Source organism: Corythoichthys intestinalis, chromosome 7 (genome assembly GCF_030265065.1).
Source record: "Corythoichthys intestinalis isolate RoL2023-P3 chromosome 7, ASM3026506v1, whole genome shotgun sequence".
Lineage (NCBI taxonomy): Eukaryota > Metazoa > Chordata > Actinopteri > Syngnathiformes > Syngnathidae > Corythoichthys > Corythoichthys intestinalis.
The window spans coordinates 10,259,559-10,403,737 of NC_080401.1; the positions used below are offsets into that span (position 1 = coordinate 10,259,559).

Consider the following 144,179-nt stretch of genomic DNA (forward strand, 5'->3'; position numbering starts at 1 on the left):
CCCTCAAAAGAGAGGTTTGTTACAGCGAGTGTCATGCTAATCCTGCTGTGTGATATGTATATGTGTCAACACAGTAAAAGAGAGGGGAGTCTGAGCCCAAGCAATAAAGGTGGTGAATGGCAGAAAGACAGATACAGTATTCACCCCTTTCTGTCTTTCCTGACACCAAATTACTATTTGTCAGACTAAGACAAGCGCTATAAGACGGACAATTTAAACGTGGAGTTTAACTTTATACACACAGTGGGGCAAATAAGTATTTAGTCAACCACCAGTTGTGCAAGTTCTACTTGAAAAGATTAGAGAGGCCTGTAATTGTCAACATGGGTAAACCTCAACCATGAGAGAAAGAATGTCGGAAACAAACAGAAAATCACATTGTTTGATTTTTAAAGAATTTATTTCCAAATTAGAGTGGAAAATAAGAATTTGGTCACCTACAAACAAGCAAGATTTCTGGATGTCAAAGAGGTCTAACTTCTTCTAACGAGGTCTAACGAGGCTCCACTCGTTACCTGTATTAATGGAACCTGTTTTAACTCATTATCGGTATAAAAGACTCCTGTCCACAATGTCACTCAGTCACACTCCAAACTCCACTATGGCCAAGACCAAAGAGCTGTCAAAGGAGAGACAAAATTGTAGACCTGCACCAGGCTGGGAGACCAAATCTGCAATAGGTAAAATCCTTGGTGTGAAGAAATCAACTGTGGGACCAATTATTAGAAAATGGAAGACATACAAGACCACTGATAATCTCCCTCGATCTGGGGCTCCATGCAAGATCTCACCCCGTGGCGTCAAAATGAAAACAAGAACGGTGAGCAAAAATCCCAGAACCACACAGGGGGACCTAGTGAATGACCTACAGAGAGCTGGGACCACAGTAACAAAGGCTACTATCAGTAACACAATGCGTCGCCAGGGACTCAAATCCTGCACTGCCAGACGTGTCCCCCTGCTGAAGCCAGTACACGTCCAGGCCTGTCTTCGGGTTGCTAGAGAGCATTTGGATGATCCAGAACAGGACTGGGAGAAGGTGTTATGGTCAGATGAAACCAGAATAGAACTTTTGGGTAGAAACACAGGTTCTCGTGTTTGGAGGAGAAAGAATACTGAATTGCATCCGAAGAACACCATACCCACTTTGAAGCATGGGGGTGGAAACATCATGCTTTGGGGCTGTTTTTCTGCAAAGGGACCAGGACGAGTGATCTGTGTAAAGGAAAGAATGAATGGGGCCATGTATCGAGAGATTTTGAGTGAAAATCTCCTTCCATCGGCAAGGGCATTGAAGATGAGACGTGGCTGGGTCTTTCAGCATGACAATGATTCCAAACACACAGCCAGGGCAACAAAGGAGTGGCTTCGTAAGAAGCATTTCAAGGGCCTGGAGTGGCCTAGCCAGTCTCCAGATCTCAACCCCATAGAAAATCTGTGGTGGGAGTTGAAAGTCCGTGTTGCCCAACGACAGCCCCAAAACATCACTGCTCTAGAGGAGATCTGCATGGATGAATGGGCCAAAATACCAACAACAGTGTGTGAAAAGCTTGTGAAGAATTACAGAAAACGTTGGGCCTCCGTTATGTCCAACAAAGGGTACTTAACAAAGTATTGAGATGAACGTTTGGTATGACCAAATACTTATTTTCCACCATGATTTGCACATAAATTCTTTAAAAATCAAACAGTGTAATTTTCTGGGTTTTTTTCCCACATTTTGTCTCTCATGGTTGAGGTTTACTCATGTTGACAATTACAAGCCTCTCTAATATTTTCAAGTGGGAGAACTTGCACAATTAGTGGTTGACTAAATACTTATTTGCCCCACTGTAAAATGGCAGACACACTCAATTTTATGTAATATGCCTTTTAATTAATTGCATTGGAGAATAGGGCTGTTCAATTTTGCCTTACAACAATATCCCGATTATTTTCTCTTAAACCCAATTTTCTGATATTAATTACAATTACTTGGCAAAATAAAAATAATGACAAATAAAGCATTTGGAATTTCTTGTTTTTGGCGGTGACCCATTTACGCATTTCATCATTGAAGCCACGTCACGCTGTAATTACGTTACATACGTGCCACTGGTTGGTCTCATTTGAGAGTGCTGAAGTTGAGGTCCACGCCCATTTTTAATTGAGGTACACCGACCAAGTAAAACGGGAGATAATGTCATTTGAGTTTTCTAGTTTTATTTCCGTCCTAAATAAACATTAAAACCAAAAGCACCATGAAAAACTACATATCACAGGAGCCATTGTGAGGTCACGAAGGACGGCCGTAATGTGAACATTTTTGATAAATTGCCGCGCGAGGCGCCACCTAATGAGAGGGAGGCGAGGTAACGAGCAACGGCCAGTTGTATTGAAACGTGGACTATGAAACGTGCGGAATGAATCGAAAACTAAATTTAGCGCAAGCCAATGCATTATTCCATCAATTCGAGGAAGAGGATGGCCCAGATTTGTCATTGTTTTCTCCAGGAGAGTCGGCGAGAGAGAAGTGACAGCAGTGCGTAAACGGTGGAAGAGTAGGCTGTGTGACGTTGTGTGTGACGTAGCCCTGTGTCATGTTCAAAAGGAAACTGAGTGGGATGGCAGAAAAAATTGACCTGAACTAGTTTATTGTCAATATTTTTGAAGACTTTTTTCAATGTTACATGAGATTTTTTTCCAATGTCAATCTTTTGAATTTGTATATAGATGTGAGTGTTCGGAGAAGCTTGACTGTATGTACACTGATCCCTCGTTTTTCGCGATTAATGGGGACCAGAAGCCCAGAACCCGCTACGATAAGTGGAAAAACTGCGAAGTAGCGTAAACACCCAATATATTTTGAATGGATGTAAAAGGACTTAGTGACATAATTTGAGGATGACACTAAATGACAACCGTCAAAAGCATTCAAAAATGCCCATAATGGTGTAAAGTCATAATTAATACGGTCTTATGGCAGTCTTATAATGTTGCTGTCGCCGCTGTGTTACCTATTAACCCAATAAATCAGGGGTCCCCAAACTTTTTCCAGTGAGGGCCACATAACTTTTTCCTTCTCTGATGAGGGCCCGGGGTCAGTTTGTAACAGAAAAGGTGTGACGATTGCAGGAGTGCCTAAATGTAAAGATTTATTGTTTTTCAGAAAGCCACAATCAAATAATCCTTTCTGGATTCTTCACGGAACAATAGTAAATAAAAGAATAATATAATATAATAATAAATAATAATAACACTATTAATTAAATAGATAATAACCAAATAACCCTCTCTGGGTTCTTCACCGAAAAGCCAGGAAATAAATAACACTATTGGGGGGAAAAAAAAAAAAAAAAAATTTTTTTTTTTTTTTTCTTCAAATTTTTTTTTTGTTCAGGGGGCTGGACCAAACGTGGAGCCCGCGGGCCTTAGTTTGGGGACCCCTGCAATAAATCAACGAATAAGCCGCGCTGGACTATAAGCCGAAGGATTCAAAATGAGAGAAAAAAGTAGCGGCTTATGGTCCCAAAATTACGGTAACTACATTTTGTATGGAATTGTGGCCTAAGGTAAATAATAATAACTGTAGCAGCAGTATGAAATAATTTTGTATATAACTTTTGTTTCTGCAGATTTTCTGTTGGAACTGTAGGATCACTTATTTTTCAAAAGCTGTGTGCATATTTCTTTTGCCCATGCTGAAGGTGGAACAGAAACTCTTTAGGAGCATTAATAAGCCGAATATAGAAACATATTTGAACTCTGGTCATCCACTAAGTAGATTATAAACATTTATTATGGCATGTCATCATAATATCCTGCACACTGCAAAACTTCAGCGGACCAACATTTCTCCCTGTGCAGGAGAAGATCATAGTTAATTCAGCAACGGTATATGGTAATGTGGAGGTCCCTATCAGTCCCAGCATCACACATACTAACAAGCTTAGGATAAGCCCAGTCTGGAATGGTATGAGGTTTGAGTTTCTGGAACCAGTGCGGTCGCTGCAGCCAAATCTCACTTCAGCAGAAACTGTTCGGGTGATTCCTCTACTTAAAAAATTAGTGCTAGTTCATGTATATTTTTTGCAAGGACAGGAGGTTTGTACCTTGGCAGGAAAATGCGCTGTATGGGGGGAAAAAACATTTTAAAGATGGCAAAAATCGTCTTGAGAAAGCTAATCAGCTGGCAGCTCTGAATAGCTTGTAATGTGTATTAGGAGATTTACGAAGAGCGCTGAGTTAAAGCCTTACAACATTGTTGACTCATTTAAAGATGCCAAAATCTCAACTTTGCGCACTGTTAACAATTGCACCCGAGTTAAGATGGTGTACTCTGCACTTCTCCTCTTCCTGTAGCTCGCAGTGTATCTGCTATAAGCATGTTATGCCTTGGGGCTCATCAGCACTATGTGATCTCGAGCTGGGCTGCCACTGAGAGACAACATGCTAAATCCTGTTTGTGTGACTTGGCTGCTCTCAGCTGTAATACTAATCTAACCATCCTCAAAACCCCACACGACAGAGGTGTGAATCTGAGAAGAGAGGTAGAAAAGTAAAGCACAGAAGAGGGAAGGAAGATCTCTGGGGTTATCTTATAAAAAAAAGAAATCCATTATCTCCAAATGTTCATTTATTTTCACCTAGGTTCCCTTTCAATATCAAGATTGTAATATTGAAGCTAACATTGCAAATATGGCAAGCATCATGGATGAGTGGTTATCCTATTCGTCTCATACTTCTGAGGCTGGTGCTTGAAATCAAGCATGTAGTGCAGAGGTTGTATGTTCTCCACACACTGTTAAAAAGGGGTGTGACAAATTTTGAAATGGTGATATATCGTGATACTTTGTATCCCAAAAGGTTATCGATATGCTCTTGCCAAGAATCGAGATGTCGTTTTAAAAAGGTGTCAATGTCTAAAAAATAAAATAAAATAAAAAGGAACCAATAAGTTGCTACCAAAATCTTCTACCATATATACCCAGATAGAAGACCGACATTGAACAAACGTTGATTTTCCATCAAAATCATCAGTATGGGTGACATCAAAATTTTCCACGTGAAGTGACATCAACGTTGTTCTATAGTGTGTCAGGCGATGGTTGGGTCAACGTTGTTGATGAACTAATGTTAACAAATAGTTGATTTATGATTGACGGAGAAATATGATTGAAAAGTCATTGAATTATGGATGAGCGGGCGTTTTGGTCGAAAACATAACACTGATTCAGCGTTGTTCCAATATTGTTAATAATCGAAATGACTATTAGGTTTTGTAAGGATTTTAACGTTGAAACAACATTAATTGAGGGTGCAAAAGTGACGCTGATTCAACAGCGGAATGTTGATCCAACATCTTTTCAACGTCCGTCTGCTCTCTGGGTAGTGTCTGTTAACTCTAAGGCTGCATTAACGAATGAACGTTCATTCGCTGACACCCTCCCAGTTCAAATGGATTGGACTTCTACTAGTGATAAAATCATTCCAATTCACAGCAGAAAGTTGTTTTTCTATTTATTAGTTATTTGTAGAATATCCTAGAATGATTTCCTGACCAATGTTTCGATAATCGTTGTATCGCCATATCGTCAGATGATCGTTATCGTGAGCTTTGTATTGCAAATCGTATCGTATCGTGAGGTACCAAGAGGTTCCCACTCCTGCTGTTAAAAGAAAAGTGTTATATTTACGGTATATACCGGCAGCTGTAGTTGGTAGAATTTTACTGTTAAAAAAAACATGAAAACCGTTAAATTTATAACAATCAATCAAGGGCGTAGGTTTGGTTTCAACATTGGTAGGGACGATATAACAGCATAACTTGCATGTACACTGTTTTTTACTGGGGACGGGACATTAGTAAGACCAAACAGATTATTGAACGGAGGTCAGGGCTATTTCTCATGGATATGAACCTAATTAATTGATAGGCTAAACAATCAATAAATCTGTACTTTCATCTGTATTGGTTGAAGGGAATATTATGTTTACCGTTAGACTCTTTGTATTACTCTAACACACTTAATATAATCAATCAGGGAATATATGTTGCATTACCGTAATTCACAGAATGCAAATGGAGATCCATATGAGGGACGACTAGCTTGACTTTGTTGTTCCTTGTGGAGGCTGGCCTAACTGCAGTAGTTTTGCAGGTGAGCAAGTTCACACAGTTTAATGTTATGTTAACTCTGATGCAAGTCGGACTTTCAGCAGCAAAATTAGTGGTGTTTCCCCCACCTCCACAACATCGATGTATTTTTACATTACTTATCGTGGCTGCTGCTGGCCCAAAAAAACATCTAATATCCCTCCTCTTCGAAGGGGGTGGAAGAGGTGGGATGTTGTCAACTTCAATCTGTCGGGGCTGTGTGAGTATGCATGTGCGTGTGTATGGCCTGAGGGGCGGTCAAGTCATCAGCCAATCAAACGTGCGTTTGGGGGCGGGGGGTGGGGGGGTGGACCCGCACATTCAAACATTTACAAACACACAAATGGTTAATCAAAGACCTTACGTTGCTCTTTGGGGGAATGAGAAGGAGATAGAAATGCTTACTCGCCCAAAGTATGACATTCAATGATTAATTTCTGTGGCTAAATTTAACTATTTACATAGATAATCGGATCACACGAACTCAGGCATTCAAGGTAATATGTCAAGAGAGAAAGAGCATCCAAATAGTGTAGTATTACAGGTGGGGGTCTTGCAAAAGGGCCCCTCAACAGTGCTAGAATTTCTATAGATTATATTATTATATTTATGTTGAATCTTTGAACCAAATTTGTAGGTTCATACCGGTTTAATTGCTTTAGTCAAGTCAAATATCATCCGGCTTAGACGTTACTACTTACATAACTTATTTATTTAAATTTATCGTGCTTATATACAGTGGATTCTTATTAAATGGATCGCAACATTTTTCAAAATTTTAACAATTATTCAGTTATTTACAAATGCAGATGTATTTAGTGTTCCCGTAGATAAGAAACAGATATGTTTACACCTTATAAACAATGACAGAAATAGACAAGTCCCTAAAACTTCTGTTGTTTGAGCACATAACTTTTGTATTTGCCCCCTCACGTCCATCAGTCTTCCCTTCTTCTCAAAATGTTAATTTATACCATCACAGATTTGGCACTTGTAGCAGGTCTCATAGAAAAATTAATTAATACGTACTCCAAGTGCTATCTAAATTATATGTTTGGAGCTGGTACAGATACAGAGAAAGCGAGCGAGAGAGATGTGAGGATGTTCTGGTCTCATTAAGAGAGCAGGCAGAGTGGAATTAGTCTGAATATAATGACAGGCCACGCTATCTCATGTAAAAACAGCCCTGTTTTCCTTTCTCATTCATTGGCACTAGTAATTAGTTTGGGCCCTAAAACTGTCACCCTTTGCTCTACCAAAGGCAGATGTGATTCGAGGTGCAATTTAATCTTGCTTTAATGAACAACTAATGGACGCATTGCAAATTACTTTTTCCCCCTCAACTCTGCGTGTGATTGAACAAGGGCTTGGGAAAAAAAATCCATTTCCTGCTTTTGAAAAGATCAAGAGTATCTATGATAATGGTGAGAGCGTCACCGGCAGCTTCATTGCATTGAGCCAAAAAGCTCTTTTACCCAAATCACAATTCATTGGAAAGGAGGCCACAATTAGCAACAAAGCAATGAGAGCGCTTCAGGGCCTAAGCAAGCAGAAACCCTCTCGGAGCTGCGGGCACCTTGTTAGAAACAAGCCCTGGAGGTGTCATACGGGAACAATAAGGCCTGATAAATTACCCTATGAAAAAAAGATGTACTCCTAATTTTCAATTACAGCTATAATGCATTCCCAATTGGAGAGTTAAATTGAACATGTGTGGAAAAGAACAAACAAAACTGTAGGCTCAATGCACTTGTTATGTGGTTTGAATTAGTACAAATGACATAGTGTTTATGTTCGCACCGTGCTGGTAATTTCACTGCACAAAGAGGAATAAAATGAATATTGATACCGGATAATGTTTCACCATTACTACATTTAAATTTTGTCATTTTATCAATTACATGTTCAAAGCTTTCGAAAGAAGAAGATAATTTTTACTTTCACTTAATGAACGGGAGATGGCGACACACAATTCAGGAAGAAAAAGAAAGTAATCATCACTTGAGCTAAATACATTTATTAAGAAAAGAACAATTAAAAGATGGCCGGCTGGGACAAATGTCCTCAAGTGCTTTTGAGAAGATCTGCCCCGACCTTTCAATGCATACACCTTTTGTTATTCCAAAATTAAGGCTGTTGGATTAATCGATTTTGAACCGAAACCGACTTTTCTGGTAAAAAGGATGTTAAAAACGTTCAAATCGGTTCGTTCGATTTTCAAAACCGCACCATTTTAGTTTATCTAAGCCGCCGTAGTTTCCTCTGCATTTCTGCTTTCTCTTACAAGAGAGCGCCATCTTAAACAACAAGAACAACAACAATCATGGCTACCTACGATTCTGCTACTTTTGCCCAGCCAACTTTGGACACAATTTGCATGATGCAAGAGTAAGTGTATCTCATGATGTACTTCAAGTTGTATTTGTAGAAGGATTGCAGTGGATTGTCAAATAAAACATGCAGCCTTGAAACGTTCAACACTTGCTCATTTACTTCGTCTGCACACTTTCATGTACAACACAATGACAGACATTAATATAGTGCCACGTCTGGCTAAGTGTATATTGCACTATACCGCAAGTATGAAAGTGCAGCGGTACCTCGGCATACGATCGCTTCGACATCCAAAGTAAAATTTGACTCGCCATTTATTTCTACATCCAAAGGCATGCTCAAAATACGACGACTTATAACAGCGCCACAGTTTCTTTGTTTTCCCGCAAGACGGACACACGGCGGATTTTCTTGTGAGAGAAATCAACATGGGTTCCAAGAATGTTAGTGCAAAAGGAAAAAAGTGAAGCTTACCATTGAAATGAAGATGGAAATGATAGAAAAATATGAGCGTGGTGTGCCCGTCGGTGAAGTGGCTCGACAATACTGCCGTAGAATGTCTAGGATCTCTTTGCTTTCCTCTTCCGACCTCCGTTCGCCAGTCTTTATAAGTTATGGTGACCTATAGACCCTACTCACCAACGTCACAGAATGACTTGTCGCTGTATCCGGCCGCCATATTGTCCGTCTTTGTTTATCCGTATTCTCAATGGTTTCAATTTGTCGTGCAATTTATAGTGCAATTCATGGAAGCCCCGGTGCTTTCAGATGCTGTAAACTCATTGGATGCATTGCATAAAAGGCGTTATGTGGAAAAGCTTCAGTCTATCCATTCGCCAGATCCATATTTGATGCCTAAATCGATATTTTTCGACTCGCTGTCTTCGCCCTCTCTGCCTGACATCTGCTACCCTGATATCTACAACTATCTTGTCCACACAAAATCAGCCTATTCTCACTAAAGTTTGAAAAACTTTAAGAGCAGCACTTTAAGCACTCTGTCTGCCTCATTTGCAAAGAGACAGTCGCTGTTTTCAAAGAGTTCGATAATGATATTACCGAACAAGACACGCTGACATGTACGACAACATTACAGGGAAGATACGCAGCGAGAAATTATAGCAACTTGAAGCTAGTTTAATTTCACAGCAGCAGTATTTCGCAAGAGCCCGAGTGTCGAAAGAGAACGCCACAAAATCGAGACTGTTGAAATTATGAATTAAAAAAAAATAAAAAGCAAATGTGACACACAGAAGGGCTTACTAAAATTTGTTTAAATATATTGTTCTATGTAAATCAGCCAAGGTAGCCCCCCGCATTTTTACCACACCAAATCTGGCCCCCTTTGCAAAAGGTTTGGACACACCTATTTAACTGATGATCCGTAGACGAGGCCAGCTTCTTTCACTTGGTACCAGCTAAATATTATTCAAAATGTAATGATGGTGGAAGAAATAAGCATCTTGAATTTGAAACTGTATGTTGTCGGCGATTAGCCTCGCATTGATCTTAATTGTGGTTGTCAGCCCAAAACCCTCTAAATATATATTAAATGCATCTTACCAGATATAAAATGACTACTACATAATCCGTGGTAATCGTTTGGAGCCCAGTTTTCTCATCGAATTGCAGCAGTCCATCTCGCTCTCCTCTCCGGGTCTCTCAGAATACGGTAGAACTTCAAGTCTCTCCGTCTATCTTCTCTGTTATTGCAACCAACCGCCACACACGCCTTCACCATTTTGATTATTATTGTTAACGAGCAGAAAAACACGCCATGATAGGAGGAATTTACGTAGCGGTAATGCGTCAACACGACGAGTAGACGGACAATATGGCGCGGAGGCGTGGTTGTGACGTCATGTGAGTGGGGTCTGTAGGGGCGGGGGTGGCCCGGAGGACCACCCTGGGACCCTGGGGGTGGCGATCACCCCCGCCCCCCCGAATTGGCTGTGGAAGGGCCGTGGCCCTGGCGTGGCACCCAGGCGGCATCTCCATACGTCTGCGGGACGATCACGTTAGACTGAACTCACGCATGACTAGGTGAAATTAGACACACTCAAGTAGGAAACTTCGGTGTCAGGATTTGCGAAGAGACAGCATAAAATAGGATGCCAAAATACACTCGCAAGGGATTCACACAAATACTGGGTTCGAGACCACATGGCTGATTTAGGTACACTTCACCCCTTCCAATCACTTATCGCTGCGATCCCCCCCCCCCCCCCCCAGCAAGCTAATGATACTGTAGCTCCAGCATATTAATAGTTAGAGTAGGCGTTTAATGTATTTGTTGCTGTTCTTTTCTTTTGTTCCCCCATAACCCCTTTCTGTTCGCTGCTTTCTCCTAATAAATCACCCAAAACACATCCGTCACATTAGAACCCGATTCGTTACATTATTACAGTTATTATTATTATTATTACTATGATTATATCATTATTTCGATTTTTAGTCATAATTTATTTGTTTTGCGCTGTGTAATGGCTATTTGCAATAGTACCAGCAGCATTTAATTAATCAACATACGACCATTTTGACTTACAAGCAAGGTCCTGGAATGTATGTACTTCATATGTAAAGGTACCACTGTATATGCGTGTGTATGTGTCTATCTTTTCATCTTGGGGTGTGTGTGTGTGCGTGTTTGTGTGTCTGTTCCACTGTCTTATTTTCCTGTCAAGATTGCTGCTACTGGCTTACAGCAGTGTTGCTAATCTTACTTAAAAAAACGTAATTAGTTACAGTTACAATTACTTCTCCCAAAAAGTAATTGAGTTAGTAACTCCGTTACCTCATACATTATACATTCTGGAGCATCTTTCACATCAAATATGTTTATATTAACTGATTGAATTGAACTGATATTTTAAGTAGGTCACACCTTTTGTTTTTATTTTTTTAAATTTAAATATAAGAGTGTAATGGTATAGAAACTTTAACTTTGAAATGCTGTGAGAAAAAAAGCATTTTTGTTTTTCCTGTTGTACTGAACCCGCTGACTTGTATGTATCGTCACACCCCTAATAGATATAGATTTATTTTTCAATATGCAGGTGAGCTTCTAAATCTTCTACCTTTCCTGTCTTTGCTCAAATTTTTGTGATTGAAAAACATCACTCAATGTTCATGGATACGTCATTCAACAAAAGTTTAGGGCAAGTGAGTATTTTTGTTAATTAAAAAATAATATATATTATTATATTGTAGCATCTACAAGGACAAAGCCAACTTGGTGATGATATTGCACAATCCGTGGGAAAACATTCCATTATTTTCAATCAACTGTACTTACCTGGATGCCACGAACTGTATTTAAAAAAAAAAAAAAAAAAAAAAAAAAAAAAAGAAACAGTTGCCCGAAAGTTTAAGATGACGCTCGCCACGCTAAATGCTAATGCTAACGCGAATGCTATGCTAATCAGAGGTGGGTAGAGTAGCCCAAAATTTTACTCAAGTAAGAGTAGCGTTACATCAAAATGATATTACTAATGTAAAAAAAAAAAGTGAAAAGTATTTGGTGAAAAGAATACTCAAGTAATGAGTAACATTGTGAGTAACTGCTTATATTTTTTTCAGTTTTTTTTTTTTTTTTTTTTAACTATGGTATTTTTCTATATGGACTATTGTTATCATGATACCGTACAATAACCCATTACATAACAATATTAGGCCAAAGAAATACACACAAAAAAAAACAAAAAAAAGTCATTGAATTCCGACAAGAGAAAAAAAATTACATACATGAAGCATTATGACTGCCCTCTGGTGGAGAAAATAATTTTAATAGTGAAGAGTTCCTTCATAATTACTGTTTTGAATTTAAAAGGATCATATCTCTGGTTTCCTTGATCAGTCGGTGCCAAATAAAAACTGGGAGAGAGGTTAAAATCCGTGCTTTCGAGTTTTGTTCAGGGCAGCGCTCTATATCAAATACTTCATTTTCTACGGTGCTTTAAAGACACCACATGATTGAACAGGTTGGCATGAAGATAGAATGGCAAGCTTGCGTCAGATTGGTATAATGGAGTCATGTGATTATTGTTGTGACGTCTCATTAGTGAAATCGGTAGAGCTACCCCGGTAATACACCAGGCACGTCTCTACTCTTGGTATCGCTGGCAAAAAAAAAAATTTAAAAAAAAAAATCTTATATGTAGAATAAAGAGGAAAAATGTAACAACTCTTGTGTAGCCCAAAGTAGTTGAGTAAGAGTTGCATTTTTTCTTCACAAATCTACTCAAGTAAAAGCAAAAAGTTAAGCTTAGTAAAACTACTCTTAGAAGTACTTTTTTCTCTAAAAGTTACTCAAGTAAATATAACGGAGTACATCTAATGCATTACTACCCACCTCTGATGCTAATGCTCCGAGCCAATCATCATTGCGCATCAACGTCATGACCCCTTTCTATCCTCCCTCCCGCGCTGCTCTCGCTGTGAGCTGTGTGTAGTAATGCAGCAAAGCGCCCCTTCACATCCTCAGTATTGGTAACGGTGTTGCAAAAATGGGAAAAGTAATTATATTATATTACTCATTCCTGAAAAAAATAACGCTGTTAGAAACGCTGTTATATTCTAACGCCATTATTAACAACACTGGCTTACAGTAACTAAAAGCATGCCATGTTGTTTTTTTGTTTTGATACAATATATTTTGGCAAAATGCATAGGTCTATGTTTGAAAATTTAATCTATATGCACATTGTTCATTGGTCCATTAATGTGTTTGACTTGACGTCTTCTGTAAAGATGAGGTGCTCATAAGCCTAAGGTATAATTGTGTTTGTTACCTTCCCTGGCATTAATGTAGCGTATTCGTGTTTGTTTAGACAAGGTGATTGCCACCTTGCATATTGTTATTATTGGATGACAGTTTTGCACTAATCATTGATTTATGTAAGTAAGACCAGAGAGAAATGTGACAGCACATCCCCCTTAGCCTCGCTGCCTACCTACTTCACCTGATTCACTTGCTAGCTGGTTGGCAGACTGGCTTGCTGACAGACTATTTGGTTTACAGACTGACTGACTGACTACCTTTTCTAATGTTTGATTTTGTTTCAAATGGTATATGCACTTTCTTTTATTATCACTTTAATTAAGAACAGAGCTGGAGTGTGTTGTATAAATAAAATGCTCTCGATCCCAAGGGTTTGTTCTGTGTCTATTAACAGAGTTAAATTCCCTGGCATCTTCAACTCTAATCAAGAAAAAAAACAAGTTAAAATTGAAGACATTCTGAATACTTTGTCATTATTTTTATTTTCCCAAGAAATCGTAATTATATGGAAAATTGGGTTTGAGAGAAAATAATCGGGATTTTCTTTTTCGGCAAAATTGAACAGCCCAATTCCAAATGCAAATAAGCAGGCCCCCATATTAACCCATAAAGTGGCTCAAAAGAAAGTGGAATTTTAAAAGGCATCTGTGTTATCTGTTAATGAACTTGCTTCAGAGAAGAGGCTGAGAGCTGCACTCTTATCTTATCCAAATAAAGTCAGAAAAACAAATAATATGGAAATGAATGTACCAAGTAAATTGAACATATATGTGGGAATAAATCTCTACACTATCCATCCATTTTACTATTACCCTAACTTGTGTGTGCTCAGCCAAAAAGTCAAAAAAGTGATCAAATTTGACATATTTTAAAAATCGAAAAGAGAACGTTTGTGACGAAAAAGCAAAAAAAAAAAAGAAAATTTTTAAAGTCACGTAGCCTATATGCGAATGTGCACACTTGTGCTTTAAAGTTCTTGAAGAAGCCGTTTCAAATTTGCATCACTAATGGATGATGTTGTTGAGCAAACAGAATATTAAGACCAAATAATAGTCCTTGAAATGTCTCAAACAGGATATGAAAAATGCTGAGTTTCAGACATTTGGAACATGTGTATCTGTTTGGTGTGAGAGTGGTTATGAGAGCATACTCGCGCTCGTGTGTGTGTGTGCGTGTGAGTGTGTATTCGACTCAAGCGGGAGCAATGCAGCAAGCCTAATGGGAGTGAGCTTAACTTCACGTAGCCTTGCCACATATCTGATTACTGGGACCAGTAATTTTCTCTCCTCAATAAGTAAGAAATTGGATAGGATGAATGAAATTTGGCTGTCATATTGCAATGATGGTGAAGCAGGGAGATTATGTGTTTCACATAATCGTTCATCATTTTTCAACCAGTGTTCAGGCTTAGCATAATGGAATTTGTAAACTGGTTTAAATCTGAACGTGAGGGCCGACTATCAGGCAGGCTGGAGTAATGTCTTCAGACCAAGTGGAATATTTCCCCCCCAGAATGACGCACACACGCACACACATCCACACAAAACAGAAACACGCTTTATTCAAAGCCGGTTGTCCACTCAGGCGCTTCTAAATGAGAATATAACAAAATATGCTCATAAAATGGTATGTATACTGTATGTTTTTCACATACGTTATTGCACGTAGTTCACCATTTTTGATTCATTCATTGGAGACAAATTAATAGCACATAAAAAGACATGAACATATTTTATAATACATGCAAAATAACGTCTCAACTAGTAACGGCTGGTTATGGTGTTCTATTTAACCTTTCATTATTTAAACCTAAATAATTTGTTGCTCTATTGTGCAAGAGGGATACAAAAAATGTCTTTTTGTCTGTGAGGTTTAAACATTAATGCTGTCTGAGCCCCTGAAATACCTAAAATAGGACACTGTATCATTCAATGCTGAATAGAACTCCAAATATGCCACATTAAAATAAAATAAAATTCATCTATATTTTACTACACAGTACTAGTTTACGTGTCAATTTATAATTTTTTCTACCTCGGTGGCATAGGCTAATATACAGTATTTATCTACGGTGGTATGAAAAAGTATCTGAACCTTTTGGAATTTCTCACATTTCTACATACAGTAAAATCCCATCAAATGTGAGCTAATCTTTGTCAAAATCACACAGATGTAAAAACAGTATCTGTTTTAACTAAAACCACCCATACATTTATAGGTTTTCATATTTTAATGAGGATAGCATGCAAACAATGACAGAAGGGGGAAAAATAAGTAAGTGAACCCTCCGCCTAAGGAAACCTAAAGCCTAAACCTAAACCAATTTTTACACAACAATTTAGGTCAGGTGCGTGCCCAATCACTGATGAGTGGTTTAAAGCTGCCCTGGGCACCATAAAACACACAGCTGGTAAGAATTGCTTTGATGAGAAGCATTGTCTAATGTGCATCATGGCTCAGTCAAAAGAGCTGTCTGAGGACCTGCAATCAAGGATTGTTAATTTGTATTAAGCTGGGATAGGATACAAAACCATCTCTAAAAGTCTGGATCTTCATCAATCGACAGTCAGAGAAGTTGTCTCCAAATGGAAAGAGTTTGGCACTGTTGCTTCTCTCCCAAGGAGTGGCCGTCCACCCAAGATGACGCTAAGAGTTCAGCGCAGAATACTCACAGAGGTAAAAAAACAACAACAACACGGATTGTCTGCTAAAGACTTACAGAACTCACTGGCACAGTCCAATATCTTTGTGCACACATCAACTACGTATATGTAAAACTATGGACAAGAATGCAGTTCATGGGGTGACTCCACGGAGGGAGGCCACTGCTGTCTATACAAACATTGTTGCTCGTTTAATGTTCACAAAAAGGCACTTGGACACTCCACTGAAGTTTTGGTTAAATATTTTGTGGACTGATGAAACCAAAGTTGAATTGTTTGGGAGTAACACACAACGTCATGTGTGGAGGAAAAATGGAACAGCTCACCAACATGAACACCTCGTCCCCACCGTGAAGCATGGTGGAAGGAGCATCATGATTTGGGGCTGTTTTGCTACCTCAGTGCCTGGACAACATGCAATCATTAATGGATGAATGAATTCAAACGTTTATCAGGATGTTTTGCAGGAAAACCTGAGGCCCACTGTCAGACAGTTAAAGCTAAAAAATGGATGGATGTTGCAACAAGATGATAATTCTAAACACAGAAATAAATCAACTTCAAAATAGTTTCAGAATAACAAAATACACATTCTGGAGTGGCCAAGTCAAAGTCCAGAGTTGAACCCCATTGAAATGTTGTGGCATGACCTAAAGACAGCGATTAATGCCAGAAATCCCAGGAATCTGACTAAACTACAGCAGTTTTGTAGAGATGAATGATCCAAGATTATTCCTGATTGATGTGCCAGACTAATCTGCAGCTACAGGAAGCGTCTGGTTGAAGTTCTTGCTCCCAAAGGGGGCACAAAATATTAAATGTGATAATTCACTTACTTATTTTGCCCCCCTCTGTCATTGTTTGCATACTATCCCCATTAAAATATGAAACCTATAAATGTTTTGGTGGTTTTAGTTAAAGCAGACACAGTTTTTTCTTCTGTGTGATTTTGACAAAGATCAGATCAGATTTGATATCGATTTTATGCAGAAATGTGAGAAATTCCACAAAGTTCAGATACTTTTTCATACAAATGTATACAGAATGTGTGCACCCATGTCTGTTTGTATATTTTGTTTATTTTCCAATAATGGTGGATGATGATTAAGATACGTATACATACATACAGTGGGGAGAACAAGTATTTGATATACTGCCAATGGGAAAACCCATTGCCAGTGTATCAAATACTTCTCCCCACTGTATTTGTGCTCATACCTGAAAACACTTACATTTCAACTAATTTTAACGCATAACTCATTATTGATTATATATTACAATTAGTGACTCCAGTCACCCAAACCACATGGAGTTGTTTTTTATGATGTGGGTGGTCACAAGAAAAAAAATCACCAAATAGTATTACACTAACATTTGCTCTTCTTCGTTTGATGTCAAATCACCTTAATGGCGCATTTAGCTCCACAAGTTGATAGTATCCTTTCGTTGTAAGGAAACCAATATGAATTGGTAGTAGCTGGAATTTGTCAAGTGTGCTGCTATTATCCAGTAAAAGAGTGAAATATATTAGTGTCTAAAATTTTGCTTGTAACTCAAGAAAGAAAGTGACAGCTCCTATCTAAAAAAAAATAAAATAAATAAATAAAAAAAAAGGGGGGGGGGGGGGTAAAACCTCAAGTATGTCAATGCACTTGCATTCACAGTGGTACCTGTACATACTTTGTTAATTCGTTCCAGGACGTATTGGTTTCTAATGTGGCGGGAGTGTTTTGCGTGATGTACCTGAATGCAGCGCGTGGCTGGCGTCACAAAAGAGAGATACACTGCTGGCCAAAAGTATTGGTACCCCTGCAATTGTGTCAGATAATGCCAATTTCTCCCAGAAAATTATTGCAATTACAAATGCTTTGGTAGTAATATTGTCATTTATTTTACTTGCAATGAAAAAACACAAAAGAGAATGAATTCTTTTTTTTTTGTTTGTTTGGTTTTTTTTTTTTTAAATCATTATCATTTTACACAAAACTTGGTTTCTAATGTGGCGGGGGTGTTTTGCGTGATGTACCTGAATGCAGCGTGTGGCTGGCGTCACAAAAGAGAGATACACTGCTGGCCAAAAGTATTGGTACCCCTGCAAGTGTGTCAGATAATGCCAATTTCTCCCAGAAAATTATTGCAATTACAAATGCTTTGGTAGTAATATTGTCATTTATTTTACTTGCAATGAAAAAACACAAAAGAGAATGAATTCTTTTTTGTTTGTTTGTTTGCTTGTTTGTTTTTTTAAATCATTATCATTTTACACAAAACTCCAAAAATGGCCCGGGCAAAAGGCACCCTCAGCCTAATACTGGATAGCACAAACTTTAGAAAAAATATAAATGCGAACAACCGCTATCCATCAATGAGTTTCTTACAATACCATTCTTCTTTGGCCAACTACTCCAGGTCTATGAGATTTCTTCTCCAAACTGCCATTTTCAGATCTCACCACAGGTGTTCTATGGGATTCAGGTCTGGACTCATTGATGGCCACTTTAGAAGTCTCCAGTGCTTTCTCTCAAACCATTGTCTGTGCTTTTTGAAGTGTGTTTTGGGTCATGGTCCAGCTGGAAGACCCATGACCTCTGAGGGAGACCCAGCAAAGGAGAATTGACTATCAACAAGGGATGTCCCAATGTATTGTTTTGAATACTGATGGCTGGAGAAAAAACAAAAAAAACTTTTTAGCTAATCTTGTATTTTTATCTGATTATATACAATTTTAAAGCAATATTTCTTACTTTTTATGATGGATAAGCCCTAAAAAATTTTTTTTGCTTGCTTTCCAGTTCCCCGCTCTGCCCCAGTTGTGTATTAAATCTAGTGACGCCCCTGTCAGGATGTGACTGAAAATAAACAGGAAATTATGTTAAATGACCACAATTTAACTCATTGCCTAACATTGGCTGCCACTGACAGCCACAGATGTCAAATCTGTTTGAATTGGGAGGGATAACAGCGAATGAACGACCACCCTCCCAATTCACGAGGTACCCAGAGGTTCTCACCCCTTAGTTTTAAACCATTTTTCTAAGTATACAAAAAGCCGAAATCTACTGCTTCTAGCTTCTCCAATTTGAAAACCTGTTGATTTCCTTGCTCCTCCATTAAAGCAGAAAAATAGCCTTCGGGTTTCAAGTAAGACAAGACATTCATGGGCTAGAACCCAACATTTTGGCCTATTTTCTGACAGGCTTTGAGCCAAACGCTGATATTCCCAAACACTGAATACCAAGTCCCAATTTTAATTATTGAATTGGCCACATCATCAACATGAAGCAGTTTTACTCAATTTAAATCACTTGTTTGGTAGCTCTTTTTTTTGTTAGTCTTTCTTACCTGCTGAAAGTATGTGAACGATTGGATTTCTGCAAATAATCATGATTAAAGTTTGTGTAAATGTGGTGCAGAGTCATAAAAAATCAAGATTTATGTTCTTTTCAGAAGATAAATAAAATCACCCGTGTTCAACCTCTCTAGTTTAGAGTCTCAGTGGTGGTGAATAAGGATAATATCACTTTGTAGCACATATCCAGCAAGAAGATTCCCCATGAGGTTAACTGTCGGCCACTAGGTGTCACAGTGGCTGTTTGTAACTGATTAGCTACCATGAATTGCTTTCACTGTGATTTATTACACTCCATTTAGTCTTGGACTTTTATCTTTTTTAAGCAGAGTTTTGGCGTTTAGGGCATGTACAGTATTTCATTAGAGGGAGCAGTTGCACACCAAAAAGAACAAAGTCTTAAATGAATAGTTTCATATTTTAATTATGGCAGTGTTTTGCAACAAATTACAATGCTCTGTTAGAGTAGTCAGTGAAATAATGTTGAAATAATTATGATATGGAACTGAAAACAGGTGAATCCCTTGCTGTATTCAAAAAGAAGTTGAAAAACAACGTACAAAAATACATATAAGTCAGGTAGAGAAGGTGAGGGGGAAAATACTAAATGTATAAATGTGTGAATGAAAAGGGAATTGCTTTATTCAGGGTTCGTGGGGGTCAAGGGCGTACGTTTGGTCTCAATATTGGTAGGGACGATATAACAGCATAACCTGCATGTACACATTTTGCTGGGGATGGGACATTAATAAGATCAAACAGATCGGGTGAACTGGGGTCAGGGCTACATTTCTTACCAATATAAACCTAATTAATTGATAGGCTAAATGATCAATGCAAGATTAATCTATATTGATTCATACTAACTTTCACACTGCAAATTTATACTATCTTAATCTGTTAATCTTTCTTAAATCTAATCGAATAATTTTCTCCATCTTGTTTTGAGTGGTAAAGGCTAGTTAACAGATTAATGTATCAGATTCTTCCACTTACTTTAAGTAAATACTAATATTACTACAGTATTTGTTTTTATGAAGCCTATACATCTAAAAGTCGGTCTTTTATTTATTTATTTATTTTTAACCTAAATCAAGAACAAAATGCTTTTAAATAATGTTTTCAACAATATATATTCTTGAATTAAGAACATTTCTAACAAACAAGTTTTTAAATCTATTAAATATACAAACTTTTTGCTTAAAATAAGTCTGTTGAGCTTATTTTCAGCTAGCTGTTTTGTTTTAACAAATCTAGGTGAATAAAATTTCTTGAAGCACTGGCAGATAATTTCACTTATTTCTAGTTTTTTGGGGGGGTGGGGTTTTGCAGTGCATATGTAATGGTTTTGGTGGTAGACTTCAATTCAAACCTTTGTTTTCAAAAACTACTCAAGACACATTTTTAAAATTTCCAGAATAAGTGTCTGGATTTTATAAGCAAATTTAAATTGCAGTATCCAAACACAGTTTAGTGTATTACAAAAGTGAGTACACCCCTCACATTTCTGCAGATATTTAAGTATATCTTTTCATGGGACAACACTGACAAAATGACACTTTGACTCAATGAAAAGTAGTCTGTGTGCAGCTTATATAATAGAGTTAATTGATTTTCCCCTCAAAATAATTCGAAATATAGCCATTAATATCTAAGCCCCAGGCAACAACAGAACCGATCAAAATGTCATGTGACTCGTTACAGGATTGCTGTAAGCATTGCTGCAGAGATTGAAGAGGTGGGAGGTCAGCCTCTTAGTGCCCAGACCATACGCCACATTCAACATCAAATTGTTGTGCATGGCTGTCATCCCAGGAGGAAGCCTTTTCTGAAGACGGTACACAAGAAAGCCCACAAACAGTTTGCTGAAGACATGTCAACAAAGCACATGGATTACAGGAACCATGTCCTATGGTCTGATGAGACGTGTGGGCTTTCTTGTGTACCACATCATACACATAAATACAAACTTGTTAATCATCTCTTAACTATCCAGGAATGTAAAAAAACAAACAGTTCTCCACATGCGCGTAATGTTAAAAATGGCCACGAATGCAGTGGTTCCAAAGTCAACACTACAAACTTTCGATAAAGGAATATTTACTTACGTTTGATCATGGACGGATATGGAGAAAAGTTCTCCTTCGACAAATCCTGCCATGTAGCGGCACACAACTCAAGTGCACGCCGCTCTCTCTCTCTTTCACCGTTCATGTCTTCGCCGTGTCTTTAGGCATTTTTTTCTGCCATATTCATGTTGCACGTGTATGTTTATGATGTAACTTGTTTATTTAGCACATTTGGATAACATTGAAAGTAATACTGAGTGTAAAATGCTTATTCACCACCACTAACGCTTCAGGAGAAAAATATTATAATAGGTGAAAAATGTGACAGAACCTGCGTGCGTGTGTTTGTGTGTGTGTGTGTGTGTGGGGGGGGGGGGGGTTAAGTCGTCAGCCAAACTTGCGTTTGAGGGGGAAAAAAGGACTGGGCCATTGAGGAAGTCAAAAAGGGGTTAATGTAAGTCTGAAGATTTTAAAAGTACTGTAATTCACTTAATAATGATTGTTACGGTGGAGAGTGCTTTCTGCCACTTGTTTATTAATCTCTTTTGTCTTTTTTTTCCCCTTTAGGCTGGCACAGAGGTAGGGACTTTAGTTGGACACCTGCAGGTATACATCGTGTCTCCCACCTCACGTAGGTACTAACTCTGTATTAGTCCATTAGATAGAGCGGCAACACCACCCATGTATTTTGGGGTACACTAGGTGCCTGCCACAGTAGTGATTTAGTTTGGGGGTTATTTTGGGTTCTAGGTTTAGCTTGGGGTTTTTGGAACTGTTTATTTGGTGTTTGCTGCATAGTGCAGGGGGTTGGGTAAATGTTTGTGTGCTCTGTGTCCATTGCCTTTTCTTTCTGTTAAATAAACTTTTTATTTGCAGTTTTGATTCGTCACTGCCTCCTTTCACACCTGCCGTCTTATGTTACGCTCGTGGCCCCTGACCACCAGGGGTACTCGTAACAATGATAGGGTTAATTCTATCCTTACAACATGGGAAGACAATCTAAATTAGCAATATAATTGAAGTCATATATAATGCAAATAAGGTTGCTTAAAAGCTGGTGGGACCAATTTGAGGATCCTGAAAAGTTGGTAGTGTTATGTCCCTACCGTCCCTATGCATACCTACGCCCTTTGGGTCCATGAAATCCTTGAACATACTTGGATTTTATTGTGGTGTTTTCAATATTTAAATTTTGCTTGAATTTTGCGTAAAGTCCTGGAAAATGTTTGGAGGTGTTCTCAGTCTAAAAATATAGATTATTCTAATCGCCAGCTTCGTCAGGTTTCTAATCATGTATTCCATCAACCTGTGCAACACCACATGCCTAGTGTCCCCCGCAGTAAGTAAAAAAAGTGAAGGTAAAAAGGCTGAGGTTCAGTCTGTCAAGTAAGCCACGCGATGCATTCAGGTACACCACACAGACACATTCACCACATTAGAACCCTATTCGTTACATTATTACAGCCAGATATTATCATTACTATTATTCCTTTTTTTTCATAATTTGTTTTTCTCTGTGTAATTGCTATATGCAATAGTACCAGCATTATTTATTAAGGATTTCGTGTAGGTTTTTGGGCTGTGGGACAAATTGATGGAATTATTATGTATTCTTATAGGAAAATCCTGCTCGACATACAACCATTTTGATTTAAAAGGTCCTTGAATGAATTAACTTTGTATTTAGAGGTACTACTTTATTTTAATTTATTTTTAAATGAAAGTGCAATTCTGCATAGTTTGAAGAAACATGACAATTTTATTTTGTATTCGCATTTATTGATCTTTTGAAAGTGAGATCTTATCAAGCCTTTGTTTTACATATCCTAAAATTTATTCTGCAACGCATTAAATGTTCCTAATCCGATTTCTCGATTATTCGAGCTAACGTGATATATTGTTTACTAAAACAATCGATAGTTGCAGCCCTAGTAGAAATATCTAGGAATTCAAGAAAGTTGTGATTATTATTTCCTTTACGAGTGCATGTAAATTTTTTACCACAACTGTGAGAAGTAGGGATGGCTCGAGCGTTTACGTCACAGAATGGGGGATGACGTGAGATTTGACAACAGCGCAGCCATATTGGAAGCAGGTCTGGCTCGCGGGACATTAAACTTTAACGTTCGATAAAGAGACAAACTCGTTACTAAGGCGAAGAACGGATATGTGATCAAACTTAAGGATGTGAACAATGCTGACCCTTACGAGCAAGCCGAAGACAAATGGAGTAAAGATGTCGACGGGCTTCCACAATTACGCCAAATGGACATTCTGCTGTATTTGTTGTTTGGTGTATGTTACTAAACTCATCAGCGATTCTGAAATTAAATCGCAACAAAGCTACGAACAGTTTTGCTGCGGATGGGTGCAGGACCTGCACATTATGACCGTATCAAACGGCAACTCCATCGTTCTTGCAAAGGTAGGCTATGTATGTTTACTGTTTTCATTGCCATGAACCTGAACGCACCCCAAGTCTTGGACGACAAATAAACAGCGCAGAGTAGACTCGCTACGGCTGGTAGTTTCTTTTATTTATTCAAAGTAAGTAATGCACCGCTTTTGACCGTCAGTACCGGTAACAGCGTTGTAACGGCGGAAAAAATAATTCGTTAGATTACCCCGTAACTGAAAAAATAACGCCTTTATGTAACGGTGTTATTTATAACACCGTTATTCCCAACACTGCCCCTCATTGGGCTGAATAGTAAAACCGATGAGCCCATTTTCCCTCTGACGCCATCCACCTTTTGGGGACGCTAGAGCCCTATAATGGTAGGCGTGGCTAACCGGCAGATTAAAAAACTAATTTCTTGTCATCTGCGTTTTGCTAAATTGTTGTATATAGTCGAATCGTCTCAAAATACGATTCTAATTCACATAATAATGCTATTTAAGACTTTTTTCTCCTGTCGTACGCACTTTATTTAGATAGGACTCAAGAAACACAACTGTCTTTTTTCCCCCAAATGATCACGCCTACATGAGTATAGTCTATCATTACTTTAGTGTACACAAACGATTGATATTGCTATTGTGTGTTCTTGCAACCGCGTATGAGCTCAGAATTTACGTGACAAACATTTACTATCAGAACTGATGAATTTGCCATCGGTCGCTCTTTATTCACATAGAGGAGGTTCAGCGTCATAATAATAACAGATTCGCATGTACTCCCGATTGTTGGTACTTTAAGGAGCACCTGTTATCCCAGCATCCTTTGCGTGTCCAATATGGAAGAACTGGAGGTGGAGGTTCGAGGCTCCAACGGGGCATATTATAAGGTAATTGCCGGCTCCTTTTTCAATTATTGCGACGCAACAGTGCCTTGCGTTACAGAGCTTTAGCTGGGACATCGAGTCGGGATTTAGCGACAAGACCCAACCCCTAAATTTTCGCTAGTAAGCCGCTTTAGCCTCGCTAGCTACAATTAGCTAGCTAAGCTAGCAATGCCGCCGAATTTTCGCAACTTCTTCGGCATCTTATCTTGGCCAAAGCTCAAGAATCGTAACCTTAGTGGACAGTATCACTGTACTTGATCTCTATAAGCATGTTTTAAATATGTTATTTATTTGTTGTGTTAGCAACCCAACTTAAACGCTGACATCAAAGCATGAAGTCACAGAGGAGAGTTTGGTGTTTAACCGTGATACATGCGGCTAACGGAAGCATTGTCATTTATACTCTCGTGTATTATAGTCGCACCTACTGTGCATACTATAATCAGGAAAGTATGGATTACAACTTGGTTTCAGAATAACGTTGAAGCAGCCGTCTCTTATTTGACAAACGTCGAAGCTATTTTTTTTTTACGCGTGAGCCAGTTGCTCCTTGTCAGTCATGAGCAGCTGACGGAAGAGGGGATGGCCTCGTTGATACCGAAACCTTCAATGCTATTTCTAGACTAGGTGCTTGTGTAAAATTGCCGTCAGTCTCTCACTTTCATGGCAACCTAACATTTCTGCTCCATTCGATTATATTTGATCTTCGTCGTTTCTTGTATCTTGCCTCCTCGCTATATTCACTGTTCAAAATAATTCACAATTAAGTCTAAACATGCATGTGTTAAGACTGAGTAGCCAAAAAGTGTAGATTTGATTAGGAATTAATGACTGGCCACACAATAGGGGTGTGACAATACATCTAAAAAGCGATGTATTGCCCAAAAGGTAATGGATATGCTCCCACCAAGAATTGATACATCTTTTGAAAAAGGTGTCACAGTTGAGGCAAGGCCGGCCCAACCTATACGCAAACTATGCAGCTGCTTAGGGCCCCTTACCACTAAGAGCCCCCAATCTGGCAACCTCATTTTATACGTTGTTAATAGAGCATCGTGAATCATGTGTCGCAGATTGCCGTTTATCGGTGCAAACATCCATTTTCTTTTCATTACAATCTGGCAACCTGGGGAGTGACGTTGAACCTGCTTTGCAATGATTGGTGCTCAAACTTGCTTGGAAAATAGATGCACGAATATGTCGAAGAGAATTTATCCTTCTGGTGCAGAGAAACGAAAAATCTGATTAATATACAAAATATGGACGTATGGGTTGGATTGCATGTATGGGTTTCACAGTACACTGTGATGAAAAATATGGGCCCCTTGGCATTATTTTGCTTAGGGCCCCAAATGGCCTTGGCCAGCCCTGAGTTGAGGAAAAAAAGAAACCAACCGTTGCCATGAAAATCTTCCATTAAAATAACATACCTGTCAACCCGAGCCCGTTGGCAATCTTACAAATAGTCTATATAGCGTGCAATAGGAAACAAAAATAAAACTCAATTTTAAAAAAATAATATGAATTCATTGGTAATATTGTCACATATAACCTGGTGCAATTAAAGAACAATCAATATCTTCAGCTACATCATGATTAACAGTGACTTTTGTTATATATATATATATATATATATAGCATTTTTGGCAATTTCTATTAGGAGTGGGAACCTCTTAGTACCTCATGATATGATACGATTTGCGATACAAAGCTCACGATAACGATGATCCGACGATGTAACGCTACAACGATTATCGATACATTGGTACATTGGTCTAGGATTTTCTACAAACAACTAATAAACAGAAAAACAAGTGTCTGCTGTGAATTGGAATGAGTTTATCACTGGTAAGCATCCAATGAACTGGGAGGGTTCATTCGCTGCCATCCCTCCCACTTCAAATGGATTGAACGTCTATGGCCGTCAGTGGCAGCCAGTGCGGCAATGAGGTAATTTTGGGCCATTTAAGGTAATTTACCTGTTGATTTTCATTGACTTCCTGTTGATTTTGGTGTATTTTATGGGTCACTTCCTGTTTGAGTCACAGAACAGGAAGTGACCGGGGACTCACCCAAACGAACAGGCAGTGACTCAAACGCAACAGGAAATGACCTGTAAATGCCTTAAAATGAACAGCAAGTGACATGTAAATGCCCCGAAAATCAGACCGAATGACTGTGAATGCTCTAGTTTTGAATGAATGCATTTTCTCAGTCTAAATGGATTGGGCGTCGAGCACCGTCAATAGCAGCCTTAGAGTTGACTGAGACACTGTTATAGTGGAAGACTTTGGTAGCAACTTGATGTTTTTTTTTTTTTTTTTTTTTGTTAAAACATTGACACCTTTTTAAAACGATATTTCGATTCTTGATAGGAGCATATCGATAACTTTTTGGGATAGAAAGTATCACAGTATATATTGCCATTTCGATATTTTGTCACACCCCTAATTTCTATCTTGTCTTTTGATGACTACACTTCAGCTCGCAATTCAGTTTGACTTGAAGGTAGTTTGTTAGTGTGTCCAATTATAAATTAAAAAGGTAAATTGATAAAATTAACTTACCGATGCAATCTTTGAGTCAGGGAACATTTCTTTTGCTAATTCTAAGAAGTGATCAGCAATAATTGCAGGCAAATTGTGTATGGCAACAAATTGGCAGAATAAAATCTTTGCTTTCGTCACAGCATAGCTATTCATTCTGCAGACTGCATCTTTATGACCAGTGTTGTTAATCTTACTTTTAAAAAGTAATTAGTTACAAATCACTTCTCCCAAAAAGTAATTGAGTTAGTAACTCAAGTTACTTGAATGTAAGAGTAATTAGTTACTTGCCAAAGTAACTGGTGTTACCGTTCATGTTGTTTTCATTAAAACCCCCCCCCCCCAAAAAAACAGTAACCTTTGCTATGTTTGAAAGTCATTTAATGTTTTGAATCAACCATTAAAGTTGTTAAAATTGCTCCCGTTTTTGCATTAGTTCCCTTCTGTCTATTTTCGACATTTGAAAGTGTTAAAACTGGTTCATTATTTAAAGATTTATTCAAGTGAAGATTTTGCCGATTTAGGAATATTTTAGACCAAAAGTCAATAGGAAAATTCACTACAACAGAGCCTTTCAGAGAATTCTACTGCTTTAAGATGGCGGCTGTTTACAAACGCCGCCGAGTCATTTCGCATCAAGGTCTATATGCATGTGATATCTAGTGTAGCATCAAGTGGGCATAGATTGTAGGCTGTCGACTACAGTCAGGAAATATTGGAGCCACCTAGCCTAGCATCGCGTTTGCAACAGCGTCACAACACTCTTCCCACTCCTGTTCCTCTCTCTCTACGTGTCTCTGACTTTTCTCTCGTCATTCAACCAACGTAGTAACGCACATTGTCCCGTTGCCGAAACGGTGACAAAATCCGAACCGAGAAAAAAAAAAACGTAATGCATGAAAAACGTACAGATTTTGAAAGTACGACGTACACATTTTAAAATCAGTGCTCACACAATACGCCGAAACCGTTCAACTTGACAGGTATGGAATAGTGTGCACGTTTGCTCGCTGGCTGCTGTTGATGGTGCTAGACATCTCATGGAAATGACATGAAATGCCCCAAAATTACCTCATTGCCAGGCATTTGCTGCCACTGACGGTCGTCACCAGTAGATGTCCAATCCAGTTTAAATGGATTGGACGTTCTACAAGTGATGGTAATTCTAAGTCACAGCACAAGGATGGAAAATAGCTTGTTTTTCTTTTTATTATTGAATATTATAGAATTGATTTCCTGACCCATGTATTGTTAATTGTTGTATCGCCATATTGTGAGATAGATATCGTAAGCCTTTTATCACAAATTGTATCGTATTCTGAGGTACCCTGATGTTCCCATCCCTAATCCACATGAGCAAGAGCAATTGGCTTCATGCTTGTTGTAACATAAATGAATGTTTTACGTTTTCAGTAGGCATGGAACGATGTCCGAGTCTGTAGATATGATAACTTTAAGCAAAAATATTGCTGTATCGCTGTTTTTATATATTTGGATTAATAAATGGAAAACCTATTTTTTCATGACTGAAAAAAGGTTTGATTTTGAACAAAACAAAAATACTTGTTACTAGGCGTGGGAACCTCTTGGTACCTCAGGATACGACACGATTTTCGATACAAAGCTCACAATAACGCTAATATGGCGATACAACGATTATCGATACATTGGTCAGCAAATGATTCAATGATATTCTACAAACGACTAATACACAGAAAAACAAGCTTCTGCTGTGAATTGAAATGAGTTTATCACTAGTAGACGTCCAGTCCATTTGAACTGGGAGGGTGGCAGCGAATGAACATTCGGTCATGGCAGTCAGTGGCAGCCAATGCCTGCCAATGAGGTAATTTTGGGCCATTTAAGGTCATTTACCTGTTGATTTTCAGTTACTTCCTGTTGATTTTGGGGTATTTTTGGGGTCACTTCTTCTCTTGGGTACAAGATTTATTAGTTCAAGCAGAGTAAAATGATACATATCCACGGTACAAGAAAGTCGTTTCCGTGTCCACCGATTGGTAAGAAAAAGCTGTTCGTACGAGTGACGTGTGGGCGCTCCCGTTAGGGGGGACATTTCACGCGTAATGACTTTATCTGTGCTGTTTCGGCTGATGAATATACGCCATTACGGTTGCCGAAAGTTTGATAAATGAGCTTTTTTTTCAAGTTTCGTGAGCTCTGGGACACTTGAAAAATGACTCTTATACCTCTCCTTGCTAAGTCAATGGTACCTCGATGTGCGTTTGTGTGGAAATGTAGTTCACGAACAATGGAAAAAAAAATTATTCACCTTCTCACCGAATCTAGTAAAACTCTTTACACGGATATTAGAATCCCCCTCCCCCCACCTCTTGAAATGGGTCCGTTGACAGAAGGACTGTTAATTTAGTACTTAAAAGGGCCAAATAAAAGGGAAAAAAAAGGACTACGACGGTGGTCCGCAACCCGCGACTGTAGGGCCGCGTGCGGCTTTTTAGCGCTGCTCCGGAGCTTTTTTTCTTTTTTTTTGAAATGGAAAAAGATGGGAGAGGGAAATATATTTTTTGTCTTAATAGGATTTCTAGGAGGACAAACATGACACAAACATTCTTTCAATTCATTAATATTGTAATGAAGTTAAACTTGTAGTGGCATCGTACAAGAGTAGTCACGTGGTGCGCCATTCTCTATAGCAGTACTTCTCAAATAGTGGGGCGCGCCCCCCTGGGGGGGCGCAGAGCAATGCCAGGGGGGGCGCATGTGACCTCGGGGAACATGTTTTTTTTGTTTTTTTTGCCGTACTGGAATAAAGTGTACTTGCACATCCACTCAGTAGGTGGCAGTGGCGCTCTCATTTTCAGAGTGCGCGCAGTATTTTTGAACTAAGGAAGAGCACTCAGCACACACAGACAACAGATATGAAGAGCAGTGTGCCACCGCCGTTTTCGAAAGCCGTTTTCCGACCGGACTCATTCACGCAGCGACCCACTGTCTTGTCCGGTTCTCACGTCGCCGCCCGAGAAGTGCCATTTTCGGCTTGGGATCGTCACGACGACCGCCCTCACCTACGGTTCTACCTCGGCCGCCGTGAACGCGCTTTTTTCGTGCCGTTTGCCTTTTAGCTTTGACTTTTAATACAGTGGGTGATGATGAAAGACTACTGTTTACTGTGTCTAAAAATAATTATAGCAGACAGCCAGAAGCCAAATCAATTAAGACGCCACTTAAAGACATTAGACCTCAATCTCATTTTTAAGCCGCTTGATTTTTTCAGTGAAAACGTGCCGAATATTGCCAACAATCGTCCTGCTTTGTCAGTGTTACATCAGTAAACCAGTGAGCATTGTTAGCATGCTCATTGCAAAATAACTCCACACCATTGCAAAGGAGGTAAATACTGTGAGCAGCAAAAATAAAAACTGTCCTGTCCAAGGACACTTTTTTTTTTTTCTTTTATTCAGTTTTGTTTTTTCGGTCAAATTTTTTGGCATATTGTCCTCATGAGTGAATGTTTCTAATCAATTTTAATTTGTTATTTACTGATTTTATTACATTTTATTGTTCTGTATCAAATGGTCAAAAATGTACCTTGAGTGTATTTTTTAGTTTGGATGTGATTTTTTTTTTTTTTTAAATTCAGGCAAATTGATGCACGTCAAGTCTTCTCTGTTACAAACAAAACAATGTTAATAAAGTTATACTTTATTATAAGTTGATGTTACTTTTTTTCTTTATTAGAAAAAAAGGACACAATGTTAGGCAGATGCATATTTATAATAGTAATTTTATAGACAAATGATACTATTTACAGTGGCGGCAGAGAGTTTGGGGGGGGCGCGAAACATTTACGTCTTCTTTGGGGGGCGTGACAGAAAATAATTGAGAAGCACTGCTCTATAGGATCCACTGCAGGGAAAATAAACATTTAATCATGAAGGCTAATTATGTATTTCTAGCCAACTTAGTCATTTCGATAGCAGGCTAATATAGCTAGTATCGATACATATAGCCAGTGTTGCTATCATTATAAGGCTTATACAAGGCTTTTAATTTTTTGCTCAGTTTTTATTTATGTTTTGGTCAAATATGGCTCTTTCAACATTTTGGGTTGCTGAACCCTGAGTCCCTACAAGATGCAAGTTGTACTATTGCTACGAGAGAAAAAAAGTCGTATTATTACGTAGGGTAACGTACCTGTAATCAGCGTCGCATTTTACGTACACGTACCGTGGCTGAGAGCTACGACATTAGCCTAGCTAATGAAATATTTCAAATATATCTTTGTTATGGTTCTTATTGGGGGGGCAAAAAAATAATAATTAAAAAAATTGCCGTGGCACGACATGGTGAGGCTGTCAGACTCCGATGCAGCCCACTTAAAAAAATTCTAGGGGAAACACTGTTATACTACAAGACATTTTTCTGAAACACACAGTACCTGGCCAAGCGCCGGAAGGGGGGGGGGGGGGGACCACTCAATAAAAAGTCGAAGAGTTGAGGGAAAGCAAAATCCAATATGAAAAGAAAAAGATTAGAAAGTTTCAGGCCTTGTTGCGAGACCGCCGGAATGGACTCAGCTACGATGAGACAAAAAACTAGGTCTACTGTGAGGTGTGCAACTCAATGCCCACATATGTAGACAAGTAAGTTAAAAGAAAAGCTAACGAGTATGAAACCTATGGTATGACCATAACGTGGTAATTAATCCGCGTGACTACGGAGAAAATATTGTCATAACGAAATTCTAGCTTGAATTTTGTTAGCCAGTAGCTCTTTGACTTCCACATTGTCGCTACGGCAACCAAGACTTCGGGAGGGCGGTAAGGGGAAGACGGGAAAGCTTCGTCCAGGCTGTGCTCTCCCACGGGCCCGCCTCCTCCTGGAGCTCCCAATAAAAAATGTTGGGCAAACTGTAGAGATTATGAAATTGGAATAGGATTATTTACACTAAATTCATGTTTTTGCATTGTTTTGCTGCACTATTCATTAAATCTACAAAAAAAAAAAAAAAAAAAGAATTTTATTTAGGCAAATTGTTCTTGTAATTCCATTCTTGGAATTAAGAATTTGGGGGGGGGGGGGGGGAGGTTAAAGGGTCTGTGCATGAATGGTATTATGAAAATGTATAATCTTTCCATGATATTCTAAATTTTTGGAAAGCATTGTATATTGTGTATTATATCAGGGGTCCCCAACCTTTTTTGCATCACGGACCGGTGTGATAGGGGTCTTTTTTTCACGGACTGGTGTTCTGTCAAATTTTGCACACTTATAAAATTTTGCTCCTAAAGCTTTTGTGGCGGTGAAAAAAGGCCTCTTTTATATTCAGTTGGACTCTCAATGTTATCCAACCGTGCTGAAAAATTTACATCATAAACATACATATGCAACACGAAAATGGTGGAAATTAATGCTTAACGACACGGCAAAGTCGTTAAGTGAGAGAACTGCGTGCAGTTGTTGTGTGCAGCTAACATGGCAAACGTAAGTTAATATTCCGTTCTTTAAAGAAAGTTTGTAGTGTGTACTTTGGAACCGCTGCATTCGCGGTCATTTTCAACGTTACGCACATGCCAAATTTGTAAGAACACCGGCAACGTGCAGCAGAAAAATACAGCGAAATGAGCAAATATAAAATAACATTTGTTTTTAGCCCCGTTGTGTTAAGTGCAGGGAAAATACAACTCACCCGCTGAATCAGTGGGCGGCCTGAGCTTGTTTCGTTGAGACGAGATGGTCCCGACATGGGAGAGTGTGAAAAGCCCGCTTCACAAAGATACGATGTTGGAAATTGTAGCACAGTTTTCAGTGCTCTGCTAGCGATGTAAGGATATTCCGAAAGGACTTTAATCCACAACCTCGGTAGAGTTGTTGTCTCAAATGTACGTTTAAGGTCGCCGTTAAAGATGTCCCGATCGATCGGGTCCGATCACGTCATTTTCAAAGTATCGGAATCGGCAAAAAAATATCGGACATGCCTTTTTATAATATATATGTATTTTTTATTTAAATCGTTTTCTAATTGTATTTAACGTTAGACAAAATGTCTTACACTCATCCAGAGTAGTTTTGGCCTAAAGAAGGGCTATTAAAATTTATTGCGTTAACGGCGGTAATTAATTTTTTTTAATTAATCACGTTAAATAATTAACACATGCGCTGCATGACCCACTCACGCAATGTCGCGTTCAATCTATAAAGGCGCCGATTTACCTATATATATAGAGCTTAAAGGCAGCGTACAATGAGTAGAGAGAATTTTGATCGCCTTTGGAGCCTTTTTTTATTTAGCTAAAGCCTTGCAATCCCTCTCTCAATTAATTAAAAATATCGTGGGAGGCAATGTGGGGTAGAAAGGTAGTAGTTGATCATTTTCTTAACACCCTATGTTCTTTACCAACGCAGAGAAGATATATCAATTGGTGCCCCTACGCACAGTCATGGTTGCACTTCCCATCATGCATTTGGGCAGAACTGTTAAGTGGCTGCAGTATCATTTACTGAAAGCTCAACAAATACGCTAGATGGCAATATTTAGTCACAATATACAAAGTCAAATTTATCCTTTAAGAATTACAAGTCTTTCTATCCGTGGATCCCTCTCACAGAAAGAATGTTAATAATGTAAATGCCATCTTGAGGATTTATTGTCATAATAAACAAATACAGTACTTACAGTGGGGAGAACAAGTATTTCATACACAGTCAATGGGAAAACCCATTGGCAGTGTATCAAATACTTGTTCTCCCCACTGTATGTACTGTATGTTGAATGTATACATTCGTCAGTTTTATTCATTTTTTTCTTAATGCGTTGCCAAAATGTACATGATCGGGACATATTATCGGGAATGATTGGAATTGAATCAGGAACAAAAAAAAAAGCAGTCGGATTGGGAAATATCGGGATCGGCAGATACTCAAACTAAAATGATCGGATCGGGAGCAAAAAACATGATCGGAACAACCCTAGTCGCCGTGATTTGCGATCTCTACAAGCTGATATTCGTCTTGCACAGACATGCGCGAATCACTCGGTTTATTCACATACGGGTCACGAATCCACTCCTTCGCAGTTCGTGGGTCTTTAGTGATTGGTGACTTTAGTGATAATTTTGTTTTCTTCGAGCTTGTATGCTCATCTTCTGGCTCGTTGGGTGCCGTTTTCCCTGTAAAATATCTGTCCAAAGACGTCTGTTTTTCAGTCATTCTAGTGTGGTGGCTAATTATTTCCACGAACAAATGGGATGCGCCCGCCCTACGTCATACGTCATGATCGAGGACAAGCGCACATAGATATGGCGGAAAACACAGACAAGACTGAAAAAGCAGTTTCTGCTCTTGCAATCCTCTTTAAAAGAAACTGCTGTATTTTAAGCCAAAACAACTGTTGTTTGATAAAATAATATGCCTATATGCTGCCATAGCAGATTCATGGCGCACTAAGCCTCCGAACTATTTTTAATTTGTCCGTTTTACCCTGAAAACCCCCATTAACAGACATCGCGCAACCGCTTATGTTTCAACCTAGCCATAAAAAGAAGGTAAGTAATTATATTTATTATTCAAAATGTCTGTCATTTTTAGCTTACAATCATTAATTGATGTCCAAATTTTAGTTAAAAAAAAAAAAAAAAAGATAAAAAATTATACACTCGCATATTTTAATCTTTTAAACGAATTACGTCACAATGAAAAATTTGGCGTCTGTAAAAAAGTCACGGATATCTACCTCATCACTATCGCTTAATTGTTTGTTATTGTCGCATTTTCCCCGATATGTTACATGATAATCGATCCAAACAAAAAAAAAATTGAAAAATAACGTTTAAAAGGGTAACTATATGAAAAAGAAAATCTCAACCACTCTTTGTTGTCTGCGATTTCTGCATCGCGACCCTTTTTATATAACCATGTTTCACCCATTAAAAAAAAAAAAAAAAAGAATCCGGCTGTGGCCATTCACAGCTGTGTCTTAACACTCGGTGATACATGCTACTGGGAGTTTTTGGATCGAAACAAGGTAAGTACGCGATAATATCTCGTTAAAATCGTGGCGTCCTCAATTCTGCTCTCGCGTGTTCTCTCCTCCAATTAGGGTTTTGCTGTTAAATTTCTTTTTTTTTTTTTTGAAAAATGCCTTTCTGTTTAAAATTTTTGTTCCCTCAGAAAATTGAGATTTTAAGCTTTCCAATGATGTATCACACATGCATTTCAGGCAATTTTGAAAGTTGGCCAAATTGAGGGTCTCAGAGCGGAACTTCAAGTCACCTGAATGTTTTCCGCCATATACAAAACAATCAATGGATTTCAATGACGACATTCTATTCTGTAGTATTATATCTAGAGTAGACATGGATATTGGTATGTTAAGGGGCAAACGCCAAAGTCAATTTGGCCAGAATGCATTCGCTAATAAGTTATTATTTCTGTGCGGCCCGGTAGCAAATGCGCCACGGACCGGGCCCGCAGTTGAGGACCCCTGTATTATTTACACACAATGAACAACCTAAACCAGCATGCGAAACGTTTAATTCCTCTCTTTTTAAAAAAAAATTTTTTTTATTTTTTTTTATTTTAAAGGGCTTAGTCAAAGACATCCACAATGACTCCCTCACCATTGCCTTTGAGAACAAGTGAGTTTCGGCTGCAAAATCTGTTTTTAAAAGAAATGCACCATTGTCAAGAATCATCCTAATGGTTTCATTTTCAGTTGGCAACCAGAACGCCAGGTGCCCTTCAGTGATGTCAGGATGCCACCTCCTGCTGATGCCAAGAAAGAGATTAGAGAGGGTGAGGAGGTGGAGGTATGAGAGACTCGCCGGTATTTAGTGTTTCTTCCAACTTCTTCTGGTTGTGTGTGTATTAATCATATTTTTTTTTATGGCGCTGGTAGATCCTTTCCCGGGCTAACGAGCTGGAACCTTGTGGCTGGTGGCTAGCTAAAGTCTGCATGACGAAAGGAGATGTGAGTTTTTCCTTACTGCACCATATACTGTATGTAATGATACTTACTGCATTAGACATGCTTTGCGTGGTAGCCAAAAAAAACACACACACACAATGATTGACTGAATAAAATATGGCCAAATTGTTTTGCTGTCTTAACTTTTTCTTCTTCTTTCCAGTTCTTTGTTATTGAGTATGCTGCTTGTGATGCCACCTACAATGAGATTGTCACCTTTGAGCGCTTGCGCCCAGTCAACACCAACAAGGCAATCACTAATAATTACTTTCACAAGTGCAGTATCACTATTCCTCAGGATCTTCAAGAAGCGTAAGTACATGTACCCCTGGCCAAATGTTTCATGAATGTAAAGGAAGGCTAGGAGATATTCTTTATCAATGAAGATTTTTTTGATTTTTGTAAAACATGTTGATGACATTTAACTTAATGATGTAATACCAGAAACAGCTCCATAACCGAATGCGCACTCAATGCACTTTACAATCTGTCATCCCCATAGGGCTGCAGCTATCGATCATTTTAGTAGTTGATTAATCTATCAACCAGTTAGTTCGAATAATACAGTAATCACATTAGGAACATTTAATGCTTAGCAGAATAAATTTTAGGAGATGTAAAACAAAGGCCTGCTAAGATTGCACTTTCAAATGTGCACTAAATCTGAATACATAATAAAATTCCCATGTTAAAATAGCCTCAAATAGTATAAAAAATAAATAAATGAGGATCTAAGTACAACAAAAGAACAATTGGCTAACTCTCTATCTTAAAGAGCATACGACAGGAGAAAAGTCTTAAATGGCATTATTATGTGAATTAGAATCATATTTTGAGACGATTCGACTATATACAACAATTTAGCAAAGCGCATATGGCGAGAAATTAGTCTTTTAATCTGCCGTTAGCCACGCCTCCCATTATAGGGCTTTAGCGTCCCCAACAGGTGGATGACTCAGTGGTAGACTGGGCTCATCGGTTTTACTATTCAGCCCATTGAGGGGGAATTATTCAGAACGAGGAAAACGAGACGAAGAGAGCCGCAAAATGTCATTTTTTCAGTCGCTCTACTCCAATATTTTTACAGGATATTCTTTTTAATCCAAGTACTTTTCCCCAATAGCTATATAAATGGCTTGAGAAGGACCAGTCAGCCCGTCGAGGGGGAACTATTCACAACGAGGAAAACGCGACGAAGAGAGCTGCAAAATGTCAATTGTTTGTCTCCTTACTTCAGTATTTTTACAGGATATTCTTTTTATCCAAGTATTTTCCCCAATTGCTAAATAAATGGCATGGTCATGACAAATAACAGTCTTGTGCTAAATGGAATATGAAATAATTAAAAGCGCATTTATTCAGGACGACATGGCAAAATTACTCCATAACGGTCAAAACTGTCGACTTCACCTTTACTGTCGCACCTCCCGAACGATATTTTATGACACCTAAATCGGACATATGTCATTTCCCTTCCCTGGCTTCGGAGAATGTAAACAAACCAAAAGGCGTGACAGCTAGCCGACATGCTAACCTGAACTGAGTGATGTTTCAAAGTCTTAGAAGCAGAAAATCACACATAACTAGCCTGGATTTATTGACATGACGACTGGGTTGTCGATTGTCTTCGCGGATCGGCAAACCGCCCGGCGGAGAGCAATTTACAGTTCGTTCCCCGGAGGAGGGCGGCTGCAGTTGTTGTGCAGCTAACGTGCTGCTAATGAGCATGAGGAGAGCTTTTTACATGCCTATCAATGATCAAACGCAAGTAGTCCTTTATTTAAAGAAAATTTGTAGTGTTTACTTTGTAATCGCTGTATTAATATTTGACATAATACAAAACAAGATGTTTACTCACTTCCTCATAAGTCCAATGGTCCCACAGTAAATATCCACGGTGAATGGGAACCTTTTGAAACTCCAAAAAGGCGCATTCGCCTCTCCGTCATCCAGAATGATTTTTCTGCAGCCGTTTGGCTGGCGTGATGCGAAAAATAAACGTATTAATCCGCAAAATCAGCTAAATACTTCATCCTCATACACAACAGTACGCTGTATAGTGAAGAGGACGTCTTCTACCGTACACGTCAAAGCGCCGTCCTCCTCAATGCAAGACCGAAGCCGGAAGTCACTCATTTTCATGGCGCGGGATTAAAAAAACTAAATAAATATAGCGATCGGTTCCACACACATCCAAGCGGTCCATATCATTCAGGAGCTTAAAATACCGCGTGTATTATGAAATAAACATGCTTTTTCGTGTCACATGCACTTTAAATGTTATACAATGCTATTGTTTTTTTTGCATTGCTCTTAACAAATCGTTCAAACACTTACTCCTAAAAAAACTGCTAAATATACCTATAAACAAAATTACAATTGCATAGAAAAATGTTTTCGAACTCAAACAAAAATTCACCTTATGATGGTTTTAACAGGGAGGCTGTATTCAGTCATGTTAAATGAGTTATGCCATATTCACTGTTGCCACTAGAGGGAAGTGTATCCACCCAAATCAATAAACTAAAATACAGTGATCCCTCGCTACTTCGAGCTTCAAACTTCGCGCCCTCAGTCCAATGCGGGGTTTTTTTCAATAAGAAAAAAAAAAAAAAACGATGAGCTGTCCCGAGCCGATCGTGTAGTCTTACTCTCGCTCGCTCGCTCCCTCCCTCCCTCCCTCACCCTGCTCTTTGTTGGTCAGGCAGGCAGTGCGCATGCACTGGAGTTGCTTATTAAAGTTAACGATGTTTGACAGATGAATTTGTTTGATCTTGCCAGTCACGAACTTTAAGAGCGCAGCATGCGTCAATCGTTTAACTTTTTAAACAGTTGCTGTGGCAGCTCATTGTGTGTAAGCGAGTAGGGCTGGACGATATGGCCTTAAACATGTATCACGATAAATTGAGCAGATTTATCTCGATAACGATAAATGACGATAAATTTGCCCAAGCGGACTGTTATATAATTTGAAAATCTGAATCAATGCATGAAATACAGATTAACTATTTCTTGTTGATTTATTTACCAGCATTCAATTTGATATACTGTATTTAACAATTGTACATGCAGTCTAAACATTAAGTTTATAAAAATGTAAGCAATAAGAATTCAAGTATGAACATTTATAACAGCGTGTATGACTTGAACAATGTACATTGTCAAAATCAATATGCCTGTGCAAACATGTAATTGTAACCCAAATGACTTGCAGCTTGAACAGTACACTTCAAAAAGACAACTTATTGTTAATGGCTGCTGTGACATAATTATTAAATACAAGTGTTTACTTTATGGTTTAAGGGTTTTTTTCCCCCCAGTGCATTTTTTAATAAATGCACGCACAATAAAAATAGCTGGGGCCATTTCTCGGTCATTATAAGTTTTGCCGTTGGATTGTACTTTATGCTGAATGCTTTACCATCACAAAAGCTATCAGAGGAATCACACACAGACAGATACAAAATAACGCCACATAGTAATTGCTAGATGCAGTCCGTGCCCAATCCACTCATTAAGTTCAGCCGTTTCGACAAGGTTAGAGCCGCTATCCGACTCCATAACGTTCATTTGTAGCGTTAGCCGCTAGCTAGCGTTAGCCTGGCTACCAGTAGAAAGCACTGAAAGCACCATCTCCGGAAATCGTGAGAACAAAGGAGGACAGCGGGTGAAAGCCCGTCTGGATGCCACCAAGAGTCTACTAAATGTCGGTTGAAAGTTTGGTGAACCTCCCTTAAGCCACACTCCATCACGTTTTGCTTGGAGCGTTAGCTGCTAGCGTTAGCTTACCGGGCTTTTGTTTGATTGGCTTCCTGATGATCACGTGACTCCCTACGTAAGCACATTCACTGCTTTCTTAAAGGGGAATGAACATAGACGAACAACACAGAATCAAAGCGGGATGAAAAGACTATATTTTCTTGTTTTATTAATTTACCGAATTTACCGACATGGTCAAAATTATGTCGGTCATCCTTAAGAATTTCGGTGACGGTAAATTTTCGGTTTACCGCCCTGCTCTATAAGCGAGCAGCTCGAGCGGATTTGAGTAGAAGCCTTTAACAAAGCCAAGCATTTTTATACTACTTTATTCTTCTTTAAAAATAATTCGGTGGGACAGTAACATTTTTAAAACTTATCATAATTATTAGATTTGAACTGCTTAAAAAACATATATATATATATATATATTAGGGCTGTCAAACCATTAAATTTTTTAATTGAGTTAATCACAGCTTAAAAATTAATCGTATTTAATCGCAATTCAAACCATCTATAAAATATGCCATATTTTCTGTAAATTATTGTTGGAATGGAAAGACACAAGACAGATATATACATTCAACATACTACTACTAATAATAATACATTTATAGAGCGCTTTTACCGGTGCTCAAAGGCGCTTTACAGTTGAGGGAAAAAATAAATAAAGCACACACAACGTGGGCAGTACAGAAAAATAGAGGAAAGAATTACACATTAAAAGCCAGTTTAAAAAGGTGAGTTTATAACAATTTTTTGAATGTGGGAAGATCAGAACAGGTGCGGATGGTTTTAGGGAGTGCGTTCCAAAGTGAGTGGGCAGCAATGGAGAAGGCTCTGTCCCCCCAAGTACGGTGTGTTATTTGTGGGGGCAGTGCGAGAGTGTTTCCATTAGATGAGCAGAGGTGACGGGAGGGGGTGTGGTGACAGAGAAGGTCCGTGAGGTAAGGAGGAGCCAAGTTATTGAGTGCTTTGTATGTGAGAAGGATGATTTTGAAATGTATCCTGTGTGAGATGGGAAGCCAGTGCAGTTTGTGAAGGACGGGGGTAATGTGATTCCTGTAGGGGGTACGGGTGAGAAGGCGTGCAGCGGAGTTCTGGATATATTGTAGTTTATTGAGGAGTTTGGCTGGAGATCCGAAAAGAATGCTGTTACAATAATCGAGTCTGGAGGTGACGAATGCATGTATGAGGGTTTCTGCAGCAGAGTAGGTGAGGGAGGGGCAGAGGCGGGCTATGTTCTTTAGGTGGAAGAAGGCGGTTCTGGTGATGTGGTTGATGTGCTGATCGAATCTTAGTTTATTGTCGAAAATGATACCTAGGTTGCGGGAGTGTGTTGAGAGAGGGAGGGTGCAGTTGTCGATGGTAAGGGAGAATTGACTGAATACTGCACAGAAGTACTGTATTTTGTTTATTATAACATTCTGTTAAAGCGATCCATGGATAGAAAGACTTGTTGTTCTTAAAAGATAAATGTTAGTACAAGTTATTAGGAGTGGGAACCTCAGGGGACCTCACGATACGATACGATTCGCGATACAAGGCTCACGATAACGATTATATCACGATACAGCGATTATCGATATATTGGTCAGAAATTGGATACATGACATTCTACGATACAACTGTTGAAACACAAAAAAAAAATTAAAAATTCAAAAAATACTGTTTGTCATTTATTAAACAGTGACACCTTTTCTGTGCAACATTGCTGTAAAATATAAATCTACTGCAAATTGTGCCCCTGCACATATAGAGGAAACAAACCACGACCACTGATATCACTTTGAGAGATCATGATGAATGGCACCCTTAATTTTTTAAAAAGTTTTAAATCTTAAAAAAAATAAAATAAAATAAAAAGTGCCATAGGTGTCAGCAGTTGAGCTTGGAGTGGGGCAATGATAAAATTGGTGGGTCTTTTCTTTGTATATGACCTTTGTTGCTTGGTTTGAGGACTTCCGCCATCTGCTTCAGCATTTAAGATGTCAGACTTGCTCAGTCACAGTCTTCCTCACCTTAAAAACAACAAAATAAAACAAAAAATATTAGCTACTTCATACCGTTTGAGTTGAAATCCTGATTTTTTTTTTTTGTGTTGGAAGTATTGAATTAAAAAAAATATGAATTGAATGTATAGAAATTAAAAATAATATCAATAAATAAATAAAAAATAAAATAAAATCAATAATTACCTATTTTTAATATGTAGGCTACATTAATTATCATGCACATCACTTTATATATCTTGGAACCTATTCAAACCATTTTTATAGCTTATTGTATCAAAATGACAGTAATAACAGTTTGTGTAGTAAACTAGATGGAAAGTGGTTCTGAAATAATATCAAATAAATCGGTAAATTCATGTGGGCTTGTTCGATATTCATTTTCATCCAGTTTAGGGTCCTGGTTTATTTTATATCATTCAACATCAAATGTCATCAAAATAATACATGTAAATTAAAAAGTCAATTACATTGCAAAACTTTCTTACCACAAGTGATGAAAGCGAAGCTCACGAACTCCGGTCTCCACTACGTCACCAGCTGCCAGTGAAACTTATTTTTCTTAGACAATTCTTGCATACAGCAAAGGCCTTGTTCACCTTACTTCCTTTCTTGTTGGTGTAAAATCTAAAAATGTCCCCATGTGTGATTTGTAGCAATATTTTTCTAATTTTTTCCTCCCCCTTCTCACGGGGCTTTTTTATTTTTTCAACCCCCTTGGAGCTGCCTCTCTTCTTCTCTAGACAACTTGTGCGCACTTTACCCTCACCGCCACTCCCGAGCGCCCCTAGTGGACCGCCAAGGAATTGCTCAACAAACATTGAGCAGTTTACAGCATCCATACTCCATTGTATGGCCAATATGTTAAATAAAAGTATCGATACTTGGCGGGAGCATATCGATAACCCATCGGGTTGCAAAATATCGCGAGATATCGCTGTATCGAGATATTGTCACACTCTTACAAGTTATAGAAATTTTATATTAAAGCCCCTCTTAATGTTTTCATTTTATTAAAATGTGTAAAATTTTCAATAAAAAAAAAAAAAACTAGTAGCTCGCCATTGTTGATGTCAATAATTACAAAATCAGTCTCACCCAAGGGCCAGAAGAGGGCGACAAAACACAAAAAAACACATGTAACAAGTGGTGATGTCACTGTGCTGTCATTTCAAACTGTTTGAGGGGGGCATGTGCGTTAATTGCGTCAAATATTTTAATGTGATTAATTTGAAAAATTAATTACCGCCCGTTAACGCGATAATTTTGACAGCACTAATATACACTCACCGGCCACTTTATAAGGTACATCATGCTAGTAACGGGTTGGACCCCCTTTTGCCTTCAGAACTGCCTCAATTCTTCATGGCATAGATTCAACAAGGTGCTGGAAGCATTCCTCAAGAGAGTTTGGTCCATATTGACATGATGGCATCACACGGTGCAGATTTGTCTGCTGTACATCAATGATGCGAATCTCTCGTTCCAACACATCCCAAAGATGCTCTATTGGATTGAGATCTGGTGACTGTGGAGGCCATTTGAGTACAGTGACCTCATTGTCATGTTCAAGAAACCAGTCTGAGATGATTCCAGCTTTATGACATGGCGCATTATCCTGCTGAAAGTAGCCATCAGAAGTTTGGTACATTGTGGTCATAAAGGGATGGACATGGTCAGGAACAATACTCGGGTAGGCTGTGGCATTCCAACGATGCTCAATTGGTACCAAGGGGCCCAAAGAGTGCCAAGAAAATATTCCCCACACCATTACACCACAACCACCACCAGCCTGAACCTTGATACAAGGCAGGATGGATCCATGCTTTCATGTTGTTGACGCCAAAGTCTGACCCTACCATCCGAATGTCGCAGCAGAAATCGAGACTCATCAGACCAGGCAACGTTTTTCCAATCTTGTCCAATTTCGATGAGCTTGTGCAAATTGTAGCCTCAGTTTCCTGTTCTTAGCTGAAAGGAGAGGCACCCGGCGTGGTCTTCTGCTGCTGTAGCCCATCTGCCTCAAAGTTCGACGTACTGTGCGTTCAGAGATGCTCTTCTGCCTACCTTGGTTGTAACAGGTGGTTTTTTGAGTCACTATTGCCTTTCTATCAGCTCGAACCAGTCTGGCCATTCTCCTCTGACCTCTGGAATCAACAAGGCATTTCTGCCCACAGAACTGCCGCTCGCTGGATATTTTTTCTTTTTCGGACCATTCTCTGTAAACCCTAGCGATGGTTGTGCGTGAAAATCCCAGTAGATCAGCAGTTTCTGAAATACTCAGACCAGCCCTTCTGGCACCAACAACCATGCCACGTTCAAAGTCACTCAAATCACCTTTCTTCCCCATACTGATGCTCTGTTTGAACTGCAGGAGATTGTCTTAAACCATGTCTACATGCCTAAATGCACTGAGTTGCCGCCATGTGATTGGCTGATTAGAAATTAAGTGTTAATGAGCAGTTGGACAGGTGTACCTAGTAAAGTGAGTGTATATATGGCGGAAAACTCGGGTGACTTGAAGTTCCGCTCCGAGACCCCCAATTTGGCCAACTTTCAAAATTGTCCAATATGCATGTGCGATACATCATTGGAAAGCTTAAAATCTCAATTTTCTGGGGGAAGAAAAAATTTGAACAGGAGGGCATTTTAAAGAAAAAAAAATTTTAAACAGCAAAACCCTAAGTGGAGGCGAGAGCAGAATTAAAGACGCCACTATTTTAACGAGATATCATCGCGTACTTACCCTGTTACCTTGTTTCGATTCAAAAACTCCATGTAGCATGTCTCACCGGATGTCAAGACACAGCTGTGAATGGTCACAGCCGGATTTTTGGGGGATTTTATGGGTGAAACATGGTGATATAGTGAGGGTCGCGATGCAGAAATCGCAGACAACAAGGAGTGATCGAGATTTGAAAACTTGAAAATGAGAGGATATAATAATAATAATATTTAATACTTTGCAGGTGTCAGACTGATAATGCCCATAAAGACTTCAAGAAAGCTGTGGGAGCCTGTCAAGTGTCATACTGTCCTGAGACCAGCAAGCTGATCATTTTGGTAATTATATTTCCTATGCTGCAGCTGTCTCATACTGTATTACAAATGTCTTAATTATACAGTGTATCTGCTATTCCATTCATATGTTAAATGAAATCCTCTTTAATATATATATATATATACAGTATATTAACAGGTCTTTCCTACTATCCCTTAAGAACACTGCCTAGGTTGATAATGTGTAATGTGTTTGTAATTTTAGTCCACCAATGAGTCAACAGTTAAGCGTGTGTCTTTGCTGAGTGACATGCACCTCCGCAGCCTCAGAACCAAACTTATGCTCATGTCCCGCAACCAGGAAGCTACAAAACACCTTGAGGTCAGTTGGCTTCCAGTGTTAACTCGTTGCTTATCGTGTGAGATGGATTTGTACCCTACAGTTAACTTTACTCATGTTTGTTTAGAACTCTAGACATCTGGTATCATCCTTCCAAGAAGAGTTTACGGTGAGGACAGATTTAATGGGGCTGGCAATTGGCAGTCATGGCAGTAACATTCAGCAAGCAAGGAAAGTTGCAGGTGTCACCGCCATTGATTTGGATGAGGAGACTGGCACCTTCAGAATTTATGGAGAGGTATTGTTCTTTTTACAAAAATGTTGAATAGGGATTTACATGATATGCCATTTATCCATCCATCCTTCACAGAATTATCTTTATGGTCACACACAAGCGTTAGCATTTCCCAGCTGATTTATGGCAAGAACAGACATCTACAATTGTCTATTTCACAGTGCAGATCTCTTTTCATCATGTCTTCAAGGTTGACTTGTACTTTCGAATACCAAGCGTGCATTGATCAGCCTTCCACTCAACCAAGTTTGCTTATTGGTGTAAAATTGCCCTCCACACAATTGGTTAAACGTGATCTGACACAATTTTTACTGCTGAACACACCAAGATAACACTCTACGCTTGTGATTAATATATGTAACATGGCTTATGCGGTCATTAAAAAGCAATAAAAGCCATTAAATGGATTTCGTCTTAATTTCAGGCCTTAAGAAGTATTAAAAATCATTAAAAACTGTGTAAACTTGACTGTTACTTAAGAGTTGTCCAATAAAATCACTTTAAAACTGTATCAGATGATATCTACATCGGCTTTTCATTATTGGTTTTGGGACGATATGCATGTTGCCTTCAAAGTGAATGTAGAAGCCTTCTACATTTGTTGACGTACTACCGCTAGTGTGTAACAAGCTAAACGAGGATTGATAGATTTAAGCCTTTGATCGTAGAGCTACCAAGCTTCTCTGGCAAGATCAAAGCTACCAACCAGTCAATCATGGTTAACTTTAATTAGCAAACTCTAGTGCACTGCTGACCAAGCTATGTCTACACCTAGCAAGGTTTTTTTTTTCTTTCTTAAAACCGTGGATCCAGCCCTAATACGTCTGGAAAAAATAATTACGTCTACTCAAACACGTTTGTAGAAGGAAAAAAAAAAAAGCTTCCACAGCCAACCGCATTCATTCGTTTTTAAATGCATTCATAACAATGTTTGAAAAATAATTGTCCGTAATACTAGCATCCTTCTCATGTGTTCTTCACAATGAAGCGCTGCAAAAGTTTGTAAATAAATGGAAGCAAAAAGCATCGTGTCTAATAATTAGATCAAAACCCACTGTGACGGTATCCATGTTTACTCCAAATGTAAACATTGGTCTCATATGTGACGTAGAATAAAGTTTGTCGCAGTCAGTGACGTTTCGACTGTTAGATCTTCTGTTATCAGTGTCCACACAATGGCGACACAAGTGCAGAATTACCATATCTTCACTTTGGACTGAGTTTTTAAAGAACCCTCGTTTTCCATGCCTGAAATGTCCGTGTGGATGATAGGCCAAACCGTGGAAAAAGTTCCTTTTTGCAAAATACCCTGCTACATGTAGACATGGCCCAAGAAAAAAAGCAGGAGGGAGAGTTAGAGACTGTACGAGCATGAAGCAGAAGAACTTATATTTTTGAATTAAAAATGCGACCCTTTTCACCTGATTCCGATCCTCTGAAAAATGGCGCGATCGGCCTGATTTACAATCACATGATGGGATCAGGACATCCCTATAAATTATTAAAAATAATGAATTATAAACCCATTACATAACTCATTCACTGTACTGAAGCTGTGTGCCTTTGTTGAGCCAGAACCACTTTGTGAGCGATATGCGTCATGGCAGTGCCTTATTGGCACTTTGCACTTGATCCAAAAAAACTGAAAATGTTTGCACGATTTTGATTTCAACAATAAATAAAGTGGTACAATTTTAAGCACTTTTTCCATAATGTCAGTTCCCTTGTTTTTCACAGAATGTTTATTGGGAATCCTTGAAGTTGTTACATTCATCATTGTTAAAGTATCCAGTAGGGCATCACAATACAATTAGCAATACTATGTTAAGTCCACGACCGCATATATCCGTATCGGTTTGATTTTTAGTGTTGGATGATATTGGTTATCGGTTTAAAAAGTCATTATCGAACAACTCTACTTAAAATTTGCGTGTGTGTGTGTGTGTGTGTGTGTGTGTGTGTGTGTGTGTGTGTGTGTGTGTGTGTGTGTGTGTGTGTGTGTGTGTGTGTGTGTGTGTGTGAAACTATGCAGTTGGACATTGGCATTAAATTTGTTTAATGTGGCATTAAAAAGCATTGATTGAGATTTGCTGCTGAAGAGTGCATTTATTTATTTATTTTTTATATCCTTGTTTGGTGGTAAAATTGTTTTGGTGATTTGGAAAAATTGAAGGGTATAACCGTGTAAATAATGCAAAAAAAAAAAAAAAAAAAAGAAAAAATTAAATGGAAAATAAGGGAAGGGGCAAATATTTTCACAATCCACTTCCATAGCACCTTCTAATCCCTTCAGTATGTCGGGCCGACTCCTAAAGAGAGATGTCTAGCTTGTTATCTCGTGTGACCTCAACTGGCTCTAAATGCTGAGGTGAGAAGTAGCGGCTGTAATCTTTGCCTTCTGCACATCCGAGCTTCCCACCATTCTTATCTATTAAGCAAAGGCCAGCCACCCTGTTAAGGAAACTTTCGGTTAGCCCTCAAGACTCGCAGCCATTTTTCCTTTTCCAAAATCACTCAATTTGCTGCGGTATTTATAAGGATTCCAAATATATTTTCCTTCCAAAACGAGGTACAAAATGAAATACGAGCACCCCCCCACCCCCCGCATTACACCATACTTGCATACTGTATGAGGATAAGGAGTCCTAACTTTATAATTATCCTTCATTGTTTGTGCAGTATGTATTATTCTCCTTTGAAGCAGAGTTTTATTTTATTTAAGCTCTCCGTTTCTTGTTTCAGACAGCAGAAGCAGTGAAGAAGGCAAGAAACTTCCTAGAGTTTCTGGAGGATTCTGTCCAGGTACCAAGAAACCTAGTTGGTATGTACACATCTTTGTAAATGTGTATTCAACTGCTTTTTGTATATGCGTCTTTAATACTTTTGACTAACAAATTTAGTTCAAACCCTCCTATTGTCCACGGACAAATATGGAGGGATCGATACAATACGTGCCGTGAATTGAGTATCACTGGGAGATGTCCAATCGATTGGAAGTTTATTCATTTGCTGCAATCACTCCCACGTCAAACGGATTGGACATCTATGGGCCGTCAATGGAAGCCAACGACTTCATTTTGGGGCATCAGGTCCTTTTCTGTTGATTTTCTGTCACTTATACAGTGGGGCAAAAAAAATGCCCTCCTGTTCAAAATTTTTCTTCCCCCGGAAAATTGAGATTTTGAGCTTTCCAATGATGTATCACACATGCATATAGGACAATTTTGGTCAAATTGGGGGTCTCAGAGTGGAACTTCAAATCACCTGAGTGTTTTCCGCCATATATATGTGTATGTATGTATATATATATGAATATATATATATATACATACACACACACCCACACACACACAGTGGGGCAAATAAGTATTTAGTCAACCACCAATTGTGCAAATTCTTCTACTTGAAAAGATTAGAAAGGCCTGTAATTGTCAACATGGGTAAACCTCAACCTGAGAGACAGAATGTGGAAAAAAAAAACAGAAAATCACATTGTTTGATTTTTAAAGGATTTATTTCCAAATTGGAGTAGAAAATAAGTGTTTGGTCACCTACAAACAAGATTTCTGGCTGTCAAAGAGTTCTAACTTCTTCTAACGAGGCTCCACTCGTTACCTGTATTAATGGCACCTGATTTAACTCATTATCGGTATAAAAGACACCTGTCCACAACTTCAGTCAGTCACCCTCCACTATGGCCAAGACCAAAGTGCTGTCGAAGGACACCAGAGACAAAATTGTAGACCTGCACCAGGCTGGGAAGACTGAATCTGCAATAGGTAAAGGCTTGGTGAAAAGAAATCAACTGTGGGAGCAATTATTAGAAAATGGAAGACGTACAAGACCACTGATAATCTCCCTCGATCTGGGGCTCCATGCAAGATCTCACCCCGTGGCGTCAAAATGATAACAAGAACGGTGAGCAAAAATCCCAGAACCACACGGGGGGATCTAGTGAATGACCTTCAGAGAGCTGGGACCACAGTAACAAAGGCTACTATCAGTAACACAATGCGCCGCCAGGGACTCAAATCCTGCATTGCCAGATGTGTCCCCATGCTAAAGAAAGTACACGTCCAGGCCCGTCTGCGGTTCGCTAGAGAGCATTTGGATGATCCAGAAGAGGACTGAGAGAATGTGTTATGGTCAGATATAACCAAAATAGAACTTTTTGGTAGAAATACAGGTTCTCGTTTTTAGAGGAGAAAGAATACTGAATTGCATCCGAAGAACACCATACCCACTGTGAAGCATGGGGGTGGAAACTTCATGCTTTGGGGCTATTTTTCTGCAAAGGCACCAGGACGACTGATCTGTTAAAGGAAAGAATGAATGGGGCCATGTATCGAGAGATTTTGAGTGAAAATCTCCTTTCATCAGCAAGGTCATTGAAGATGAGACGTGGCTGGGTCTTTCAGCATGACAATGATCCCAAACACACAGCCAGGGCAACAAAGGAGTAGCTTTGTAAGAAGCATTTCAAGGTCCTGGAGTGGCCTAGCCAGTCTCCAGATCTTAACAATAGAAAATTTGTGGAGGGAGTTGACAGTCCGTGTTGCCCAGCCCAGCAACAGCCCCCCCCAAAAATCACTGCTCTAGAGGTGATCTGCATGGAGGAATGGGCCAAAATACCAGCAACAGTGTGTGAAAAGCTTGTGAAGAGTTACAGAAAATGTTTGGTGTCCGTTATTGCCAACAAAGGGTACATATTATTACATATTGACTAAACACTTATATTTCACCATTGATTTGCAAATTTTAGAGAAATCAAACAATGTGATTTTGTTGTTTTTTTCCCCACATTCTGTCTCTCATGGTTGAGGTTTACCCATGTTGACAATTACAGGCCTCGCTAATATTTTCAAGTGTGACAACTTGCACAATTAGAGGTTGACTAAATACTTATTTGCCCAACTGTATATATAATATCTAGCTTGATAGCTAGATATCACCGGGATACTGAACAGGAAGTGACCTTTAAACGCCTTAAAATGAAAATAAAGTGTTACCCCTGAAAAAGCAGAACTGGCTGTGAATGCAAATAACGATAATTTTCATAATCGGTTAATCGGACGATTAATTAAAACGATTAATTGTACAAATGTCAACTTTTTTGCAGTTATCTTCACAATTTAACTTGAAGTTGTTTAGGCATGTTGTAAGTAACAAGACAAACATGAATGACTATTGCTTTCAAAAATATTTATTTCCTGACTTAACTGTAGTCTACAACTGTACTGTTTTAAGTACATAAAACTTGTTAGTTTTAATAAAGGTTCTGTACTGTGGCCGAGAGGTGTTATGCAAAATGCAAAGTCCATACACTTTGCAAAAAGAAAAAAACGACAACCCCAATTTTAAACGCTTTGCAAAACAAAAAAGAATGAATGCAAACTGCCACAACACAATCCCAATGGCGTACCGCAAGCAACACGTCACTTCCGCTCATTAATATTCATGACATTAGCTACTGTTGCTAAGTAGGGACAAGCCACCGTTTGTCCCTAATAGGAAATGAATGGAAATCGTGTACGAAGGAGATGTTTACAGAGCTAAACCTACCAGTTCTCTCCGAAAATGATGTGCCTGGTGCCAAATTGACTGGCAAAGATGTGGAAGAACATAAAAATGTTCAGTTAAAGAGATGGCTTTAGTGTCGAAGGCTGAAAAAGACAAAAAAAACGAGCCGACCTAAGCATAGCTTTAGTTTTTTTATCGACGCGACTGACTATGACATTCTCCTGTTTCAACATAGCCTTTGCTTTTTTATCGACGCGACTGACAATGACATTCTCCTGTTTCAACAAGCTATCCTTTACCATCAGCCCTGTCTTTTATATCCTCTGGTTGTCCTACGTCTCTTACCGTTCTTGGGGGTAATTTAGTTAGCTTTGTGTAGCGATCGCAAATGCTACTCAGTGACAGCCAACGAACAATTTTAATTTTTTCATTGATAACACATCTTAATCCTGTAATTTATTTACACTTCCCCCTTACTAAAGTTGTTTTTATATATATATATAACAGAAATGGTAACAGTGGCAGTCAGATACCATTGTAATTCTTTTCAGGTCATTCATTGTCAGACAGAGGCAGTACGGCACAACGTTACGCTAAAAAAATAATTTAAAAATATAAAAATGGCTTACCTCTTTGTCCTCTGAAAGACCATGCCAACCCAACATTATGTTTACTGCATATGAAACGTGAATGGATTTGACGAGCTGGTGTTAAAGTCCGCGCAAGTTGATTCGGTCTTCACATTTTTTCCTTCCTAGTTTTTGGTTTCCGGAAACGTATGAAGAAAACATCCTTCATGTGTCGTCATGTCTAGTCGTTTCTACAAGTTCCAAAAAAGCAATGCGTGATCGGCATGTTCGTTTTTGAAAGATTACCGGAGAAAAGTAGCACTAATTACGTTGAGTCTATGCGAGGGCGGGTCTATAATGTCCCACTTCGGCTTTACTTCCGCTTTACGATGCGATGTCACGGTCTAAAAATAGCCTGTGTGCGTAACGCCATTGCAAAAGCATGATTTCAAATTGCCACAGGGCGAACCCCAAATTGCCACAGGGCGAACCCCAAATTGCCACAGGGCGAATGCAAGAAGCCCTGGAAGTAGACTACATTTTACGGAAGTAGACATGAGGACTACAACTCCCGCCCACCGCAACTTATCATTTCCACACACATAAATAGCTGGAAAACATAAGTTACAGAATTCGCTCACACATTTACACTTTGAATATTGCTATATGTGCTTGGTGACCATCTCTTAAGTACCTGCGCGATTTGGTACACTCCATTGCTGCGGGAGCTAGGCTAAGCCTTAGCCTAGCTGCGGCCAGTTTAATTAAAGAAACCTATAACCTATATTACCTATAAAATAATTGTAAATATCTATAAAACGACAGCAGCACAAACAATTGACATCATTTTAAAATAAATTTGCGTCTGGGGGGGGGGGGGGGGTGTAACTTTGTGACAATCCGTAGAGATGTACGTCGGTGGAAATGATTAGTTGTGGTTACACGATAGCAGGAGGAGGGTGGGAGTTGTAGTTCTCATGTCTACTTCCGTGAAATGTAGTCTACTTCCGGGTCTTCCTCTTGGGCTTCTTGCTGTTTTGATGTTGTTTGTTGTTGCGGTCGTGTTTTGGCTATTTGCATTCGCGCTGTGGCAATTGGGGTTCGTGCTTTTGCCAATTTGCAATTGTGCTTTTGGAATTGGGGATCTTGTTGTGGAAGTTCACATTTGTGCTTTTTTCTTTTGCAAAGTGTTTGAAATTGGGGTTCGTGTTTTTCTTTTTGCAAAGCGTTTGAACTTTGCATTTCGCCTGAAACCTTCGGCTACCGTAGTTCTGAGTATAAAACATAAAAAGAATTTGTTAGCACCCAAATCAGACACAAGTCCTGTTCATTCAGATTAAAAAAGTGCTAATTTACATGTTTTTCATGTAGGCAAAGTACTGATATAAATTGTGAATGACTGATTTATTTTCTTTAAACAAACTAAACAACAAAATCGAATAAGGAACAGGCAGGGTGTAACAATTCAGTTTTCGTCACCCAACAGTTGTTCATAAATACAATCCAATTTTAAATCCCTTGTGTGACAATTTACAGTTTGAATGAAGTTTGTGTTGAAAGGAGAGACTAAGCTGTTATATGAATGGGTTTATGTGTGTGGTTTCTTAAAAAAAGAAATGAGACAACTTGTCTAACAACTCAACTGCTAATATGCTTCACCAAAACACAATACAAATGGGCACTTAAGACACTGATTAGCATAATCGCTAACTAGCTTAGTGCTCCATGCTAAGTAGTAACTCCTCATCAAGAAAAAGAAAACAATCCAATTGGCTTTATTTACTCACCTCTGACGGGGGCACAAGACAATCTAAAACTCTGAACACGTTGTGAATATTGATTCAGTAAATCAACCTGAATGTAGCAGTGAACTCTCTTCCACTAATCACTGGCGCACGTGCAGCCTCACATACAAGGACCCAAATGGGACTGCAGATAGCTGCCGGCCAAAAATTGATAATCAAAATTGTTGGTAACAAATTTATTAATCGATTTTTACCGATTAAATCCATTAGTAGTTGCAGCCTTAACATCACCACACATCCAATCCACTTAAACTGGAACGTTTGTTCATGTACCCCTCCCAGTCAAAATGAAATGGATGTCTAACACCGTCAATGGCAGCGAATGAGTTGACGCAGACACTGTCCTAGTCGATGCACTACTTAAATGGCAACCTGCCACTCATATATTGTAATACAGACATGTGTAATTGTTTTTATGCTTTGTCTTTAGGTAAAGTCATTGGCAAGAATGGAAAGGTCATTCAGGAGATTGTGGACAAGTCTGGAGTGGTGAGGGTCAGAATAGAAGGAGACAATGACAACAAGCAACCCCGACAAGAAGTGAGCTGCTTTAAGCTAACCATATAAATAGGCCTGGGCAATAGATTTTATGATTTCATTTTTTCTCCAGATTCAAAAAATATTTCAAATGGTTGTGGTTAGAGCAGGGCGGTAAACCGAAAATTTACCGTCACCGAAATTCTTAACGATGACCGACGTAATTTTGACCATGTCGGTAAATTCGGTAAATTAATAAAACAAGAAAATAGTCTTTTCATCCCGCTTTGATTCTGTGTTGTTCGTCTATGTTCATTCCCCTTTAAGAAAGCAGTGAATGTGCTTACGTAGGGAGTCACGTGATCATCAGGAAGCCAATCAAACAAAAGCCCGGTAAGCTAACGCTAGCAGCTAACGCTACAAGCAAAACGTGATGGAGTGTGGCTTAAGGGAGGTTCACCAAACTTTCAACCGACATTTAGTAGACTCTTGGTGGCATCCAGACGGGCTTTCACCCGCTGTCCTTCTTTGTTCTCACGATTTCCGGAGATGGTGCTTTCAGTGCTTTCTACTGGTAGCCAGGCTAACGCTAGCTAGCGGCTAACGCTACAAATGAACGTTATGGAGTCGGATAGAGGCTCTAACCTTGTCGAAACGGCTGAACTTAATGAGTGGATTGGGCACGGACTGCATCTAACAATTACTATGTGGCGTTATTTTGTATCTGTCTGTGTGTGTGATTCCTCTGATAGCTTTTGTGATGGTAAAGAATTCTGCATAAAGTACAATCCAACGGCGAAACTTATAATGACCGAGAAATGGCCCCAGCTATTTTTATTGTGCGTGCATTTATGAAAAAATGCACTGGGGGGGGGGGGCCCTTAAACCATAAAGTAAACACTTGTATTTAATAATTATATCACAGCAGCCATTAACAATAAGTTGTCTTTTTGAAGTGTACTGTTCAAGCTGCAAGTCATTTGTGTTACAATTACATGTTTGCACAGGCATATTGATTTTGACAGTGTACATTGTTCAAGTCATACACGCTGTTATAAATGTTCATACTTGAATTCTTATTGCTTACAATACATTTTTATTAGGGCTGTCAAACGATTAAAATTTTTAATCGAGTTAATTACAGCTTAAAAATTAATTAATCGTAATTAATCGCAATTCAAACCATCTATATAATATGCCATATTTTTCTCTAAATTATTGTTGGAATGGAAAGATAAGACGCAAGATGGATATATATTTTCAACATGCGGTACATAAGGACTGTATTTGTTTATTATAACAATAAATCAGTTCTAAATCAGCTATAGAAATTTTATATTAAAACCCCTCTTAATGTTTTCGTTTTAATAAAATTTGTTAAATTTTCAATCAAAAAATAAACTAGTAGCCCGCCATTGTTGATGGCAATAATTACTTACACTATAAAATCAGTCGCACCCAAACGCCAGCAGAGGGCAGCAAAACTCCGCAAAACACAATTAACAGGTGGGCCTTTCACTCTAGTGACATTTAAATATGTCTGAGCTGGGCAAGTGCGTTAATTGCGTCAAATATTTTAACGTGATTAAAAAATTAATTAACGCCAGTTAACGCGATAATTTTGACAGCCCTAATTTTTATAAATTTAATGTTTAGACTGCATGTACAATTGTTAAATACAGTATATCAAATTGAATGCTGGTAAATAAATCAACAAGAAATAGTTAATCTGTATTTCATGCATTGATTCAGATTTTCAAATTATATAACAGTCCGCTTGGGCGAATTTATCGTCATTTATCGTTATCGAGATAAATCTGCTCAATTTATCGTGATACATGTTTAAGGCCATATCGCCCAGCCCTAGTTGTGGTTGTTGTTTTTGGCAAAAAGGAAATCCAGAAACTAGTTATTCAATAGATTGTCCTATGAAAAAGTTCTTTGTGAAGTTATTACTTTGTATTAGAGGAAGGACAGCACTAATCTTTTAGGGCCTTTATAGGGTAAGGACTATTTATTTATTTATTTATTTTTATTTATTTATTTTTTTAAATAAAGCAATACAAAAAAAAACTTAATTCTGTAAAAACCCTGAACCTCATAGGTGGCCATCGCATTTTGGATTACTTAGGCCACAATATTAACATTTGGAATACAAGCGAGGCCTATATGGGAAAAAAAAAAAGTGATACCCACATATGTGTACATAGATCTCAAATTATATTTTTTTCAGTCATTAATGTATTTTTTTTTCATAAATAAATACAAATATTTTATACAACAATAATGTTAATTGTTATTATTTTTATTTAAGTCATTGCCTGCCATTAACTATGATAGGCATCCAATTCATTTAAAGGAGGACTGGGGTTCAATGCTTATGCTTCAATCCAATGACATTCCTAACTGTCCAATACATTTTGAAATTCATTTATTCATTCATTCACCCTTCCCAGTCAAAACGGATTGGACATCTAGTGCCATCAATGGCAGCCAATGAGCTCAATGATTGCCTCATAATGGATTGAATTTTTTTGTTTTTTGAGGTTCTCTTTTGTTATTTTCTCCTTACAGGGAACCTACGACTTTAAGGCTCTAATAAAACACAATTGTTCTCTTTTACGAAAGAATGTTATTATTAACACACAAAATATTGCCATTAATTTAATAATCATGTATTGACCTCCGGAGGACGCTATGTTTTATGGCCGCTCGGGGTGATGACGTAGATTGTCACTGTCACTCGACGAATGCTACCGGGTTACTGCAATTCCTTCTGCCCAGCGAGACGTTCACCAAATGAGCCCATCGGTTAAAAGCGGCTAGTACTTATTATTTGAGTTTTTATCGAGTCTTTTATTACCATTTTATTGCCTCAAAATACTTTTTGCATGTATTTCCCTCTCAGACTTTAAGCATAGTGTTTTCTTGAAGCTTTAAAGCAGATTGTTGATTTGTTTACCGCATTAGTCTTTAAACCACCCTTATTTGATATTACTATGTTTTTAAGTATTTTCTGAAGGCATCTTTAGTATGTTCTGTCTATATGCATCTAAACCAGTGCTTCTCAATTATTTTCTGTCACGCCCCCCCAAAGAAGACGTAAATGTTTCGCGCCCCCCCAAACTCTCTGCCGCCACTGTAAATAGTATCATTTGTCTATAAAATTACTATTATAAATACGCATCTGCCTAACATAGTCCTTTTTTTCTAATAAAGAAAAAAAGTAACATAGATCAACTTATAATAAAGTATAACTTTATTAACATTGTTTTGTTTGTAACAGAGAAGACTTGACGTGCATCAATTTGCCTGATTTTTTTTTTTTTTAAATTCACATCCAAACTAAAAAATACACTCAAGGTACATTTTTGACCATTTGATACAGAATAATAAAATGTAATAAAAATCAGTAAATAATAACAAATTAAAATTGATTAGAAACATTCACTCATGAGGACAATATGCCAAAAAATTTGACCGAAAAAACAAAACTGAATAAAAGAAAAAAAAAAAGTGTCCTTGGACAGGACAGTTTTTATTTTTGCTGCTCACAGTATTTACCTCCTTTGCAATGGTGTGGAGTTATTTTGCAATGAGCATGCTAACAATGCTCACTGGCTTACTGATGTAACACTGACAAAGCAGGACGATTGATGGCAATATTCGGCACGTTTTCACTGAAAAAATCAAGCGGCTTAACAATGAGATTGGGGTCTAATGTCTTTAAGTGGCGTCTTAATTGATTTGGCTTCTGGCTGTCTGCTATAATTATTTTTAGACACAGTAAACAGTAGTCTTTCATCATCACCCACTGTATTAAAAGTCAAAGCTAAAAGGCAAACGGCACGAAAAAAGCGCATTCACGGCGGCCGAGGTAGAACCGTAGGTGAGGGCGGTCGTCGTGACGATCCCAAGCCGAAAATTGCACTTCTCGGGCGGCGACGTGAGAACCGGACAAGACAGTGGGTCGCTGCGTGAGTGAGTCCGGTCGGAAAACGGCTTTCGAAAACGGCGGTAGCACACTGCTCTTCATTATCTGTTGTCTGTGTGTGCTGCGTGCTCTTCCTTAGTTCAAAAATACTGCGCGCACTCTGAAAATGAGAGCGCCACTGCCACCTACTGAGTGGATGTGCAAGTACACTTTATTCCAGTACGGCAAAAAAAAACAAACAAAAAAAACATGTTTCCCGAGGTCACATGCGCCCCCCCGGCATCGCTCTGCGCCCCACTATTTGAGAAGTACTGATCTAAACCAAGCTAAAAGCGCACCGTAATGCGTCGGTTGTCAAATTCGCCTGTTATTTCGCCGGTGTAGCACATTTTGGCAGAATCCCCCCCCCCCACTGTCGTCACATCTCATCCGGTCTTTCCTGTTCATTTTGCTTTTGCTGCTTGTTTTGTGAAATATCGACAGTGCTGTCATGCTCATTAATGTTCCTCTCTGGTTTAAATTGAAAATGTTGAACAGATGACATGTTTATGTCGCTAGGGTCATACTCTGGAAGCCCGGCAGCGTCACCACCCTGCGACGTCTGCAACAATGGCGACCTACTACTTAAACTAATTTTACAAATTTTATGAAAACGAAAACATCTAAAGGGATTTCAATACCAAATTATTTGAACTCATAGTAACGTTTATATTTTAAGAACTACAAGTCTTTCCATCCGTGGATCCCTTTAAAAAGTAGAAGGGGGGAAAAAAACCTAAATGGAATTTTTATCCATTGCATAAATAATCCTACCAAAACTATTTGTTGTCATTGGCTGCCTTATATTGACCTGCACATTGTTTTTTGATTTGTTTTGTTGACACAGGGAATGGTCCCCTTCACCTTTGTCGGAACTAAGGAGAGTATTGGAAATGTCCAAGTCTTGCTGGAGTACCACATCTCATACCTCAATGTAAGAGCATGAATGTGTGCATTAGTTTGTGACCTTCATATTCCCTGTTAACACAGTGGCACTGATTCAATTAGTGCTGGGTGAAATACAGTATATAATGGTATATCATCTTAAAAGTCCAGGCTATTCAGTAACTTGACACATGGGGTAGCCCCCATCCAGCTTCTTTTCCATGTTTCCCTCCTCCATCACACCTAAATCAAATAATCAGCATCGTTATCAGGCACCTGCAGAGTTTGCTGATGAGCTGATCATTTGATTCAGGTGTGTTAAAGGAGACATGGAAAACAAGCTGGATAGGGGCTCTCGAGGACCGGACTTGGATACCCCTGCTGTACAGTATGCTGAGGAGCATATGTCTGAATCAAGAAATCCGTGATGTCTTTACTGAGCATCAAACACAAACTACAGTAATGGTGTACAAATACAAAACAGTTGATAAAAATATGAAATGTAATCAGCCAATGACTGTTAATGCATTAGGAAAGAATTGTTCAATAACAAAAAAAAAACCCAAGTTTTTTTTAATTTTTTTTTTTTTAAATACCTTATTTTCGGACTATAGGTCGCACCTGAGTATAAGTCGCATCAGCCATAAAATGCCCAACGAAGAGGAAAAAAACGTATATAAGTCGCACCTGAGTATAAGTCTCATTTTTGGGGGAAATTTACTTGATAAAATCCAACACATAGAACAGATATGCCATCTTGAATGGCAATTTAAAATAATACAATAGAATACATAATACATAATAGAATAATACAACATGCTGAATGCTGTACAGTATGATAATGTTCCATGATGCATGAACAACGAAGTGCAAATGTGGCCGGTATATTAACGTAACATAGCTATTAAGATTCAGATAATATAGCATAAAGAACATACTAACAAGTTTACCAAACAATCAGTGTCACTCGAAAACACCAAAATAACATGTGAAATGATACAATAATGTGTTAATAATTTAACAACTAAGTCGCACCCCCAGCCAAACTATGAAAAAAAAAAAAAACTGTGACTTATAGTCTGAAAAATACGGTAATTAATAACCTTTTACGAAAAGCCAACACAAGGCATGAGTCACTCCTCTCAACTAATACGAGTGATTTCGACCGTTCAAAATACTAGAGAATGACTTTGACCTTTTTAGTATTATTTTAAAAGGTCAAACCACTCAAGTGTACTAATAAATAATTAAATATCTTTATATTTGTGCAAAAATATATATACGTATATGTGCCGCTTGTGTTGACATTGAACACCTTAGTTGCAGCTTTACTTGATGCGTTTCCTATTTGGGACAAATTTACAGTATTAATGTCAATTCAAAATGATGTGTGTGTGTGGGGTAAACTGTCATAATCATTGTCATTTTTTTCATCAAGTAATTAAAAATCATGTATTATGATACACACATTAGTTGAGGTGATATGATTTGTATGGATTCCTTTAATGGAATCTTTTCAAATTGGTTTTGAAGCCGGTGTCCACAAAATGCGTTTTTTTTTTTTTTTTTTAACCCCGACTGGCAATATTACAGTATTTCCTCTGTCTATAGCAATAACAAAACCTGCCAAATGTGTCACTATAACGATAAATTATAAAAATACAATTCCATTTTATCCATCGGTGTTAGTAACTGCAGATTCACCTCTGTAAAAATGTAGTTACATACTTATACAGTGGTATCTCTACATACTAAGTTAATTCGTTCTAGGGCCTTGTTTGTAAGTCGAAATGGTTGTATGTCAAGCAGGATTTTCCCATAGGAATACATTAGAATGCCATTAATTCGTTCCAAAGCCCAAAAACCTACACTAAATCCTTAAAAAATACTGCTGGGACTATTACAAATGGCAATTACACATAGCAAAACAAATAAATTATCAACTGAATAACATAATAATAATAATGATAATTCCTGTAATAATGTAACAAATCGGGTTCAAATGTGGCGGACGTTTTTTGGCTGTACCTGAACGCACCAGAGACAGAGCAGAGCTTGAGAGTTTCACTTTCAATGTTTTCTTGAGAACACCGTCAATTGCGGCAGACAGTAGGCGTTTTGTGTTGAATAAGTTGTGAAATAAATGATAAAAACGTGGCGAAGCTGACGATTTCTTTGGCGATGTTACCACAATAGTAATTGTCAGCTTAACTTATAAAGACTGGCGAACGATGGTCGGAGGAGGACCGTGGAGATATATTCTTGAGCCAGTTCACGGATGCGCACCCCACGCTCATATTTTTCTATAATTTGCAACTCCATTTAAAAGGTAAGCGTGACATTTTTCTTTGTTTCACCACCTGTACCAACTTTTTTTGAAACCTTTTGTGTTGATTTCTCACACAAGAATATTCGCCGTGCGTTCATCTGCTGTGCTGTCATGTCGTCGTATTTCGAGCATGTCGGATGTAGAAACAAATGGCGAGTCAAATTTTCCGTCGGATGTCGAAAAGATTGTGTGTCCAAGTGATCGTATGTCGAGGTACCACTGTACTTAATATATTTTATAATTGCCGTAAAGATTTTGTGATTTGCAATGCTTCAAGTGCCTCTTTGTCAATGTTGATTTGTCTTCACCACAAAGGAATATATAAGGGACAAGAAGAAGCCAGGGTGCCTAAGCGTTGGGGGCGTCTCTCCAATTTTTGGGGTACGCCTGTGTGCATGTGTGCCAGTACCCACTACGTGCATGCACGCACACACAAAAATACCGTTACTTGTTTTAATCGGATTATAAAATGTCCAGAGTTCGGCACAGTTTTCGCTTTTTTTTTTTTTTGCGGAATGTTGTTGGGTGTTTTAAAATGGCATGGTATTTTGTGTCCTTTGTTTCTCATTAATCAGGTAGTAGTTTTTCCGTGGACAGTGCAGTTATTTAGCATGGTAAATGTTGACTTTTATTGAAATTATTTCTTTCTATTACTATTATTGATAACTAGACGGTTGAACTTAGTTGAGAGATCATATCAGGCACCCTTGTGGGACAATGGCTTGTACTGGCTCACATGTTACACAAACCGTGCTTATTGAATTGAAAATGTTAAAGTGCGTTGGCACATAAAGAATTAATTTAAAAAAAAAAAAAAAAAAAAAAATTTTGTGGATACTGGCCCGGTATAGAATGCAGCATTCCTAGTTAAAAACGCACTAATATGGATTTGTGTCTCGATGTTAATCTTAATAATCGCTCACCTCGTCCACTATGCTTTGTGAATGTTGCTAAGTGTCTAACAGAGCATCACCTAACCTTGATGAAATTGTTGCATGTTAAAGAAAACCCCAATACAAATGAACGAATGATTAATGTTACGTGGTTCGTATGAACGTTGTGTGCACATTTTAATGGATTTGATGTAAATATCTTAGACAGTATTACTGGTCTTTTTGCTCTTTGCTTTTTGGTTTTGTTTTGTATACCTTTGGCATTGTGCGTCTTGTGCTATTTGCATGTCCTGTGCTGTATTGGTTTTGTACTGTGTAGGACATGATGGAGCTTCTTGTGCAGAGCCACCAGCTAGAGGAAGAGCTGAGAAATATTGGGGATAACTCACAGGGATGCAGCCTAGCACGATTAAGAATAAGTGGCACAAGGCACACAGGATGTGTAGATGTGTGTATGATGAGTATAAATGTGAAACGGTTCCATAGTGTCTTAATTTTCTAATGAGCAACTTTTTCAAAATGCATTTAAAAAAAAAAAAATGTTTTTCCCTACTTCCTTTCATCCCAATGCATACATCGGATGTGTTATATTCAACTAGGAGGTTGAGCAACTTCGTCTGGAGCGGATGCAGATTGATGAGCAGTTGCGTCAGCTTACGCAAGGCCACCGACCTGGGGACAGGGAGAGAGGAGGAGGGGCATATAACACAGACGGCAGTGCCAATGTGTCGTCGTCCTCATCTCATGTTGGACGTTCCTACAACAACCGAGGCCGTGGGCGCAGAGGCCACGGCTACAATTCTGGATATGGTAGGTACCTAAATGTTTGTCATCACGACTTCGTTTTATTAATTTTTTTAATGTACAATTTGTTAAATATGCAATACAAGTTTTAACAATACAGTGGTACCTCTACTTCCGATATTAATTGGTTTCGGAAGTAGTCCCCTAACCCGAAAATTCCATAGAGAAGCGTTTTACATGTAAATGCCCTAATCCGTTTCAAGCGCTACTGACACGCCACATTAAATTTTGTAATTGGGGTAAAACCAGAATAAAACAGCCAAACACATTTGAATCATTCCATACACCTAATCTAACTGTTATACCTGTAATGAAGAAGAGATAATAAAACGCAACGGGAAAAAAAAAAAATCTAATGTCCTCTTTCACACAAGATCAATGATCAGTGCCTATCGCCTAGCTCACTCTTCGTGACACAAAAACAGAAGCAGACCTTTGCTCTGAGTTTGACATTTGACCAAGTCAACCATCAATAAGACGTGCAGTACAAAAAGAAAAAAAATAACCATTAGACAAACTGCTTTTTTATTCAAAGTATTAACATATTGAAAACTTGAACAGATTTGAAAACCTTTTGGACCTTGAAGTCTGCGTTAATTGTTGGACAATTTCAAATGGGAAGACCGATTTAACACTTTTACAGTACTGCATATGTTATTGTTCAATACGATATGTTTGTCATCTAATTCTGATATGTGCATTCCTTTGGTGCAATTAGCTAACAAAGCACATCCTAGCAAATGAACTGGAAAAAACTTTGGCCTTGTACAGACTTGCAGCCAAAATCCTATTTTTAGCTCATCCAGATTGAAACTGGATGGCTCTTTTGTAGTCTGAACAGTCCCAAAGTACCAAAATCAGATTTTTGCGAGACTGGTTGAAACTTCCCTCAGAGGGTAGTTTTGTATCAGATATGGACAAGATGCTTCTCAGTCTGAACGGAATTTAACTCTCTGGGACGACACTCTATGCTGGATGATGCCTTCGTTGCCACAGCAACCTTTAAGGAGTGTCAGTAATGTGGCCGATTGTGAACAGGCGCAGATCTGATTTGGACACTTGCTGAAAATAGTTTGAACAGTCCGCCCTAAAAATCAGATTTGAGGAGGAATTCAAATGGAATCTGATATGCCTGCAGTTTGAACGCAGCCTTTGTGATTCTGCCAGGCACCAACTCTGAGCACTCCAATGCGTCGGAGACTGACTCTGAGCGTCGAGATGAAATCGGTGATTGGTCTCAAGCCACTGAGGATCAAGTGAGGTGAGTACTGTTCCATTTGTATAAATTGCTCTTCTACTATTTTTTGGTACGTGAGATTTCACCATCTTCAGTCGAGCATCTAATTTCTTCACCATTACTGACTGTAGCAGCTTTTATGCTGGTCAATAAAAAGCATTGTCATTCAATTGATTTTGTCAGAATTCAGGCCTTAAAAAGCATGAAACTAAATGCTCGAGGCATTAAAAACTATATAAATGCGACGGTTAAAAAAAAAAAAGTTTTTTTTTTTTGTTTCTTATTGTCTGATATAATGGGGTAGCCGGGACAAAACAATTTAAGATCATTACGGGATAAGAGAACATATTTTGCACTGTTAAGGAGAAGCTTCATTCTCCTACTTTGGTATAATGACAATCAAAGAGATTCTGAAGATAAGTTCAGTGCGTAATGAGACAGCCGATGCGAACAGCTCCCTGATAACATATTGGCTGATAAACGCCGTCAAAGTGAATGTAGAAGCCATCCGCCTTTGTACTGGCGGTCGCAGCTTAGCACAGCAGTTATGCTTTTTGACCATTAGATGTCTCCAAACTAAGATGCTTGGGATGTGTTATGTGAGCAGAGCATTTGCATTCATGGTGTAAATTTAAATGAACAATAAATGATTGAAAAATAGTGAATTATAAATTCATTGCATACCTCATTCACTGCACTGAAGCTGTGTGCCTTTGTTATTTTGAGCCAGAAGCACTGTGTCAGCCATATGTGATATGGCAGTGCCTTATTGGCACTTGCTCTTGATCCAAAAACTGATATTTGCACTATTTTGATTCCAACAATAGTTAATAAAGTGTTGATATAGAAAACTTCCACTGAAATTATATGGCACGTTATTTTTCACAGAATGCTTATTGGAAAACATTGAAGTTGTTACATTTATCATTATTAAAGTATCCAGTGGGTAATCACAATACAATTAGCCATAACATGTTAAGTCCACCACTTCATATATCTGTATTGGTTTGATATTGACAGTGGACTTTTGGAGTCCGATGATATCGTTTAAAAAGTCATCATCGGACAACTTTATTTACAGTTTGTGTGTGTGAAAATCTCTGCAGTTGGGCATGGGCATTAAAGTGTTGTTAAGTATGACATGAGATTTGCTGATTGTAGAAACCCGGTGTAGTTATGATGACTTATGATGACATTCGGATTAATGGATGTATTTTGCTGTCTGACTTGGCAGGGAGAGGGACAGAGGCCAGCGTCCACAGAGAGATAATCGCAGGAGACCAGGACCTGGCAGAGGAAGAGGAGGACGAGGGAGAGGAGGATATAATAATAGCGCAGGTGAATGCGCTTTGAAATTGGATAAGGTAACCAAAATTCTATTTTGAAAACAATGACTTTACAGCAGGGCCTCGGGGTGGCAACACAGAGACAAACACTGAGACAGACCAGACGGCCGACACAGATGCTAGTGAGTCCAACTTGCTTGCGACTCGCCAGCGAAAATCTCGCCGACGTCGAACAGATGAGGACACCACACTGATGGATGGGATGAGTGAATCGGACAACGCTTCTATGAGTGAAAATGGAATAGGTATAGAAGTCTTAAACTATGGAATGAGAACTTGCTCCCACATGCTGTACTTATTTCTGTCTAGATTTTCTACACTCATTTGATTCAGTTCAGTTGCTTAGCCTACTGCTTTACTTGAAATCAAGAAGCACAGACCAAATCCGTAGCTTGAATCCCTTGTTTTGCCCCAAATCCCTCTCGCTACTCTTAGATGACTCTGAAGCTCAACCTCAGCGTCGTAATCGTAGTCGACGGCGTCGTATTCGTCTGCCTGAAGAAAGGCAGCCAGGTAACTGGTGACTGACTGCTAGTTTCACTGCACACCTTGCGTTTGCTCAAGGCTTATTCTTCACCAGTTCATTTTTTGTGTGACACGATAACATTTAAACTAACAACACAAAACGCATTTGTATTGTAGATAGTCATGCTAATATATTTGTGTCCTGCAAGCTTGTGCAAAATGAAAGAATAGTGCAGTTTTTTTTTTTTTAACTCCAGATTTATCCTCTAATATTAACCCTTTGTAGGATACTCATTTAACTCATTGGCTGCTGTTGATGGACGTCCAACTAGCCAGCTAGTGCGTCCAACCCAGTTTATGAGAGTCAAAATGAATTTGACATCTAGCGCCATTAATGGCACTGAAACATGGGAATTTGTCATCTGTCCTATGTCTTACTGTCGTATTGTATTTGACTCATTGCCTGCCATTGACTTTTTTTTTTTTTTTTTTTTTGAGTTACTGGCGGCAATGACCAGAGTGAATTTGTTTCCTCGTTTAAATGTTATACAGCCTATGGTTTATTTATTTAAAAAAAAAAAAAAAAGTATATGTGTGTGTGTGTGTGTGTGTGTGTGTATATATATGTATATATGTGTGTGTGTGTGTGTGTGTGTGTATATGTATGTGTATATAAATAATTATTAATAATAATACAAGTTTTATAGACCAGCAATTATAATTGAGACCTGGTGTGCTCATATATGGACCTCACATTTTGGGTCATGTAGGCTCCAACTGTAGACCAATTTTAATTAGCCTGTATACAGTATGTGGACACCAGATCCTAATAGGCACTATTTACCATGGTCACTGCCTAACAAATGGTTACTACCAGTACTGTAGAACCTTTGCTAATAGTGTTGTTGTAATGATTTACTCTGAAAGACGTGTGGTGTGTCTCCAGAGCATGTGTTTGGTTTTACTTTTTAGGCTGCGTGTGTAAAAAATGTAAAATGTTGTGTCAAATTGATTTCATTTGATTGTATTAAGCACACCCCTTTTGCCATCCATTTTAAGGCTCAACCAGTTTCTCAGGTGTTTCAAATTAGTTGGTTGTGCATAGACTTCACTATCAGTTGACAGGACACGGGTCTCGAGGCCGATCTGTAGAGGGCCTATTTTTAAAAACTTAAAGTTCAAATATTTTCAAAACCAAAGCTGCTAGTGACCTAAAACCAAAACTGGCAACTCCCTAAGGCATACGAGTCTCCATGAACAGCGACATAAAAAAAAAAAATCAGTCGTGCCCTGATAAAATCCTGATTATTTAAAAAAAAAATAAGTATAACAAAACTTAAAATGGCTATAAAATTCTCAAATTTTACGCTGGATGCACAAAAATCACCAAATGCAGAGATAATCACGTATATTTTCAGGATCAATACCTATATTTAACATAGAAGTTTTTGCCCGAAATTGAGACTTGTTTTTTTGTTTTCAACAGCTAATAAATCACTGAATTTTCACATCTGAAATGTAATACTCGAGGAAAGAATCCTCTTAATTTTACTCAACAAAAGCAAGATTTTCATTGTTCTGTATACAATCATAAGTTATTTAGGTTTCATTCCGATGTTACTATTGCCTCAGCACGTCTTGCATGCTATCTGGCCCTTGTTGTTTTTAGATTGAAATGTTACATAAAATGCGTAAAATGCTAAACAGAAATTGTATGGATGAAGAAATGTCCCCAAATTTTTTTGGGCAGAAAAACGGGCAGTTGGCCGAAAATTACCTGATCATTTAAATATAAAGTTAAGCTATTGTGTATGGATACAACATGGCAGCCATGACAAAACAAAGAGCTTTTTAAGTTGAAAGTTTGCGTAAATAAATGCGTAAATCCCAGAATTTCTATAGATATAAACATAAAACTGTCTAGATTCTTGGTTAAAAGCAAAAAAAAACAAAACAAAAAAACAGGCAGTTATCAATCATTTTACGTAAATATTTCAAGCCAAAGTTATGCTAATTTTTTTCCCCATTTATTTTTTTGCCACAGCATTTCAAAGTGCATGCATGGTGCTATTTTATACAATAATTACCTTGAATCCTTGACCAAATCACCCTTGAGACACTCCTGCCTGCTTGTATGCAGTAAAATCTTCGTCCTTTTCCACCTAAATTCGACATTTGAACTCTGCGTGTGTTTGAGTTTATAGCACTGAATGCTGCACGACACTCTGCCTGGCCCGGCCCCCTACGGGAAGGCATGGTGCAATGTCTGTAGGAGCTGTCTAGTCAACCGTCAACTGATGAAGTCTATGGGTTGCGAAGGTCTTCATTGTACTTTATGGGTACTGCTTGAGGAGAATAAATAAAATAAGGCTACCTTTCAATCTTTTGGCTTTCACTCAAGCATTGCTAGTCTAAAGATATGGTGTAATATTCCCTCCTAACTATATACCATGCTGCCTGATGTCACCCTTTCTTTACTCTTTGCACAGTGACAGTGGCCGACTTCATGTCCAGGGCTGACTCTCAGAGCAGACAGATGACAACCAAGGATCATGAGATGAAGAAGGATGAGGTTTATATGTTAAATGTTTTTATTTATGGACAAATTCATCATGAAATCTAGCCATTATGTGGTAACTTTTTGAAATGACTGTGGTATGAAAAAGTATCTGAACCTTTTGGAATTTCTCACATTTATTCGTAAAGTCGCCAACAAATGTGACCTGATCTTTGTCAAAATCACACAGATGAAAAGTCTTTAACTAAAACCACCAAAACATTTCTAGGTTTTCATATTTTAATGAGGAGAGTATGCAAACAATCACAGACGGGGGAAAAATAAGTGAACAATCGAATCGTTTTTTTGCAAACGTTAAATGAGCAACAATGGGTTTTTTTTAGACAGCAGTGGCTTCCTCCGTGGAGTATTCCCATGAATACCATTCTTGGCCATAGTTTTACGTATAGTTGATGTGTGCACAAAGATATTGGACTGTGGCAGTGATTTCTGGAAGTTTTTAGCAGAGACGCTAGGGTTCTTTTTTTACCTCTGAGTATTCTGCGCGGAATTCTTGGCTTCATCTTTGGTTGACGGCCACTCATTGAGAGAAGCAGATATCGATAACTTCCTGCTCCTCAAGGCTACTGCCGATATGATAGCTGATAATATATAATTTTTAAATGTACAGTATATTCACCTTACTTTTTGAACACCTGTAGGTACAAAATACTAGTGGATTCAGCATAGATTTGCGTTTGACCTAATTAGAATTTTCATGATGACATGAACATTAATATAATGAACAAAACAAAGACGAGAACAGTTTTAACTTAAAATAAAGTGCGTATATTTATTTTTTCAAATAAATATTTGAGTCAAATCACAATCAGTCAATATCATTGACAGTGTGTTCCACTGAAAAATGAGCACTGAACTAAAACTCAACAGGTATTGTGCTTTGACAGCAGATATAACATTTGGTGCAACAGTAGAGGAGATTTTAACACAACTTTCTTAATCTGGCAATCAGGACAGCAAACCAATCAATAACCAAAAGGCCTCTCAAGAACTTGGAAACATAACACAGTAAAATGCAAACATTTTGCTAATTGCTTTAGGAAGGTTTATCACTCAGTGATGGAAAAATACGGCCTCTAGAACAGTAACAAAACTTTGCATAATGGCAAAACAGGTTTGGAAACAAACGCACACATCCCAATCCACCGACACAGTGCCAAAAATATATATTATCGGGCCTATTAATTAGGGGTGGGATCTTCTTGCTACCTCACGATATGATTTGAGATGCTCACGATAACGTTGATCTCACGATCTGGCGATACAACGATTATTGATACATTGGTCAGGAAATCATTCTAGGTGATTCTACAACACAACTACCGTATTTTTCGGACTACAAGTCGCACCTGAGTATAAGTCGCACCAGCCATAAAATGCCTAACGAAGAGGGAAAAAAAACATACAAGTCGCCCCGGAGTATAAGTCGCATTTTTGGGGGAAATTTACTTGATAAAATCCAATACATGGAACAGACATGTCATCTTGAAAGGCAATTTAATATAAAAATACAATAGAGAATAACATGCTGAATAAGTGTACAGTGCATGAAAGACGAAATGCGAATATACTGTCCTCACCAGGACGCTACGGCTCGGTCCTGGTTATTCAGCGGGCTAAACTCCCAAATGACGATGCTGGACGTCCGTATAATTTGCTGAATCAATTTCGTCCTCGATACCAAACAGGTTCGCATCGACGTAAATAAATGATTAGGTGCTTTTACAGCAATGACATGACACTAATGGTTAGCATGCGTTCGTTAGCATTAACGCATCATTCAAACAACCACACAACTGGCTCCAAGTGTCCGATCGCGGGTGGAAAACACACAACAACAGAAAAGATGATACACACAGTCGTTGCCTCTGTAGAGATATTTTACAAGCATAAACAATGAACGTAGGTCCGCAGCCGTGTTTCTCTCTCGCTAACTCGCCCACTCACTCAGAGCTACGTAGCTGTCGGTCTTCTTCTGGCATGTGAATGCTCTTCTTCACGTAAACGAGTGCAAGTGCGCCCCCACTTGGGCGTGAAAGCGCCACAAACTAAAAGCATGCATTTCAATATAAAAAAGTCAATAACACAATTGAACACTCATTGCCAAAGGCAGAACATGAACGTGGCCATGGCTATTAAGTTTTTCAGATAACTACAGCATAAAGAACATGCTAACAAGTTTACCAAACCCATCAGTGTCACTCCAAAACACCAAAATAACATGTGAGATGATATAATGTGTTAATAATTTTACACATAAGTCGCACCCCCAGCCAAACTATGGAGAGGGGAAAAAAAAAAAAAGACTTATAGTCCGAAAAATACGGTAATAAACAGGAAAAACAAGCTTCTGCTGTGAATTGGAATGAGTTTATCACTATTAGCTGTTTAATCCAGTTTAACTGTGAGGTCGTCAGTGGAAGCCAATGCTAGGCAACGAGGCAATTTTGGGGCATTTCATGTCATTACCTTTTAGTTTTCAGTCGCTTCCTGTTGATTTTGGGGCATTCTATGGGTCATTTCCTGTTGATTTTGGGTTACACAAGAGGAAGGGACCCGGGAGTCTCCCAAATAACTAGGCAGTGACTCAAACGCAATAGGAAGTGACCTGTAAATGCCCTAAAATGAACAGAAAGTGACCTGTAAATGCCCCCCAAAAATCGGAAAGAGTGACTGTGAATGCTCTGGTTTTGAATGAATGAATGTTCATTCTCCCCTCCCAGTCTTAAGTGGATTGAGTGTCGAGCACCGTCAATGGCAGCCATAGAATTAACTGTGGGGCCGTTTACATGGTGACTTTCCGAGAATACGAAAAATTGTAAATTTGCATTTATATGGGATCATTTTTTTTCATCTGTGCGATTTTGACAAAAATCATCACATTTGATGGTGTTTTTATGCAGAAATGTGAGAAATTCCAAAAGGTTCTGATACTTTTTCATACCACTGTAAATTCTAATGAATTACATCATCTTTTTAAATTGTAATGCTTTCAACCCCGCTCTTCCAGGGTAAGGTGGATTCCATACCAGAGCACAGCCCAGAGTCCCCTTCCACAGCTGCCAATGGTTCGGACAAAAGTGCCACCCAAGATAAAAGGTCTTCCACTGAGGCGTCCACCAAAATCACTGAAGAAGGGGACTCTAACCCCGAACCTGTTGTTAATGGCCTCTCATAGTCAGACCCAAAACTTGGTTTCAAATATTTCAGCTTGTCTGGCATCGTTTGAAATCTCACGCTTTTGTGTGAATCTTGTTTTAAATGGAGCAAGAATCTTGTTTTGTTACTTTGAAATTTGAAATAGTGCACAATTTAATGGTCTCTATTCACACCACTCCTTCACACTCTTGTCCAACCATCCATGCAGTTCGTCTTTTTCCAGTAAGTTCTTCCGGTGTAAGCTGGCCAAAGATAGTCTAACCCATACATGATATATATGTCCATTTCCATCTGGAGCAATGACTGTGAATGCAGTATTTGGAAATAGTAGTCAGGGATTCCACTCCAACCCATACTGTGGTATTAATGCAGCTGTTTTTTGGGGGCGGGGGTTACATCTTAGCAGGGTTATTGTTAAAGTCTACCTTCGCCAGGTAGACCTCAAAAACACTTTCTGGAAATTTTGTGTGTCTGAAGTAGTTTGTACTTCTAATTGTTGTGCATGAGCAATACCACAGTTGCAGACAGACTTATTGGAAGCCCTGTGTACTTGACATTGACGTGATCAGCTGTCGTGCCTTGAGAATAGTTTGAACATGTTGCCTGAACCGCACAATATCTGAAATCTTTTCACTTGTGTTTGGTGGTTACGGTCGGGTCACATGAGCGCTTTTTCTAAAATGCTCAGTTGCCACTACGAAGTGACAAAAGCAACCACTGGAGACCCTGAAAAGACGTTTAGATGCATATCTTTTAAAGTCAGGTGTGACTGTTCTTAATGTTACCCTTTCTATATTCATCGATTCTGGCATAGCTGCTTTCTCTTTTTCAATATGCAACCACTTTATTCATGAGGAAATGTTACAGCGTATCTGGAAAAGAAACATTAGGAGAGTCATTTCCTTTGCACTGAAACGTATTTTTCTGTCAAGAGTTAATTGTAGTTGGAAACTGCCGCTGTGTGCTCAGATGTAGCCAATTTCTTGATTTTTGTTTGGAGGGAAACCGATGACTGTTTCCTACAAGAAGGCTTATTTATTTTAAAAATGTACAGTATTTAAAAAAATGGAAAAAAACAAAACAAAAAACAAAACCTCTTGACACTAAATGTACATGGGTGAACACATGACAAATTTGGACTACTGAGAGTTGTGAGTGCATGTTTTTCTGTTGGATTGACAACAGTATTTTTTTTTTTCTTTTTCTAAAGGATCATTCTGGTTGGTTGATGTGCAATATGTTTTGTATGCAGGTAGTTCTTAAATAAAAGTTGATCTTTCATGTAGATCTATAACCCAACTGCGTGCTTCCATTTTTATAGTAGGGTTGGGAACCTCTGCGTACCTAACGATACAATTATTATTATTATTTTTTTAACCCTGTGTTGTTCAGCTGTTTGGACAAAGAGAATAAGAATCTGATACTGCAATTATAAATACACGAGTGAGGAAAGCATTCTAGGAAATTTCCGAAAATATTTTCATCCTGCTTTCAATTGGCCTGAGCCTATCCAGCGTTCATAAGGGTCATTAAAAAGTCATTAAATTGATTTTTTAATTTTTTTATTTTAAAATTCAGGCCTTAAATAGCAAAGGTTAAAATTTTACATTAGTTTGATAATATCGGCCGATAAAGGCATTTTAAAAAATGACTGGCTAATATGCATGTGTCCTAGGTCGGGGGTCGGCAAACTGCAGCTTTTTAGAGCTGTCCTATTGGTTTCCGTAAGCTTTTTCCAAAAATGTTTGAAAATGGAAAAAGATGGGGGGAGGGAAATATATTTTTAGTTTAATATGGTTTCTGTAGTAGGACAAACATGCATTCATTTTCCATACCATTTATCCCCAGGAGGGTCACGGGGGTGCAGGAGCCAATCCCAGCTAACTATGGGCACACAAACATTCTTCCAATTTACCGTATTGACCTGAATATAAGACGGCCCTGATAATAAGACAACCCCCTTTTTCAAGACTCAAGTTTGAAAAAAAAAAAAAACTTTCAACACCAAATTAATTTTTATACAGAAAAAAATTGCAGTAGATCTGAAACAAATGATTATAACTATATTTGAGAGAAAAAGCATTTTATTTTGCCTCATTCAAATCTTAATATCTGAACATCTAAATATGGTTTATTTACATTTCAAAAACCAGAAGCCAATCTATTGTGATAACAAAATTGCAATAACTGCATTAACTATCAAAGTGAAGTCTAACCGTAACTGTAGTCTTGAAACAAATCTGAATAAAGAAAAACACTGCAATAAAATAATGCATACTGGTTAAAACTGGTTACGCCTTAAAGTGTTGAAATTACTGGTTAGCTGAGATCTCTTATGACAGAACATCGCTTCAATGATATCTGGCGCCATCTAGCGTCGTGAATGGGGAGAGTAGCAGAGATCTGTCATAACATCAATGATATCTGGCGTCATCTAGCGTCATGAATGGGTATAATGTCTAGACCGCGAGTATAAGACGACCCCCTCTTTTTCAATCTTATTTCAATGCTAAAAACAGTCTTATATTCGGGCCAATTAGGTATTAATATTGTAATGAAGTTAAACTTGAGGTGGCATACAACATAGTAGGCGTATAAGGCGCACATTCAATGAATTAAAAGTTTTCATGTATAGACCCTACCCACCGACGTCACAAAATCACGTGATCGCTGTATTGTTCCGCCCCATTGTCCGTCATTTTGTGTCTGTATTATCAATGGTCTCAATTGATCGAGCAATTTATAATGCATTTCATGGAAGACCCGGTGCTTTCGGATGCCGTAAACTCACTGGATGCGTTGCATAAAAGGCGTTATGTGGAAAAGCTTCAGTTTATCCATTCGCCAGATCCATATTTGATGCCTAAATCGATGTTTTTCGACCCGCTGTCTTCGCCGTCTTTGCCTGACATCTGCTAGCTACCCTGATATTTACAACTATCTTGTCCACACAAAATCAGCCTATTCTCACGAAAGTTTGAAAAACTTTAAGAGCTTGGAGGCTTATAAATACTTCGTTGCTGGTTGGGTGAAACAGGTCCTCGTCCACGAAAATTCGGCAGGAATTTATCTTGTGCTTGGAAAGGTGAGTTACGAAATTTTCAATTCAAAATCTTTTGTTCTTGCTAACATCCACTGTCAAGTCTAATGTATTTCATTTCATTTGTCAATGGAGCTAGGTCTTTTAATGTTTATATGGTTTAGCGATAGCACTCTCACTACATACATACGTGTATGTTGTCGGCGATTAGCCTAGCAATGATCTTAATTGTGGTTGTCAGCCCAAAACCCTCTGAATATATATTAAATGCATCTTACCAGATATAAAATGACTACTACATAATCTGTGGTAATCGTTTGGAGCCCAGTTTTCTCGTCGAATTGCAGCAGCCCATCTCGCTCTCTCCTCTCCGGGTCTCTTAGAATCCGGTAGAACTTTAAGTCTCTCAGTCTATCTTCTCTGTTATTGCAACCGACCGCCACACACGCCTTCACCATTTTGATTATTAATGTTAACGAGCAGAAAAACACGCCGTAAACAGGAGGAATGTACGTAGCCGTAACAGGTAAACACGATGTGTTGACGGACAATTGGGCGGCACCAGTCAGGAGGGCGGAGTTGTGACGTCACGTGGGTAGGGTCTATAGGGCGCACTGCATTATAAGGCGCAGTATTAGTCGTGGTTGGCGTTGCGTTATGCATCCACAAGATGGAGCTGAGCTAAACAATGTCATGCCATGATTAATATTGATTCATATATAAGGCACATCGGATTATAAGGCATACTCTTGGCTTTTGAGAAAATTGAAGGCTTTCAGGTGCGCTTTATAGTGTGGAAAACACAGTAGTCATGAAGGCTTTATTTGGATGTAATTTAGTCATTTTGATACTACAGTGGGGTAATATAGATACATATTGTGTGCCTTCATTGTAAGGCTTTCAATTTTTGGGGGGCACCAGACACGTTTGTTTTTCGCTCCAATATGGCTCAACATTTTAGGTTGCCGACCGCTGCTCTACGTAGGTGAATGTAGAAGCCTTTGTGCAAGAGCTGGACACAGGTTAGCACAGCAGCCATGCTTATTGACCTCTAGATGTCTCCAAACAAAGTTGCTTGGGATTTGTTATGTGAGCAGACCATTTGCATTCATGGTGCAAAAATTAAATGAACAATAAATGAAAAATACTGGACTGTCTCAGAAAATTAGAATACACAATATTCTAATTTTTTGAGACAGTCCTGTGTATATATACAGACTGACTGTCTCAGGAAATTAGAATATTGTGTGTTCTAATTTCCTGAGACAGTCCTGTATATATACACAGGACTGTCTCAAAAAATTAGAATATTGTGTATTCTAATTTTCTGAGACAGTCCAGTATAAACGCATTACATACCTCATCATTCACTGTACTGTACTGAAGCTATGTGCCTTTGTTGTTATTTTGAGCCAGAAGCACTGTGTGAGCTATATGTGATATGGTAGTGCCTTATTGGCACTTTGCACTTGCTCAAAAAAATGTTTGTATTATTTAGATTGCAACAATAAGTATGAAGGTGCAATATAGGCACTCTTTCCATAACTTCCATTGGTTGATTTTTCCACAGAATGTTTATTGGAAAACCTTAAAGTTATTACAATTATCATTATTAAAGTATCCAGTGGGGCATCACAACACAATTAGCAATAACATGTTAGGTCAACGACTGCATATACCTGTATTGGTTTGATTTTTGGAGTTAGACGATATCGGTTATCGGTTAAAAAGTCGATATCGGACAACTCACAATTTGTGTGTGTAAAACTGTCTGCAGTCGACCATGGGCATTAAAGTGGCATTTAAAAGCATTAAATGAGATTTGCTGATACCCGTAGAAACCATTATCACTAGTCGACATCCAATCCAGTTGAACTGGAAGGGTGGCAATGAATGAATATTAGTTGATTTGTGGCCATCCCTCCACTTAAAACAGATTAGACTACTATGGCCATCAGTGGCAACCAATGCCAGGCTGTGACTTAATTGTTTACCGCACGAATGCTATTTTTAGACCGTGACGTCGCATCGTAAAGCGGAAATGGGACATTATAGACATGCCCTTGGATACGAACCATTATATTTCTGCTAGTTTTCTCTGGTAGTCTTTCAAAAACGAACATGCCGAGCAAGCACTGCTGATATGGAACTTGTAGAAACGACTCGAAATTAGGACATATGAAGGATGTTTTCTTCATGTTTCCCGAAACCAAACACTCGGAGGAAAAAATTAAGAATGGATCAACTTGCGCGGACGTTTAACGCCAGCAAGGTGAAGCCATTCACATTTTGTTGGGTTGGCATGGTCCTTCAGAGAACAAAGAGGTAAGCCGTGGCGTTTTGCTGTGCAGCTTCTGTCTGACAATGAATGTCCTGAAAAAATTTTAAATGATATCTGACTGCCACTGTTACCTTTTCTGTTGTAAGAAAAAAAACGTTATAGTAAAGGCGAAGTGTAAATAATAGAATTAAGATTTGTTATTAATGAAAAAATTGTGTTCGTTTGCTGTCAAAGAGTAGCATTCGGGATCGCTACACAAAAACAGCAATGTAAATTGCCCAAAAGAACGGTCAGAGACACAAGACAACCAGTGGATATAATATATAAGATAGACAGGGCATATAGTGGTAAAGGATAGATTGTTTAAACAGGAGAATGTCATTATCAGTGGCGTAAGAAATGTGTCGATAAAAAAGCTAAGGCTAAGCTTAGGTCAGCTTGTTTCTTTTTTCCGTCTTTTTCAGCCCTCGACACTCAAGGCATCTCTTTAACGGAACATTTGTATGCTGTTCCACATCTTTACCAGTGAATTTGGCACCAGGGATATCATGTTCGGACAGAATTGGTACGTTTAACTCTGTAAACATCTCCGTAAACTATTTCCATTCATTTACTACTACTTGTCCCCTTAGCAACATTAGTTAATGTTATGAATATTAATGAGCCGAAATAACGTGTAGTGTGCAGTACGCTATTTGGGGGCATTTACAGGTCACTTCCTATTGATTTTGAGTTACTGAAAAGCAAGTGACTCAAGTATGTTCCCAAATGAATAGGAATTCACTCAAAATAAACAGGAAGTAACCTGTAAATGCCCTAAAATGAACAGGAAGTGACCTGTAAATGCCCACAAAACACTTGGCTGTGATTGCTCTGGTTTCAGTGCCATTGACTGTGCAAGACATCCAATCCAGTCAAAATGAATTGGATGTCGAGCGCTGTCAATGGCAGCCAGTGAGCTAATGAAGACACTATTTAAATAGAAGATTTTGGTTGCAACTTTGTTTTTTTTTTATTCTTTGAAACGCTGACCTTATTAAACCGATATATCCATTCTTGGTGGGATCATATCGATAAGCTTTTGAGCTACAAAGTAACGCGTTATCGCCTTTTTGATATATCGTCACACCACTACTTTGTAGGAAATACATCAGCGTTGAGAAATATGTGTTATATGTAACCTTTAAAAATAACAAGGTTTTATTTACACTGTACACAAAGATGTATTTTATGGGGCGCCGTTTGTGAAGCAGTACATGCTGAAAATTACGACAATATTTTCTCACATTTAGCGCCACACAGTGTTTAAAATGTGGTGTAAAATCTTTAGAGTCACTTTTTTTTTTGCACATTTAAAACATTTAGCAACTTAAATATTTTTTTAAGTAAGACATTTTGGACCTGATTGTTTAAATATATAAATTATAAATAAATAAATTTATTCATTTTTAATCAATGTAAACAGAGAGTCTGAGTTGCTCCAGCTTTTATTTTGTTACTTCCGGTCTCCAGTCACATGAATTTGCATAATAAGTTAAATATTTAGTTCCAACCATTTCCAGATTTAACATTTAGGATACAAGATATAAATTTATGAATAAAATTAAATATTTAGTTCTGGATTTAAACATTCAGGTCAAAAACTTATTAAAAACTAAATATTTAAGTCGCTAAATTGCGTTGTAAATGTGCAAAAAAAAAAAAGTGACTAAAAATTTCAAACCATTTTAAACACTGTGGCGCTAAATGTGAGAAAATGAAGTCGTAATTTTTAGCATGTACTGCTTTACAAACGGCGCCCAATAGTATTTGCGCACAAAATTAATGCTCAAGTGCATCAGGATTAACAAGTTTGTAGTTGCTTGGTTCAGCCTTGTCACTTCTTTGCCTGGCCTTCAATAAGATCTTTAGCTTCATTAATCTTTGCTGCAAGGTATGGTGAGCCACCTGGAAGAACAAGAATATTTTATGAACAATCACTATGGCTACATTCTCCAAAATTGGAGTTAACCTTTCCACCTACCTCTGTCAGGATGGTTAAGTATCATGAGTTTTCTGTGGGCTTCCCTGATCTTATTCCAACTGGCAGTAGGACTAAAAGACATCAAACCTGCTTTGTAAATCAAACACATCACAAGAACAAGTGTAACAAGACTTAAAACATACCTTACACCTAAAACCAATGCCGCTTCTCTCTTAGTCATCTTTGGTTCAAAACCACCTCTGTAGTAGCCTCCTCCAAAAGCCTGCACAAAATGGCACATTCAGTAAACTGGACCTCACTAGCATCTGTCAGTTCACTTTGTAAAACCAATTATTTTCGAGGATTGATAATCAGGTGATTTACTGTATGACAAAAGCTCATTTTAAAATAAATGATACAAAATCAATCTTAGAGCCATAGGTATCAAGTACTTGAGCCATATTGAACCCATTTCAGTAGAACATACAGTGCTGGCCAAAAGTATTGGCACCCCTGCAATTCTGTCAGATAATGCTCAATTTCTCCCAGAAAATGATTGCAATTACAAATGCTTTGGTAGTAATATCTTCATTTATTTTGCTTGCAATGAAAAAACACAAACGAGAATGAAAAAAAAAAGAAACAACATTTTACACAAAACTCCAAAAATGGGCCGGACAAAAATATTGGCACCCTCTGCCTAATATTTGGTATTACAACCTTTAGACAAAATAACCACGAAAAACTGCTTCCGATATCCATCAATTAGATTCTTCAATGTGCTGCTGGAATTTTAGACCATTGTTCTTTGGCCAACAACTCCAGGTCTCCAAGATTTGAAGGGTGCCTTGTCCAAACTGCCATTTTCAGATCTCCTCACAGGTGTTCTATGGGATTCAGGTCTGGACTCATTGCTGGCCACTTTAGAAGTCTCCAGTGCTTTCTCTCAAACCATTCTCTAGTGCTTTGAAGTGTGTTTTGGGTCATTGTCCTGCTGCATTGACCCATGATCTCTTAGGGAGACCCAGCTTTCTCACTAAGGGCCCTGCATTATGCTGCAAAATTTGTTGGTTGTCTTCAGACTAAATAATGCCATGCACACGGTCAAGCAGTCCAGTGCCAGAGGCAGCAAAGCAACCTCAAAACATCAGGGAACCTCCGCCATGTTTGACTGTGGGGACCGTGTTCTTTTCTTTGAAGGCCTGTTTTCCCCCCTGTAAACTGTATGTTAATGCCTTTCCCCAAAAACCTCTATTTTTGTCTCATCGGATCAGAGAACATTCTTCCAAAACGTTTTTGGCTTTCTCAAGTAAGTTTTGGCAAACTCCAGCCTGGCTTTTTTATGTCTATGGGTCAGAAGTGGGGTCTTTCTGGGTATCTTACCATAGAGTCCCTTTTCATTCAGACGCCGAAGGATAGTACGGATTGACACTGTTGTACCCTCGGACTGCATGGCAGTTTGAACTTGTTTGAATGTTAGTCGAGGTTCTTCATCCACCATCCGCACAATCTATCGTTGAAATGTCTCATCAATTTTTCTTTTCCGTCCACATCTAGGGAGGTTAGCAACAGTGCCATGGGCTTTACACGTATTGATGACACTGCGCACGGTAGACACAGGAACATTCAGGTCTTTGGAGATGGACTTGTAGCCTTGAGATTGCCCATGCTTCCTAACAATTTTGCTTCTCAAGTCCTCAGACAGTTCTTTGGTCTTCTTTCTTTTCTCCATGCTCAATGTGGTACACACAAAGACACAGAACAGAGGTTGAGTCAACTTTAATCCATTTAAATTGGCTGCAAGTGTGATTTAGTTATTGTCACCACCTGTTATGTGCCACAGGTGAGTAACAGGTGCTGTTAATTACACAAATAAGAGAAGCATCACATGATTTTTCAAAGGGTGCTAATACTTTTGTCCGGCATGTTTTTGGTTGCCTGGTACACCAGACTCACCACTGTTCCAGCTATTGAGTCTGGCCACCATTCACGCGGATACAATTTCCAGGGCGGAGCAAGCCACAGCAAACAGACAGCATAGTGGACCAATCAGCGACGGGCAGACATGACGTTGGTAAAATGACGAGGGCAGGACGAGGGACTTGCGCGCGGAAGTAAACATACGAAGAGAGCGGAGTTTATTCAACATGGCTAGCGCGAGACAGACTGTTGTCAATGACTCGTGCCGATGTGTTTTTGGTAATTTAAAACTGATTTTACCAGGGATTGGAACATATTCTCGGCTCTCCCGTTCACCATCTGTGTTGTTGTGGAGACGACTTTCGACGCGCAACAGTGACGTTGCTCGTTAAGAACACGTAACGCAAATACACGAATCTGATTTGTCGATTGATTTTGTACCTGCTCGAGAGGCCGTTATTGGGCTGGTTCCCAGACCTTTCTCTCAGTGTTTGAAAAATACAGGGAGAACAGTCTGGCAGAGCCAGGCAATGTTTTTGGAGTTTTGTGTAAAATGATAATGATTTTTTTCCCCCATTTTCTTTTGTGTTTTTTCCATTGCAAGCAAAATAAATGAAGATATTACAACCAAAACATTTGTAATTGCAATTATTTTCTAGAAGAAATTAAGCATTATCTGACAGAACTGCAGGAGTGCCAATACATTTGACCAGCAGTGAATACACATAAAAGTGTTACTTAAAAAGCTGTCCAAAAAAAACGCAAAGTAGGCTATAAATCACACACAATGCCATTATTAACCTCCATCAAGTTGGCCCCCTATCAGACGCAAATAAAAAAAAAATCATATTAATAATTTAAAAAAAAGAAAAAAAAAGGTATATTCTAATACGGACAAAAAATAAAAGTAGGTCACCCCTGGTATCGCTCTGTGCCCCCTAGTGGGGCACGCCCCACTATTTGAGATGTACTGGTCAAAAAGCATCAGTCACCAAAAGAATGGAAGGCTAGATTAAGTCTTTCAGTGCCAATGAGAATGATAGACGTCCAATCGTAGCTCTTTCCAACCTTCTGCTGAGAATTTAAATGAGTTTGTCATGGGTACACATCCATTTTCATATCTCACCGTCAATGGCTCAGCAGCAGGTAATTTACACATTATGGTAGTACAACACGTACGCCACATTCAGTGGTGGAATGTAACGAAGTGGAAGTACTTCTTTACTGTACTTAAGTACATTTTTGTGTATCTGTACTTTACTTGAGTACAAATATGAAGTGGTACTTTTTACTTTTACTCCACTTAATTTTACAGCTAGTATCTGTACTTTTTACTCCACTACTTTTCAAAATGTCGCCTGTGTTACACGTCATTAATTGATGTCTAATATTTAGTTTTCAAACCAATGCTTTTAGCTACAAAGGCCATATACTAAGTAAAATTGACCCACCAATTTTATTATTGCCCCACTCCAAGCTCAACTGCTGACTAGCCCCTACACCATTTTTTTTTTTTTTTTAACATTTTTATTTAAATAAGCTTTCAAACTTTAAAGAAATTAAGGGTGCCATTCATCATGATCTCTCCAAGAGATATCAGTGGTTGTGGTTTGTTTCCTCTAAATGTGCAGGTACACAATTTGCAGTTGATTTATATTTTACAGAAATGTTGCACAGAAAAGGTGTCACTGTTTAATGAATGACAAAGAGTATTTTTTCTAAGTGGAAATATCTTTTTTTTTGTTTCAACAGTTGTATCACAGAATATCATGTATCAAATTTCTGACAAATATAGCAATAATCGCTGTATCGTGATATCGTTCGATCATCGTTATCGTGAGCCTTGTATCGCGAATCGTATCGTATCGTGAGGTGCCCTGAGGTTCCCACTCCTAAGTCCTAGTTTGATTTAATTACCATTTAGTATGACACATTTGCTCTCAAAAATATTGATTTCAGTTCTTAGTGTCTACATTCGACACCCAAAATATTTGTGAGTGGGGGTCTTACATTCTTGGGGAAACTCTGAAGGGCCTGTTTGACTTGGGGCTCCATCTGCTTCATGGCCTGCATGGCATAGCGACCTGGATGATGAAGAGAAGAGGAACATGCCAGGGGAGGGAATATTGACAGAGTTCTACTTGTACTTTACCTGCAAAGCCAGCTGCCGCCAAAGCTAGCCCCGCTGCTACCAGAGAGCTCGCCTGAGAAGACACCGGCAGCGGGTGTGAGCCGTAACAAACAAGGCATGTGATATCAATACGTGTGAAGTCGTAATGTCAGTAATGAACATTACCGACGAGGCAACGTTCGGGTCACATAGCTTGCTCAACACATTCGACTAAAGCTAACGTTAGCCTTGCCATCGCGTCGTGATATTTAAATTCGGGTTTGTATTTTTTCCTGTCCTCGATAATATTACAAACGTATACTTGCCATATGTCAGTCTGATCTTTTGTTATATGCAGGCGAGTGGAATAACTTTTGACCTCATGTTTTCTGACGTCCGTGTGTTTATGTCGGAAATGGCGAGAAATTGTCGTAAAAAGCCGACAAGCTCGCTACGACAGTTGTTATTGTCAGTACAGAACATTAGGCTTATTTGTGTTCCAAATTTAATGTCTTTATTTAATTGGTATTTTTTTCAACCCCTGGCGTTTTTTACTTTGTGTGTATATAAATATATATATATATATATATATATATATATATATATATATATATATATATATATATATATATATATATATATATATATATATATATATATATATATATATATATATATATATGTATATTATTTTGTGTTAATATTTGTGTTACGGTGATTCTTGTTGAATTCTTCAATAAAAAAAATAATGGGGAAAAAAACCATAGTACCTTATTTATTGAGCCTTTTTTTAAAGCCCTAAACAATGTACTAAAATCCCTCCTCAACCATATGATTAACGTGTACCAAAACGAAATAAATAAATGGCTTTAAAACATACATGCCCTATTGATTGGTTAGTCCTTTTAATTATAAATAAGAAAAACCTAGATCAATAGTTTGAAAACCAGCATATGCTGGTTTCTGTACCAGCAAGACCACTCTAAGCAAAACACAACAAATCCATCAGAACCTTGCTGGATTTGTCCAAACAAGTGACTATTCTCCCTTTCAATGTTTTCCGCCCCCTGACAACGAGAATGACAATAGGTCTGGTCAATTTGAAAATGACACTGGCAATGTTTAAATCAATGAGAATGACAATATTGGGACAGGTTTGGATATTTCCCACCCAAATCAATCAAGTCGGTCCGTCCGTTAAATATTCTGTGCTAATTAGTTTTCAATTTCAGTTGTTTCATTACTTGCTAGTCGTATTATTCAATTTGTTGTTTAATGATAATTTTAGTTTCGATATGACAACGCAAGTGACGTTTGACCTAATTAGAGTAGCTAAATTTCTTACTCAGGTAAGCGTAGCATTACTTCAAAAATAATATTACTCAAGTAAAATGAAAATTAGTCTTCCAAAAACTGCACTCAAATAAAAGTAAAAAAGTATTTGGTGAAAATATTACTCAAGTGATGAGTAAAATTGTGAGTAACTGCTTACAATGTTTGATTGATTTTTCTTTTTCTTTTGTGGGGTGGCGTGGCTCAGTGGTAGAGTAGTTGTCCCCCAACCCAGATATTGTGGGTTTGATTCTCCACCCTGATGAACTCGTCAAAGTATCCTTGAACAAGATACTGAACTCCACTTGCTCTTGGTGCTGTACTACGAAGCCGGTTTTCTGGCTTAGGAGGGAAACTTCGAGAGTAACTTCATCACGTGCAGCCTATCTTCCCAGCTAAGCTAGACTACGAGAGGTGGATATGTTGGGACCGGGAAGTGTTGCCATGGCAACACACACCACAAGTCAAACCTGGTCGTCTCAGAGTTAGATTTTGTTTAACCCCAGGATTCCAATGAAGCACGCTCTATTAAAACAGCACTCCTCCGCGGACGTGTCCTCTTGACAATGACGACCCGACCTGGACGACCCGACCTGGACGACCCGACGATTGTGAGGGGCTCTCTTCGGAGGGAATGGGTTTTCAGAGACCGCCAGAATCCGCTGGTGTACCCGGACGATGTTCTCCATGAAAGATATAGATTTTCAGCTGAGGGTATTCGTTACCTGTGCCAGCTGATCGAGGCAACCGCGCAGATTGTGTGCCTGTCCTTGCGCTCTTTCGCCAGCGCCTTGCAAAAGTATTCGGCCCCCTTGAATCTTGCAACCTTTCGCCACATTTCAGGCTTCAAACATAAAGATATGAAATTTAATTTTTTTGTCAAGAATCAACAACAAGTGGGACACAATCGTGAAGTGGAACATCACTTATTGGATAATTTAAACTTTTTTAACAAATAAAAAACTGAAAAGTGGGGTGTGCAATATTATTCTGCCCCTTTACTTTCAGTGCAGCAAACTCACTCCAGAAGTTCAGTGAGGATCTCTGAATGATCCAATGTTGTCCTAAATGACCGATGATGATAAATAGAATCCACCTATGTGTAATCAAGTCTCCGTATAAATGCACCTGCTCTGTGATAGTCTCAGGGTTCTGTTTAAAGTGCAGAGAGCATTATGAAAACCAAGGAACACACCAGGCAGGTCCGAGATACTGTTGTGGAGAAGTTTAAAGCCAGATTTGGATACAAAAAGATTTCCCAAGCTTTAAACATCTCAAGGAGCACTGTGCAAGCCATCATATTGAAATGGAAGGAGCATCAGTCCACTGCAAATCTACCAAGACCCGGCCGTCCTTCCAAACTTTCTTCTCAAACAAGGAGAAAACTGATCAGAGATGCAGCCAAGAGGCCCATGATCACTCTGGATGAACTGCAGAGATCTACAGCTGAGGTGGGAGAGTCTGTCCATAGGACAACAATCAGTCGTACACTGCACAAATCTGGCCTTTATGGAAGAGTGGCAAGAAGAAAGCCATTTCTCAAAGATATCCATAAAAAGTCTTGTTTAAAGTTTGCCACAAGCCACCTGGGAGACACACCAAACATGTGGAAGAAGGTGCTCTGGTCAGATGAAACCAAAATTGAACTTTTTGGCCACAATGCAAAACGATATGTTTGGCGTAAAAGCAACACAGCTCATCACCCTGAACACACCATCCCCACTGTCAAACATGGTGATGGCAGCATCATGGTTTGGGCCTGCTTTTCTTTAGCAGGGACAGGGAAGATGGTTAAAATTGACGGGAAGATGGATGCAGCCAAATACAGGAACATTCTGGAAGAAAACCTGTTGGTATCTGCACAAGACCTGAGACTGGGATGGAGATTTATCTTCCAACAGGACAATGATCCAAAACATAAAGCCAAATCTACAATGGAATGGTTAAAAAATAAACGTATCCAGGTGTTAGAATGGCCAAGTCAAAGTCCAGACCTGAATCCAATCGAGAATCTGTGGAAAAAGCTGAAGACTGCTGTTCACAAACACTCTCTATCCAACCTCACTGAGCTCGAGCTGTTTTGCAAGGAAGAATGGGCAAGAATGTCAGTCTCTCGATGTGCAAAACTGATAGAAACATACCCCAAGCGACTTGCAGCTGTAATTGGAGCAAAAGGTGGCGCTACAAAGTATTAACGCAAGGGGGCCGAATAATATTGCACGCCCCACTTTTCAGTTTTTTATTTGTTAAAAAAGTTTAAATTATCCAATAAATTTTGTTCCACTTCACGATTGTGTCCCACTTGTTGTTGATTCTTGACAAAAAATTAAAATTTTATATCTTTATGTTTGAAGCCTGAAATGTGGCGAAAGGTTGCAAGGTTCAAGGGGGCCGAATACTTTTGCAAGGCACTGTATATGTATTCCATTGGTGATGCTGAATATCTAAGTAAGAACACTGTATGCCGTGCGATTCGGAAAGTGGTAGGAGTTGGGCATGGAAACGCTTCAAATTGATTGTTGAAGATGCTATACAGAAACCTGTGTCGGCTTCGCTGAATGTAAACGAATGTGGACCTTTGCGCTCATTCGAGAAATATATTTAACGAACTTTTCCAGCGTTATTTCGTTGTGTAAATGCATTTATAATAATCATAAAAATATGTAGACTATTTAAACATTGAGAAAACGTTTTTTTCTGCCAACTCGAAGAGATTAAAATAAATGTCAAATCTACTATCCACCAGATAGAACAGACACACAAATATAAAAGATATACATGTTTATTGAATATGCATCTTACAGTCTTGTTTAACTGTGAGAATTCGCTACAAAAGACGGGCTTTAATTTATTATCATTACGCACAAGCATTGTCTCAAATGTGATCACACAAAACGCAAGCATGCATTGCATCCCCATTTAGGCGCAATCTAACCTCTACTCTGAAGATGTTCAAAGGACATACATATTCATACAGTCAATGGGACTAAACATACAATCATCCTGCTTCATGGGGTGATGCATGATAAATTATTTCTTACATTTAACGTACCAAATCTTATTTTATTGTCCTGACAACAGACTTTATTTCTTTTCATGGACATAAGTAAACTGGCATATTGACGCATTCACAAATCACACGATCTGTAATTCTGCCATCAGACCATTCACGCTCTACTCGCTGAAGCGGTGTTGGATTTCGCGGTGAGGGTGGATTTTAATTCCTCATAACTCCGCATGATTATCGCGCATTCCTCCTCTGTGAAGTAAGGTGCCTGTGCCATCGTCACAAGTAGTGTTTGACTCTGGACTCCCCCCCATTTTATGTGAACGCGCAGTAACTCTGACTGGGTTGACACAGGTTCGACTAATCAACCTTATAAACAGGGTCGTAGCACCGATTGACCAAAAACTAGATAACCAGGTTTTGTCAACTCCTGTTACCCGCTAGTAAGCAGGATTACTTCTGGGGACGTTGAACTCCGTTCGTAGTACAGGCCACAGTAAGTGGATGGCGATGTAGTGTAAAGCGCTTCAAGAGCCTTGAAAGGTGGAAAGGCGCTATACAAGTTTAACACTGTTTAAACAATGTTTTTTTTTTCTCAGCACAAAACTATCGATATGAAATATTCTTATTATACTGCACTATAACCTATTACTTAACGACATAAAACCAAAGAAATACAACAACAGAAAAAATTTCAGCGAGAAAAAAAAAATCCACAGAAATGAAGCATCACTCGTCCAAAGCGCATGAGTGCCCTCTAGTGGAGAAAACATAGTTCCTATTATGAAATTAAAAGGATCATATTTCTGGTTTTCCATGGTCAGTTGGTGCTAAATAACTACTGGGAGAGAAGTTAAAATCCGCGGTTTCGAGTCATGTTGACGGCATCTATATATACATACATACATATATATTTATATATTAATATATACTAGGGGTGTCAAATGATTAACATTTTTAATCGAGGTAATTACAGCTTAAAAATTAATTAATCGTAATTAATCGCAATTAATCGCAATTCAAACCATCTATAAAATATGCCATATTTTTCTGTAAATTATTGTTGGAATGGAAAGATGAGACACAAGATGGATATATACATTCAACACACGGTACATTAGTACTGTATTTGTTTATTATAACAATAAATCAACAAGATGCATTACCATTATTAACATTCTGTTAAAGCGATCCATGGATAGAAAGACTTGTAGTTCTTAAAGGATAAATGTTAGTACAAGTTATAGAAATTTTATATTAAAACCCCTCTTAATGTTTTCGTTTTAATAAAATTTGTAAAATTTTCAATCAAAAAATAAACTAGTAGCCTGCCATTGTTGATGTCAATAATTACTTACACAATGGTCATGGGTGCTGAAGCCTATAAAATCAGTCGCACCCAAGCGCCAGCAGAGGGCGACAAAACTCCGAAAAACACAACAAGTACACATTTCACTGTGCTGTCATTTTAATTTGTTTGAGCGGGGCATTTGTGTGTTAATTGCGTCAAATATTTTAATGTGATTAATTAAAGAAAAAATTACCACCCGTTAATGCGATAATTTTGACAGCCCTAATATATATATACACACACACACGCATATATATATATATATATATATGTATATACACTGTACATGCAGAGATCTGAGTCAATATGCAAGTAAAGAACCAAAAATTGACTACTCAATTTTATTCAAAACTGTGCAGAATGGAAAAAAAACAAACAATAAAATTACCTGCACTGTAATCAGGACCTTAACAAGCTCAAAAAAAAAAAAAATCCCAAAATTTAGCTTAATGGTAGATTGCAAGCAACCATCAGGTGCATACCACCACCTACTGTACAAAAGTGTGGTGGTTTATAATTGCTTAATATCTTGTTCACCTGCCTAATCTAGCTTGTATTCATGTTGCTGCCTCTAGTGCTTAGTTATGGCATAGTTGCATGGGGTTTATCGATTGGGCCGGTGTAGGTGTAAATGGTACACAAACCGCTTGGGTTGTTCGGGGGCCTGCGCTTGACAGTGACGTTCTGTCGTTCTCGCTATATGATTGGCCGAAGAGTTGTAATGTTCTCCCAGCATGCTAAATTTTGGACATAACTTGAAATATATATTATCTGTAAAGCCAAACATAAGATTGTATTAAATGGGAAAATAGTTATTACTGTATTTGAAAGCAAAGTTAAAAAAATATTGACACTCCTGAATCTTATATTGTTGGGAACATTTCATAACCACAAATTTAAATTTCAAAATGCAAATCCAAACTTCAAATCATTCTTGATTGAAGTTGATTGATATTTCACATCGTCTAATATGATAACAAGCAAAAAAATGCAAGTCTACTTTTGATGCTCATGCAGAAATATTTAACATATATATATTATTTTACTTTTTTCTGTCTGTCTTAATATGAACAGCTAAAAACTGTAAATAGTGTACATATATTAAGTGAACTGGTTGTTTTCTATTGTTGTAATTTTGTATTTTATACTGTTCAATTAAAAAAAACTGTTCACGTTGGGGACATCACAACAACACTTGGGTTGTTTTTTGTATTGTGTCATTGATGAACGATTTATTTGAAGAAAATTTTCATTATTTAAAAAAATTAAAATACGACATTAGTACTGATGCAAAAGCAAGCAAGCAACAACAACAACAACAACAAAAAACAACAACAACAACAACAAAACTAAAACTAGTTTTAGAGATGGTCAGTGATGGGCCCTGATATTTAATGTCCTCTAACATGAGGGAGACAGGTGTTCGCGCACACCTTTTTTGCTCTTTTATTAAGTTTCACATTTATTTGTTAATAATCATCTCTTTGTGTGATATCCAGTGTGGTTAATAACGGCGTTAGAGTATAACAGCGCTATTAACGAAGTTATTTTTGTCAGCAGTGAGTAATCAAATTAATTACTTTTCCCAACTTTGCAACAGCATAACTGTTACTTAGGATGTGAAGGCGTGCGTTACTACAATTTGGTTGAATGACGAGAGATGGCTGAGAGACACGGTGAGAGCAGAGCGAGAGAGGGAAGGCGGGGAAGCGGGTTGTGAAGCATTCGCATTCTCGCTAGCATTAGCATTTAACGTGGCTAGCATCATCTTAAACGGTCGGCCAACTTTTTTTTTTTTTTTAATATATACATACAGTTCAGGTGAGTACAATTAATTGAAAATAATTGATTGTTTTCCTGTTGAGTATGCATTATCTTTACCAAGTGGGTGCTGTCCTTGTAAATGCTACAATGTAATAATAATTTGTTTTTTGTTACCAAAAATAGTCACTTGCCCTAAACACTTTTCTTGAATGACCTTGTGTGATTTTTCTTTTTTTTTTTAATGAAAACAACTCGAGCAAAGATAAAATAGGGAAGAGATTCAGAGCCTCACCTGTATATTGAAAAATATATCTAGATATATTAGGGGTGTGACGGTACATACAAGGAACGGTTCAGTACAGGTAACAGTAAAAAGTAAAAACAGTAAGAGGAAAAAGGCTTTTTTTCTCATAGCATTTGAAAGTTTAAGTTTTTATTAGGGCTGCAGCTATTGAATTTTTTAGTAATCGAGTAATCGACTGAAGATTCTATCGTTTAATCGAGTAATCGGATAAAACGTATTTTTAGGTGAAGAGTAATTATAAATATACATGAGAAAACAAGACATTTCATCTAATATTTAACCATTTTCAGTCAATCAATGTCTTTATTTTCAATGTACTTTGTTGAAAACAGCCAACAATTGCATCTCAGATGTAACGAGAATAAAAAAAGACTAATTCACTAATTCATATATATTTACAGTGGGGAGAACAAGTATTTGATACACTGTCAATGGGTTTTCCCATTGGCTGGCAGACCTGCAGTCAGAACATCGCAACATCCCAGAACAAGACCCAGTAGTCATCACAACAGCAGACATCCAGACAAGACTGTCCAAAATGAAGAACTGGACAGCTCCAGGGCCTGACATGATTCATGCCAACTGGCTTAAGAAGCTAACTGCACTCCATGAACGCCTAGCAGCACAAATGAACCAGCTGCTGAAGTCGGGGACCCACCCAGAGTGGCTAACCCAAGGTCGGACAGTCCTCATCATCAAGGACCCCCAGAAGGGAACAGTACAATCCAACTACCGGCCTATCACCTGTCTCAGCACCACATGGAAACTCCTATCAGGCATCATAGTGGCTAAAATGAGCAGGCACGTGGAGCAATACATGTACAGGGCACAGAAAGGGATTGGGAATAACACCATGGAAGCCAAGCACCAACTACTGGTGGACAGGGCAGTCGCCAGAGACTGCAAGGCCAGAAGCACCAACCTGTGCACTGCCTGAATCGACTACAAGAAAGCCTATGACTTAATGCCACACACATGGATACTGGAATGCTTGAAGCTGTATAACATCAACAGGACACTAAGGACCTTCCTCCAGAACTCAATGGGGCTGTGGAAGATAACTCTCTAAGCCAACTCAAGGCCAGTTGCACATGTGAGCATCAAATGCGGTATCTCCCAAGGAGATGCTCTGTCACCCCTGCTGTTCTGCATAGGCCTAAACCCCCTCAGCTAGATCATCACCAAGAGTGGTTTCGGGTACCGTTTCCGAAGTGGAACAACCATCAGTCACCTCCTCTACATGGATGATATCAAGCTGTATGCCAAGAACGAGCGTGACATCGACTCCCTGATTCACCTCACGAGAATATACAGCAATGACATCGGGATGTCATTTGGACTAGATAAGTGTGGGCGAATGGTATCCAGAAGAGGGAAGGTGATCTCAACTGAAGGGGCTGAACTACCTGAAGGCAACATAACTGATGTGCAGGACAGCCACAAATACCTGGGGATCCCACAGGCAAATGGGAACCATGAGGAAGCAACTAGGAGGTCTGCCACAACCAAATACCTACAGAGGGTGAGGCAGGTCCTCAAGAGTCAGCTGAATGGCAAGACTAGGATCCAGGCCATTAACAGCTATGCCCTACCAGTAATCAGATACCCTGCTGGCATCGTATCCTGGCCGCTGGAAGAGATGCAGGCTACCGACATCAAGACAAGGAAGCTCCTTACAATGCACGGAGGGTTTCACCTGAAGTCCAGCATCCTGAGGCCCTACACAAAGCAGAAAGAGGGAGGCCGAGGCCTAGTGAGCATCAAAGCCACTATCCAGGAGGAAACTACATCCCTCCAAGAGTACATCATCAAAATGGACCCCAGTGATGACCTGCTCGGTGAATGCCTCAGGCAACAGAAGCTCAGTAAGGAGTACCCTGAGAGATATCATTGAAGAACAAGCCCCTGCATGGTGTGTACCACCGACAAAATGAGGGGGTAGCTGACATGGGGAAAACATACCTGTGGCTGGAAAAGGCCGGACTGTAGGACAGCACGGAGGCACTGATCATGGCAGCACAAGAACAGGCCCGAAACATAAGATCAATAGAGGCCGGGGCCAATCACACCAGACAGAACCCCAGGTGCAGGCTATGCAAAGAGGCCCCTGAAACAGTCCAGCACATCACAGCAGGGTGTAAGATGCTGGCAGGCCAGGCATACATGGAACGATATAACCAGGTAGCAGGCATAGTGTACAGGAACATCTGTGCCGAGTATGGACTGGAGACCCCGGAGTCAAGTTGGGGGACACCTCCAAAGGTGGTCAAGAACAACGGCGCCAAGATCCTGTGGGACTTCAAGATCCAGACAGACAAATTGGTGATGGCCAACCAGCCTGACATAGTGGTGGTGGATAAACATTAGAAAACATCAGTAGTGATAGATGTAGCAATCCCGAGCGATAGCAACATCAGAGAAAAAGAACACGAAAAGCTGGAAAAATATCAAGGGTTGAAGGAAGAGTTGGAGAAAATGTGGGGAGTGAAGGCAACAGTGGTGCCAGTACTGATCGGGACACAAGGGGCAGTAACCCCCGAGCTGGGTGCATGGCTTCAACAGATACCAGTAACAACGACCGACATCTCCGTTCAGAAGAGCGCAATCCTAGGGACAGCTAAGATCCTGCGCAGAACCCTCAAGCTCCCAGGCCTCTGGTAGACGACCCGAGCTAGAGAGGAGAGACCATACCGTCCGGGTGGACGAGACTACAATTTTTTATTTTATGCGCATATATATATATATATATATATATATATATATATATATTAAAGTTGCACCGATACCAGTATCGGCAGGGGGCGCCGATCCGGCCTGAATTGGTGGTATCGGTATTGACGAGTACCAACATTTAGGGCGCCGATACCATCTACTGGCATCACTTTAGCGCAAATGAACTGTCCTCCCCACGTGAGCCAAATTCCCTACTCCCGATGCATGACATCTGTATGTCTTTGTCTCGAAAATACCAAACGAAAATAACACCTTCGTCTTCAATATTAAGGATGTTCACTACAACGCATATCCGCGATGTTACGCTGCTTTTTTTTAACATGGCATTCACTAACGATTAGCATGCTTAAGCTAACGCTTGCTGTAGTAGGGCCAATGGGATCAGAAAGTTTAAGACCGTGAGAGACTAAGCAAACTCATGGTTTCATGATGAACAATGAATGGCAAATTAAGAGCGCCGTACTTCAAACTCGTCCTGTTTATGAAAATCGATCGTCATATTATGCTGGTGTTGTGCAGTAATGAGCAGAAGTGACTTCTGTGGCCAGAAAACACTCAAGCGGCGCAGCGCGCACACTAGATATCATCAGATAGCAACCTAGATGTCCTATGTCCGATCCCATGCCAACTCTCGCGCGCACATACTAGATATCATCAAATAGCAACCTAAATGTTCTACATTAGCTCCCATGCCATTAGCTGCGTGAGCCCAGAGCGACGTGTAGTCCATATACTACATTGATGAATGAGAAACCGCCATGACTGAATGGAAGTTAAGCAGGCCAAATCAATCCATACCAGTGACTATAGATAATGCTGCAAATACTGTTAATTCAGCACGTTACAGATGGACTCGGACCACAAATAGGATGTTTTGGTAAATATAGCTGCTAAGAGAGCTGCAGCAATCAACAGTGTGCCCCACTTAACAAACAGTAAAGATTGTTCTCAGCATTTACAGTATATACAAAATTTCTTCAGATCAGTAAGAAGTAAGCACATAAATATTATGCACTAAAATGCTTGTTTATATGATGGCACTGTTATTTTTGCTTGTTAGCAAAAAAAAAAAAAAAAAAAAAAAAAAAGATAATAATAATAATAATAATAATAACAGTTGTATTTTCTTTTTCAGAGCATTAAATGTATTGAATTGTAACGAAAATCGTACCGAACCGTGACTTAACTGTATGGTTGCATCCCTTATACGTACATATATATGTATATATATATATACAGTGCTGCTCGAAAGTTTGTGAACCCCACAGCGATGGTCAGATTTTTTGTAAAAAAAAATAAAATAACCTTATTAAATGTTAAGTTATACCCAAATCCACAATACTGACATTCCAAATAATGGACTGAAACAAAAGAAATAGTTATATTGTCATTCTTTATTTAACAAAAGTGGTTGATTTAAGAAAAACTCAGATATCATGTGTGCAAAAGTATGTGAACCCCTTCAGTTAATAGGATATTGCGCCTCCTTTTGCAGAGATTACCTCAACCAAACGGTTTCTGTAGTGACTAATCAGCCTCTCACATCTACTTTGGGGGATTTTTGCCCATTCTTCCTTGCAGAACGCAGTCAGTTGAGAGAGGTTTGATGGGCGTCTGGCATGAACTGCTCGCTTCAGGTCCCGCCACAGCATTTCAATGGGATTTAGGTCAGGACTTTGACTGGGCCAGTCCAGAACACGAATCTTCTTCTTTTTCAGCCATTCCTTGGTTGTATTGCTGGAATGCTTTGGATCATTATCATGTTGCATGATCCACCTTCTGCCAAGCTTTAACTTCAAAACAGATGGCGTCAGGTTATGTTCTAGGATTTGACAATATTCCTCAGAATTCATGATTCCCTGGACTATGTGGAGTTGTCCAGGTCCTGAGGATGAAAAGCAAGCCCAGATCTTGACATTCCCACCTCCATGCTTCACTGTTGGGAGAAGGTTCTTTTGGTGGTATGCAGTGTTGACTTTTCGCCAGACATGGCGGTTTTGGTTGTGACCAAACAGTTCAATTTTGCACCTACATCAGTTGATGAAAACTCTTTTTAATTTAGTCTCGACAACACAACTGTTAAAAAAACAAAAAAAAAAACTACTGAATTGATTGATTAGGAAATCAGGTTGAAATAATAGAAAATTCCAAAATGTTGAGGGGGTTCACAAACTTTTGAGCAGCACTGTATATACACACACACACACACACACACACACACACACACACACACACACACACACACACACACACACACACACACACACACACACACACACACACACACACATATATATATTAGGGCTGTCAAAATTATCGCGTTATTGGGCGGTAATTAATTTTTTTAATTAATCACGTTAAAATATTTGCTGCAATTAACGCACATGCCCCGCTCAAACAGATTAAAATGGCAGTAATTAATTTTTAAAATTAATCACGTTAAAATATTTGACGCAATTAACGCACATACACCGCTCAAACAGATTAAAATGACAATTCACCGGAGTACGGTGCCCTGCTGCTTAATGTGATTCAACACGGCGAAGTTCACCCGCTGCCCTGATGTGACGGTTGGCAATTGGTTCCAACCAGAGTGTCCGTGACGCGCCGGTACAGGAGTGGTCGGCAAGTGGCCCGACACTAGCCTGCCCAGTAAGTGACAATGGGAAAACCCATATATATATATATATATATATATATATATATATATATATATGTTACGGCTGTCAAACGATTAAAAATTTTAATCGAGTTAATTACAGCTTAAAAATTAATTAATCGCAATTCAAACCGTCTATAAAATATGCCATATTTTTCTGTAAATTATATATATATTCTCTAAAATAAATTGTTGGAATGGAAAGATAAGACACAAGATGGATATATACATTCAACATACGGTACATAAGGACTGTAGTGGGCATTTCACTCTACTGTCATTTAAATCTGTCTATGCTGTCCTCACTCCGAAGCGTCTACTTTTTCCAAAGCTAGACAGCTAGTGAACGACGCCTTAATAATTCTTCTTCCTTTTTCATCTAATTTATTGATAAAATGGTCTCAAACCATTGTCCTCTTTAGACCGTCGTAAAACTACAAAATAAAAGTACACAAGCATTGCATTAGCAACAACGTTAGCTTAGCACGCTATACAGGTTCACTAAACATAAACAAAAAGCGTCTCATACAAAAAATATAACATTTCGCTTACTAACATAATATGTACATTCTTTACAACAACCATACTTACGGACAAATCTTGTCCAAGGATCATATAAGCACAACATTATCAGCCCGAGACGTCGTGCAGCCATAATGAACTGGTAAGAAAACAATAAACCATGTCGCAAAGCGACCACAAGAGTTCGCTGTTGGACAGCATAAAAAGCCTTGCTGTAAAATTTACCAAAAGGCAGAATACTTTCTGAGCGGGACATGTGCGTTAATTGCGTCAAATATTTTAACGTGATTAATTTAAAAAATTAATTACCGCGCGTTAACGCGATAATTTTGACAGCCCTAATATATATATATATATATTTCTTACCTAAAAATGCCATTATGCTTGATAACACACATCACTTAAAAGTTAGGTGTTTTTCCAACGTGTTTCAATTGAATTTCTATTTGTGTCAAGCTATTTTTAAGTTTTAGTTAAATTTTAAGTTAGTCTAAACTGTGTGTCCTGATAGGATTTTGAGTTTTTGCAGTGTTCAAAATAAATGTATGATACCTGCTGTATTGGAGCACATTAGGGACCAGTGCTACTTGGTGTTTTATCCAGCAATGACTACTTAGCTAAAGTTGACAGTTAGCATTATTAAGTTTTTATTTTACACCCTCATCACTCTATAGCGCTATGTTTTCACAGATTAGATAAAGCCTGTATGTAAGACACGTTACACACGCATCGACAGTGGTCATAATAAATAGAAACCTCGCCCTCCGCAGGTCTAACGTTACGTGAGCGAGTGACAGTAACGTTAAACTTATTTATTAGCGCTTAGAAGTCTACTGCTTTAAGATGGCGGCTGTTTACTAACGCCGCTGACTCTGTCATTTCGCATCTAGTTCAACATACATGTGATCTCTATGAGACGCATCAGACGCTACCTGCTACAACTGTAGCATCATGCGGGCTAGTTTTTAGCAACGTCAGTGTCGTTTGTAGTGGCTGTCGGTTGCAGTAAGTTTTTATTTTTTTTATTTTTATTGCTTCTTCCTCTACGCACGTGACATCAGCGCATTGTCCCGCATTAAAAGTCGTCTGGGCAAAATGTGATGCTTTGAGCTGTCAAAATTAAACGATTACTCGAGGTGAATAAAATTACTCGGATCAGTTTTTAAACTCGAGTTACTCGAGTTGCTTGAGTATTCGTTTCAGCTCTAGTTTGTATACCATTACACTCTTTTATACAGTAAATGAAATTTCAAAATGAAAAAAGGTGTGTATTTTTTGGGAATGAAATAGACAAATTCAATCAGTTAATATAAATATATTTGATGTGAAAGACGTTATAGACGTTATATAGACGTTATTGGCTAATCATATAGGGAGAATTATGGAACGTCACTGTCAAGCACAGACCCCTGAGCAGATTGTGCAACTGAGCCGGATTGTGTACCTACACCAGAGGCATTAAAACGAAGCCATCAATTCACAAAGAGAAAAAAAGAAATAAAAGCCACATGTAACGCAGGTGACAATTTGAAAAGTGGTGGAGTAAAAAGTATCGATACCTGCTGTAAAATATGGTGAAGTAAAAGTGAAAAGTATCACTTCATATTTGTATTCAAATAAAGAAACATATACACAAAAATGTACTTAAGTACAATAACGATGTACTTATTACTGATGAAATGGTAGTATCGATATCAGCGAGTACCAACAAACAGGGCGCCGATACCATTTACCGGTCCGATAACACTGAACACAGCCTTTTTTCTCCTGCACTCACTACACTTTATGTTGTGTGTAGAGGTAAGATCAGGCCTAAGAAAATCCAGCCTGACCCGACCCGGTCCACGGGTATTAAAGCCCGACCCGGCCCGAGCCCGATCAATTAACTTGATTTGGGCCCGAAAACCCCAAAATTTTATGCTTTATTTGTAGGCCCGAGCCATAACCTCCCCCCCAAATTTCATGTTTTATTTTGAGAGTCCTGCCCGAAAAAAATCAACAACCCAGAAACGGTATGTTTTATTTGTGAGGAGGCAGGAGAAGGAGGAAATGCAGGGATGCAATGCGTCAGTCAAACCTGGACAGAGCACTGCTTGGAAAAAGGTTGCGTTTTTTGTGATCACACATGTGACGATGCCTGTGCATAATGACAACAAATTAAAGCCTGTCTTTTGTAACGAATTATCCCAGTTAAACAAGACTGTAAGATGCATATTCAATCAACATCTTTTATATTTGTGTGTCTGTTCTCTCAGGTGGATAGTGGATTTGACATTTATTCTAATTTATTCGAGTTGGCAGAAAAAAAATGTTTAAATAGTCTACAATTTTTATGATCATTATAAATGCATTGACACAACAAAATAACACTGGAAAAGTTTGTTAAATATATTTCTCGTATGAGAGCAATGCGCCACATTCATTGTCATTCAGCGAAGCCGACACAGGTTTCTGTATAGCATCTTCAACAATCAATTTGAAGCCTTTCCATACCCTACTCCTACCGGTGCATGTTTGCCTTTTCAATTACCCCGTCTTTGTTTGTTTTTCACTTCTTGCTGCTCCATATTGAAAAGGCAATACCAGAATGCGGACTCGCGAAGGGCCCAAGGGGAAGATTAAAAAGAGGGTGGGGCCACGGCGTTCACGTGCGCAGGCATGCACTGGCTCTGCGTCTGTGGCTCCTGTTTGCAATTTCCATACAGCAAATCCTCTGTATTAACCAAATTATTTATTTTATAACAAGTATTCCTTAGTCTAACATCCATACATCGTTTTGATATACATACATATACAGTATAAATACTGCATATATTTATTTTTTTAAAAAGTTAGAAGTCTGGCCCGACCCGACACGATCCAAACGTAACTTAACCCGTGACATTCGGGGCCCCACACGGCCCTGCTGGTGCACAAAGAGGGAGGCTAATAGAGAGACAGGATGCTGTGGTCAGTTATTATTATTATTATTACTTATAATTTCATGAAAGTTGCACTCTTTGGCCTTTGAGAGGTTTAAAAAAAGTTTATTCAGTTCATTCAGAGTCTATTATTATGAATGTGTTTTTACTTTCTTACTGTTGGGCTAGTATTAAGCCCCCAAACTATTTTTAATTTGTCCGTTTTACCCTGGAAACCCCAGTTTGCAGACATCGCGCAACCGCTTTTGTTTCAACATAGCCATAAAAAGAAGGTAAGTAATCGTATTTATCATTCAAAACGTCTGTCATTTTTAGCTTAGAATCATTAATTGATGTTTAATATTTAGTTTTAAAAAATGACTTAAAAGATTATTCATTCTCATATTTTAAACTTTTAAACAAATTATGTCACAATGAAAAAATTAGCATCTGTAAAAAAGTCACGGATATCTACCTCATAACTATCGCTTAACTGTATTTTTTTCGTTACTGTCACATTTTCCCCAGTATTGTAGATGATAATCAATCCAAACAAAAAACAATTAAAAGATAAACACTTTCAAAAGGGTAAATGTATGAAAAAAGAAAATCTCGACCACTTCTTGATGTCTGCAATTTCTGCACCCTTGTTATATTACCATGTTTCACTAATAAAATCCTCCAAAAATCCGGCTGTGGCCATTCACAGTTGTGTCTGACTCTTGACACATGCTACATGTTTTTGAGCGAAAAGAGGTAAGTACGCGATATTATCTCATTAAAATTGTGGCGTCTTTAATGACGCTCTCGCGTGCTCTCACATCCAATTAGGATTTTTTTTTTTAAATGCCCTCCTGTGTTTTCTTTCCCCAGAAAATTGAGATTTTAAGCTTTCCAATGATGTATCACACATGCATATAGGACAATTTTGAAACTTGGCCAAATCGGGGGTCTCAGAGCGGAACTTCAAGTCACCTGAGTGTTTTCCGCCATATATAAACGGAGTGGTATCTGTTTGGTACCATTATGTGCCGATACTGCACAGCTAGGTATTGATATCGCGGCCAAAAAATGGTGTCGGTGCAACATTAGTGCTTATACTTCGTTACATTCCACCACTGTCTGGCAGAATGTACAAGTGAACTTGCTGGTTCCTTTGACACTCCTGAGCATGATCTGCAACATAGATGTCTTTTGACTTGATATGATAACTGGTTACTGTATAGGATGAGCCTGAGGATACAATGAATATCTGCAATCTGTATGGGCGTCATTAAAACCGAAACATGACCTCCATCTTCTCACAGGGAATTAAAACGTGTCAGCAGCATACAGAATAGGACAGTGAAAAGCCTAATTTTTGATCCTATGATTTTCATGATTACAATGTTGTTGTCTTTTTGTTTGTTTGTTTTTTTTCTAAAGCACACAGACACAATATAGAAAATGCTTAGAAACCATTGCTTAATACAGAGCCTGTTCAGCTACCCTGGCAGCCAAGCCAGTTAGGTCAACTTGCTGCCTTTTCAATAGGCTTTAAAAACTGCCAACTGTGTGGCGAAATATTAGTTTTGCCCCCTAAATCATATGGAATTACAGTGCGGGTTGCTTATGTTGAGCCAGTGTCAATTCAAGCACAAAAGCCCGCAGGAAGCAGCTATTTCTGTGTGTTTTATTAACCCAAGCAAGCAATTTAATTCTTTTGTTCGGTGGAGTTCTACTTCATTGATTAACAAAAGCGGGGATATATTTTTTTTCAGCCCCTTTTGAAAAGCCTGAAATGTCAAGCCTTTTAAAGGAGATTATTCTGCCTGTGCACAGTGAATAGAGCCCAGAGTAACCTTTTGTCTACAATTAAATATTCCAGCATAAATATAAAAGGAAATCAGAGATGGGGAAGATTGAGTCAGGAGAGATTGGAGAGGTAGATCCTCTGCCAGATAGTGGCAACAGCCTAGCTCTAATTAGATATGCCAGGCAGGCGGTGTGCAGTCACTCTCCTCAGCACGTCGGGAGAGGAGACTGCTGAGAGAGGACAGAGGAAACCTATCTACTCATCTGTCTGCCCGGCGTCTTCCTCTGGGCATCCGCAAGGTATTTCTAGACTTTGTTTTGTCTTCTAATGTTGTTTTGTTTTCCCCCGTCATTTTCGCCCACTGCAGAGAGAGATGGAAAGAGAGCAAGCGAGCGAGAGTTTTAAAGGCAATGCCTTCTGGGAACTGCATAAACAGAGATGCATGAAAAGTTGTGTGACTTATTATGAGTCACAGGAGTGATTAGGAATGACAATAAGTAACTTTAGGGACCGCTTTCTTCAGCTCATGAGGATAACTTGATTAGGTTTTGACTTTGGTGTCATGTGCTGTGAATTTGATTGTTTTGTGAGTTGCAGTTGGTCTTTGCATTAGTATTGTATAATGTGATTGTTCGTTTTTCAATTAAGTGATCTTTAAATGCTTAGCAAACTTTTTGAGTACTTGAGTTGTTGATCTGCTGGTCATTAATGATGAGTAAGAAACATTTTTTTCTTCAACTGGATGATTCAGAGGCTACAGTTTGCCTTGAATTAGCCCGGTTATGATAAATGGAACTGATACGATTTTTCTCCTGACTAAAGAGCTCACTGAAAATTGTAGAGATTCTGCCCATCAGGTTGCTGCTTCTTTAGCTTTTTGACATGAAACATTAAGACCAGTGTTGTTAATAACGGCGTTACAATATAACGGCGTTACTAACGGCGTTATTTTTTTCAGTAGTGAGTAATCTAATTAATTACTTTTCTAATCTTGGTAACGCCTTTACCGTTACTGAAGATGGAACGGCGTGCGTTACTATGCGTTACTATATTGGTTGAATGACGCAAGAAAAGTCTGAGGGAGACGGACTCACCGAGACGACAGAGCAGAGCAGGAGTGGGGAGGAGCAAACACGATGCTAGGTGACTCCAATAATACCTGACTGTAGCCGATAGCCTACAAAGTATGCCCACATGATATGGTAGATATCCAATGTATATATATATATATATAACTAGATGCGAAGTTAGTAAACAGCCGCCATCTTAAAGCAGTAGACTTCTTAGGAAGGCTCTTGTACAGAATCTTCCAAGCGAACCTAAATAAATTTTGATCTAAAATACTCCTAAATCGGCAAAATCTTGACTTGAATCTATCTTTAAATGATGAAACAGTTTAAAACTTTCACATGTCGAAAGTAGACAGAAGGGAACTAATGCAATAATGGGAGCAATTTTAACAACTTTTAACGGTTGATTCAGGGTAAAAGGTAAATTAGGGTAAAGAATTGGGCTAGAGCCAATTGTCCCAAAATCCTTTTAAAATTCAGATAGTTCGACCTTTATTTATTTATTTATTTGTTTATTTATTTATTTATTTATTTTGAGGGGGGGGGGGGACATGAAAATTATCACCAGGTAATTTGCCAAGTAACTAATTACTCTTACATTCAGGTAACTGAGTTACTAACGCAATTACTTTTTGGGAGGAATAATTTGTAACTATAATTAATTACTTTTTTAAAGTAAAATTAATAACACTGATGAAGACTGCCTGTACACACCTTTTGTTTCCCTTTGACTTTTAAGATCCAAAGTCGAATGGATAATACACTAAGCAAATTAAACTCACATAAAGGTTTCTTTTTAGTGTCACCCAACTTACTTTGGTATTAGTTTAAAGAAGTGCTGTTTTCGTCAACAATGGGACGATAATGAAAATATTTCGTCAACAAACACTTTTTTCATGTTGACGATGAGACGATGACAAGCTAAAATGTGTTTTGGGAGACTAAGCCGTCAAGGCAGACCCGATTTACGACCCTCCGCTGTAGCGTGACGTGCAGCTTCACAAAATTCTGACTACGCGTCGCATCAACGTGTGGTGACGTGACGCAAATGGACTGTGATTGGTCTGCTCAGACTGTTATTTCCGGTTCAGCGCGGAATCACCGCCATTTACAAACATTCTTGGGCTAACGACCACCTCCGTAACCGTTTTCTGTGCCTCAACATTTATATGATCAACATTTGTTGTTTGTTGAGTTAATTATCGAGGGTTGATTGAATATTTGCTTGATTGATTGAATATTTGCTTGTGCTCATATATACCTAATACATACATAATACATATTGCCATATTTTTTCTTATTTGATATAACCAGTAAATGATTATTGCTTGCTATACTAGGTATAATGTTTAAGTGTTACAAAGTGTTAAAAAGGGTCGGTGTGACAACTGCCTTGCTTCATGGCCGCAACATTGCGTAACTAGACCTTCTAGGACATCTTCAGCATCTTACGTCTGGACTTTGGTCTAGACTTTCGAGGACAATCTTCCATTCGAGGACATCTTCCATGGCCGCAGCGTTGCATAACTGAAGTGTCTGGGTCATTCTGACCATTTTACCTAAGTGCCCTTGCTTACACACGTGTATTTAGTTAGTTCCACCTACATGCTCACAGATAGCCAACCAAAATCACATGGGTGTCTCCAGCTTGCTTACCCCCTCCCTTTAGGGCGGCACCCTTCTGTGTTAGGACAAACCCCTAATAAAAAGAGCAAGGAGGATTTTTCTTTAGATCAATTTTGGTGACTATACAGCGTAATCTAGCATTTCTCTGTCTAGTCCCTCCTTGCTCTCCTTGGCCAAGAAAACTGAGTGTCTTCTCTCCTTATTTTTGGGTAATTTTACAAATGTCTACCTAAGGGTCTATTTTTGAACTTGACATTGTTCATTGTTGATGAGCTGAAGATCTGCATTCAAGCGTTCCATCTGTGTTGGCATTGTTGTGTAATCGGAAAAAAACTAGAGGAAGTCGACAAGAGTCCCCCAAAACTGTACAAACACAACGCCACACCCCTTTAGTAGTTTGGCGGTGAATTACAGAGCAACTTGTTCCCTTCCACAAAACTATCGAATGCTGATTTAGGCCGTAGTCGCTACGCTGTCACCACAACGCAGAAGCATAACTCCGGCTTAAAACGTAACGAGACGAATGCCAGTTTTCTGCTTATGAGACGAAAATGCGTAATAGTTTCCATCACATGTTCACAATTAGTGTCTAGTTGTGTCACTCGTGATTTGCTGCGCCCTTCCGCACTCACCAGTGTGTCGTCTCTAGTCTCCATGCAGGCTTGCACACACGGTAAGATTTGTTTTCTTGGCCAGAGAGAAAATGCAATGTTGCTTTAGCCTTTAACTCATTTGCTCCCCAAAACGTTTAAATACGTTCTATTTTTAATTGTTTCAGTGTCCCCAAAACTTATTTATACGTCTTTTACGTTTTTTGACAAGAGGCATCTCTAGGTTCTGTTGCACTTAAACTGCAATGCACAATGCTCAAAACTCATTTTAAAGCAATAAAACTGGCCACTGGAGGGCAGTAGCGCATTTTGTAAGAAATCATCTCGGGCGAAGAAAGGAAGTGAAGAAAAATAGTCAGGAAATGGAAGTTGGAGGGATCTTGTGAAGACGCGTGAGAATTTGAGAAAAATGTGGAGAACGATCGGAAAAAAGGGAAACGACACTGGAGGACTGTTTGAAAAGAAAACAAAACTATCATCAAAGAAGGATTTAAAAAAAAAATCTTGATGAGACAGACGGTGGCGGCGTCAGGTTCCACACGCGTTCTGCGGAGCTCACGTTGCGTTACTCCTGAGCCCGAGGTTGAAACCAACCATGAAGATGATGAAAAAAGTGAGATTGAGCTTGATCCGGACTCATCAGATTACTGGGAGCCACCGCATTCAACAGGGAGCAGCTGAGAGCCTTCCCCGTTGTTATGTGCGCAAATAGTTCAACAGTTCAATTATGTGTAAATAAATTGTTACTTTGCGATCAAAAGCACTATTTGTCTTGTTGTTTATGTTATTTTGTAGAACGAAAACATTATTCAGATGTTTGGGATGTCACAAAAGTGAAAAATAGCTGTGACAAAGTCAAAGTTATGTTTGAAATGTATGCTTTTACAAAAAGCTCAATTGCTTTGTTTTCTCATCAGAAATTGGAAAATTGCTCAAACTAAGCTACAGTGCCTTGCAAAAGTATTCGGCCCCTTTGAACCTTGCAACCTTTCGCCACATTTCAGGCTATAAACATAAAGATATAAAATTTTAATTTTTTTTCAAGAATCAACAACAAGTGGGACACAACCGTGAAGTGGAACAAAATTTATTGGATAATTTAAACTTTTTTAACAAATAAAAAACTGAAAAATGGGGCGTGCAATATTATTCGGCCCCCTTGCGTTAATACTTTGTAGCGCCACCTTTTGCTCCAATTACAGCTGCAAGTCGCTTGGGGTATGTTTCTATCAGTTTTGCACATCGAGAGACTGACATTCTTGCCCATTCTTCCTTGCAAAACAGCTCGAGCTCAGTGAGGTTGGATGGAGAGTGTTTGTGAACAGCAGTCTTCAGCTCTTTCCACAGATTCTCGATTGGATTCAGGTCTGGACTTTGACTTGGCCATTCTAACACCTGGATACGTTTATTTTTGAACCATTCCATTGTAGATTTGGCTTTATGTTTTGGATCATTGTCCTGTTGGAAGATAAATCTCCGTCCCAGTCTCAGGTCTTGTGCAGATACCAACAAGTTTTCTTCCAGAATGTTCCTGTATTTGGCTGCATCAATCTTCCCGTCAATTTTAACCATCTTCCCTGTCCCTGCTGAAGAAAAGCAGGCCCAAACCATGATGCTGCCATCACCATGTTTGACAGTGGGGATGGTGTGTTCAGGGTGATGAGCTGTCTTGCTTTTACGCCAAACATATCGTTTTGCATTGTGGCCAAAAAGTTCAATTTTGGTTTCATCTGACCAGAGCACCTTCTTCCACATGTTTGGTGTGTCTCCCAGGTGGCTTGTGGCAAACTTTAAACGAGACTTTTTATGGATATCTTTGAGAAATGGCTTTCTTCTTGCCACTCTTCCATAAAGGCCAGATTTGTGCAGTGTACGACTGATTGTTGTCCGATGGACAGACTCTCCCACCTCAGCTGTAGATCTCTGCAGTTCATCCAGAGTGATCATGGGCCTCTTGGCTGCATCTCTGATCAGTTTTCTCCTTGTTTGAGAAGAAATTTTGGAAGGACGGCCGGGTCTTGGTAGATTTGCAGTGGTCTGATGCTCCTTCCATTTCAATATGATGGCTTGCACAGTGCTCCTTGAGATGTTTAAAGCTTGGGAAATCTTTTTGTATCCAAGTCTGGCTTTAAACTTCTCCACAACAGTATCTCGGACCTGCCTGGTGTGTTCCTTGGTTTTCATACTCACTGAACTTCTGGAGTGAGTTTGCTGCACTGAAAGTAAAGGGGCCGAATAATATTGCACGCCCCACTTTTCAGTTTTTTATTTGTTAAAAAAGTTTAAATTATCCAATAAATGTTGTTCCACTTCACGATTGTGTCCCACTTGTTGTTGATTCTTGACAAAAAAATTAAATTTCATATCTTTATGTTTGACGCCTGAAATGTGGCGAAAGGTTGCAAGATTCAAGGGGGCCGAATACTTTTGCAAGGCACTGTATTTTCTAATGCTGATTTCTAAAGAATGGGGAAAGATATGAACTTACTTTTTTTCTGCTGAAAGAAGAGAGTCTAATCTTTCTTTTGGTGGATTCCATGTTTACATAGCAATAGAACAGAATTTTCTGTGGGCCTTGCAAAATCAGTCAAAATCCAGTAAAACGGCCGGGAGCGAAGGGCCTTGCTCCGCTGAAAATAGCTGGGAGTGAATGAGTTAAAGGTCTGTGCTGAGTGATCATCACACACCAAATGTAACGTTCTAGCCTTAGCATAGCATTCGCATTAGCATTAGCAATGGGCTAATGCCAGCGCCGAGCGTCCTCTAAACTCTGACAACATTTTTTACATTCAGCTCATGGCGTCCTGGTGGCTGTAATTAATTGAAAATAGTGTTCTGTTTTCCTGCTGATTATACGGTGGCCGTTAAGTGCCAAACACAATGGTAAATAAAAAAACACAAGGGCAAACTGAAAAACAACGGCAAATCGAAAAACAGCAGCAAATTGAAACACACAACAGCAAATCAAAAAACAAAAAATGACAAATCGCATGACAAAAAAACAATTAAAAAAACACAACAACAAATAAAAAAATACCAAAATTACCAACTAGATGGATCGGTTAAATAAAGACAAATACTTATATTTAGTTAAAGTATAGTAAGTGGAATAATCTAACGCATTAATCTTTTAACTAATCTTTAACACTCAAAACAAGATGGAGAAGATTGTTTGACTAGATTTAAGAAAACGAATCTGATTAAGACATTAGAAATTTGAAGTGTAAACTCACTGCTTTGTTAGATGGATAAAAATTGAGGTTTATATTAGCAGCGGTGGTGTTGGAACAATTTCCTTCACAACACTTATTAACCATTGTCCTGTACACAAAACATATCAACCATTTTTATGATTAAAATTGATTGAATTTCTTGGAAAAACGACTTAAACGTTCGGTTTGACAGCGGCGTCATAAGACTGTCACAAGACCGTCATAATTATGACATGACCCTGTCAAGGGCATTAATGAATGCTTATGACAGAGGTCATTAAGTGTCATCCGGCAAATTTTATCACTAACTCAATTTATGTCCCCATCTTTCACATCCATTCAAATGTGAGAAAACCTCTGGGTACCTTACAATATGTTACAATTTGCGATACAAAGCTCACGATAATGATGATCTCATGATTTGGCAATACAATTACAATTATTGATACATTGGTAAGGAAATCATTCTATGGTATACTACAATAATAACTAATGAACGGAAAAACAAGCTCTCTTCATCCTTATGCTGTAAATTGGAATGAATTTATAAAACAACTCCGTGAAATTGGCCCCCCCATCAGACGCAAATTTATATAAAATAAATGAAGGGTGAACTTTACTGAGGTGTTAATCACTAGTTGACGTCTGATCCATTTGAAGTTGGAGGGTGGCAGCAAATGAACTGCCATCCCTCCCACTTCAAACGGATCGGACGTGTATGGCTGTCAGAGGCAGCGAATTAATTTGGGGGCGTGCCAGGTAATTTCCCGTTGATTTTCAGGGACATCCTGTTCATTTTGGGGCATTTACGGGCCACGTCCTGCCAATCATATAGCGAGAATAACGGAACTTCACTGTCAATCCCGAGCGGATTGTCTACCTACACCGGCGGCATGAAAACGATACCATAGATTCACAATTCACGTCCTGATTTTGGGATACTAAACAGTAAGTGACTTGTCCCCCAATGAATAGGAAGTGATTCCAAATCAACAGTAAGTAACCTGTAAATACCAAACCGGTCCTCAAGGGCCGCTGTTGATCCTGGTTTTTCTTCCTACCAATCAAGCACAGACAGTTTATCCTATGACATTGTCAATGACAAGCAGTACCCGAACACTCAGATATCCATTTTCCGTGTTAAACAGCTGAACAGGACAGGTTAAAAAAAAAAAAGTATTTATTAAATGTTCGCTTGGGCTGTCCTTGAAAAACAAACCGCTAAACAAAGTAGCTCGACTGCTAATGGACTTAAGCACGCTGCCCATTTCAAAATCAAAACAGTTAATTTGTCTCCATTAATCCTTGCAACAATGATAGAAACCATAAAACCATGAACATGTTTTCAATATATTGTCACACCCCTACAAATAATACTGTGACAAATTGTGTGTGTATTTTTTCAAATTTATTATTACTTGTTGTAGTATTAGCATTATAGACTCCTTTGTGTAAAGCTGTGCTGCTGTTGAACCCCAACCTGTGCTATCGCTTCATTTTAACTCTGCTATGAACCTAAGTGATGAATGATTAGTCCCTGAATATGAGGAAGCATGGAGAGAAAAAAACAAAACAATTTTTTTTCCCATTGGGACTATTCCATGAGTTATCGTATGTCACAGAACTAACATACTGTACATGTTCATGCATGTACTCACAACAATAGTGGCACACACATATAAATCTAATTTCACTTCAAGTATTCCGCTCCGTGCCAGAGGGCTTTATCAGAGCAGGGCTGATTGGAGGAGTCTAAAGTAATGAAAGCAGGTTGTGGGGTTGCAACCCTGTTATGATAACTAAACTCGAAGGTCAAATGTCAAAATGACAGTCTGCGCCGTCTGCTGATCATTCTTGATAACGACAAATGAAATGGGCTATTGCTTTTGTCATATGAGCATTTTCAATCCATTCTTATTTGTAAATGAAAAGGTTTTAGATCAATTTGCATCTCAAACAGCAAACCTCATAACCCATGAGATCCTGACCGAAACAACCAGGCTATGTAATACTTCAATTTACAAATTCTGTCTCAAGAACTCTTTTGAAAGGGGTTAAGTGTCTTGGGAACTTTTGAAGTATTTTTTTGTTTATGTTATTTGGCAACTGCTCACCCATTTGTCAGTAAATCGAGGGACATTTGTTTCAAATGATTCAATCAAATCCACATAATTTTCATCCAATTAATAAAACATTCAAACATACTTGTGATATAAGAATATTTCTTCAATTTGTTCTCATTTTGTCTCCGTTTTTCCCCCCCTGACAGACACAGCCTAACATTTGGCTTTGGCAGACCAAATTCTACAGACAGTCTGCGCACATGTATAAATCTGGCATAATGCTGATTTTTGACTTTCTCCAAAGAGGACTGCTAGCTTGGCAGAAAGGAAACAAGAATTATTTAATCAAACAGCTCTCCTTCTATATCCAGATTTGACTTTGGCTGCAGAAAGCTGGTTGCATAATCCTTTTATCAAACCCTGCGATGGAGTACTGGAAATAACTAGAGTAAGAGAAATATTATTAAGGTCAATTCTATCTCTAGTTTACGTACGTTTTCCCCCACCCTTTTCCTTAAAAAAAAAAAAAAAAAAATACACCCTGCGTTCCATTTTTCAAGTATTATCTGGAGATTTTTTTTAACTTTATGTCTGTATGTTGGGATCTACCTGCTGACATATTAAGGCTCTCCTGACCATTGGGTACCGTAATTTTCGGACTATAAACCGCTACTTTCTTCCCTCATTTTGAATCCTGCTGCTTATAGTACGGTGCAGCTTATTTGTTGATTTATTTGGATTAATAGGTAAGACGTCATAAGACCGTCATAATTATGACACTATCATGGGCATTACTGAATGCTTATGACAGATGACATTCAGTGTCATCCAGCAAATTATCTCACTAACTTCATTTATATCCATCACCGATCTTTTACAGCCATTTAAAACTGAGGTAAAAAAATGACACTAAAAGATCTGTTATAAGCATTCATTAATGATCATGACCGTGTCATGTCATAATTATGATCGTCTTATGACAGTCTTGTAGCTCCACTGTCAAATAAAGTGTTACCAAATACCATAACTAGCAATAAATTAAACAACTGGAACAGTATTTGAAGAAATAATTAGCACAGAACATGAATTTTGATTGCTATTTACATCTGTTGCGCTGCAATGCATACTAGGAGGCATGTTGGTCGATAACAGTGTTGACAGCAGGTGGCCGCAGAGGTTGACTGTCTCCTCCAAGGGAGCAGTGATGGCCAAATGAATTTTCTTGAAGCAATGAAGATTTGCAGCCAATTGGTTCAAAGCTTCATGGGGGTTCATTTGGTCTTATGACAGTCTTATGATGCCGCTGTCAAATAAAGTGTTTCCATTTAAACTCTTTTGGGGGAAAATATTCGTAGTACAATGCGGCTTATAGTCCAGCGCGGGTTATCTTTGAACAAATGCTGTTTTTCGTGTCATCTCTGGTGGGTGGCGGCTTATAGTCAGGTGCGCCTTATAGTCCGAAAATTACGGTAAATCTCTACCTTCCAATGAACAAAATAACATTCTTCTGATTTATATTTGGAGGTGGTGTTTGCATTTCTGGGATATGGTGTTCTTCTTCTCATGATAAGTAATACTTGAATAAACTCACACACGCCCACACACGGATGGTTCTCTTTCTCTTTTCCATTCAAATACTAACAAAACATTTTCTCAGTTTTGACAAACTGATAATCAACCAATACATTCATGTGAAAAAAACACCCTATGGAAGCCTTTGTGCTTTCTAACATATTTGGTCATATGAATATTTAATATCAGTTTTAAAACTCTAGGGAGAGTCAAGTAATAGAACTAAAACTGGAAAAAAAGATATTTATAACTTTCTGTTAAATGTATTTTTAAATTAATGCAATTTCTGTTGAGGAATAAATCAGGACACCCCCATATTGAATCCCACTTAAAATGGCTAAAATCACGCACAAGTGTATCACAGATGCACATGATTAACATCATGACTAGGGATGGGAATCGAAATCCGATTCCAATTCCGAACCGGTTTCGAGTGTTTCGAGGCCTCGACATCACAATGAAAAAGCCTTAACGATCCCTTTAACGATCACTAAAGACGTACATTGCGTCGTGACATGTCTTGTTTTCCAGACGCATCAAACTAGCATGGCGCCAAGAACCACTCGTTTGGCTACACTTCACCAGGAAAAAGGGTGAAAATGAAAGGTTACGATAGTTTAGCACGAGCATTGCCGCCGTAAACATAACAATGACAGCACGTAGGTTCGAACGCTCGAAAGTGTGTCTTCACTTCACGAGGAAAAATTACAACAAAGCGACTTGCAGTCATTGCAAGGTGGAGATAACTGCATCGGGAGGGAATAGACTGCACTGTCCTCACCGAGACGCTAAGGCTCAGTCCTGGCTATACAGCTAGCTAAACTCCCAAATGACGATGCAGAAGACGGTGGTAAAGTTTGCTGACTTTATTCAACCATCACTTGAAACTAAAAATAGAAATGAAACAAATCAATTTCGTCTCCAATAACAAACAGGTTTGCATCAACGTAAATCAGCGATGATTAGCTGCTTACACAGTAATAACAAACAGTTAGCAAGCGTTCGCTAGCATTAGCACATCGTTTAAACCACTACACAACTGGATTTAAGTGTCCGATCGCGAGTGGAAATACACAACAACAACACAGAAGATGATACATACAGGCGTTGCCTCTGTAGATACTTTACAAACATTAACAAAGAACATAGGCTCGTGGCAGTGTTTCCCTTTCTCACTAACTCACTCACTCGCTTGGATGCGGCATTTCTTCTTCTTCGCGTGTAAGCGCGCTCTTCTTCACGTGAGCGCGTTCTTCTTCGCGCGAGGAAGCGCAAGAGCGCCACCACTTGAGCGTGAAAGCACCATAACAACTAAAAGGCATGCATTTCAATATACTGGTAAATGAAAACAGGGGTCCCCAAACTACGGCCCGCGGCTCCATATTTGGTCCGGCCCCCTGAACAATTCCAGAGAGCATTTTGGATTTTTTTTGTTTTTTTCTGCCTGAGTAGTGTTATTTATTTCCTGGCCTTTTTCAGTGAATAACTCAGAGAGGGTTATTTGGTTATTATCTATTTAATTAATAGTGCTATTATTATTTATTATTATTATATTATTATTTTTATTTTATTTACTTTTGTTCCGTGAAGAATCCACAGAGGGTTATTTGATTGTGGCTTTCTGAAAAACAATATTTTTTTTACATTTACGCACTCCTGCAATCGTCACACTTTTTCTGTTACAAACTGACCCCGGCCTCTTATCAGAGAAGGGAAAAGTTATGTGGCCCTCACAGGAAAAAGTTTGGGGACCCATGCTTTCACATATATTGCCAAAGGCAGAACAACGACCTATATGCCAATATATACCAATATTTTTATTTCTATTAGAAAAATGTTTCAGTAAAATGTTACACATTCTTGTGCATTTGCCACTTATTGCCACAGTTAACATTGAGGCTTTGGGCCTCTTTTGACCTCGTTGTGAGTTTGTAAGGTTGTGGCTTCTGATTAAACAAACTCGATGCCAATCAAAATGTTTGTTCTTCTTTTTCCCGAAATTAGAATCGGTAAGAGAATCGATAAAGAATCGAATCGTAAAGCAATATCGATAATGGAATCGAAATCGTAAAAATCGTATCAATTCCCATCCCTAATCATGACCCAGTGTTTTGATCTAGAAAACCTCACATTTAGTTTGGTGTGCCCCTGACTGTTGAAGTGAGAGAAAACACCATGGTGAGATCAAAGAAGCTGTCTGAGGCCTTCAGAAAGAAGATTGTAGACGCTAATGAGTCTGGTAAGGGATTTCAAAAGATTTCAAGAGAATATAAAATCAGCGATTCCACTGTCTCGAAAATAGTGTAGCAAGTGGAGGACATTCAAAACAACTGGCAACATGTCCAGGTCTGGCCGTCCAAGCAAGTTCACCCTGAGAGCAGACGGCAAGATGCTAAAAGAAGTCTCCAAAAACCCTAAAATGTCATCACTGAACCAACAGCGGGCTCTTGCTACTGTTGATGTGAAAGTACATGCCTCTACAATCAGACAGAGACTTCACAAGTTTAACTTTCATGGGAGGTGCGCAAGGAGGAAACCTTTGTTCTCCAAGAAAAACATGAAGGCCAGACTGTAGTTTGCCAGACTGAATGTAGACAAAGACCAGGACTTCTGGAATAATGCTCTTTGGACAGATGAATCTAAAATAGAATTATTTGGACACTAGAACAGACGACATGTTTTGGGGTAAACTCAATACAGCATTCCAGGAAAAGAACCTTATACCAACTGTGAAGCATGGAGTTGGAAGTTTCATGGTTTGGGGATGCTTTGCTTCAGCAGGACCTGGCCAGCTCACCATCATAGAATCTACCATGAATTCTATCGTGTATCAGAGGGGTGCTTGAGGAGCATGTGAGATCATCTGTGTCAAAATTAAAGCTGATGCGAAACTGGACCCTGCAACATGACAATGACCCAAAACATACCAGTAAATCCACCAAGGACCGACTGAAAAGGAAGAAATGGAGAATCTAGATACGGCCGAGTCAAAGCCCAGATCTTAATCCCATTGGGATGCTGTTGGATGACTTGAAACGGACTGTACATGCAAGAAACTTCTCAAACATCTCGCAGCTGAAAGTATTCTGTTTTAAGGAGTTAAGGAGGACTTTCTTCAGACCGATGTCAAAAAATGGTAGATGGCTAATAAAAAGCGTCTCACTAAAGTTATTTTAGCCAAAGGGGGTAACACGAACTATTAGGTGGTAGCGTGTCCTAACTTTTCCATCAGTTAGAACATGCATTTTTGTTGATATATTTGGTTTAATGAGTAAAACAATATTTATTTTTGTCGTTTACCTGGAATTAAATCACTTTCTTTTCCAGAGACAAAGAAAAACAAGATCAGACATTGATATATGAACATTTCTTGATAAAGAACTGAATATTTCATGGGGTGTCCAGGATGGATAGGATCAGGGATGAGCGTGTCAGAGTGACAGCGCATGTTAGAGGATTTGGAAGTCAGAGAGGCCAGACTGAGTTGGTTTGGGCATGTCCATTGGAGAGATAGTGAGTATATTGGCAAAAGGATATGCCAGGCAGGTGGTCTACAGGACAACCAAAGAAGAGGTTTATGGATATAGTTAATGAGGACATGAAGGTAGGTGTGAGAGCAGAGGATGTAGAGGACAGCGTTAGATGGAGACAACTGATTCACTGTGGTGACCCCTGAAGGAATGACATTTTAATCATAGTTGCATTTCCACTTATAGAGATATAATCTAAAAAAAAAAATCCGGAACTCACATTGTATGATTTTTCAGTAATTTTATTTGTAATTTACTGGGGTTCATAAGTACAGTGGGGAGAACAAGTATTTGATACTTTCCCATTGGCAGTGTATCAAATACTTGTTCTCCCCACTGTATCTGTACCCCTGAAATCAGTGCTAATATTTAGTGCAGAAGCCTTTGTTTGCTATTACAGAGGTCATATGTTTTCTGTAGTTTTCACCAGGTTTTCACATATGAAAAAAGGGATTTTGAACGATTCTTCCACACAAATCTTCTCTCGATCTGTCAGGTTTCGGGGCTGTCGTTGAGAAACACGAAGTTTCAGCTCCATCCAAAGATTTTCTGTTGGATTGAGGTCTGGAAACTGGCAAGGCCTGAGGTATAAGGCATGAGGTTTCCACCCCCATACTTCACAGTGGGGATGGTGTTCATAGAATTGTACTCCTACTTCTTTTTCCTCCACACACGATGAGTAAAGGTTGCACCAAAAAGTTCTACTTTGGTCTCATCTGACCACAAGACCTTCTCCCATGACCCCTATGTATCATTCAGATGGTCCCTGGCAAATTTCAGACAGGCCTTCACTTGTGGCTTCAACAGGGGAACCTTCTGAGCAATGCATGATTTCAAAACATTGCACTGTAGTGTTCTACTGACAGTAGCCTTTGAAACTATGCATCCAGGTCTCTTCAGGTCATTGACCAGCTCCTGCTGTGTAGTTCTAGGCTGAGCCCTCACTTTTCTCATCATGAGTGATTATCAACAAGGAGAGATTTTACATTAGAGATTTTAAAGTAGATTATCAGTTATGTTTAGCATTTTCCATTTTCTAACAATTGCTGCATCTGATGATTTATTCTCACCAGGCTGCTTTCCAATTGTCCCGCCTTTTCCAACTTTGTGGAGCGCAACCATTTTTTTCTCTGGTGTCTTTCGAAAGCGCTCTGGTCTTGCCTATGGTAGCAGTTGGATTATGACTGACTATGGGGTGCACGCAATACTGACAATATTGAGCTCAAACAGGTGGTGGGTGGGCGATTACTCATGGGCTAAAGGTGTACTTTTTTAAGGTAGACTAACAACTCTTTGAGTGTCATAATTATTGCTGATTCTCAGGGGTACATATACTTATGAACCCCAGTAAATTACAAATAAATTATTAAAAAAAAAAAAAATCATACAATGTGATTTCTGGGTGTATTTTTAGATTATGTCTCTATGAGTGGCATCTACAGTATGATTGGAATTTCAGACCTCATTATATATATACATACGTGTATATATACAGTGGGGCAAATAAGTATTTAGTCAACCACTAATTGTGCAAGTTCTCCCACTTGAAAATTAATAATTTTCAACATAGGTAAACCTCAACTATGAGAGACAGAATGGGGGAACCCCCCCCCCAGAAAATCACATTGTTTGATTTTTAAAGAATTGATTTGCAAATCATGGTGGAAAATAAGTATTTGGTCAATACCAAAAGTTCATCTCAATACTTTGTTATGTACCCTTTGTTGGCAATAACGGTGGACAAACGTTTTCTGTAACTCTTCACAAGTTTTTCACGCACTGTTGCTGGTATTTTGGCCCATTCCTCCATGCAGATCTCCTCTAGAGCAGTGATGTTTTGGGGCTGTCATTGGGCAACACGGACTTTCAACTCCCTTCACAGATTTTCTCTGGGGTTGAGATCTGGAAACTGGCTAGGCCACTCCATGACCTTGAAATGCTTCTTACGAAGCCACTCCTTTGTTGCCCTGGCTGTGTGTTTGGGATCTTTCTCATGCTGAAAGACCCAGCCACGTCTCATCTTCAATGCCCTTGCTGATGGAAGGAGATTTTCACTCAAAATCTCTCGATACATGGCTCCATTCATTCTTTTCTTTACACAGATCCGTCCTCCTGGTCCCTTTGCAGAAACACAGCCCCAAAGCATGTTTCCACCCCCATGCTTCACAGTGGGTATGGTGTTCTTCGGATGCAATTCAGTATTCTTTCTCCTCCAAATACGAGAACCTGTGTTTCTACCAAAAAGTTCTATTTTGGTTTCATCTGACCATAAAACATTCTACCAGTCCTCTTTTGGATCATCCAAATGCTCCCTAGAGAACCGCAGACGGGCGTGGACGTATACTCTCTTCAGCAGGGGGACACGTCTGGCAGTGCAGGATTTGAGTCCCTGGTGGCGCATTGTGTTACTGTTAGTAGCCTTTGGTACTGTGGTCCCAGCTCTCTGTAGGTCGTTCACTAGGTCCCCCCGTGTGGTTCTGGGATTTTTACTCACCGTTCTTGTTATAATTTTGACGCCACGGGGTGAGATCTTGCATGGAGCCCCAGATCGAGGGAGATAATCAGTGGTCTTGTTTGTCTTCCATTTTCTTATAATTGCTCCCACTGTTGATTTCTTTACACCAAGCATTTTACCTATTGCAGATTCAGTCTTCCCAGCCTGGTGCAGGTCTACAATTTTGTGTCTGGTGTCCTTCGACAGCACTTTGGTCTTGGCCACAGTGGAGTTTGGAGTGTGACCGACTGAGCTTGTGGACAGGTGTCTTTTATACCAATAATGAGTTAAAACAGGTGCCATTAATACAGGTAACGAGTGGAGCCTCGTTAGACCTCGTTAGACCTCTTTGACAGCCAGAAATCTTGCTTGTTTGTAGGTGACCAAATACTTATTTTCCACTCTAATTTGGAAATAAATTCTTTAAAAATCAAACAATGTGCTTTTTTTTTTTATTTTTTTTTTTACATTCTGTCTTTCATGCTTGAGATTTACCCATTTTGACAATTACAGGTCTCTCTAATCTTTTTAAGTAGGAGAACTTTTGGTGGTTGACTAAATACTTATTTGCCCCACTGTATAGGGGAGACTGGAGTAATGTGAGACACCCCCTGTATCTAAGTGAGGGAACACAGTTGTGATCATGCAACCATCATGCTTTTAAGCCCCTACCAATTCACCCTGGCCATGAAAAAGGGGATCCTCCCCCCACTGTGGTAAACATGATTTTTCTGAATCTCCCCCTCAATGGGCTGAATTCTAAAACTAAAATGAAATCATGACTCTGCCGAGGTCATCCTCCAGCTGGGGACGCCAGAGCGCTATAATGACAGGCGGGGCTAAACGGCAGATTAAAAGACTAATTTCTCATCATCTGCGCTTTGCCAAATTGTTGTATATGGTGGTCTCAAAGTATGATTCTAATTAGGGCCCGAGCACTAAACGTGCGAGAGCCCTATTGTAATGCAAAGGATTATTATTAATTTTTTTTTTCTGGGCAAATGAAAATGGCCAATTCGGAGGCCTGAACATGCTTGAAAACTCACCAAAATTTGCACATACATGTGGCTTTGCGTAAATTTTGATGATTTTGCATTGTTGCGAAAAAAATGCAACAAAATGGCTCAGTAGCGCCCTTTTGAGTTTTTTAAAAAGGCCTCTCCGTTTAGGTTTTTTCAACATAGAGCAGTAAAATTTGGGGAGTCAATACCTTGTGCAAAACTGCTCCAAAAAGTCTCTTGCACCCATATTCCACACCCAACAGGACATTGGAAATTTTTGATTGAATGTGAAATTTTTATCGATTTACAGGGTGCACATTTGAGACCTTGTCGCCAAGGACGTTGGTTGGTTTGTCTTCAAAATTGGTTAGACTGTTCAGGAGACATATGAGATTATAAGTTTTCAAAAGTGCAATTTCATTCACGAGTCTGACTTGGGCAGGGTGCCAGAGTCGGTCATTTTTTGGCAAAACACGATGTTCAGAAAATGACTAATAACTCCCTCATACAATGTTCAATCTATTTCATATTTTGGTAAGTATGTGAGGTATCCCTGCCTAAACACGACTGCATTGAAATATTGCCCATTAGGCCTGGTGCTCCCTAGTGGGAACAGGAATACCCCTTGTTATGAGACTGGCTCCTTCTCCAAGGGAAAAAATCAATTGACCTCAAACCTGTTTCAGGGGAGCCTTAAGACATGTGTTCAGGTGCCCGATGAAAAATGTTGAGGTTTCGTTGAACCAGAGGGGTCCAACAGGAGACTGAAAATGACCGTCGCCATTTCTTCTTGCCACAAATTCTGAACGTCATAACTTTGCAGACATACAACATATCTGCGCCAAACTTCCTGTGCTTGGTAGGAGTCGTCCTGTTGGGGTCATTTGCATTAACCCTACAGCGCCGCTTGGAGGCAGCAGAAAGTCACTCATTTTACTTACATATGTCCAGTTCTTTTCAGGTTGGTCATTGTAGTTTCAAGACCTTTTGTAATATTACATTTTAAGGCCATTGTCCACATGTTTCTGTCTGTTGCCGTGACGACCCTTTGTTCATCATTAAAATTAGAAATAGAATATAATAGAATATATAAATAGAATTATTTTTTCAGGGACTTAGGCAGCTTACTGAACCATGGAATATGGGACACTTGGTTGAACTGGCCCAGTTAGAAGATTCACTTTGGTTTTGAATAAGGGTGTCGCTTCACAGCTCAGTAGCGCCTCCTTTTTTGAAGTACTCTACAGTAGGGGTTTTTTCTCCTAGGTGTGCAAATGTATTTCCCATCCCCAAAAAAGAGGCGCGTTTCAAGCATGTTAGGTTCTCATTAGATGAATTGAGGGGAGCGATCTGCCACCACCCCGACCTGCATGCCGTCCGAGTTTGTGTTAAGTCCGAGTTGCGCCATACTGCAAGGGCCCGTTTAGTCCTGCTTGCAGGCCTAGTTCACATTATAATTCTAGTTAAGATTTTTTTTATGCTGTCACCGGAACTTTAAGCTGTAGGTGGACACCATTATTGTTGTTGTTCACTTTATAAGTGAAGAAAGTTTTATGACTTATCGAATAGCCATGGTTCATCAAACTGATGAAATACTGCTGCCTTCCACCTAGACTGTTGGTCAGTAGATATACTATAGAAAGAAGTGGAGTCGTTTCCATTAGTGGCCTTGCAAGGTTTCACATTACCTTTTATTTAGGTGAGTGTGAATGATGGTCTGGTAATGGGATAGGAAGTCATAGTTCATGATGCTCAAACGATTCCATTGCGTGTGTGTGTGTTTGTGTTTGCGTGTTTCGATATGTAGCACTGTGTCAACAGCGCTATAATTATCCTCCTGAAACAAGTGCTGATTGAGTGCCCCATTGTGGGTAAACAGGATTATAAATCACAAAGAAACTGAATGCTGCAGGCTATAATACAGTATGACAGATTTTCTTTACCGTTTCTTTAAATCTGTATGCGTGATCACACCTGTCATGTTTGGTTAATGTCCATCTTGTGTGTTTTGCTTAATATTTGTCAGGGTGTTACAAGGGTCATAATGATTGACACAATCAACCACCCCACTTTGTACAGTATATTTAGGTCAAGTTGTGTAACTCTGAAGGGTATGGACAAGCAGATTCAGAATGCAAGTCCAAGGTTTTCTTTCTTAGTGTTCCTCTTGTCAGTTGTAGAAGAAAGCTGTGAAACATTTTTGTCAAGCAGAGCGACTAAACGATCTTTGGATTGCCACACGTATAAAGGCAGCCCGTACAAAGCCATTCACTGCGCTGAATGAACATGCCATCTGTGGGGCTTTCTTATTTCCTCTTTTCTTTTCTTCTCTTCCTTTTTCAAGCCTTGTAATCAAATTTGAGCAAAATCAAATGGCGGGAGGATAGAAGGAGAGCAGTAGGGGGGTGGAGGGTTCAATGAAAGTACCTTTTGTTGGTCTGAAACGAGCAAGTAATTTACAAAATGCCCTCCCTTTGTACAGAGGGCTAAAGGAAGAAAGAAATCAGTAGCTTTTAGAAGCTAGGCCTTGCGCTGCGACGGGCAAGATAATGAAAGCCGTCTTGTATTTGTGGGATAGAAAGCACCTCAAAGACTGACTGGGCCCAGGCTCAGGGTTAGCTTCATAAAAAAAAAAAAAAAAAAGCATAAAACACAGTCTCGCACATACAGAGGAGTCATGTGGACTTTTGTGGACTCCTCTGTGCGGGCGTGCATGTGTGTGTGTCTTTTTGTGTTTGGCAAAGAGCAAAAAAACAGGATAGCAGCGCTTGGCTACTCTTGGTTGAGACACTGCGAGGAACAGTCACAGTTGTGGATGCTGAGGAAGGAGGAGGCAAGGATAGCTGCTCATCTCTGCTTACCTGTTGTGCCGTTGCAGGTTGGCCTTGCTGGGAGATGTAACACCTCATCACTGGAATCTGGAGGAGATGTTATCATTGATCGTTGTATTTCATGGATTTAATGGGGACGAGGATTTTAACCTTTTTATTCCGACTTCTTCTTAAATGCATCATGTTCATGTCCTGGAGTAAGACACTTGATTACTCAGGGACGACTGGCATTAACCTGCATGGATTATCACTCCTACCTGAGTCCCCCCGCCCCATAGACCTGGATTTGTATTTTTGTAGGTCAGTTCCTTTGATTCAATTTCATGATTTTATTTTATTTACTTGCCAGTTTAAACTAACACTATAACTGTCTCTATACAATGTAATATTTTTCAAGCTCTTACATTGTAAATCGTGGTTATTATTATCATTTTAATATCTGCTGTGTGTATTTGACCTGCAGACCGTGTACCCCGATAGACCTGAAGTCCTGTCTTCCAGCACACACCGGTGAGTTATGACAGCCTTAATTAAAATAATGATAAATGCATATATTTTGTCTCTCCTGTTTCTATCAAGGATATATACTTTAAAAAGGTGCCTTCAGATGATTTATTTTGGTTTCACCTTTTCAATCTGACATTTTGTTCAGTGCCTTGACCGTTATAAATAGCAAATAATGGTTATGTCTTCAACTCTTTGTTGACGGAATGATTTTGATGTTATGTTTGTTCTATTATGGCTTCATTAATATGCTGTGATGTATCTAGTGGCCTAATTCCATATCTGACTTTAGGCACTTCCCTCAAACGTATGTTGAAATGTTTTGGAAAATGGAAGCATTTAATTAATGTAAAGTACAAAGCCATGATAACAATGTGAGCGATGTTATTAATATGGACGTGTGGTGGACATGTTTCCCTAATCTTTCACTTTTGTGTGTAATTCACTGCTTGATTATTTCATGACATTGTTTTTACCATTTCACCATTGTTAATTACTTTTACTTAATGTTACTTTTAAGTGAGGATCATAATAACAAACTATGGCTCCTACAACTATATACTATATTAGGATGTTATGGTCCACCTGTCATGGGCCACTTGAGGCCCTGCCATATCAAGCAAGTGTAGCTAAGGGCACTTTCACACTGTTTGGTCCATTTTAAATGGACCAGTTCTTTTTCTCAGATAGTCTGCTTCGTTTTGTATATGTGAATGCGCATCTGAACTCTAGTTCGGACAAAACAAACAAACTCTGGTCCGCTCAAAAATCGCGGGTCACTTTTGCTACTTTATGTGCAGCGTCACAGCCTGGAGCTCTGATGCTACACGCAGGCCATCCTTGGAAGCAGAAGTACAGCGCACATGCTATTAATGACTTATAAATCTACAATGTCCAGAAGTAGGTAGAGTAGCTAAAAAAAAATGACTCAAGTTAGAGTAGCATGAGTTCAAAATAATATTACTCAAGTGAAAGTAAAAATAAAAGTAGTCATCCAAAAAATGTACTCAAGTACAAGTAAAAAAGTATTTGGTGAAAAGAATACTCAAGTAATGAGTAACTGCTTGTATTTTTGTTGGATTTTTTACAATGGTATTTTTTTTTCTGAGCACAAAGTTATCTATACAAATGGTGTTACACTTATATAGCGCTTTTCCACCTTTCAAGGTGCTCAAAGCGCTTTACACTATCTCACCTACTGAGCCACGTCACCCCTATACAAGATGTTGTCATAATGATACTGTACAATAACCCATTACATAACCACATTAAGCCAAAGAAATAATTAAAAAAAAAAAAAAAAAAAAAATTGAATTCTGACGAGAGAAAAAAAAGATACATAAGTGAAGCATTATTCGTCCAAAGAGCATGACTGCCCTCTACTGGCAGTTCCTAGTTTGAATAGTGAATAATTCCTTCACAATTACTATTTTGAAATTAAAAGGACCATATCTACGGTTTTCCGTGGTCAATCGGTGCCAAATAAAAACTGGGAGAGAGGTTAAAATCCGTGCTTTCGAGTCAGGTTGAGGGCAGCACTCTATATCAAATACTTTATTTTTTACGGTGCTTTAAAGCCACCACATGATTGAGCAGGCTGGTAGGAAGATAGAACGGCAAGCTTGTGTCTGATTGGTATTATGGAGTCATATGATTATTGATGTCTCATTGGTGAAATCGGTAGACCTACTCCTGGCATCTCTGGCAAAGAAAATAATCTAATATGTAGACTAAAGAGTAAAAAAAGTAACGACTCTTGTGTAGCCCAAATTAGCGGAATAAGAGTAGCATTTTTTCTTCACAAATCTACTCAAGTAAAAGTAAAAATATAGCTTAGTAAAACTGCTCTTAGAAGTAGATTTTTCTCAAAAAGTTGCTGTATTTTTCGGACTATAAGTCGCAGTTTTTTTCATAGTTTGGCTGGGGGTGGGACTTATACTCTGGAGCGACTTATGTGTGAAATTATTAACACATTATTATAACATTTCACATGTTATTTTGGTGTTTTGGAGTGATACTGATGATTTGATAAACTTGTTAGCATGTTCTTTATGCTATAGTTATCTGACTAACTTAAGTGCTATGTTACATTAACATACCGGCCACGTTTGCATTTTGTTGTTCATGCATCATGTAACATTGTCATACTGGACACTTATTTAGCATGTTGTTCTCTATTGTATTTTTATTTTAAATTGCCTCTCAATATGACATATCTGTTCTATGTGTTGGATTTTATCAAGTAAATTTCCCCCCAAAATGCGACTTATACTCCGGTGCGATTTATAGTCTGAAAAATACGGTACTCAAGTAAATGTAACGGAGTACATGTAATGCGTTACTACCCACCTCTGACAATGGCAAGATGACAGACGATTAACCATGGCCAAATGTTCTTGAGCTGCGCTAAGCAGTTGCATTTGATACACAAAATCGGGTTCTAATGTGGCGGTTGTGTTTTGTATACTGTTCCCGAACGGACCATGTGAGAGTGAGAGTGGCCGAGACAGGCAGAGCTTCTTGTTTCGTGAGTCTTACTCTCCTAGAAGTAGCGATAATTTGACAGTCCAAAAAGTCATGAAAGTGAGAGTGAATGCGTGCCTGTGTGGCTATGGAGGGTGCCATGCGGTTCCTTTTTGTGGTTTAATTTTCCCCTATGCATTTTTTATATACACTAGTTCGCTCGGCATAGAGTCAAAAGGGAGTGACCCCACCGATGGCCGAGCGCCAACTTAATTTATGCTACATTACGTGCACGCGTATTTCCTCTTCTATTTGTCCAATCATTTAGTGCATCCACGTGATGCTACTCGAAAAGTTTGGCTGGCACAGTGTGAATGCTTAACCTATTCAATAAGTGTTTTGCAAGTGTTGTTGCGCGGTAACTCTCCAACAAACCGGACCTGTGGCCTATACTACGAACCGAGTTCAACCTCCCCAGAAGTAATCCAGTTTACCAGCGGGTAACCGGAGTTGACAAAACCTGGTTGTCTAGTTTGTGGTCAATCGGTGCTACGACGCTGATTATGAGGTTGATTAGTCGAACCTGTGTCAACCCAGTCAGAGTTACTGCGCGTTCACATAAAAGGGGGCGGTGACCAGAGTCAAACACTACTTGTGACGATGGCACGGGCACCTTACTTCACGGAGGAGGAGTGCGCGATGATCATGCGGAATTATGAGGAATTAAAATCCACCCTCACCGCGAAATCCAACACCGCTTCGGCGAGTAGAGCGCAACGGGTCTGTTGACAGCGAATTTACAGATCGTGTGATTTGTGAGTGCGTCAATATGCTAGTTTACTTATTTCCATGAAAAGAAATAAAGCCTGCTGTCAGGACAATAAAATAAGATTTGGTACATTAACAGTAAGAAATAATTGTCACGCATCACCACACGAAACAGGATGATTGTATGTTTAGTCCCCTTGACTGTACGAATACATATGTTCTTTTTTTTAGGTTGGGCCTAAAAAATCCAGCCAGACCCGACCCGAGTCCGATCAATAAACTTGATTTGCAGGCCCGAGCCCGACAACCCCCCCCGCCCCCCCCCAAATAATGTTATATTTGTGAGGACTCAGGAGAAGAAGGAAATGTGGGGATGCTATGCGTTGTTGCGTAAATAAAAGCCCGTCTTTTGTAACGATTTTTCACAGTTAAACAAGACTGTAAGATGCATATTCAATAAACTTTTATATTTGTGCGTCTGTCCTATCAGTGGATTTGACATTTAATTTAATCTCCTCGAGTTGGCAGAAAAAAACGCAAGTTTTCTCAATGTTTAAATAGTCTACATATTTCAATGATTATTATAAATGCATCAATTTGAAGCCCCACTCCGAATCGCACGGCATACAGTGTTCATACGCAGATATTCAGCATCACCGATGGAATACATATATTGTCCCTGGCGAAAGAGCGCACGGACAGGCACACACAATTTGCGCGGTTGTGAGGGCCTGACTCGGCGGGTTACATTAGTGACGTCTGCCTAGATCAGTTGGCACAGGTAAAGAATTCCCTCAGCTGAAAATCTATATCTTTCATGGAGAACATCTTCCGGGTACGCCAGCTGATTCCGGCGGTCCCGAAATACCCGTGCCCTCCGGAGAGAGCCCCTCACAATCCGCGCGCCAATGTCGTATGGGTCGTCCAAGTACGCTGTCATTGTCAGGAGGACACGTCCGCGGAGGAGTGCTGTTTAAATAGAGCGTGGTTAATTGGAATCCTGATGTTAAGCAAGATCTAACTCTGACACGACCAGGTTTGGCATGTGGCGTGTGTTGCCATGGCAACACTTCTCGGTTCCAACATATCCACCTTTCGTAGTCTCGCATAGCATAACTTACGTCGCACGTGATAAAGTTACTCTCGAAGTTACCCTGCTAAGCCAGAAAACCGGCTTCGTAGTATAGGCCACTGGTCCTCTTGGTCTAATATGAAAGTGCCTTAACTGTCACAACCTAGAGCGTACTGCTGACCAATTGTGAATACGCATTCGTGAAACCTGCATCACTTCCTCGCAAGCCGTGATGGCCTAAAATTACAGTGGGGCAAATAAGTATTTAGTCAACCACCAATTGTACAAGTTCTCCTACTTGAAAACATTAGAGAGGCCTGTAATTGTCAACAAGAGTAAACCTCAACTATGAGAGACAGAATGTGGAAAACAGAAAATCACATTGTTTGATTTTTAAAGAATTTATTTCCAAATTTGAGTGGAAAATAAGTATTTGGTCACCTACAAACAAGCTTTGGGGCTGTTTTTCTGCAAAGGGACCAGGACAACTCATCTGTGTAAAGGAAAGAATGAATGGGGCCATGTATCGAGAGATTTTGGGTGAAAATCTCCTTCCATCAGCAAGGGCATTGAAGATGAGACATGGCTGGGTCTTTCAGCATGACAGTGATCCCAAACACACAGCCAGGGCAACAAAGGAGTGGCTTCGTAAGAAGCATTTCAAGGTCCTGGAGTGGCCTAGCCAGTCTCCAGATCTCAACCCCATAGAAAATCTGTGGAGGGAGTTGAAAGTCCGTGTTTCCCAACGACAGCCCCAAAACATCACTGCTCTAGAGGAGATCTGCACGGAGGAATGGGCTAAAATACCAGCAACAGTTTGTGAAAAACTTGTGAAGAGTTACAGAAAATGTTTGGCCTCCGTTATTGTCAACAAAGGGTACATAACAAAGTATTGAGATGAACTTTTGGTATTGACCAAATAAATAACAAATAAATTCTCTAAAAATCAAACAGTGTGATTTTCTGTTTTTTTTCTTCTTCACATTCTGTCTCTCATGGTTGAGGTTTACCAATGTTGAAAATTACAGGCCTCTCTAATATTTTCAAGTGGGAGAACTTGCACAATTAGTGGTTGACTAAATACTTATTTGCCACATTGTATATACACAAGAGATTCAGACATCGAAAGGAAATTTTTCGTCAACCTGTCGGGCATGTAGGTTGATGGAAAATGTTTTTATATGTCTCAATTTATCAGGAAATTACCACAAGCAGGAGAGGAATATGACATATTTTGCGCATGCGCAGGACTAACTGGAGAGCTCGACGGCTTGATAAATTTTATCCGGAGCCAGCAAAAGCAGTCCTCCAATGCTTTTCTATGGAACTGAGAGCGGTGATTGTGACATTTATGGGAAAAATGGGTAAAATCACGTATGTCAGAATTTGTTTGATTATGTCATTGCATTATAACATATTTGTAAATGCTTGTTTCACATTTGGAGTGGTAAGGCGACAACTGAAAACTATGTAAGCTGTTACGCAGAAGGTAACGTTCCCATGCTGTGGAGAGAACGTTTCATGTTTGTGTTAGCATTAGTACGGGAAATCGACATTGTCTTCGGAAGTTTTACTTTTCTCAAAACTAGAATAATGTTTATCCAGAGAATGTCTAGATTTCCTTAATTCACTTACCTGTGGTAATATATGAAAGATAATATTTAACAATACCAACAACAACAACAACAACCCATTACCCTTTGATAAAGAAAATCATATTTTTTTATTCAACAATTGGTCACATTCCGTGGCTGAACTTCACCATGTACAGATGCACTCTCTGAGCTCCTGAAGCACTCTCACGCCCTGAAATTAATCGAGCTGCTTGACTGGATGCTGAGTTACAAAACCCAGATTGTTTATTGTACAGTTTTGTGGCCATCTGATGTATGTACCCTGTCTGAATGTGCGTCTTTAGTTGTATGGGGGATGGGAAACTGATAAGCATATGCTTCTTCCTGTCCGCCTTTGTCTTCTTCTTCGGTTCCTTAAATCATATCACATTTTGTAATTGTCAATGATTGTCAATGATACCGATGATGATGACAATAAAATTATTCCAAAAAAAAAAAAAAAAAGTTGGTGTCATGGTTCATTGTTTTCACCTAAAATTTTATAGATCAGTAGGATTTGATGGTTGGTTGTGCAGCATTTGGATGCATAAATCGGTCTGAAAAGGGCTATTGTATGTATGACCAAAGAGCAGCAGAAAAAAAGGATGGCAATAGTCAGCCGTCAAAGCATGGAATTGAAAGCCTTTCCTTTGGTTTTTGCTGTTAAAAAAAGGTGCTTAGCATCCACAGCCAGCACTCACCAGCAGCTGTCCACAGCACAAGCAGCAGCATGATCTGCATCATGAAAATATAACGTCTGACTGACCGACCGACCGACATTAAATTAGTTTTCAATTATAATTGAAAACTATACTTTCAATTATAATTTTGTGTCTATTATTTGTTGACATCGATTTTTAATCTTTACACATCTCTAAAACAATGTCAAACATTTTGATGTAAAGAATTTAGGTTGTCATGCATTAACTTGGCACTCTTCTTACATGAAAGCTGGTCTTTGGTTGCATGGCGGTGTCTAAAGGGCCAGCGTGGTTCTCAGGAGATCAGCAGAGCTCGTTTGATCATTTCCAGAGTACCATTCCGTCTGGTTGGTACTTTCTGGGCAAGTGACTCCTTCTTTCGGTTGTTGGCGACTTATTGTTGCTCATGCTCCGCTTGATTTGCTGGACTGTGCTTAAAGTGTCCCACAGCCTTTTTGCATTTTGCCAGCATGATGTCAAACGGACTATTGTTCAGAGAATTGGTGATAGCTCGTTGCACAATCTATGCGGTGTTGAAAGGGGAGCTGCATGGCTCCTGTGATCATATTGCGTGTGGAATCTGTGGTCAGTAAGACAACTTCGGATATGTACTAGCTACCTGCCGGAAGTGCTCTGCAACAATATCAGCAAAAGGCTTCCCAGTCAGTCAAAATAATAGGCAGTTACCTCTAGGTAGGTTGTGGTTACTGAGGATTTTTCAGTAAAAACAGGTGAGTGCGATTGCTTTAGTCTTCTCCATGGACTCTTTTACTTTTGCTTCTCTGTCTTGAAGGCGGCTGCAATGCAAAGTATTTTAGTCAGTCCTTCATCCATCACAATGCTGATAGGCCTACACGCAGTGGCCACCCACTTAGCTAGAGTGTCAGTGAATTTCATCTTAGTTGATGCATCCATTGCTTTCTGTCTGAAATTATTAATGCATGCCTGAGTTTGATGAGAGGCCGGAGGATTAGCAACAACAGTGTTCTTGGCAATTAAATTGTATTTTAAACTGGACGAACTGCGATAATAGTTGAGCTGACCATGGAAATATACACATATACCGGTAATTCTGCTCTTTTCAAAGCTACAATTAGGTAACTTTTTAAAAGTAAACCTTGCTGTCCAAAAGTGAATCCACATCCTTTTTACCATTCGCCATTAAGGTTTTAGTACAAAAAACATCAAGCACACGACAGCAAGCCCAGGCTAGTGTCGTGTGCTTGATTTTTTTTTCTGGTCTCACAAGATCCAGTGATGTGTCATAGTTTTTCTAACACTCTGTTCACGCGGCTGTCACAAGGTGGAAGTGTTTTAAAATTTTGATTTGTTTTAATATTGTGAACTGTGAACCGTATCTCCTTGGTCGCACGGTGTCGCTCTCCACCCGGTACCTCAACCCCCCCGTGACAAGACCCGAAAATTTGGCGCTGTTGGCAGGACCGGGTTTTGAGAGCACCTGTGTGACCAAGGAGATTCATAGAAATCATGTACCCTGGTGCCCCTAGGCTACCCAAGTTTAATGGAGCCAATGATCAAACTGAAATATGTGACTAGAAAGACCAAATTCAAGGCCTACTTGGGGTACAAGAATTAACGGAGGTTAAAGTTGAGATTGTGCTAGGCGCATTGTTTGAAGAGACAAAATGCTAAATGACTGTTACGGAGGATTGAGGAGTGAGATCAGTTCTGGAAAATTTTAATTTTTTTAGATTCATTTTATGGGCTTAGGACCCCTGTGCCTTTTTTGAAGTCTTGTTTTTAGCTGTGCTCAAAAAACCCAATTAGATTGTACCTTCATTATTTTAAGAGTGAGTTGTATGAGTTGTATTGCAGGCTGCAGCACCCTGACTGGGATGATCTATCCCTTCCGACACTACGTTGTAAGACTAACTCGGCTGGGGAAGATTGGGTCACTGAACAATCAATGGGATAAACAAGGTAGGCCCATCTGCTGCCAATGGGGACTGGCAGGCCGCATAGCCGGTTGCAGGGGGCCAGTGGCCTCTCCATCGGCTTTGAACTAGTAGTCCCCGTTACTGAGGTAGCAAGGGACGGGGGTAGAATGTGCACCAGAGGGGACAAGGGCCACAGCATTCATTGGGCAATGCCCATCAATTAAAAGGGGTGTAGTAGTTTGGACTGTTAGTCATGGGGTTGCATTGATGCAAATTGGTCTTTTGGACCAATACTTTTCCTTAGCTAAGCGGGAAAAGGCCCCGGTAGTATTTGAGTTGTGAACAGCCAATGGCCTAGTGATCCTTTACACACGCTATGCGGTGTTGGATCTGGAAGTTGAAGGCGTTGAGCTATTGAGTCGTGGAGTGGTGATTGTGAAAGTTTCCAATTGTACAAACCCTTTAGTATTGGGACGAATGTGATGGCCTACCCTATTTAGACAGCTGGAGAAGCGTCCAAGAAGTGCAGAACATTAACAATTAGAAATCAGAGTACCTCTGCATCGTTTAAAGAAACACAAGAGGAGTAATGTAACCCTGCACAATAAACAGTATGATAGGTTGGCAAAGGCTGCACCATTGCTACCAGGCGAGAGGGTGTGGGTGCGGGACAGGAATAGGAGAGGTAAGGGGAAACTCTGTACATGGTGGGACCCAGAACCGCATGTCATTTTAGAACTAGTGGGGGACACCGGATTGGTGTACCGCGTTCAGCCAGAGAAGGGTGGGCAAGCACAAACTGTACATAGGAATGCATTGAAGGTGTGTGTAGCCCCTGTAACAGAAACTCCACCAGCAGTTGCCGAGCAGAGCACAGCAACCCAAGGGCGTAACCTCCCCGTGGTCTATGGGTTTTTTCCGACTGCTGCAGTTAACCCTCCAGGTAACGAGGAGTTGGTTCTTGGTCCGCAACGTTCAGCTCAGGCCAACTTCGGAAATCCTCCAGAATGGTACAGAGACTAAATGTTGCAGGGACTGCCAACATTAAAGTGTGGGGGGATGTCACAAGGTGGAAGTGTTTTAATATTTTGATTTGCTTTAATATTGTGAACTGTGAACCGTCTCGAGTATCTCCTTGGTCGCACGGTGTCGCTCTCCACCAGGTTTCTCACCCCCCCGTGACACGGCCACCAATCATTGGCGACACTGTAGTCAAGTTTACCTCATGTGATGACACGCTGAAGCGGTCTCTTCTAAATGGTTCCTACAAGCTACAATATCCTGCAAAGTTGAACAGCAGATGTGCCATATATGCATCCATATCACGTTCTCATGCGACAAGAACAATTGATGCCATTAAGTTTTGCGTTAACGCCGTTAATAAAAAGATTAACTGACACCAATTAACATGTTTTTAAATGATAAATATCTATTCAAATATGTGTATAAAGTGATCCAAACCGATGGGGCACAGTATTGATTATCAAATAATAAGCATTATTCATCCATCCATCTTCAACTGCTCATCCGAAGTTGGGTCGAGGGGGCAACACTTTCAGCAGGGGCCCCAAACTTCCCTTTGCCTGGTCACATTATCTAATGGAACAAAATAACTTGTATATGAATTATACAGTATATTAGTGAAGAAAATATCCTTTTCAGTCAAAGTTAATACCATAATATATTAAAATCATACCATTTTTGTCAGTGTTGGCTAGCATTTTCTTGCAAAGTTCGTTTACAGTTGGAGTAAGATTCGCTTTTGTGAAGCTTTTCAGGATGAACTGCAGCTGTTCATCCTTGACCTGACACTGTCAAATTTATTTATTTATTTTGTTAATTCGCCTCACATAAAACCAGAGCCGACACAGATATATGCCATCCATGGCAACCAAACTGCTTATATTGGCAGCTATTGTGCTTCACTATTGAGATTTAATTTCTGCATCATAAGCGCTTTGCAGCGCACCATTAAAAATATATTGCGGTATGATTGGCAGTTGGTGAAAGAAGCATATCCTAGCAAGTACGTAGGTCTGCTCTCAACATTGGTAGGGACGATATTACAGCATAACCTGCATGTACACTTTTTGCTAGGGATGGGACATTAATAAGACCAAACAGATTGGGTGAATTGGGGTCAGGGCTAGATTTCTCACGAATATGAACCTAATTAATTGATATGCTAAATCAGGGGTGCTCATGACGTCGATCACAATCGACCAGTCAATCACAGAGTTAGTGTTGGGTAGCTCGCAGCAACCCCCCCCCCCTTTTTTTTTTTTAATGTACATAATTATGATTGTTGTGTGTATGTTGTTTGCTCTGAGCTACATATGAGGTTATGCAGCACCGCTCTCTCTCTAAGCAGCTTCTTGCTAACGTTTTTCTAGTTCCATAGTTTCCAGCAGAGTTCACCACATTTCTCACAGTTTATTTAATATTAACAGTAGATAACACAAAGAGAAGGACACTTCTCTCGAAGCAGCTTCCTACTTGAGTTTTGCAGGTTAGCAAGTTGACACAATTTAATGTTATGCTATCACTGATGCAGGTCAGACCTACAGAAGCAAAATTAGTGGTGTGTTCCCCACTTTCAAAAACAATGATGTCTTTTTACACTTCTAACAGTGGCTGCTGCTGGCTGAAAAAAAAACAAAAACTTATCATAGCTTTAATATGTAATCTCATCAGCCAATCAAATGTATGTTTAGGAAGAAAAAATGGACCGGCACATTCAGCAAGTGAAAAGATGTACATGTAAATCTAAACATAATGAAAATGATTCACTTCATAATGGTGAGGTCAATTACAACAATTAAAACATACGGGCAGACAATATAAATGACCTATATAACTGAAGTCATTATATAACGCAAATACGGTTGCTTAAAAATGTATAATTAACAATTTGAGCATCCTGAAAAGTTGGTAGTGTTTTGTCCCAACCGTCCCTATGCAAACCTATGCTTGTTTCCTAGCATGCTTTTGTAACGACCCGTAGGTTAGTTCCGGCCCTGAGACACAGCAAAAGGAGGCTGGTCGGGGTTCTTCAGTTCACACTTGGTTTGTTGAAAAAAAAAACAAAATAGATAGAAACCGTCTAAAAAGTGAATCACTTATGGACCAGCCTTCGTGGGGCATTGGTTCCCCCAGGAGTACGGCACACATCATACAAACAAAGGGCACTGCAACCGAAAAATACACTGCAAACAAAAAAAACACTGCAAACAAAACTTAGGTGAATATGGGCAGGCAATGTGACCCCCTGGAGTTCAGCCCACTAAACATCTGTATATGGTGCCGGAACTTGACTCTCTATTAAAAACAATTTCAAAAAGTCGATGGAAAAAATAAATATACTGTATAAAAATTAGGGCTGTCAAAATTATCGCGTTAACGGGCGGTAATTAATTTTTTAAATTAATCACATTAAAATATTTGACGCAATTAACGCATATGCCCCGCTCAAACAGATTAAAATGACAGCAGAATGTGATGTCCGCTTATTACTTGTTTTTTTGGTGTTTGGCGCCCTCTGCTGGCGCTTGGGTCCAACTGATTTTATGGCTTTTAGCACCATGAGTGAGCATGGTGTAATTATTGACATCAACAATGGCGAGCTATTAGTTTATTTTTTTATTGAAATTTTTACAAATTTTAATAAAACAAAAACATTAAGAGGGGTTTTAATATAAAATTTCTTTAACTTGTACTAACATTTATCTTTTAAGAACTACAAGTCTTTCTATCCATGGATCGCTTTAAGAGAATGTTAATGATGTTAATGCCATCTTGTTGATTTATTGTTATAATAAACTAATACAGTACTTATGTACCGTATGTTGAATGTATATATCCGTCTTGTGTCTTTCCATTCCAACAATAATTTACAGAAAAATATGGCATATTTTATAGATGGTTTGAATTACGATTATTTACGATTAATTAATTTTTAAGCTGTAATTAACTCGATTAAAAATTTTAATCGTTTGACAGCCCTAATAAAAAGGTAAAACGTGGCTAATTGCTTCCCTTTTCTACGTAGGTTGATTGGCGAGGTAGCAAGCAATCGGGTGCATGTTCTGTTCCGCTCTATTCCACCCTCGTCTTGCTGGGGTGCTGTCAATTATACAGCTGGGGAGAAGGGTTCACACTCTTGCCTGCCACACCCTCATTCCCCGCAGTCTGTTACACTTTGCTTTAGTCGCACTTATAATTGTTTGTGCCTCTTTATGGCTTATTTCTACAACATTCATTCATTTTTCCTCACGAGGGTCGCGGAGGTGCTGGAGCCTATCTACAGGCAGTAGGCAGGAGACACCCTGAACTGGTTGCCAGCCAATCAGGGTACAAGGAGACATACAACCATTCGCGCACACACTCATACCTACAGTGCTCAGTCAGCATACCATGCACGTTTTTGGGATGTGGGAGGAAACCAGCGTTCCCAGAGGAAACCCACGCAGGCACGGGGAGAACATGCAAACTCCACACAGGAAAGCTGAAGCCCAGGATTGAACCCTTGATCTCAGAACTGTGAGGCGGACGTGCTAACCACTCAGCCACCGTGCCGCTATCTGTACAACAATTGTGCAATAGTTAAAGTGGTGTCATTTGTTTCTTGAACAGCTAAACCGGTGGTCCCCAACCTTTTTGGCACCACTGAGCGGTGTAATGTGGGCCTATTTTTCACGGACTGGCAATGTGTGACAGAAAATGACAGTAAATCTAAAATAACACGTCGAGGCTGAAAACGAATATTAAGTGCAGGGAAAATGTCACTCACCATACGCTGAATAAACCTATCATGTTTAGGAAGTCATGTTAGTGTTTTGTTTGTTGGGGCTGAATTTCCTTTTGCTTTTATGGGTTAGTACAAATGTACAAATGCGACATGTCACCTGCAAAAAAAATAACTTAATAGTAAAATCGAAAGTCGTGATCCGCTCAACAAGTTCTGACCAGGACTCAAACCCGCAAGCACGACACGTCGGGGACATATGGCGTTTGCCCTGATCACTAAGCTAGCAGATCAAATGCCAGCACGTATTCTTGAAGGCAAGCCACCGCAAACGACGGACCCGCGTGTACCCGTCACACTAATAAACTAAGATTTACCTTAAAATTAATTGTATTTTGAATGGAAGATGACAAGTGCATTTTCCCTGTCTTACATCCATTTCCACAGCATGTAGACAATCAGGAAATAACCGTGAGAAGTGGATTGTTTCAGCAGCTCCATCACGTTGACAGACGCGCTTCCTTTTGAACCAGTTTGCCGCGTCATGACTGTGTCGACACAGTTCAATGGGTTCATGCATCGGTCACGTAATTTTCTTGTAGCGATACGCGCACCGACGCAGGGGTTGCTCCATGAGCTCGGCGCGCGCGCCGGCGCATTGGTATCACTGGACCCATCACTAGTTTGGTATCCAGCAAGCGCTGTGATTTTTCGTTGGCTCTTTTTGAACTCCTGTGAACTGAAAATAAATATTTTTGTTGAAACGGAACATTCGTGCATTTGGGTCCTTAGTGAATCCTTGTCACCTTTTTTTTAACAGCCGCGTCTCCTAAAACTTGTCAGCACATATCTGTGGTCGCAAGCATAATGAGTTCTTCTCCAATCGTGAAAATGTTCTTAGATTTAACAATACGGTTCGGATCACTGAGTTAAACCATTACTGCTTTTGGTGGTGGTTATTCTGCTGATGCAGTACGACTTACAACATTAGTAGAATGATAATTTGGTCTCCACCTACTTGCTGTTTTGGCTATTGCTGAGAATAATTATGTAGTCCCATTAGGTTGTGGAACAGAATATTAATGGGAATGGGATGGATCCGGTTAGGATATTCTGAATAGGGTGTGTACATTCTTTTTTTTCTTCTTTTTTTCTAAACCTAATTCCTGTTCAGCTGTTTGACACAGAGAATGGAAGTCTAAGTGTCCGGTTGGTCTGAACAATTTTAATGTTTCACATTGGAGTATGACATACTCCCATTGTGATCATTCAACATACCCCGTTTACTAAGAAAAAGCAGCGAACAGGAAGGGGTTATGGGGGAACAGAAGAAAAGAAACACAAACAACAACAAATACATTGAAAGCCTACACTAACTATGCCATCTAAAGTCTGTACTAAATCTGCTTATTACCACCTAAAAATATAGCCAGAATTAAGGGGCTTCTGACTCAACAACACATGGAAAAACTTATGCATGCATTCATTTTCAGCAGATTGGACTATGGCAACGGTATATTTATGGGTCTCGATAAAAAAATCAGTCAGGAAGCTGCAGTCCTCACAAATACAAGGAAGCTGGACCACATTACACCGGTTTTGAAACCGCTACACTGGCTTCCAGTGAATCAAAGGATAGACTATAAAATACTACTGCTCGTCTACAAAACATTTAATGGCCTTGGACCAAAATACATGCTTGATTTGTTAGATTCCTATGAGACATCTAGACCCCTAAGGTCGTCTGGAACTGGTCTCCTGCATGTTCCAAGAACAAGAACCAAGCAGGGTGAGGCAACATTTAGTCATCATGCTCCTCACCTCTGGAACAAGTTACCTGAACGTCTGAAGTATGCTCAAACTGTTAGCTCCTTTAAATCAGGGCTAAAAACGCTTTCGTTTAGCACAGCATATCCATAACTGTCTATATATTTCAATCTACTTGCTTTCTATTCCTCTTGTGCTTATCTCCATTGCTGATTTCAATTATTATTATTATTAGTAGTTTTTGCTTTATTTAATCTAATTGTATTTGTGATTAAATGCAATTTTTATGTATAATTTTATTTCCTATTTTGATTGCCTTGGTTTTTACGTTGTATTGATCTAAATGTGATTTTTATGATCTTCATATGATGTAAAGCACTTTGAATTGCCTTGTGTTGAATTGTGCTATATAAATAAATTTGCCTTGCCTTGCCTATGAATATGTTGGTGCTATCGTCAGCTAGATGTATTTCCGGTTGACACCATATGGGGGGCCTGTTGACCAGAGAAACAAGGGGGGGAGAGTCTATAAGATAAGTGATTGGGAGGGGTGGAGCTTACACAGATCAGGTCTGTGATCTAGAAGTAATAATTGTGTGAATCCCATGTGAGTATAAGCCTGTTGGCAACCGACCCTACGCTGCCCCAGGCGAGGAGCCAGCGCAGCCCATCCCTCCCCCTGCAGCCCAGCAAAGGGGCCATCGTCACCCTCCAGGGATCCAGGGTGGTACCCCGGGCCACCCGCGGCCCCATCAACCGGCCCTCAGGGATGGGAAGAGGGGATGGACCATCAATGCCTGTCGTGAGGAGGTAACCATGATGTGCGATCTCAACCCCCGCTTGTCATAATACTAGAGTGGCTATACAGTACAGGCCAAAAGTTTGGACACACCTCATTCAATGCAACAGAAATGAAGGTCCCAGTCCCATTGATAAAAGCAAGAAATTTGACTAATTAATCCTGACAAGGCATAACTGTTATTTAAAAACTACCTCTTGAAGCACATCGAGAGAATGCCAAGAGTGCAAAAAATGTAAACGGAGCAAAAGGTGGCAACATTGCAGATACTAGAATATAAAACATGTTTTTAGTTATTTCACCTTTTTTGCATAATACATAATTCCACACGTGTTCATTTTTTAGTTTTATTACCTTCAGTTAGAGTTTACAATGTAAATAGTGATGAAAATAAAGAAAACTCATGAATGAGGAGGTGTGTCCAAACATCGCCTGTACTGTATATGCTGTTGAGTGTGAGCTAATGATGATGATTCTGAAAAGATATTTAAGTCTTCAGCAATAGGAGAAGTTACTTGTTAAGAAGAACGTAAACAAGTCTGTGGCATTTGAGTGTGCCTATTTCTCTTGACATATTTACTAAATGTCAAAATTTGCAATGGAACAAACACAATGGAACAGAATGAGTAATGAGCTCTGGTGTTTCCATACTCCAATCGGCTGATTCCCAGTCTGCCATATACATTACTGTGCTAAATGCATCACTGCTTTGATTATTTCTGGCAAACAACTCAACCCTCAACTCAAGTATGTGTTGTTGTTGCGTTTGTGTATGTCTGTTAGGGGGAGCTGCATGTGTGTACTGCTTGTTTGCTTGAGAAACCTGCAAGAAAACTGACTTCACGCTGCTGAGTCTTTAAAGGTTCTGTAAAATGAAAGTTGACATCAATAAATTATTATTATTTGACTGATCCAAAGAAAAGAGTAATGGTTAAAAAGTCTGCCAAATTTTAATTAATACAAACATTGTTAAGCATATGGTATGTAATAAGGTTTCAAAATGGGGCAAATTGAGTCTTTGAGGGAGAAGCATCTCTCGGCCATGTTTTCTGACAGCCTTGCTCCTATCAACACGAGTGTGTACTCACGCCTTTATGCTATTTTCCTCAAATAATGCTAGTATTATGGGCACATTCTGTGCTAAATGTGTCTTTTAATAAAAAGAAACCCAGATGATTTGGAACCAGACATCTTTGACTCTGGACAAACAGCTGGAAGTATTTCCTCTTTGTTGTCTACTTAGATGTCTTCCTTGGTGTCGGCGTCGGTGGGGGAAGTTCTCTCCTGGTGAAGGTCCTTTCCTGCCCTTGGTCTTGGGGTGGGGTGTCGCGGTGGTCCTGACCAAGTGAGGGACTGTGGCAATGGGTGTGGATGGGTGGGCGTGAGGTGGCGGTTGTGCGTCTCTTCTTTCTATTCCTGAAGGCTGGTTGGCGGAACTTGGATGTGCTGGGTAAAACAGATCCTAATCCTGGACCATTGATGGTACTCTGATCGTTAAGGTTGAAGGTGGAGGGGCGCACCATGCTGACTCCCCCCTTTGTTGGTGAGGTGGCGCCACGCCTAATGAAGGAATTCGGCACCACGGCCAAGCCACGGAAACAGCGACAGCCGAACGGAATGAGTGTTCCACTGGCACCGCTCCCGGAAGTCGGCCGGAAGGGCCAATATTCCGCGCGTTTACTCCGGTGTTAACCCTTTCTACTGACTCCATGTTCCAAAAGTTTGAAGAAGGCTCACCGAAAACAGGTTGACAATTTATTCATCCACAATGGTCAAAAACAAGGCAAAAACAGACGACGGAGAGACCCTGCTGGATCCAGGGTTGGCAAAACAAGGCTACATAGAAATATTCCCAAGCAACCACCGTGTTATCTAAATGTTCAGTTCTTTTTGAAAGCTGCGGTGGTGTGGGCCGGGCCGAAGGCGGGGCTGGGAGTCGACTTGGGATCATCTCTCTGTGGCAGGTTTGGGCGTTGAAGTTCGTGCGCCATCCTTTTTGGCTGTGACATGGTTGCCACAGCGACCGACGCCAGTCTTGACGTCCCAGGTGCCCCCTATCAACTTGTTATCTTGGTTGGGTGAGATGCTACTTGTTTTAGGACAGAGCGCCCTGCTCTTTGTCCTGGAGTGCCTGGGAGAACTAATTGCGAGAGTTGGTGCGTCAATCTTGCTCGTGATGCACACGTTGGGCTTCTGTGATAAGATGGCGTTGTGTATCTTTTATGCCCTCTATTCTGCTTCTTTTCATTAAACTATGGTGTAAGTGCTATTTATTTTATATTAGGTGTGTTAGAGTAATACAAACAGTCCTACAGTAACTATGAGAAATGATACTATTCCCTGATTGATTATATTACGTGTGTTAGAGTAATGCAAACAGTTATATGGTGTGTGCGAGAAAGGTAACTATTCCCTTTACTACCCAACGGCTCCTGCACAACAGTTTCATTTTCTACATGATTACACACCAGAGTGGGTATACGCATAGCTTGGTGCAACTAGACAAGTTCAGGTAAATAAAACTGTTGGTGCGCGAGTTCACAAAGCTGAGTACTGTAGGACATTGAATTATTCTTTATCACATGATATTTGTCCTGATACTGGGTTCCCACATGACACATTACTACCATTGTCTACGCACTTACCTTACCCTTTCACCTTCCAATCTGACCTGTCCTCTCCTCCTTTTGTTTTCTGGTTTTCACTCTAAAGCCTGAGTTATACTCCCGCGTTGCGGTGACGGCGAAGCGACTACGGCGTCATTCGACATTCGATAGTTCTGCGGTGAGGGAACGCTTTGCTCTGTAATTCACTGCCAAACCACTAGAGGGGTGGGGCGTTATATTTGTACGGTTTTGGGGCATGCTTGTTGACTTCCGCTAGTCGGAGAAAAAATAAACAATGCAAGATCTCTCTTGAAAGTAAATATTCTGCTCATCAACACTGAATAAATATTTAACATACAAATGTTGAGGGGCAGGCGACGCAGAAGACTGTTTCGAGGCGGTCTGGCCGACTTTTGATGCCGCACAGAGAGTTTTAGACTCGGGTGGAGAGAGCTAGCTGTGGCGGCTAGCTTCAAACTGGCGTCGAGCACTGCGTTCAAGGTCTGCAAAGCCCTCCAGCCCGATTTGTTTGCCGTGTCCTACAACCAGCCAATGGGAAGCCATAGCAGATTTCTGGCGTCTATGGAACTTCCCAAACTGCGTTGGGAGCCTTGATTTTAACGTTATCATAAAAAGCACCGAGGCACTCCCAATCAGTGATGATGTATCGTGTGTGAACTGTCTGTTATTGAAAATTAAAGATCAAAACAACTCTTTTGACACCAAATCCGTGCTTTATTCTTCATATACTTGAAGTGTGACACGTAAATAAGTCACAGACTCACAGCAAACATATGTACACACTAAATGATGAAGGGCACCAACCAAAAATACGACATAAAGTGATAAAAAGTTGGCACTTTTTGGCCGACTGGGTCACCGCTTCGTGTGGCCACTCGATTCCGAACACACACGTCTCGGTGGTTCTTCCATTTTTTTATTTTTTATTTTTTTTTCAATCGCCGACCTTGCCATTTGGCAATCACAATAATGTCTTGACGAGACTTGCTCTTCGATGATACTCCCGTCGGCTTGGTCCATTTTTGCGTGTAGAAAATAATGTTTGATTCTATTCTACAATGGCGGTGATTTCGCACTAAACCGGAAACAACAGTGATAGGGGAAAATATTACATTATGCTTTTGTGATGTATGATTGCCCTTAACATTAGATGATTGCCTTTAACATTAGCACATTTACTCACACAGTTAGAATAGAATCTCACGAGATAACTTGTTTTGTATCGTTTTATTCTCACGAGACTTGTATTCCCATAGTGACCCCGTAGAATCCCACGGGATAACCTATTTTACAGCCATAATGTTTACATCTGTTGCAGCACAGCTCATTTGTTCCCATGTGAAAAGCCCTTTTCCAAGGGGGCTGAACCAAAAGTAACTTTAATGTTTGTCATTGGGTGGCCGCGCAACTCGGGGGCGGAAGTTGGCCTCTCCGCCCCCATGGGGCGCGTCCTTACAAAAAGCCGACATTTCCCGGCCTCCGGTGAAGTCGGCTGGGGATTAGACGCGCGGGTCGCCCAGCTTTGTCCCTTTCGTCGCTTTTACTGGAGTGTTGACCTGGCTTCCCACTCTTTTGTCACGGTAAGCGATTTTAATTTCTAAGGGGCACTCTGATTTGCTGTAACAGTAACGCGGGGGTGTGAGGTTGGCAAACTCATACTTAGCGTGAGGTTACTACTTGCTGTGCTTGTTTTTGATACCTGTTTGCTTGCTCTTTTGGGATTGTAATCAATAAATCACATATATTCTGCAATTGTCATAAATAAACATTGTCTATTGAGCAAAAGTGTGCCCGTTACTGATTCACCATGAACCTGAAATTTCATACAACAAACATTCTGAGCGGACCAATCACAGTCCGTTTTCGCCACGTCATACACGTCTACGCGACACGAAGGTTAGAAAATTCGAGAGGCGCGCATCAGGCTACGGCACAGGGACGTAACTCGGGTCTTCCTTGACGGCGCAGGTCTAACGTGGAAGCATAACTCGGCCTTAAGTGGCCAGAAGTGGTACCAGTGGGAACGGTGTTGCCATGCCCCATAATCCAAATTCATGATGATCTGTTTGCACGCTGGGGCCTGCCAAAGGCAGAAAAGACTGAAAATGACCTCAGCTGACATCAGCGGAGTTTGTGGATTTCCTCATCATCAGGAGCATCAAGCACATTCGAACCGCCTTTTACCACCTTCAGACAAATAGAGGGGTGATGCGCTTCAATGCTATGCTGAAAAATGTTTTCTGTGCTCGTATGGCACAAGGCTGTAGTTTTCATATTGCTCTCAAATAAAAATTGTTACACTACAGGGCGAGCCCCTACTCCAAAACTCAAGTGTCACCAGCGCAGGTAATGTTCGGATGGGGCATTGAACTCACACTGCATAGGCTTCAGGCACCCATTTTGTTACCAAGCAGACCCTCACTTGCACAGACACAGGGCATTGTGGCGGGATAGAAACAGAAGACAAAGGAGAAAGTGAACAGGTGGTGCAGGGTTGACTGGCCAGACTGTTCTCCCTGTTTTCTTCAAACACCGAGAGAACATTCTGAGACCCGCCTCCTCATTAGCCTCTCGAGCCAGAACGAAGGTATCCGTGCAATCAGATTTGTTTATTTGCATGACGTGTTGTTAACGAGCAACGTCACTCTTGCGCGTCGGAAGTCGTCTCCACGACAACACAGACGGCGAACGGGAGAGCCGAGTTCCTATCCGCGGTAAATTCAGTTTTAAATGACCAAAAACACATCGACAGAAGTCATAGACAACAGTCTGTCTCTCGCTAGCCATGTTGAATAAACTTCTCCATTCTCCGCTCTCCTCGTATGTTTACTTCCTCGCGCTAGAGTTTCTTGTCGCTTTACCAACGTCATGTCCGCCCGTCGCTGATTGGTCCACTCCACTGTCTGCTTGCTGTGGCTTGCTCCGCCATGGGAATTTGATCCGCGGAACGGTCGCCAGACTTTGGAGTCTGGAGTTCTAGGCAAGGTGCAGGGCACATTCACCAGCTATCCAGGTGTTGGAGTGGGTTGGGAATTGTCGTCCGCAACACATCAGCAAAATATATAATCATTCTGCTAGCAAACTAGGCAAGGCATACAGATTCTCGGCCCTGCGACTTCCTTTTTGCATGAATGCTCCTATTGGCATGCCTGCAGTTTGAGAAATGTTCCAGCGCCTTCGCCTCCAGATGAAACTGCACACACAGCTTCAGTGAAAGTCGACCGTGGGCCACCTGCTGCTCCGGTGTGAGCTGTACCAGAGGAGCCAGTTGCTCCCTAGTTTCAGATGCCACAGCAATCAGATGCCAGGCCAGTGAGGGTCCGAGATTAGCGGGTTACTCCTCGGGACCATGTTACATCTTATTTTACAGAGAGTGGGGATGTTGACTGTAGTTCTAGTCCTAGTAAAATGTTAGTACTCTGTGAGTTGTTCTCTTAGTTGTACTTTCTGGTAGAGGAAAAATGATGTGTCCACAAGACACATATACACAGTTTAATATCTAGGGATTGTGAAAAGATGTGTGAGTAAAGTTTCGGGCAAGCGCGAGTAGGAGTGGGAACCTCTTGGTACCTCACGATCAGTGTTGTCACAAAAAGTAATTTAATTACTGATTACTGATTACACTTCAAAAAAGTAATCTAGTTACTTTACTGATTACTTTATTATCAAAGTAACTAAGTTACTTTAAAAGTAACTTATCAGTTACTTTTTACCAATTTTTCTCCTTTTGCTGCCTCAACATAAAAATAAACATTTCATCACGTGTAATTAAGTTTTTCACATAAGGCTTAATCTTTGAGTTAGCGGGGGTTTAATTAGTCGATGGAGTTGATTTCAACCACCATTGACTCACCCTAGCTTAGCCATGCTGGAGCCTTAAAACTAACAAATAACTGACAAACTGCACGGAATTTGTTCAAATCAACTTCAAATCAACTTAATTATACCCCTGCCAACTTGAAGATTAAGCCTAATGTAAAA

The 144,179-nt window shown here is 39.4% G+C and overlaps 2 protein-coding genes across 11 annotated transcripts; one reads left to right on the forward strand and one right to left on the reverse strand.

The window, feature by feature from the left end:
- The first annotated feature begins 24,504 nt into the window (after positions 1 to 24,504).
- On the forward strand, positions 24,505 to 72,836 carry fxr1 (FMR1 autosomal homolog 1). Of its 10 annotated transcripts, none has more exons than XM_057841100.1 (18): positions 24,505 to 24,618; positions 35,724 to 35,776; positions 35,854 to 35,947; positions 36,037 to 36,108; positions 36,269 to 36,417; positions 44,846 to 44,939; positions 45,142 to 45,258; positions 45,344 to 45,514; positions 48,254 to 48,332; positions 53,836 to 53,950; positions 58,699 to 58,789; positions 62,562 to 62,772; positions 63,934 to 64,027; positions 65,238 to 65,341; positions 65,406 to 65,594; positions 65,785 to 65,862; positions 68,304 to 68,386; positions 71,403 to 72,836. In XM_057841100.1, exons 1-18 carry the CDS (start codon positions 24,568 to 24,570, stop codon positions 71,568 to 71,570), a joined length of 2,013 nt encoding a protein of 670 aa, XP_057697083.1. In that variant the 5' UTR covers positions 24,505 to 24,567; the 3' UTR covers positions 71,571 to 72,836. The 10 variants fall into 10 exon arrangements, with proteins under 10 accessions (XP_057697083.1, XP_057697085.1, XP_057697087.1 ...); XM_057841102.1 differs by having other exon boundaries at positions 65,409 to 65,594; XM_057841104.1 differs by having other exon boundaries at positions 65,430 to 65,594.
- Positions 72,837 to 75,989: 3,153 nt separating this feature from the next.
- Positions 75,990 to 83,305, reverse strand: dnajc19 (DnaJ (Hsp40) homolog, subfamily C, member 19). The gene is made up of 6 exons (XM_057841546.1): positions 83,192 to 83,305; positions 82,908 to 82,959; positions 82,766 to 82,839; positions 79,039 to 79,118; positions 78,896 to 78,966; positions 75,990 to 78,819 (listed from the first exon to the last, which is right to left on the reverse strand). The coding sequence occupies exons 1-6, from the start codon at positions 83,192 to 83,194 to the stop codon at positions 78,749 to 78,751; spliced, it is 351 nt and encodes a 116-aa protein (XP_057697529.1). The 5' UTR covers positions 83,195 to 83,305; the 3' UTR covers positions 75,990 to 78,748.
- Positions 83,306 to 144,179: the final 60,874 nt, after the last annotated feature.

What these genes read in the sequence shown, in the direction of transcription:
- fxr1 (XM_057841100.1), top strand. Translation starts at nt 24,568, where the DNA reads ATGGAAGAACTGGAGGTGGAGGTTCGAGGCTCCAACGGGGCATATTAT. An exon ending in CCAGCAAGCTGATCATTTTG is followed by an intron (nt 44,940 to 45,141) that starts GTAATTATATTT and finishes TTGTAATTTTAG; the next exon opens with TCCACCAATGAGTCAACAGT. An exon ending in GGTACCAAGAAACCTAGTTG is followed by an intron (nt 48,333 to 53,835) that starts GTATGTACACAT and finishes CTTTGTCTTTAG; the next exon opens with GTAAAGTCATTGGCAAGAAT.
- dnajc19 (XM_057841546.1), bottom strand. An exon ending in GGCGGCAGCTGGCTTTGCAG is followed by an intron (nt 82,840 to 82,907) that starts GTAAAGTACAAG and finishes TTCATCATCCAG; the next exon opens with GTCGCTATGCCATGCAGGCC. An exon ending in ACTTAACCATCCTGACAGAG is followed by an intron (nt 78,820 to 78,895) that starts GTAGGTGGAAAG and finishes TTGTTCTTCCAG; the next exon opens with GTGGCTCACCATACCTTGCA.